This window comes from Hemiscyllium ocellatum, chromosome 18 (genome assembly GCF_020745735.1).
Source record: "Hemiscyllium ocellatum isolate sHemOce1 chromosome 18, sHemOce1.pat.X.cur, whole genome shotgun sequence".
Classification (NCBI taxonomy): domain Eukaryota; kingdom Metazoa; phylum Chordata; class Chondrichthyes; order Orectolobiformes; family Hemiscylliidae; genus Hemiscyllium; species Hemiscyllium ocellatum.
In genome coordinates, this window is record NC_083418.1 from 33,019,569 (window position 1) to 33,163,747 (window position 144,179).

The 144,179-nt window shown below is 40.0% G+C and overlaps 1 protein-coding gene across 3 annotated transcripts; it reads right to left on the reverse strand.

Moving 5' to 3' along the window:
* Positions 1 to 13,841: 13,841 nt before the first annotated feature.
* LOC132824409 (glycogen [starch] synthase, muscle-like) lies at positions 13,842 to 93,493 on the reverse strand. Of its 3 annotated transcripts, none has more exons than XM_060838844.1 (16): positions 93,270 to 93,493; positions 82,420 to 82,601; positions 69,393 to 69,584; positions 63,317 to 63,502; positions 55,973 to 56,117; positions 55,060 to 55,177; positions 53,019 to 53,139; positions 42,801 to 42,907; positions 33,333 to 33,392; positions 31,247 to 31,325; positions 29,090 to 29,203; positions 27,815 to 27,941; positions 26,488 to 26,583; positions 21,999 to 22,162; positions 18,251 to 18,328; positions 13,842 to 15,644 (listed from the first exon to the last, which is right to left on the reverse strand). In XM_060838844.1, the coding sequence occupies exons 1-16, from the start codon at positions 93,379 to 93,381 to the stop codon at positions 15,348 to 15,350; spliced, it is 2,178 nt and encodes a 725-aa protein (XP_060694827.1). In that variant the 5' UTR covers positions 93,382 to 93,493; the 3' UTR covers positions 13,842 to 15,347. The 3 variants fall into 3 exon arrangements, with proteins under 3 accessions (XP_060694827.1, XP_060694826.1, XP_060694828.1); XM_060838843.1 differs by having other exon boundaries at positions 18,248 to 18,328; XM_060838845.1 differs by lacking the exons at positions 13,842 to 15,644; positions 18,251 to 18,328 and having other exon boundaries at positions 22,007 to 22,134.
* Between the last annotated feature and the right edge of the window lie 50,686 nt (positions 93,494 to 144,179).

The following is a 144,179-nucleotide window of genomic DNA, read 5'->3' on the forward strand; positions in this document are numbered from 1 at the left end:
GAGAGAGCAACTGAGAACTTGTGAGGGCCGCTGCTCAGAAGAAGAAAACACATATTATGATGGTAAGGAAACGGGAGATTTATTTTGAATTAATTGTTTTGAGAAAGAAATGAACAGTAATACAGGAGGGCTGTGAACTTAGTGCAAAGTGACGCTGACAGTCGCACAATGCCTGTGAATGAGGAGGATGCTAAGTTGTAAAATTGGGGAGAAATGATATTTCTTAAATACTGAAGAGCCATTGTAGGGAATGGCAGGTTGATGGATTGTCAAAACTGGGCCTTCAGGAACAGAGATAGCTCTTGGCAAACATCTCTCTATTAAGATCAGAAAAAGCAAGTTATTCCTGCATTTATGGAAGAATAACCCAAAACCTTCAATATGTACAGCATTTCAGAAAAAGGTTGATGAATGATGTCAATATAAAGAAGTAAACGGCTTAAATAAACCAAATTCTGATAAATTAAATGTTCAGAATTCTAGGTACTTGATGTTACTCTGCACTCAAGCAGAACAAAATGCTGTATTTTGCTGCAGAATGTTCTGCTTTCTTCAGAGCAACACTTAACTGCATTTGGTATAACTTCCCTTGTGTGAAGACTTTTGAAATAACTGGTTACTTTATAAATGCAATTCTTACATTGAAACCTTGTTCCTATATGCCTGTCAGTTATCATTCCTTCTGCTGTGAAGGCTATAGAAAACATTCCACTTACAGCATCAATATAAAATTGACTTGGCGTTATGTTCTACAGTATTGTGCCAGATGTGAGCCACCGAGCATCAGGTGTATGTTGTACCTGTATATGTGCAGAAGCTGACACCAGATGTGCTGGAGCTCCACAGAGCAGGCTGCCTGTGTGGGAGCAAGGACATAATGAGCCCTGGTGAAATGTTAACAGTTAGTGGGTATTACAATGGATGAAAAGGTCATATCATAGCAGACTTTACATGTCAAAGTAATTCATATCACACTAGCATTTTAAACTGACATTGAGAGGCGTGATAAGGCGCTCGATTTGGTGTGTTTTTTATTTTCAAAAGCGCTTTCCTTTTTCTATTTACAAATGGATTGTGTGAAATAGCACCAACTTTGTATTTTCATGTAAGGTTGTGACCAACTCACATGCTGTCTTTTCTCTTCCCAAAACAGGAAGTTTGCAAACTCTTGCTAATGTTGCTGAAAGTAACAGTGAATGGGTTGGGTGTTTGGGGGGAGTGTTGCTTTGATTTCTTCAGTACGTCGCTGCTACATAATGTTTTTTTTATTTCAAAAATATACTTTATTCATAAAATATGCATAGAATAATTTGATACACTTTACATTAGGTAATGCCATACATATGTCCACATTTACATACACAGCTCAGAATTATTATTATTACATACAGGTCTGTGCATTTCTCACTCATATATTGAGCTGAGGCATCAGCAGAGCCCCAAATGACTGCATGGGCCCCCTGATCTTCTTTAGACAGGCAGATGTTAAACGGTGGTCTTTCCCCACCACGCCTTGGCAGCAGCTGCCCCAAGCTTCAGCGCGTCCCTCAACACGTAGTCCTGGACCTTGGAATGTGCCAGTCTGCAACACTCAGTCGGGGTCAACTCCTTCAGCTGGAAGATCAACAGGTTTCGGACCACCCAGAGAGCGTCCTTCACCAAGTTGATGACCCTCCAGGCGCAGTTGATATTCGTCTCGGTGTGCGTCCCGGGGAACAGGCCGTAGAGCATGGTTGCACGTACGCAAAGCAGTTTTCACCTTGCATTTAGGGGCAGGACAAGAATTGGAGCTTGCATTTTGTACTGCTTGAGTGCTGCGTAACGTCGAACTGCCTCGGACTCCGAAAATTTAATTTGTTCAAATTTAGTTTACCTAAGCTGTTTATTACTTTATACTGAAATCTTTCATTAGCCCTTTTCAGCAATGCTGTACATATTTAAGGTTTTTGGGGCATTCTTTAATCCAGATTTATCTTGAGTTGGTTAACCTGAGGTGGGACACCTATTGGATGACCTATTGTGTGTGTGTGTGTGTGTGTGTGTGTGCGCGCGCGCGCGTTGGGGAGGGGGAGGGGGGGTGCGAGGTAGTGGTGTTGGAGGAGGGGAAGGCATGAGCAAACTACCAAAGTTTTAATTCAAGATTTTGTACAATATGCATGTGCATGGATGTTGGGTAAGGACAGAGTCAAGTTCAGCAGGATAACCACCTCACTGTCAAACAACAAGCTGATAGCCACTGCCATGGCTGGCTTTGGAAAAGTGGTCACTTAAGGCAAATATCACTGGCCTGTTGCATTACTAGAAAGAAACAATAGTATCAATCAGAGGTATTGGGCTGGTGAAATAGAAGTGAGCAGTTTTGATCAGTAGTCCTACCCAAAGCACTAACCTAATTTTTTCTCTTTGAAGTTGTTTCACCCATTGTGTATTTTCAGCACTTGCTATTTTTGATGAGTACCATTTTCTACATAAGGTTAGCAATCTCTACAATGCAGAACAATGTATCTGACGATGTACACAGACTATCTTATCCTATTTCTTTTCAATTCTTTCTCTATAGAAAGTAAAGATGGCAGTAATCTGCACTTGTGCTTTTTTAATGATCTTTCTCGTCGTCGAATCCTGCTGCACACCAAAGGTAAAGTTCTCGAATAAATGCTTAATTCTTGGGAACTTAATTCTTGCCATATTCATTTATACTTGTTTACATCTCTCTCTTCTCTTCCCTAGAGCAAAGTTATTCCAAAAAACTGGGGTCCACAGTCCATGCTGTACCTTAAAGGAAGGTGTAAGTAAAACTTATTCATGTAATTGATTAGTTGTAAGTGGCATGGATAGAATGAGAAATCTGAGAGAAGGGCAAAACCCATTCTGCAGAGGTCAGACTATGATAGCAATAGATAAACAAAAAAGCATCAGTTAAATGCTGTACTGCAACCATTTTCTATAGTCATAGCTGCTTCTCCTAACAATCTTGTAATTCATCTAATCAAACCACTTTTATTGCAAGGCAAACTAAAGCTGATCACAGCCTTCTTCTGTATTAATAGTTTCAGTAATATTTATACAGTTAAATTACCGTTTGCCATTGAGTAATGACCCCAGTGGCACCAGTATTAAAGTCCCCAGCTTCAGGTATAAAAAATTAATTACCACTGTTAAAGCATCACCCCAATTATTGACCAAAGGAGGCAGTTCATGGTTGGCTGAGCAGAACGTAGAAAGGGAATGAGGTTGTAAGTGTCAGTGCAGTGTATTATTGTAATAGATCAGGATATTACAGCATCAATATCAATCCACTCCATACAAGTTTTGTATTAAGGTCCAGAGGGTACTTGCAAATTGTTTGTACGATCTTGGCTCTTTTGCGGACATTACACATATTCATTGATAAACACATTAGAAGCAAAGTGATGCTGTTTCTTCTCTTACTGAAGGTGAACCATTATTTTATTTGTTAATTTTTCTCTCCTAATGGCTTAGATTCTACTGAAGGAATTGACTCTGGAACAGTTGCACTAGCTGTCACAGTCTTTGATCAATGCCCATTCATTGCACTTTCTGTAGTGACCAAGTGGGTCACTGTGCAGTCAGTAAGAACGGAAATCACAACTGAATGGTTGGGGCACCTCACTTACTGGCAGAGATGAACTAATTTTATGATGCACAGGATCATTCTCATTTACAGCAAAACCTAAAATTCTGTAATGCTACGAAATTCCAATAGCAACTTATTTAAGTCACATAGTATCTAATTAAGCTTGGTTTGCTAAGGATAAGCAAGACTACAGTTAAATAGAAGAAAATGAATATTTCTTTAAGAAAAGAACGTGTCCTACAATTTTCTTTCCTCTACTATGGGAGGCAGCAACTTACACTGAAGAATAATTATGTGGGTGTCAGGGTTCTTTGTTATTCCTCAATTCTGAGGCACGAGGTGCTTTGTTCTGTTTCTACACCATGCTGATCTGACAATTGACTCAGTCATGGACAGGGTAATCTGGCCACACTATAACCAAGATTATTTGAGTAGACCAAGTATGGAGAGTTTTACACTACATCTAATCCATAACATACTTGAACTGTGATGGCCTAAGAGGATATTATGAAAGAAGCTTTAAAATACTTAAGTATATATTTTGTAACAAAATGGGAGAGTGTTTTGATCCTCCAAACTGACATTTACCTTAACCTGTCAACAATCTCATCATTATCTTACCTATGGTCTCACAGAAACTTGAAACATGAACCTAAGAAGTTCTCTACTGACTAACAATCCTATGAAGAGAATAATGCTTCAGTACTAAAATCCAGAATAACTGTGTTCTTCTTTCAGATGGAAGAAGATCTGCTGAAGGCAATGATTATTATCACTATGACATAAACACCTGGAATCTTCTCCTTGGAGGTAGTTGACCCATTTCAACTTATTATTGTCATAGAGTCATAGAGATGTACAGCACGGAAACAGACCCTTTAGTCCAACTCAGATTTGCTTGCTAAACTAGATGAATGATGGTGGTAAACAAAAACAAAAAAGGTTACTGGCATGGAATGGCTTATTAGACAATATATATTTCAGGTACCATTCTTTTAATAAAGAAATGTATTCCCACAATATTGTAGTCTTTGAATGGACCAGATTAGGATCCAAGACAATATTTTTTTTAAATGGTAAAGCACTGAATAGAATAACATTAAAACCTGAAATTATCAGAGCATTCCTGAAGAAGGGCTTATGCCCGAAACGTCGATTCTCCTGTTCCTTTGATGCTGCCTGACCTGCTGCGCTTTTCCAGCCACACCTTTTTAAGCCATTATCAGAGCATTGTACAGTGAATTGTATAGTCCTTACAGTCCTATTGTACACCCTGCATTTCTAATTCGTATAGTTTGCACCAAATTTACGTTATTTAGGGAAGTATTTATTTCAAAGTAAATGGTGGAGACTGAAAATGAGCAGCTAACAAATATATGAAGTATGTAAATCCAAGAAAAAGGGTTAATGACAATGAAACCGATCTATATAGTAGTATCACCCATGACCTAAGTTTCCTTCCTTCATCTCTTGAAAATTCTGCCATTAGGTTGATACCAAAAAACATGATGTTTGCTCATGGTCAACTAATAATCATTGATGTTGCTAAGGTTTGATTCTCAATTAATAGCCACTGATAATATTAAGTCCCAACCAATAATCAGTACAAATACTGACAGTACCTATACGAACAGCCATTGATGATGTCAGGCTGCAACAATTATAATTGATAATACAATATACCAACAATTTCTATAGATTCTGGCATAAGATATATTGTAATAGCCAGTGTGCCCAAAATATGTTAGATAAGAAATGGAGATTTTGTTTAAAAGCACTTTTATGGAATATGTATTACCATATGCTAAGCTAGGGAGTGAGTGTCATAAACTTATAGACTTTACAGAATAGAAGTAGACCATTCAGCCTATTAGACCCATACTGGTCAACAAATATTTGACTACATTAATCAGATTTTCCAGCTCCTGGCCCATAGCATTGAAAGTTTTGGAAATGCAAGTGAATATCTAAATCCTGCTTAATGATTCAAGAGTTTTTGACTCAACTATACTTCCAACCATGGAATTCCAGATTTCCACCACCCATTGGTGAAAAACAAATGTTCTGAACTCCTCTCTTGGACACTGATCTCTTTCTTTAAATTTATGTCATCTTGTTATTGACTCTTTGCTCAAAGAAAAAGTGCCTACCTATCCACCCTATCTCTGGCCTTCATAACTTCTACACATCCATCAGGTCCCTTCACTGTGCCAAGGAACACAACCCCAGTCGATTCAGCCTTTCCTAATAGCTCACACCATCCAGCCCAGGCAGCATTCTGGTAAATTTCCTGTGCATCATGTCTAGTTCAATATCCTCCAACCTATAATGTTGTGACTAGTACTGTGTACAGTATTCCAGTTGTGGCCTAACCACATTTTTTATGGTTTCAACATAACCACTGTGATCTTGTATTCCATGCTTTGACTAATAAAGACAAGTATCTTATATGCATGCTGAAGTACCTAATCTCCTTCCCTCCTTCAGGACTGTGTGGATACACACATTAAGGTCCCTCTGATCGTCAGTATTTTTCAGGGTTCTACTATTTATGGTGTTTACTCTTACCTTGCTGGCTTCTCCAAGTGCATACCCTTACAAATTCCATTTACCAGCTCTGCCTAACTGACCAGTCCATTGATATCCTCCTGCACTTTACAAATATCTTGCTCACTATTTATTATTTTACCAAAATTCATGTCATTTGCAATTTTTTTGATAATATCCTTTACATTTATGTTCAGACCACTAGTATTCAGCACAAACTGCAAGTGTCCAGCCCTGAGCTCTGCTGATTCCCACTGAAAACAGACTTCCAGTCACAAAAACATCCCTCCACCATCACCCTCACTTCCTGCGCCTCAGACAATTTTGGGTCTAATGTACCACTTTGCCTTGGAACCCCCATGGGTATCAATTTCTTGAACCATTTGCCACGAAGGACATTCACACCCTCCACCGCCAATGCACAGTAATATCGGCGTACACCATTTACAAGGTGCACAGTAGAAATTCACCAAGATTCCATAGAGAGCACTATCCATGCCCACAACAAAGAGCACCATTCATGCCCATAGCTACGAAGACAAGGGCAGTAGATATATGGGAACACCAACATATGAAAGTTCTGCTCCAAGCTTGCCATCCTGACTCAGAAATATATCGCCATTCATTCACTGTTGGTGGGTCAAAATTCTAGAACTTCATCTCTAACAGCATTATATGTATCTATTGCAAATGCACTGCAGTAGCTCAAGAACACAGTTCACCATAATCTTGCCAAGAGAAGTAAATAGGGATTAGCAATAAAGCAAAGCCCACATCCAATGAATGATTTTTAAGGAAGCCTGGCTAAAGTCCACATGTAAAAAATGAGGTCTGCAGATGCTGGAGATCACAGCTGCAAATGTGTTGCTGGTCAAAGCACAGCAGGCCAGGCAGCATCTCAGGAATAGAGAATTCGACGTTTCGAGCATAAGCCCTTCATCAGGAATAAGGTCGGTTCCGTAGACAGGTGCTGAGGAAGGAGATGTGGCTGTGGTAACGAGTCTGTTTGAGAACATGGCTGAAGAGCATCTGTGCAGAGGAGATGACCGGGGGGGTGCAGTGAGAGAGGGACTCACTGAAATCCTTGTAGAGGGAGGAAGAGAGCTTCTTCAAGGAAGGCATCCTTGTAAGAGGATTCGCAGTAGGTTAAAATCTTTGAGTAAAAAATGAGGTCTGCAGATGCTGGAGATCACAGCTGCAAATGTGTTGCTGGTCAAAGCACAGCAGGCCAGGCAGCATCTCAGGAATAGAGAATTCGACGTTTCGAGCATAAGCCCTTCATCAGGAATAAGCAGGAATTATTCCTGATGAAGGGCTTATGCTCGAAACGTCGAATTCTCTATTCCTGAGATGCTGCCTGGCCTGCTGTGCTTTGACCAGCAACACATTTGCAGCTAAAGTCCACATGAACCATATTGTATACATTACCCTCGTCAATACACATGGTTACTTCAAAACATTTGATAAAGTTTGTCAAACACGACTTTTGCTTAACAAATCCATGCTGACTAGCCATGATTAACTTATCCACTGTTACATTGACTTGCAATTTTCTGGTTTATACCTGCCTTACTTTTTAAATAATGGGGCAATGTTAGCAGTCCTCCAATCCCCTGACACTTACACATATCTAAAGAAATTGCTAGGCCGTCCAAGAAGACCTACTTCTTATTCTTGGAGTTCCTCAACAGAAATTATTGCAGCTCAGATGAATACCCCTCAAACCTTCTTAAAAATCTTCAAACTATTAAAAAGGTGATGGAATCCAGGTAAGATTGAATTGTTTACTCTAAGGGAATCCTGGCAGTTATTTAATGGGGTAATTTTTTATCTTCAGTTGTTTCTTTGACTCAGAAAAGGCTGAGGACAGATAAGGTTGAATGCCAACAAAGTGCATAAGTAGCTATTCACATCACCTTGATCCTGTAATTTGGAACAATGGTGACAACAAGGATTCTGCTTTATTCAAAACAATGGAGTAGAACCTCCAGAATCTGAGACCCTTAGAACCATCTTAAACATTAACAACAATTGTGGTTTAATTTAATGCTGTTATAACCTTGAAGTGCATTGTAGGTGAATCAGTATTGTCAGGACTGCTGAACCACATAACACATTTTCCACTTGGGTAGATTTGCCGTGAAAAACATTCTGATGCTCGTGTGAGTCACGCTTTGGCGAGGTGACTGTTCCATCATGGTTTTGCATGAGACCTAAGAACATTTCTATTAATGAATAAATAAAAAGTCTAATTAAAAAAAAATGTTATCTAAACCATGAAGGAACAAAACATGACAGCTTAACTGGGGCAGATACTGGACCCCACTGTGACATAAAGAAAGATCTACATTTATATAATGCCTTTCGTCACTTCCAGATGTTCCAACATACTTTACAGCTAATGAGGTACTTTCTTAAGATTAGTATCTCTTGCTGCACAGGGAACATGGACAGTGAACTTTTACACCATTTTTACACAAGAAATTCCACTGTTGGCAATGAGATCATAATCAGAAAGTAGGCCTCTAAATGTTGGATGAGGGTGTAAAACTGGCCATGACAGTGAAGATGTTCCTTGATCTGCTTTTAATTATAGATTGGGATTATTTACATCTGAGAGGTCAGATGTGGCCTCAGGTAAATCTCTTATCTGCACTTTCTCAGCACTTCACTGTAATGCCAGTCTAGAGTTTAAACTCAAGGTTCTGGATTGGGAACAAAAATGAAACTTGCTGGAAAAACTCAATCAGTCTGGTAGCATCTGTGGAGAGAAAGCAGAGTTAATTTTCAGGTCCAATGACCCATCTTCAGAGCTGATTGTGGCTAGGAAAATGTTGGTATATATACTGAAGATGGAGGAGGGAGTGAAGTCCACAATAGGTGGAGATGGAGCCCAGACAGAAAGGAACACAATTGTTTTTGTTCCTGATTTCCAGTATTTGCAGTACTTTTTTTTTGTTTCTGGAGTCGGGTTTGACAGAAAACTTTCTGATTCGGGGGGACTGAGTATATCAAAAGAGGGAAAGCGAAGGGGATCCTAAGGGAGACCTTAAAAAAACCTGTGCCGATGAAAGCATAAATACTGCAAATAGGCTACAAATTGAAGTTTAGTACAAGAAAAAATACCTAAGTGTGAAAGTCAATGAGCTGAGTAATATCCTTTAATCAGTAATATTTAAAAATAATAAATGTTGAAAATTGGAGTTGCAGGGTCCTCTGACCTTATGCCATTTCTATTACCCTACACCACTCCATGATGTGTTCTTCTCCCTAATGTAATCTTTTACAACAAAGATTTCTTGCCGTTCTGAAGTGCATGTTTTGGATTTTTGATACTGGTTTGAACTCTGTAGACAATTTATTTACATTCTTTTTAAAAGAAGTGCAGTGAATTTATTTAGGTTGGTTTTGATACTTCCCCTTTTCTTCCAGATTACAAACGGGTACGAGCACTTTTGGACCAGGATTACTGGAAGCAAGCAAGTTCGAAAAATATGAAGTTTGTGAATATGGAGTAGCACAGTCATCAACAAATTCAATATGTGGAAACCATTCATACTGTTATTTTATTTAAGCTCCATGAAATAGTCTTATAGTGACCTGTAAGAGGTGGGTAGGAGTAAAGTAGGGGCCCAAAGGCTTTATCTGTATCAGAATCCTCAATATTTAACCTTATATAGAACATAACTATGGAATTAAAATTCCAATTTCTAAGAAACAAAACTCTGACACTTCTTGGGCTCAATAATGCACTCTTCCTTGTTTTCCTTGCCTTTTTTCAGTAGTAAATTGTATTACAAATAGAATACATTTGCAGGTGTTTCATCTCGGAAGGCTACACTCAGTCTCCCTGTAGAACTTACAAGAGTGGTCAAGCTTATGTTCTTCAACCTTTAAGGCTACCTAAAAAGTTATATTTAGGAATAAAAGACACTTAACAGTGCAAAATACATACATCCAAAAACACTGTTTCAAAGTAAATTATAAGAGGGCAAGGTCCGCATAATAAAGTGAAGTTTGAGCTAATCTTGGGTGATTAACATGTTGAATAGATTTCAGATAGAGTCCAATCGGCAAGAAGTTCTCTGCATTAAGAATGAAATGGATGCAGGAATGTAGAATGAAAGCCTATTTCCCAATAGATGACCTATAATAAACTAATAACTTTGCTCATCTGTATTATTCTATGATTTCATTATGATGTTAGACCAAATCTGGCAATAGTGTATCTCCTCTATCTTACCACCAAAGCTCTGGCCGTTTTCATTTCAGAACTAGCAGACAACTGGAATATTTTAACAATTTCATTAAACTTTACCTCTTGAACACTACTTTCATAAAAATCATATATGTGACCACTGAATAACATTACTTGATATGTTCACAATGTTTATTATCATGCACTGAATCTGAAGATTTGCTCTTTTTTTGAGCAGTTGAAAACTTCAGCTCTCGGTGTGTATCACTGGGATATGATTGATTGCGGGTGTTGATTAACCCACTTAGTTCTTACATCATTGTGTTGTCCATTACTTATGGACCATTGCAAATTGTTTCTCAAAATGTATTTGCTGCTGTTTTTCCTTCCAAAAAAGATTCCAAGATTGTCAATGAATTTCCAACAGTTTTGAGGTTTCACCACACTTGCTGCTGCAGTCAATTTGACTGGTTCATTATAGGTTCAGAATATTACAAATTTACTCGTGGAAGTGGGGAATTTTAATGCCATTGTATTACATTTTAATAAATAATCTCATGAGTTGTGTGATAGTACAAATTTAATGATAATAAATTATCATATTTGCAGCACTTTATGACTTGAGTTTTAATAATCAGCACAATTAGATGTCCTAGTAACTCAGCAGGTTAAGATTATACTGTATCATTTTACCAAGACTCCCCAGGTTCAGGTTGACTTTTCAAGGTACCTCAGTAGAGAAATGTTAATGGTCCTGTGATATCTGATAACCTCTTGTATGTTGCAATTAAGGATTGCCATTGTGAGAGAATGGTTCTGACAGAGTTAATGTGACATTGTCTCCACTCATTCATCTGCTGTCATACATGGCCTGTGGGTGGAGACAAAAGAGTTCTACTTCAACTTTTGGAGGGAGCAAATGTCTCTCTATCAGCCCCCTGAGATCCAAGTAATTATCCCTGACCAAATATCGATGAATATTACAATCATGCAAAAAGCCTACTTTAATGCATCCTCTTTTGCTAACTAGATAGATCTAAGGCAAAGGAGGTTTGGTGACATGGAACTACCTCAAACAAGCTTTACCCACTACCACAGTACCTTAGCAGGAGTCTGTACCTTTGAAAGAGGAGCAGCTTAGGATTAAAAAAAGCTTGAAGAAATAAATACGATTGCTTGTGCAAGATTTACAGACTATTTTTAATGCTTGGGTTGAAGAGAGATGGCTGCATACATATATTTATTTCCAGCAATCTAGTATATAAATGATTTATTGCATAAGAGGCATATCACACATGACAATTTCATAGCCAGCATATTTGCCAAGATTCAGAAGTCAAAACTAAGGGAAGCAACTTTGTATTTCTCTGTATTATGAAGAGGAAAGGTATGGGTTCATAATAACTATATCAGCAAGCATGGTGAGTTAAGTCATGAGATCAATAGTGAGTGGTAACACATCAAAGTTGGGTAATTTCGAATCAAGCTGTTCAGAGATGGTATTATACAGCTCTGGAGCAGATGGGTTTTAAACCAAGGTCTCTTGGCTCAGAGGCAGGGACACTACCACTGTACCACATTGATCAGCTCAAGAAAAGCAACACACAGGCATTGATTAGAAACAAAAGCAGTAACACACTGTCCATGGACTGTATGTGCCATGAAGTATTGGAAAGGATGGTTGTGAAATAATTGAAATGTAGAGGAAAGCAAGATTCATGACTCAGCTATTAAGGCCCAGGCTTGAATCTGTTCAAGAGAAATAAAACTACATCTTGCAGAGTTTTAAAATTATATAAGTAGTTTGTTTTTTGATGGGCTCAATTGAATTCATTATTCCACTTCAAAGAAAGCAATGGAGGCCTAGTAATTGAATATATTCAAGGTGAGATTAGATTCTTTGACTGACAAATGGTCATGGGGTAGACATGAAAGGAACTTGAAGCCACACTCAGATCAGCCATAGTTTCATAAAATTTTGGATTAAGCTCGACAGCCTGAATGGTGTTCCTAATTCTTTATCTCTGCAAGCAGTAGGAGGTGAGATTCTTCGTTAGCCATGTGATCAAAAGAAAGCTGGAGCCTGTAATATTACCTTCAGTAGCTCTAGACTACATGTTGCATATAGCCCCAGAGTAAACTGTAACACACCATCAACCTGTCTGCCTTACTAACTTGGAAACTTTGATAATATCATCACTCAGGATATTGCAGTGTTCCTATCTAACCAGTACTTTGTATAATGAAACATGACTTCTATCCCCATGTATTTTAGTCCTTTGGCTATAAAGGCCAGCAATCCATTGGTCTTTTAATTAATTTTATGCTACGATTTTATGCTCCCATCAACAGTTACAATAGTGCCTCTCTTTGTATTATTGGTAAATTTGAAATGTGCTTTGCTACCTCATCATCCACGTTGGCAATAAGTACAGTAAACAGATGAGGCCTCAACACACGTCTTTGAAGGCCATCACTTGCCCTATCCTGCCAATTACAGTATGTGCCTCTTGTGCACTTAATATGTCCTGTCACTCAGGCTTTTTGAATATCTAACTAGTACTCTGCTTATAGAATCTGTATGTATGTCCCTTACTCTTCCTAGATTGAATGGGCTACCACCCCGAACAGAGCATGACACTTCCATTAATAATAAATTCTCTAATAAATCACCACCACTTGTCTCTGCCTATAGTGGTAACTGTGGCCTTTTAAACTCTATACCAACACCATACACTGTGACAACCAAATCCTTTTACCAATGGGCACCCCGAATATAAATCTCAAGGTTGCACATGCTTCACGCTGTCTTTACCCAAGTGCATATTACGGTATTAACCGTTTCAGATGATGTAGGCATTTTGCCTCTATTATACCAAATCTGCTCGTACACGGAGTTTCACAGCTAAAGACCTTATACTTGCACATATCACTAACGTAAAGAGATTCCTTGATGTATTTATTAAAATTTGATAAAGATGTTGAAAAACAGTTTTTCACTGTTGAACAGGATACAAGTTACTGTGTGAAGTGTGTTTTCTTTTATAACCTAAATTCCCAGTTGAAATTTCTCTCCTCACATAGAATGCACGTTCCTCCTTTCTTGGTTCAATTAAGCTACAAATATGTTGTCATATACAGTTTCCCTCCTCCACAAGCTTGCACTTACATGGAAACCAAGATTAATTTTACTGTTTACAATTTAAATAATTTTGTCAGAATATAAAACATGGAATTTCTTACCCCTCAATTTTACAATTATGGAATTTTAAAAGTCAGGTGGAGCTGATTTGATGGACCAAATGGTCTGCTGTGCCTACTTCTTGCATGCTTGTGCATTAGAAGTGAAAATTGCAATTGTACACATGAACAGATGATACCATGGCAAAAGTTTGCTCATACACAAAGCTGGACAAGTGGCATGATGCTTCCATGGCAATGTGCTTCAGCCCAGCCAGCGCTTTCAAATGAGGCAAGAAAAAAGATTCACCTCCAAACTAAAAAAGTACTTTGTTTTATTTGCATGCTTTTAAAATAACTATTTGCACACAGTTTTACTTTTCACTGTCACTTAGAATATGCTAATGCATTACAATTTTCCAAGTTTACTTTCACAGAGAAAATACACAAAAACTGAACATCAGGAGTTAGGAGAAACTGCAGATGCAGGGAGGTCTGAAAGCTGTCATCAAGGTGCTCACAATGGAAAAATATCACTGAAACAGTATATTTCATAACTCGCAAATTTTAGAATTCCGACATTTGGAGAACAACAATTCTTGCCTCTCTTTAGAGAGTAAAAGAAACTAAAGGTCCAAAATTTCTTGATTAAAGTGCTGTGTCCTATCCAAAAAGACTTTCCATCCTCCAATTCTCTGTATTGTCCTGCAAACCTTGGTACTTTCCTCAGATCATACCAAGGGAAAAATACACACATTTACATCCACATTTGTTGGTCGGTTGTTTTATGTTGTGGATGACAGGAAGAAGAAAATGTTTCAAGATTGGGCATCACCAGACAGACTCTCAGGACTGTCCAATGTTACAAGCCCCAAATAATTTTGGTGGTGTTGCTCCAGGTTGCTGATGTCTTAAGGGGAGTCTAACAGGGAAGCAAGGCCAAGCTCACTTGGCTCATTAAAAAAAAGCACAATTTCTTTGTGAATTAATTTTGTACCCGAATAAAATGGAACAAAGGAAGTACCTTGAGTATTTTTCACTTATTTCCAATATTAAAATATGAAAGGAGCTCCATTCCTTTAAAAACCTTAAAAGATACACATAGCAATCAAAGTCATTTGCAAAGTTTTCCATCTGATTGTGATAACATATAAATCACAGCCTTATAGTGAGGGTAGTGAGGAAAGAGAGCTAGTAACTGGGAGGCTTCTGAGTTGGCGTGTTTCAATTTAGAGTTCAGATGATGGTTGGTCATTCATGAGTAAAATTTGTTTTAAGTAACGTGCGATATTTTGAACTCCTTCAATACAACCGTGCAACAAAAACATCTATTAGTTTTCCAAGGATTCCGTTCTACTTGCTGAAATACCTATTTCAAAAATACCATCGACTGTGAACAGGTAATGACACGTTAATTTATACAGAAAAATGTGCAACAAAGGCATTCGTGCAGATTTTGTTCAGTGTAACTATGTCACTCTGGGTATACAATCTCTAAAGCAATCTGACTATTTTAGGTTGCCACCCATCCTGTTTTTGAACAGACAGTAAGAAATGTCTGGACAATCTATTCAAAACCTAAGGCCAGACTTCAGAAGTGCAGTTTGTCTGTCATTACTTCTATGTCTCATCATTTGGAAGCATTAAGCATTGAGGCTATCATTTTAGGTAATTCTTCCATACTAGTCAAACGTAAACATTAAAACTCAAGTCATGATCCCATCCTCTGTCTAAATTCTTAATCTTGCCAATCATCACAACCAGTTTTGGAGTTGGTAAAATATGGCAGCCCAGTGGTTATCATTAATAATTTCTCACATGGCTCTAGTTCCTTTCATCCATCCCCAGGTCACTATGGTTTTCAGGGTCACTAGAGCTGTGGTTAAGGCTTCCCGGTGATGTAGGCTCACTGGTCTGGCTCTTTTTCCTCACCCTTCTCTTCTCTAATTTTGAATTAATCATAGCAATTGGTTTTATGTTCATTCGGTCTTTTTCCGCTTCTTCCTCTTCATTATATCGTTCTTCATCTTCCTCGGTTTCACTGTGGTAGGGACTGGAATGAAGAGAGGTAGCAGGGGATGGTGGTTTGGAAGCAGGCCTTGGATAGCAGAAACCTTCACTCTACAATTTAAAACAAAGCTTAGTCATTCGCAACACAAAGGAAAATGAAACATGATATATTTACATGATAAGACCATAAGATATATCAGCCATTCAGCCTTTCAAGTCTGCTCCATAATTAGATCATGGTTGATATGTTTCTTAACCCCATTGTCCTACTTTCTCCCTATAACCCTTATTCCCTTTAATGAAGAACATATCTCTCTCTGTTTTAAAGACACTCAATGACTTGGCCTCTACAGCCTTCTGTGACAATGAGTTCCACACATTCACCACACTCAGTTGAGAAATTCCTCACCTCAGTTCGAAAGGGTTGCCCCCTTCACTCTGAGGATCTGCCCTCAGGTCCCAGTCTCTCCTAATTGTGGAAACATCTTCTCCATGTTCACTCTATCCAGGGCTCTCAGTGTTCTGTAAGTCTCAATTAGATTACGCCACATCCTACTAAACTCCATCGAATACAGACCCAGAGTCCTCAATTGCTCCTTGTATCACAAGCCCTTCTTCCCCAGGATCATTGTTGTAAACCTCCTCTGGACCCCCTCCAACGTCAGCACATCCTTCCTCAGATATGCTCACAATATTCTAAATGTGGTCTGACCAAAGCCGTATACAGCCTCAGCAGTCCATCGCCCTCCCTCACCCTTTGGAACAAATACTGGCATTATATTTGCCTCAATACTACTTTTTCCTGCACGTATCTTAGTGTTATCTTCCAACTGAGCAACAATAACCTCAGTTCCATTGTCCAGAGCATTAATATATAACATGAATAGTTGTGGTCCCAACACTGACACCTGCAAACTCCAGTAGCTATCAGCTGCCATCCTGAAAATGACCCCTTATTACTATTCTCTGCCTTCTGCCAGTCACCCAATTCTCTCCCCATGTCCATACCTTGCCCATAACACCATGGCCTCTTATCTCATTTAGCAGTCTCCAATGCGGCACTTTGTCAAAGGCCTTTTGGAAATCTGAATAGATCACATCCACTGGTTCTCCTCTGTTTAACTTGCTTGATACTGTCCCAAAGTCCCTTGATAATCCCTAAGCTAAACACTAGAAAATTTCCAAGTCCAAAAGTAAATACTCAGTATGAAATCTCTTGATATTATGACATTACAATAACTTTGTAACTTTTGTGGTTAACATCTAACATTTATGGTATGAATACCATGACAAGCCAAATTGTTTTTTGATACTCTGTCAAGTTGCAGTTCCCATGCTTAGATTAAATGCTTAGGGATTTTTCTACACTGTGGCTCTCCATACAACCATTCATACCACTTAATTAATGCACATCACACTTTTTCAGATATTTAGTAGTCCCTTTTTCCAAAAAGTAAACAGAAATATATCAATTCCACACAGGAAAACAGGTGTGCAATTGAGAAAAGGCAATAATCAAATACCAACTAAATGCAGAATGGACAGCCTTAGTAATCAAACCACGATATAGAGGATATAATGCTTAAGGGCAAGAATATTAATACAGTGGAAACTCGATGGTCCGAACATGATGGCCAGTTTTTAGTTCGGATAATCGATTATTCGGAAAATTCATTAAATGCCTTTCCTCCGGGGCTCGGAGTTTTTAAAGTCTGCTCCCCGTTCAGGAGACTGCAGCAGCACACAGTGCACGAGGCCCTGACGCCAAAATGGCCCCTGGCCAACCCCACCCCCAACCCAGTCCAAACCTGCCCCTTACCGGTCCAAACCTGCCCCCAACCCGGTCTAAACCCACCCCTCACCCGCAACCTGGTCCAAACCCACCCCCGCCCCCAACCTGGTCCAACCCCGCCCCCAAACCCCAGCACAAATCGTGAGATCCCCCATCCACCACCTCCAGCCCCTCTCTGGGGCATCCGGACTGTACACCAATAAGACTGCTGCTGGTGCAGCTGCCTCTCTGGCGTAAGTCTCCAAATAGCGTGCAGACACAACCACAGCCACACATATAACTTTTATACTGCAAGTTTTTGAGAGGTTCCACATTTGCCCTGCACAGGACAATGTTGGAGAGATTATTCCGTGTGTGTGTGTGTGTGTGTGTGTGTGTGTGTCACAACCCCTCTGTAGAACTCCAGGGAAAGTGTGGGGAGAGAGAGAGGGCAGGCAGTCAGGCATTTGGAGATGGTGCCTCTTTAATCACTGTAAACAAAAGATGCGATCACTGCTGGAAACACGTCTTTGATGTAATGTTTCTACCGGGCCATCGAGATTGCCTTCGGATAATCCGATTTTCAGATAATTGGTATTCAGATAATTGAGGTTCCCCTGTATAAGGACTCAATTCCCCAACATTACAGAGAGCTCCATTATGAATCGAGAGGGATGTAATGTAATATAGTCCAAAGGCTGGAGCAAAAAAGGGTCACATCGAAGCACAGGTGTGACACAATGTCACTGATGGAATTGTAAAGAAATTTTATCTTGAAATTCCAAGATATTACAATTTGATCTTATTTTGCTTGAAGTAATCATAGACAGATAGTAAGTAGTCTGAACAACAAGAATGAACATTTCCTTTTAGGCAGTTCCTAAAACAGTGCTAATAACTAGCATTATAAACTAACACCCACATTAACAAAAATTTCACTTACTACCTCAGGTTCCCAGAGTGAAGATGTAAAGGAATCCGGAAAAGCCTTTGCTAACGCCATCTGTCTTGCATGTATGTAATACTGAAAACATAATCAAGATTGCACTCTATTAACAAAGAAGCAATCTCTCCACATACTTTGCACAAATAAATAAGATTGCTCTCATTTAGAGAGTACTCATGTATAGTGAGAACATAAAACACAAACAATTCTGTACTGCTCTTCATGTGCAGAATGACCTCTGAAAATACTTTACATTTACAAACAAAGAGAACAAGCAGCGTGAGTAATGGGAAAAGCAAAGCTCATGATGCAATGGTCAACCTAAAGGTTTTGAAGGAAGAAGCAATTAAACATAGGAAGAAGGTGTCAATGTGGCAGGATCTCAACAGAGATTTGCAAAGAGCAAGATGTAGTGCTTGGACATCGGGATAAATAGGTCTTTTTCAGGTTGTGAACCTGGAACTACAGTTATATTATCACTAGTATTACATTGGTTGCTGCTAGGCGCTTAACCATATACAACCTATATTAATGACTTTGATGAAGACATCAACTGCATTATAGCCAACTTAGCAGATGATACAAAGATAGGTAGCAAAGCAAGTTGTGAAAAAGATAAATGACTTAGATGAGGAAATGGAAGGGTGGCTTAGTAAGTTTGCAGATGACATGAAGGTTGGTGGAGTTGTGGATAGTGTGGACAGTTGTTGTAGGTTGCAACGAGACATTGACAGGATGCAGAACTGGGCTGATAAGTGGCAGATGGAGTTCAACCTGGAAAAGTGTGAAGTCATTCACTTTGGAAGGTCGAACTTGAATGCAGAATACAGGTTTAAAGGCAGGATTCTTGGCAGTGTGGAGGAACAGAGGGATCTTGGGGTCCACACCCATAGATCCCTCAAAATTGCCACCCAGGTCGATAGGGTTGTTAAGAATGTGTATGGTGTGTTGTCTTTCATTAGCAGGGAGATTGAGTTTAAGAGCCACGAGGTTATGCTGTAGCTCTATAGGCATCTTGATTAGACCACACTTGGAATATTGTGTTCAATTCCGGTCGCCTCATTATAGGAAAGATGTGGAAGCTTTAGAGAGGGTGCAGAGGAGATTGATGAGGATGCTGCCTGGACTGGAGGGCAGGCCTTATGAATAATGGTTGAGGGAGCAAGGGCTTTTCTCATTGGAGAAAGAAGGATGAAAGATGACTTGGTAGAGGTGTACAAGATGTTGAGAGTTAAAAATCACACAACACCAGGTTATTGTCCAACAGGTTTAATTGGAAGCACTAGCTTTCGGAGCGCTGCTCCTTCAACCACCTGATGAAGGAGCAGCGCACCAAAAGCTAGTGATTCCAATTAAACCTGTTGGACTATAACCTGGTGTTGTGTGATTTTTAACTTTGTATACCCCAGCCAAACACTGGCATCTCCAAAAGATGTTGAGAGGCACAGAGTGGACAGCCAGAGACTTTTTCCCATGACAGAAATGTCTATCACCAGGGGCACAATTTTAAGGTAATTAGAAGAAGGTTTAGGGTAGATGTCAAAAGTAGGTTCTTTACACAGAGTGGCGGGTGTGTGGAATGGACTGCCAGCAGTGGTAGTAGTGTCGGATACATTAGGGACATCTAAGCGACCCTTGGATAGGCACATGGAAGTTAGTACAATGAAGGGTATGTGGGTGAGTGTGAACGTAGAGCAGGATAGAGGTCCGGCACAACATAGAGGGCCAAAGGGTCTGTACTGAGCAGTACTGTTCTATGAACAGTCTGCAAAGGGTACACAGATTTGGATGGTTTGTTGGCAGAGGTTAGAGAAGATAGCATCCATTTTACCAATGTGAAATGACAAGGCATTTTCAACTCATTCATATCTAAATTTCACGAATGTAAATTACAGTATAACTAGACTGAAGCATGGAGAAGCATACAGCTCAGCATTTGTGTACATATGAACTAGGAGCACAAATAGCACCTGTGATCCCTCAGGCCATTCAATAAATCATTGTTGATTTGATGACTCCACACTCTTGTTTAATCCTGATAATCTCTCACCCCCTTATTTTATGAAGGATCGATCTATCACGGGTGTAAAAATATTTAAAGACTTTCTTTTAGCCAGCTTTTGAGAAGAAATTCTCAAAGATTTACCACCTTGAGAGAGAAAAAAAATTCCTAATCTCGGCCTTAAGTGGGTGACCATTTATTTTTCAACATTGAGCTCTGGTTCGAGATTCTCCTAGACAATAAGGAACAGTCTTCCTACATCCACCTTGTGGAGATCTCTCAGGATCTTACATGCTTGAACCAAATCATTTGCAACCCTAATAAGCTCTGGTGTGCACATGTCTAGCTGTCTAACCATTCCTTACAAGGCAACATATCCATTCCAGGTATTAGGCTGGTAAATCTTCTCTGGCTTTCTTCTAATGTGATGACATCCTTCCTTAAATAAGGAGATGAATATTGTACACAGTATTCAAGATGTGGCCCTACCAATAACTGAAATATCACCTCCATTTCCTTTTTAATTCACTCACAGGACATGTGAGTCACTGGCTGGCTAGCATTTGTTGCCTGTCTCTAGCTGCCCTCGAGAAAGTGGTAAAGAGCTGCCTTCTTGAACATGTAGGTCTGCAGCAGTTCACTGTCCCTCCTTCATAGTAAACTAGAACATTCTATTGTTGTTGCACCTGCAGACTAACCTTTTGTCATTCATGCATGATGGCAGCCAGACCTCTGAATCTCAGCTCTAGAACATCTCTCACCATTTAGATAACATGCTTTTTTCTATTCTTGCTACCAAAATGGACAATTTCACATTTTCCCACATTATACTTCATTTGCCAAACTTCAACTCAATCATTTAACTTTATATCCTCTTCATGATTTACTTTCCTATCTATCTTTGTGTCATCAGCAAACTTTGCAACTTTATCTTCTGTCCCTATATCCAAGTCATTTATATATACTGGTAAATATTGAGGTTCTAGCACTGATTCCTCGTCATTTCACTCATTTCATCGTCAACTAGAAAATGACTCGTTTGGAAGCCAATCTCCTATTTACAACAAAGTGTTGCTTCCCACAATGTCAGCTTTTACTTTCCACAATGACCCTTGATGTGACCCCTTATCAAATGCCTTCTGGGAATCCAAATGCAGTACATCCATTGGTTCTCCTTTATCCTCAGCATGTAAGCCCACAAAGAACTCCAATAAATTTGTTAGACACAAGTTGGTTCAGAGATGGTAATATGGACAGAAAATAAATGATGGTTTTGAGACAGAAGAATTACAGAGGAACCTCGATTATCCGAAGGACACGCGTAGGGAGTATTTCGCACAGTTAAGTGAATTCTGGATAATTGAAAGCCGGATAACATAGTTTAGTCAAACATCGGGACCTTGGAATCTTGCCAGATAATCTGATATTCAGATAATTGAATGCCAGATAATTGAGGTTCCTCTGTAGATGTTTCTATAGATCTTCTGACACAGTCAGCATAGATAATCAAGAGAACTCCTGATGAAATAAATAGCAAGAGCCTACTTAGAGAAAATTAAGAAACTGGAAAACAAAGATAGGGAGTAGTGAATTCAGAATATAACAAAGAAAGCAAAGTGTGAAAGTGATGAAGCCATTCCAATTTTTAAAACCATGCAATAGGTAACTGCACAAAACTAATACTTAGTCAGAGTTGAATATCGATTAAATTCTTTTTTAAAACTGAGACGGTTTGTTGAGCATTACCCTTCCTAGATACTTCCAGTCCAGCAGATCAGAGAGGCGCTCTGTGCGATTCCTCTGAATGATGCGCTGTCGACGAGTCTGTTGACAGAAGCTGTAGATGAACGAGGTCAGTTGATTGCATGAGTCATCCAGAGATCTAAAACGACGATCAAGGATGTAAATCCCTGAAGGAAAAGCAAGCCTAAACTGAGTCATCTAATGCATAAGGCAATTACTGGCCAAAAAGACAGTTTTGGGCAGGTTCTCACTTAAAAAATTACAGTGGGACTGAAAATGTAAGCAGGTTTTAATTCCCATCAGCAACATAGTCAACGTTAGGGAGGTTGCCTGTACATTGGTCACTGAGTGATCATTATCACTTTTTATTACTTTAGCTTGATTAGTTTCTTTTCTTTGAATAAAAACAAAATATTACGGAAGTTGGATATCTGAAATAAACACACAAAAGGTTGGAGAAACTCAGTAAGTCTGGCATCATTCACTTAAAGCAAAGTAGAGTTAACATTGAGTCCAATATGACTCTTTCTCATTTTCTGTGTTCGCATCATTTTCACCGAAAACCAAGTTGTTTCCTGCCAGCAAGGACAAATCATACAGAAGATCTCTAAGACTGAACCCTATACAAAGCAGACCTCCCCTTCAGTTTGAAATCAAATCAGCTAATAGATTTCATTCTATATATTCTGCCACACATGCACAGTCTTCTCCAAAATATTCACATTCAAACCTTGTATTCCATTTAAAATCTGAAACTGGACTGACTAGTTCATTTCCAGATGTGCTCAACGGAAGTGAAGGGCTATAGTTGAATACATCACACTGCCTTTTTCTAAGACTAAATTGTCACCATACAAAGGCTGGAAGCAGAGCTTGTGGTGAATATTAGACATTTCGTGGTTCACTGAAACAAAGTGAGAAAACTTTGTTCTCACTATTGCACTGTGCCCATCTCACTCTTGACATTGCACAGTGCCCATGTTATTATTGTTGTCATACTGCAAATGTATCACCAATGTGCTCTGTTATTACATCAAACCCATATTATTCTGAATACATTCCTTCTATATTATTTTAACATACCATATTCAAACAATTTGAATTTATGTACTGCATGTTTATTATTGTATCTAATATATTGTCCTCATTCCATTCGTTTTAACTTCAAAATATATTTTTGTAAATGAACTGCACTCTCACAATTTTCACAAAAATGCAGTTGCATTATTCTCTAATCTACTGCACTTATAATGTTCTTGCTAATAATGCTGTGCCTGTATTATCTTTTCTGATGGACTGTAATCTGGTCATTCTCACTAACATATGGCACTCTGTTATTCTGACTGATTTACTGCTCCATATTTCTTATTAACATACTACGCTTGTACTACGCTGGCCAAAATACATACTACGCCTGTACTATGCTAGCCAAATACTGCAGCAATGTAATTCTCACCAATACACTCAGCCTGTATATTTGCAATAGTATAGTGTACTTGTATCGCTCTAATACACTTTAGGTGTATTACAATTATCCCTCAGTTAACATTTTTAATGTGCTCCTTACAGAGTGTTAACAAAAATCACTTTCCTGTAAGCAAACAAATAATAAAAAGAGATTATGTTTCTGACCTGTAATGTTTAAATTAAATACGCAACCTATTGGCTGTCATGAATTTAACTGGCCCAACTAATCTCCTACTAACTTTTAATAGCTTAAAATTTCTCAGTAACTGGCTAACTCTTCCAACTTACTTCCTGCTTGTTGCTTTCCAGTTCCAGCTTTCCCATTCCCTGACCCTCCCATACTCCCATTCTCCGTTCTCACTACCTCACCCTGACAGTCCCATTCTCCACTCTCACTACCTCACCCTGACAGTCCCATTCTCCACTCTCACTACCTCACCCTGACAGTCCCATTCTCCACACTCACTACCTGACCCTGACAGTCCCATTCTCCACTCTCATGACCTCACCCTGACAGTCCCATTCTCTACTCTCATGACCTTACCCTGACAGTCCCATTCTCCACTCTCACTACCTGACCCTGACAGTCCCATTCTCCACACTCACTACCTGACCCTGACAGTCCCATTCTCCACTTCATCCCTGACCCTAATGTTTATCACGTCTCCTGCTCACTAGCTCTTCTGTTCATTACTTCCTTCTAATTCTCCCTCTCACTAACACTTTGAGCAAGAGCATGAGACAGGGGCAGTGAGACTGACAGAGCAAGCAGTGAGAGGAGTTGGGAGATAGCGCTGGTGGGGGGAGGGGGGGGTGGAAAGGAACATGCAGAGTGGGAGGAAAGTTGGGTAGGGACTGCAAAGTCATAGTTTGTTTAGAAAAAGAGGTTGCGCTTGCTCAACTTATGACCTTAATTAAACATGACAGCAGTGCTAATTTATCAAACACGTTAAACCAAAAACATGCTGTTAGAAATCACGTGAAATGTAATGTGTTCTTTTATTGTCACTGATATACTATACCCATGTGACTTGCACAAATATGTTGTACCCATTTAATTCTCACTAATATACTTGTCCATGTTATTTTACAGTAAAAAGTGAGGTCTGCAGATGCTGGAGATCAGAGCTGAAAATGTGTTGCTGGTTAAAGCACAGCAGGTCAGGCAGCATCCAAGGAACAGGAAATTCGATGTTTCGGGCCACAGCCCTTCATCAGGAATCCTGATGAAGGGCTCTGGCCCGAAACGTTGAATTTCCTGTTCCTTGGATGCTGCCTGACCTGCTGTGCTTTAACCAGCAACACATTTTCAGCATGTTATTTTACTAACATATTTAATCTATATTATTCTTATGAATGTTACTGCACCTATATTGTTCTCACTAACATAAAGCTCTTTAAGTATTTTCTGTACACCACAATGTCTGTTTTATCAATAACACCAAAGATTCGGTACCTAATGCACGTGTCTGCATAAAGGACCAGATGTTCTTTGCCTGTCACATATCATTCTCCAAAGTGCCTGCAGTTCTTTATATAACCACGTCTGCTATTATGCCCATAAGGGTTTTAATGATACTATTTGTATCAGAGCTCCAACGCACCCTTCATTGCAACTAGATTTAGTTATTTCTGAATCCAATCAGTTTCCGTGAGGCTGAACAATTATTTACTTGGGAGGAAATGTAGGGTATTATCCAATTTGCTTGTGGCATTAGTACCATTGAGGGTAATTTTATTAACAAAGAACTGGGCTCTGACTGGTCCTTTCTCTAATGTCATTACACAAGGAACACATCCCTCACGGGCACAGCTCGCCTTTAAGCCAGGCCAATTTGAAGGCACACAGCAGGCAGTAGAGGAGAGAGCTGTTTCCAGCTACAATGATTATATTACTGAAAACTACGCAAGACTGTGGCCCCATGCAGTGATCAGTAATAATTACTGTATCAGATAAAAGCACCAGATAAAAGGTGAGATGGAGGCCACATTATCAGTAAAGGGCCGGTCCGAGCTCATTTCTATTATTGAATTAGTCAGGTGCGCTAAGGTAAAATATATGAATCTCATTGTACTAACTGCTCAATGTAATTAAATTTTAAATGTATCATACTTGTCAGATAACTCCTCTGTATTTACCTACAGCTAAAAGAATGCAAATTATGAAGAGAAAGTCCATTTCAATTAAGGCTTTTTAAGGCTGGTGTTGGGGAAAATAAATTGCTTTTCCACTTCCTCAAACTTCTCTAAGTTACTCTGCATTTTCAAACACTGAATTTTAAAACGAACCAAAATTAAAAATCACTCAAATTAGCTAATGGACAGTATGTAAATAAATATAGGTCAGCTGCCCAGCACTACAGTTTTACTGCCAGCATTCCAGGGCTGGTACCTGGAAGAATTGTGCTGTGGAACATGAGCCACTAACCATGTTAGATGTTGGAGGTTAGGATTGGACTTGGCTGTTGAAACTCAGGCTTGGAGATTTCAATCAACTTATGTTGATGAAGGTGCTAAGAGTTTGGGATGTGCAAAGAGAATCAGGGTGATGGTATATGGGATTTCTGTCACATCTCATTTACCTGATCTACCCTGCGAATAAGCCATGTGCTATATTGGATAACAATGCTTTTCAACAGGCCCAGGGCACTTAGCTTGTAAAAGGCATTAGTACATTTATATAAGGATCCAAATGTTGGTTGCAGGATGCAAACTCATGCACAAATGGGACCAGTCTGTCCCTGATATCAGTTGGCTGGTCAAGACCTGGTCCAATCTAGAGAGGGACTAGTGGAAACCCCTTAAGTTGTAGTCCCAAAACCTTTGAAACGTTACATTTCTATAATGCTTTCCCTGGCTCTGCACTAGATTTAGTAATAATATACCCTGATTTACTTTTCAATTTTCCTCACCAATTTTCTCCAGAACTGCCTTTTACCTGAGTAAAATTATTACTAATGAATATGGTTAAAAGGTAGCACGCCATCAATTCCTAGGGGGTATGCAAAGTAAACGCAATACCTACCGTATGCTGCTGGATCAGCAATGTGTTGCTGCATAAAGCACCCAAAGCCAGATAAATTGGTGGTGATGCTAGGGATTCCCATCACTGTGCACTCCGCTGGGGGAAGGGAATAAATGGTTAATCCCATTAGAAACCACTTAGTCCTGACAGCAAAGTGATTAACTATTAAATAATGTTATAAAGTTGACCTTTCAGTATAACACTGTGCATTGCTGGAGAACTAAATTATTTTGAACTCAAACTTAATGGTCAACAGTCATTCTATCGAAATAAGCAGGATTCGCAGTGCAGCTGCAATTCCATTGGCAATCTTTTAATATCTCCACCCAGGTGGCCAATGTTCCCATGCCAGCTTAGATAGCAAGTATTTTTAGCAAGTATTACCTACTGAAAGACTTGCAAGGTGTCAGGAGATAGTAAACAGGAGGCCGAATCCTGGTTGTTTTTCTCCTGTAGAGCTTAACAGCATGAAGACCATCTCCACTATCCCGCCTGAGACCAGTTAGCTCAGTAGAGATTGGAGATCAGTCAATGGTAGCATTTTCCTGCTCTTTCTGGCTTGGTGTCACACCAAACACAGAGGAAATGGCTGTTAGTCAAGTTTAAGATAAAACTAGATTTCAAATTGAAACTGAGGATTTTGTGGTCAGTATAAAAGCAAGGGCACATTGTGCCAACTTTGAAGTTAAATTGCTCACTAAAGCGTAGTGTCAAATCAAGGGGTTCTGCAGACACAAGTGGCATCAGCAAGCTTGTAAACAGCCAATCAAATTGAAGTATTCCCATACATCAAACCAGGAAGTCAATATTCTTTGCTTTTTATTTATTTCACTATGTGAATTGTTAATTAATAGAGATATTTGACCTTCCACAAACATACAATTAGATTAGATTACTTACAGTGTGGAAACAGGCCCTTCGGCCCAACAAGTCCACACCGACCCGCCGAAGCGCAACCCACCCATACCCCTACATTTACCCCTTACCTAACACTACGGGCAATTTAGCATGGCCAATTCACCTGACCCGCACATCTTTGGACTGTGGGAGGAAACCGGAGCACCCGGAGGAAACCCACGCAGACACGGGGAGAACGTGCAAACTCCACACAGTCAGTCGCCTGAGTCGGGAATTGAACCCGGGTCTCTGGTGCTGTGAGGCAGCAGTGCTAACCACTGTGCCACCGTGCCGCCCACCAATGTTCAGGGATTGTTTGAACTTCTTTCCAGGTGAATTTTAATATGAATGATGATTTATTGTCACTTGTACTCTACAATGAACAATTTGGTAAATATAGTGAAAAGCTTCAATATTGGTTGCAACTCACCAGGAGTATATCCCCATGGCTCATAATAAGAAGGAAACACACCCAAATGGCAGCCACGTACAAACTCCTCATAATCCAAAGGAAGCAATGGGCTGGTGGAAGACAGGAACTCAGGGTGAAAGATGATCTGGAGAATGAACATAAACTATTTAGAAGAAAGCAGAGATAAGGATGCCGTTATAAACCCCGCCTGAAGCTGCAAGTGGGGAAGCCATGTGGCACTGGCCAAATAGGTTCAAGGTATAACCATTGCTTTGTGTTACCCAGGACTGCAGTGGGAAAATACAACTAGCATAAAGGCATGGATAATTAATAAGATTTCCACTCTGGATTGCTAATCAGAAAATATAAAACTTACCCAATCCACTGGTTTTAAACTAATCTTTGCCATATTGTATGTTTTATCTTTCAATTTGATGCTATCCTGTTAACTACAATTGGCTCATCCCTTTCACAGAATTCTTCTTTCTTTCTGGATATGTCTTTGTTGTAAGTCATGGACTACTTTTTTAAGATCTGTTTTGTTCCATTGCTGCTAATTCTCTTGCCTAGTCCACTCCATCTAACTTTGCCATCATTGTTACTTAATTACCTTTATTTAAGTTTAGCACAATTGTTTCTGACCAAAATTTCTCACGCTCAAACGGAATACCAAATTACACTATTTACTGTCATTGTATCCTATGGGATCTTTGACTCTGAGATAACTTATTACACCTGCCTCATTACGCATTAATGTCTACTTTTTCCATGCAGAGGGTGGTGCTTGTGTGGAATGAGCTGCCAGAGGAAGTGGTGGCAGCTAGTACAATTGCAACATTTAAAAAGGTATCTGGATGGGTATTTGAATAGAAAGGGTTTGGAGGGATATGGGCCGGGTGCTGGAAGGTGGGACTAGATTGGGTTGGGATTTCAGGTTGGTATGGAGGAGTTGGACTGAAGGGTCTGTTTCCATGCTGTACATCTCGATGACTCTATAATTCTATCATCTTTGCTGTTATTTCTTTGTATGAATTTCTATAGAAAAGCACATATATACATGCTACAATTTATTCCTTTGTTCCTTTGTTGATGACAATCATACAAAAAAGTCAAAAACAATAAGTTGTTACAGAGTGTAATTTCTCCATTTACTAGAGATTCACGTATACAATAACCATTCTTAGACTATTAGCACAGCTTTATCTAATCGAAAATTGTCAGTCTGCTGCTCATATGACCCATTCAAATTCATTAAAAAATTTCCATAGCAGCTAATAAAAGTAGCTTGCTTACCTTAATTCTGTCACTCATGCTATTAAACAACCCAATCCTCCGGACTGCCTTGAGAATGAGATCATTGGCATCATCCAGCATGTTGTGTGTACAAATAGGAGGTAACGAACGCCGCTGTTTAACAACACGATACACATTTCAGAGAAGTGAAAAGGGTAAGAACTTGATCAAAGAATGGTCATTATTTTTAACACAATTTTCCCCTTCCAGAGTTAAAAATCACACAACACCAGGTTATAGTCCAACAGGTTTAATTGGAGGCACTAACTTTCAGAGTGCTGCTCCTTCATCACCTGGTTGTTGGACTATAACCTGGTGTGTGATGTTTAACTTGGTACACCCCAGTCCAATACTGGCATCTCCAAATCATGACTTCCCCTTCCAGAATTGACAGTCACCAGTTTTTTTTTCTTGTTTGTGCTGGTTATATATCTCTGGTCTGTTCTGAAATTAAACCCATTTTAATCAACAGGCTAGCAGTTTGCAGAGCAGCAGGGTAGGACATTTGTGATTCCCATCTGAGCTTGACAACGTTCTTACCTAACTTCCGCATACACACATACACACGCACGCACGCACAGAGTTTTCAGTGACCCTGTGAATGATTTTCAACATTTGCCTGAATAGGCAGATGCTAGGAATGATCACCCTGCTCTCCTGGTACTAGTTGTGAGAAGTCCCAACTATTTTCAAGTTAGGATCTATTTGTATTAGTCGCAGGTAGTACTTAATGAGAATGGCTTGTCACTCTGGGAAATCTCATGGCAGCAGTGGTGGCAAAGAACACTAAATAAGGCAAAAAAGTATTCCTGTTACTCTCAGACTCACAGGTGAACACAATATTTGTGATCAGCTTGTAAGCAGTCCAAGAACTGTCAGATAGGTAGCTTACCCTACTTCACATCCCAATCACTGCTGCTGCAAATTGTAAATGGACCCCACACCACCGCGAGGTTCCTGTTTGTATTCTTCCTTTTGCTTGATCATGGTGTGTGGGCATCATTGACTGGGCTAGTATTCATTTGCCATCCCTCAAGATGATGGTGGCTTTTTGAATTGCCACTGTCCTTAGGGTGGGGGTGCACCTGCAGTTCCAGAATTTTGATCCAGCAGTGAAGTAATGACAATATATAGTTCCAAATGAGGACAGTATGGCTTCGAGATGAACTTGCAAGTGGTATTCCCACGCCTGTCGGCTACCCTTGTCCTTCTAGATGATTATGGTTATGGTAATAATGAGTTGCAGCAGTTTATATTGCAGATGGTACACACTGTATTGGTGGTAAAGAGAGTGGTATATAAAGATGCTGGACAGGTGCCAGTTAAGTGATTTACTTTGTCTTGGACAGTGTCAAGCTTTTTGAGTGTTGTTAAAGTTGCAGTCATTCAGACAAATGCAGACTATCCCATCCCATTCCTAACTTTGCCTTGTAGATGATGGAGTCAGGAGGTGAGTTACTTACTTTAGAATTCCTAGGCTGTGACCTGCGTTTGTAGCCACAGTATTTGTTTACATGGCTGGTCCATTTCAGAGTTTTGGTGATTGGTAACAGCCAATACACTGATAGTTGAGGATTCAGCGATGGTAAAGTCATTGTTTGTGAAGTGGATGTAGGGAAGTAGACCTGTTCTGGGCAGCAAAACAGACCTCACAAATGTGGGCTTGTCGAAAATTATCACCTGGCTAAATTTTAAACTTGATTTTTTTTTAACCTCTGGTTTCAAGATAAACAAGGGGGAAGAGGCACAGAAACTTAAATAAAACCGAATGCTACAGAGGCTGGAAATCTGAAATGAAAACAGAAAATGTTTGAGAAACTCAGTCAGTGATGTCCGATTTGTGAAGAGAGAAAGAGGGTTAACATTTTGAGTCCGACATTATCTCTTCAGAACTTTGGAACCAGGAATATGGAGGCTAACTGTGACTGTTCTACTACTGACCAAGGTTTACAACTATATTTCACATTCCTTTCAATTTACTCATTACCTAATTATTTATTTCCAAACCTTAACAATGGTTAACAGTGTGTTTTAAGGTTATTTAATTTCTTTTGCATTTTTCTTTATTGTGATATCGTTTACATTGGGTAAAACCTGACAATGGGGACTCCAGAAAAGAAACCCGAGATTTCCAGAATTTCTCTGTTAAATACTTACCTGAGTAGCATATATGGCTCTCTTCATCATAGTGAAGTCCTCCTGATCCAGAATTGAGTTTATATTGGGCATCTCCCCTCTGAAACCAAATAAAGACTTTTTAAATACAGCATCAAAGCTACAGTTTTAACATTTCACCTTCCCACAATCATTTAACTTTTTTTCTTTAAGTGCGTATTTAGAATATTACTACATGGACAATGAATCAGAAAAAAAATCTCCTCTTGCTGAGTAAAGAGGCATGCTGTCAGAGTTTTTCATTGTGCATTCATGAGGCTATGCAAGCATGCTATTTAAAAAAAATATTCACAGGAATGTGGGCGCTTCTCACCATGCTAATATTTATTGCCCCTCCCTCATTGCCAGAGGGTAGTTAGAGCCATTTCTGTGGATCTGGAGTCAAATGTAGGGCAGGCAAGGATTTTTATAATATTTGACTATGGTTTTCATAGTCATCATTAGACCCTAAATTCCAGATACTTTAAACTGAATTTAATTTCCAGCTGCTATTGTGGGATTTGCACCCAAGTCCCCAGAACATTGTGGATCCCTGGATTAATAATTAAGTGTTAATACCATTAGGCCGTCACCTTCCCCTAAGCAAATAGAAAAATTTTAAAAATGAGTAATTTATGCTAAACAAGAGAAAGATGATAGTTTGTCAAGTTGACCAGTTGGTCGAGGTATTGCCATGGGGATTGGATGAGGGAATAGTTGTCCCTCAAGCTTTCATTTGATTAAGAAAGGCAAAACATACCACACACTCTGTTTCTTTATAGAGAACAGGACCCTGCATATGAATACACGCCACTTGCCAACATAAGCGAGCCACATTGTGAGCCTGAAGGTCTTAAATTGTTTGTTAATTTAATTCTTTGCACACCTGGATTTTTCAGGCAATATTGTCCAATCATGTTAGCCACTAAGTTCTAAGTTTGATAAGCATGGCTGATTGGCTGCAGTCAGTATTCTGCCTGTTACAAACAGCCAAAGGGGCGTGTTGTCTGTTATGATCCACCTGTCACTGGGATGTAAAGCCTACCAAACTAGGCATCACTCCGTACTAACATTAATGTTCCATGTTACTCATTTGTGTGGTAGATAGAACATTTTTAGTTGCTTTTTCTCCAGCAACATATTTTCTTCTATTTATCAGCACTTCAGGTCAAACATAGCATGGCATGGACACACAGTAAAGCTCCTAATTCTCCTCAAAACAGTATGATATAATTTAATTTACTGCAAAGCATTCCTTTTCCATCACTATTAAATTCATCATGTCCTACACTAATTAGTTTTATGACCCATTTGGGTAAATTTTGCTTGTTTCTTTGATTCTTTATTTTAATGCCATCATTCTGAGCTTGTTTCAATGCCAGGTTCCAGAATGGACAGCCTTGGTTCATCATATATTGCAAACAATGCTACACTCTGGTTTACACCCATGATACCTTTTTTTGTGATGGCTTTAAGCATTACTTGGGATACGACATTCCAGCACTAATCATTTTCAATGCAGCAAGTAAACTTATAATAATGCACACTTATATTTCACTTCATCAAATCTCAAAGAACCTCATACTATAAACAACCTTTTTCTCATGCTAAAATCCTGTAAGAAAATACAGGCAACATTCTGTGTTAGCAACATATGTAATCAGGAATAAAATCAATAATTTTCTCATTGCAATTGAGCTGGGGAGGAATATTGATCAGGACACTAGACTCACTGTTCTATTCTGAAAGTGTTTTGGAAATTTTAATATATGCCTGAAAAAGAAGAGATTTTCCCACCAACAGACAGCAACTTCAATAATATTGCACTTTTTTATTCCTTCATTGGAGTGTTCAGACTCATGTTGAGCTTGAAAGTTACCAACCCAGGAGTCAGAAAGTAACAGAACTGAGCTGATGCAGTTTTACAATTGTCAGAGTATCGTGAAGAAAGGCAGAACTCCAAAGAGACAAAAATATTTAACATCAAGAAAATAACAAACAAGTGTCTAAATTGTTCAAACAATGTCTTGCAATGCAGCATTTGTTATTAATAAATGACTGTGCTTGCATTGTCTGCAGAGGTACTTACTCCAAAAGAGACTCATAAAGCTTTTTGCCAAATTTTTCTTTGATCACATTGGCGGTGTCCCTGAGACAAAAACAAAATGAGAGTTCAGATAATAGGAATGTCTCTCACAATCTCACCTGAACCTGGAGACAGAATTTAATGATCTTCCTTTTTTCACGAGATAATGTTTGATCATCAATAAGAAAGTACAGAAGGCCTTAGTTAACTGAAATAAAATATTAACTTGCCGATAATATAACTCCTCTTGATTGACTCAAATTTGCAACACCCACATTGGCTATGAACATGATAAAGGCTATTCAAAGTTAGTAGTTACAAGTTTTGAAGCTTATGTCAATCAGGTCAAGTACCCTTTCAACTATATATCAAGTTTTGTACACGTCGCTCAGTGTTTACAATATCCATTATATCTGCGCAAGGAATTGTGATAACTATTTTAATTTTTAAAATGACAGATTCTATCATACACAACGTTTGCTATTTCATGGCATGAGCATATCGCCCTATGATTGTGTAACTGGACAATGGATTACCACAAATCACTCAAAACATACTCTAAATTTGTTTTTATTTAAAAAGGATTCTCCCAGCAATTGAAACTCGTAATATCCAAAATAATGGTTGGTTTACTTAAAAAAAAAGTCATGCAGTTTACAATTACTTGATTATATTTACTCTCCTGAATTGTCTTGTTTCTCCTAATAAAGCTTTCATTTGAAGAATTTAGCTCCTTTTAACTGGTCTTGGACTTCATATTTTAAGTTGAAACAATGACATAATGAGCTGAAGTTGCAAACTATAATTAGCGTGTGTCTAGAAAACTCTCTCCACTTTCTCAGAATGTATCAATACTCCTCGTGCAATTATTTTTCTAGATTCTATCCATTGAATTTAAGGAAAGGAGTAGTGGGCAATTGAAAAGGGCAAAGGGTAGCTTCTGAAATGACCAGAGTCAATAATACATATGCCATTAATATCTTCAAGCAGCTCCTCATATCAAAGGGCACACTGAAGTACAGTCTCCAGGATCTCTGAGATGATATCTGCTTGCTTCACGTTTAATGACTGAAAATAATAGGTCAAACCCTGATTGAGGCCGAAAACAAAAATCAGAAATCATGCTCGGCAAAAGGTAGATAGAGGCCATGCAGTGGCAGCTCTAGACACATCAGTGGAACTAGAAAGACTGATATATACTGGGGCTCTTACAAGAAATATTAAGAAAAGCTTTTGAAACTGGGTAAAAGATCCTCTTGTATTTTTGAGTCTGTATGAACAATGCCACCACAGACGACAAATACTGATACAGTCTTATGCTGTTTCCGTTGAGTTTCCAAGCACTCTATTGGAGACAGCAATGCAGACAGCTGTTCATTCATTGCTGTAAAAATTCAGTAGTTGCCTTCATCAGACCTTGACAAGTATTGTGTACAGCCTTAAGTGACTTTCACAAATAATCTTGTTTAAATAGCAATCCCATTTATAAGCAGACCCCAGTGAGGTCTAATGAAAGGGAATAACAGTGCTTGTACTCCAGTCAGTGTCTATACTCCATCTTAGTCCTCAGACTTGTGTCAATTAGCCAAGCTAGAAAAATGTATATTCAAGCCCTAAAACAGAACGCAATCCAGGCCAACACTGCAGCATAGTACTGGATGTAGGAAATGCCTTGTTTTGAATGTTATTAAATGAAAATTCCACCTGCCTTCATAACAAATCTTATATTACCATTTGAAGAATAGTCATCAAGTTCTTCTGGTGCCTTGACCAACATTTATTTCTTAATTTTAAAAATTAAGAACAGTTTAGTCATTCATTCATCACCTAACTGTTTATATGGCCTTTCATGAACAAGTGAGCTTTCATACTTTGCTTTCAAATCAGCATTTCAGAAGTACTTCATTAGCAGGATATCCTGAGGAAATAAGGGGTGTTACATTTATGCAAATACTTTCCCTCACTGCTTTTGCTGTTTGATTCACCCAGTAAAAGCTCAAATGCAATCACGCTAACCTATGTGCCAATGTGAAGAGGCGGCACCCTCATGATATTATCACTGGACTATTAACCCAAAGACCCAGCTAATGTTCAAATCCAACTACGGCAAATGGTGGAACTTGAATTCAATAAATACAATCTGGAATTAAGAGTCTAATGATGAACATAAATCCATTGTTGATTACCAGGTTCACTTATGTCCTTTAGGGAAGGAAATTGCCATCCTTACCTGATCTGGCCTACATGTAAATCCAGAGCCACAAAATGTGGTTGACTCTTAACTGCCCTCTGGATGATTAGGGATGGGCAATAAATGCTGGTCTAGCCAGTGACACCCTCATCCTGGGAATGAATTTTTTTAAAAACTTTTTAAAAGCTGGTGCTTAGATGTTAGGAACATTGCAAGTGGCATAAATTTTCTTTTTCAACCTCATGAAATGAGAAGAACATGTTAAAATGCATTCAAGAAGTAGTTTGAATCATTTGAGGTTCAACAATGCTATGTAGGAAGACATAGTAGTAGGTCTGACCTTAAAGGAAGTCCTTAATTATCAAACTCTGCATATTCACATATATGCAGAGTGAACCTAATTTGGATCTTATAACATTTCTTCTCACTCTATGACTTCACATAATCTCTGATTACTTCAAATTATATTTCTATGCCTCTGCCAATTCTTGGTTCATCTTGGCTATCCTCTTCACTGCTAGTTCCTGGTTCCCACATCTCTGCTAATTTGGTTCACATCCTCACAAACAGCACCAGCAAATCATCTGGCAAAGGCATTGCTCCCAGCTCTATGAAAGTGCAACCCAATCAGCCTGACCCCCAAGAATTGGTCCCAACATCCCAGCAATCAAAAGCTCTTTCTCCTGTACCACCTCCCTGGGCATGCATTCATCTGTTCCATCCTGGACTGGGATGTGCACTGTACTGGGAGTGGTCTGGAGATTACTGTCTTTAAGGTCTTTCTTGCTTGTTTCCCTCCTAGCTCTTTAACCTAGGAGTGGTCACATCCCTCAATTCACCAGGCCTCATTACCATCTGACCAATGGCTATTCATCCCCCCCTCCCCTGCAGCTGCACAGTGACATTGCTGACTCTGGTACCAGGCACGTAAGATACCAACCTGGGATTACATCTGCTATTGCAGAAATACCTTCTGATCCTCATTATTTCTTTTCCAAAATTCTCTCGACTTCCTCAATACAGTTGAGTCACCCATCTTGCTGTAACTTGTCTATGACTGTACTCCTCAGCTGAGCGCCATTAACCCCATTAATATACAGAATGGCATATAATTGGAGAATGAAATTCACTCAGGAGACTCCTTTGAATGACCAGATGACTCCTTGTTAACTGTCAGCCTCCCTTTCCCTTTGTGCTTGCATAGAATTAAAACTGTGGGTGACCGCATCTATAAATGTGTTATCTCATTCTCTCGGATGTGCCACCGTGACGCCAATGGCTGCTCAGGTTCTAAACCCCTGAGCACAAGCTACTGCTGCTATCATATGAACATATTGTGAAGTTGCAAATCTACACATTTGTTGAATGTGTCATGAAGGGGTAGAGCAGCCCACCTTCTATTGCATTCATGAACAGGTTATTTCACCCTCAGGGTGAGAGGAAAAGGACAAAGTGATTGTATCCTTATAATCAATTGTGCATTTTGTCTAAATGTTGTCAATTATACGTCACAAAAATACCAGCCAGATGTCACTAGTTACCTTCATAAATTTAGTAAACAAAATAAACCAGCATTACCTATCAATTCACACAACAAATCACTCTCAAAGTGTACTGACTACTATTAAGCAAACAAATGAGTCAGGCATTTCAACTAGGATCATTTAGCAAACAACGATAAGTTGATTGACCATTGAACCTTTTGGCTGTATTGGTTCAGGAAAGATTCCCTATTCTTCAAAAATTGTCAAACGATATTTAACAAGACAAACAGGTTCTTGGTTTAACATTCTGTTCAAAGGATACTCACTTCAGACTCAGGCTAGGTTATTCATTTACTTTGGGCACTCAAACATTTGTTTCCAAACTACACGCTACAAAGTCGAACTGAAACATATTTCATCAGATCAAAATACAGACATCACCTGGATCCTTTAACTGTTGCTTATGAAAAGGAGCTTGATGCTCTTAAGCAGATGAATTTTATAAGTATATAGTCAGAACAGAAACCTAAGCATGCATACCTATGAATCATAATTAAAAGACCACGGTAATCATCTCAGACATCCTTTATGTGGACAGAACCATAAACCTCTTGTATAATGGAATTCTTAATCTAATCCCGCCTCGGGCAACTGTCTGTGCGTGGAGTTTGCACATTCTTCCTGTGTCTGCGTGGGTTTCCTCCAGGTGCTCCAGTTTCCTCCCACTGTCTAAAGATGTGCAGGTTAGGTGAATTGACCATGCTAAATTGCCTGCAGTTTAGATTAGATTAGATTAGATTACTTCCAGTGTGGAAACAGGCCCTTTGGCCCAACAAGTCCACACTGACCCGCCGAAGCGAAACACACCCATATCCCTACATTTATCCCTTACCTAACACTACGGGCAATTTAGCATGGCCAATTCACCTAACCCGCACATCTTTGGACTATGGGAGTAAACCGGAGCACCCGGAGGAAACCCACGCAGACACGGGGAGAACGTGCAAACTCCACACAGTCAGTCGCCTGAGTCGGGAATTGAACCCGGGTCTCAGGTGCTGTGAGACAGCAGTGCTAACCACTGTGCCACCGTGCCGCCCACGGTGAAGGGGTAAATGTAGAGGAATGGGTCTGGGTGGGTTGCTCTTTGGAGGGTCGGTGTGGACTTGTTGGGCCAAAGGGCCTGTTTCCACACTAAGTAATCTAATCTATGTAGCAATGGCAGGAACCTGCCTTCTCAACTTTTTAACTGTGGTTATCTCTTATTGCCTCTTTTTTCCAAGTCCGAAACTAGATGTTTCAGGGTGAGGGGGTGCAGAAGACAGGTGAGGCAAGGTTAAATATATTTAAATCTAAATAACATCAATAAAAGTAGATGAAAACCAAAAGAAGTAATATCTAACCCCAATCGATCCTGAACTTCCATACTTCTGTCTCACCTAATTTAATAATAATAAATAATGTTGGAAGCACTTGAATCTTTTGTCAGCACTTTTTAAAAAAAAACAATTTGATTATTTTTTACAATTTATTTTCAGCCATTTAAGTTTTCCTTTTTGTCCTTCTGGTTTGACTTACCTTGAAATAATTAATTATTAGCCCACGTTTTATGAGGTTGGAGAGAAGTGGAACAAATGGGCTTCAATTTTTAACGAATTCTACTGGGGAAAAGTTTCATTCTCTTTGTCTCTAATTTGCAGTGAAACTGCGTCAAATGGAGATTGGGAAATTAGCTTTCTATTGGTCAGCACTTTGGGGGTCATCATTCAGATTATCTGAAGATGTGTTCTCAAAACCAGCTGTGCCAAAGTGAAGGTATTATATATTCCATTGTTTTGTCTTATTAACTCTGTCATAAGGTGACAGAAATACAAGCTAAATGGACAAAAGGCAAGATAGTGCAACATAAACATAAAGAAGGATGGAAATTGGACAAGCAAAGAAATAAAATCTGTGTCTTGAGAGGATGTGAATCTGAAGACTTTATCACTGTCAACAGCTGCTGTCCAAAAAACAAAGTTAAATGAGACAAAGTGAGGGGACAGGTCATAGTCTGAATAATGGAATTCATTGTTGAGTCCAGAAGGCTGTGAAGTGCTTAACTCAAAGGTGTTATGGACCAGACCAGACCCTCTCAGAACATTTCAGGAAGGTAACCCAGACTCTAACTTTTCTAGATGGTTTAGGCAGATAAAAGGTGGATATTTCAGGAGTGGTGCAGCTGGTTAAGCCACTTGGCTTCAATTAATACAAAATTTAATTACACACCATCGAATGAAACACAAGCAAATGAAAACAGAATTTAGATTAACACTTATTTGAAAACCCAACAAACATGATAACCCTGCAACTTAACAAAGAAGCTGTTCCAATTTCCTGCAACATCTCCATTCACCCTTTGTGAAAAGAAAGTAAATTCAAACACAGGTTCTTACAGGAGAGATGTCAGAGAGAAGGAGAGGAAGAGGATCAGCCTGGGATCATTCTCTGAAGCATGGAACCTCTCTCCATTGTAACTGCTTCTCTGTCCCCATCACTTTCTAAACCAAAAGCAAACCATAAAAATCCCTGACCTGGGAGAACTGGCCTCTCCCCTTTCTTTGTACAAGTGTTTAAAAAAAACCTAATGGCCTCCCCTGATTGTTGACTTAGGCAGAGCCTGGTGGTCATGTTGACACCTCTGCCTTTTACAACCCCTTTTGAAAAAAAGGACAACATAACCTTGATAAAGGAGCAGCATCATCACAAAGGTAAACTGCTGTTTGTCAAACCTACATTGAGCTTCACTAGAGTGACACAGGAGACCAAGAACAGAAAAGCCAGATTAAGAGAGCAGTGGAAATTAAATAAAAGTGACATGAAATCAACTGAATGCTGTTATTCTTCAAAGTGGTCATGCAATCTGTCCTTGGACTCCCCACAATAGAGATGGTCATATTGATGAGCAGCAAACACAATACACTTAAAAGAAGTGCACTTTTATCACAAGTAATTTCATATGGAAGGATGTTTGGACTTTAAATGGTCAGAAGAAAGGAGATAAAAGGAACATGCCATGTTTCAGGATTGCATAAAAAGGCAAAAAGATTCAAAAGTTTAATGAGTTCAGTGAATTCAGGCAAGTCACCGGGCTAAGACACAATATGCAAACTTGTAGCATTAAACAAATCTCCAACACACCTTTCTTGTCCAGAAATATCTCGCTATGCTTTGCTACTGAAAACAGTCCTAATATCCCTGTACCAGTCAACTCCCTCCCTCCTAACAAAACCAAAATTCTTTTTGATTCAACAAAAACAACAAAGTTACCTGAGTCAGCATTGAGTACCACAGGCAGCATAAAGCCCACCCCCACTATTGTTCAGAATCAACAACAAAACATAGGCTTTGATACTTCATGTAATTCAAATACCAGACTATCTGACTCAGAAACAAGAAATACACCCATAAATCATGAATACAAATGATGGATAACGTACATTGTGACAGAAAACTATGCTTCTTTGTTCCAATGCCCACAGGCAGGTGCTAAAACTCTCACTCATCTTAATGTAGTTACTCTGAATGAAGATGCTTATTAAATAATAACAATGAGGTCTTTCATACAAAAAAGCCTAAAACACATTTGTGTTGCATATGTAGTCAGAACTTGAAATACTTGAGCTTTTCAAGACCAACTGAAAGAGAAGAGCAAGAAATTTTAGGTACAGAAAGTAGAGGAGGGAAGTTATCTGCATGTTACTGGTGTATCGCAAACTGTGCATTTTTTTTTGTAAGGCCATGCATGAGGTGGTATTGTTCACCACCTTCATAAATACTCTAGTTGACATTGCAGCTGTTTGTATGAAAACTGCCATTCAAATTAGAGAAGAACAATCTAGAGCTGAAAAAGTGCAAAAGGTCATAGACTTCAATGCAGTTTCTTGTTTGAATGAATACAGATCTTTAAATTCAAGTCAAATCTGGCTTCTATAGCAAGTTGAGATAAATGGATCACTAGCTCTAGTAGAGTACGATAGCCAACAGGAAGAGAAACTATGTTACTTTTTTAAATCAAATCTTAGCAAAATTTCTTGTAAATTAAATACGTAACAATAAAGTTTTATAGCAATCCACACATATGAAAGCTATCTTAGTGATTTGCATTTTAGAAGAGAAATAAAAAAAAGGATGCAGAGTGGAGTGGAAATGGAGATGCTTTGGAAGGAATCAATGGCTCAATCTATGAGAAGAGTTTTAACAGGATTTGTTAAAGCCGTTTGAGATTTGACAAGGTAAAGGCGATAGTACTAACTGTAGGAGAACAGAGTTGTTGAACAACCAGTGATGGAGCAAAGAGTGTGTGGAGAAATATGGAGAACTGTGGTGTTAGAGGACTGGAGACATGGGGGAGATAAAGTGGTAGGTGATGATAAAGCTGGTTGGATTGAGGTCTTGAAGGTGTTTGAAACTGAAAATGCAATTTGAAATTAACTTCCTGAGGCAGAGAAACTGAGTAAAGCCATCAAAGTTCAGGAATATTGGGACTCAGGGACAAAATGTAGATTAGCATGTAAGTTGTAGCATTTTGTTTAATTAAGGTATATGATGTGCTGAAATAGGCAGCCACTTAAGAAAATGGGGAGGTAGAGTGCTGATAAGCTGAAAAAAGGTGTGGGACAACCGTTAGAATGTAATTGCAAAGGGAAGCACTGGCAGTTCTGACGATGCAATGATTCAGTGCCCCACGTCACATTTAGAAGGTAGAGTTACATTACGGAGAGAGTCAAGAAAGGACAAAGAGGAAATGCTAGCAAATCCAGGCGTGCCAAGTCCCCAGCCTTTCTATTTCAATGCTAGCCACTAATCATCTTCCTATGATTTCAGTGACACTTAATTTCTTAGGACACGGGGTTTAAAGTAGCAGAACCTTTCTAGGCTGATTTCCTGCATACAATTCTTCTGCAAGAGTGGAAGTGGGTAACAGTTTTGAATCCTTATCACATACAAGGATTAGCAGCTTACCACTGTGCACACAATGACAGAAAGCAGCATAATTAAGGCCAAGAGGCAGAAAGTAGGTGCAAGCAGTTTGCCTCACTTATTGAAAACTCGGGGCGACTCAGAAATTGTGTTGGGTTCTCTGTTGTTTCCTTTAAGTGTCCAGTTCCTGCCTGGAAAGTGAAACTGGCCCTGTTCCCTTCCTCTGTAATTGGACCGTAACCATGAGATCAGTGGCAAATTATCCCACCCATAGCAGGCACTGGAACACAACTTTCGGTTTTTATTAAGATGTTGGGGATAAATCTTGAGATTTCACAATAATGTTAATTTGGTGATGATAGCAAATAGGCAGCCCCTTTTTTTTTTATCTGGCAGGGTTTGTTTTTGCGGATGGTAATGAAACAGAAAATTGGGGGAAACCACAAGATAGGCTGCTGCCCTATCTTACACCATTACAAAATGAAGACCTCCCCTCAGTCTATTTTTGGAGTAAATCTGCTGTGAATCCAAATCAAAACATCCAAAGGTCCAAATGGTTCCATAGTCATCCAAGCAATTTAACTAACAGTGCTCTTCCTTCTCTTAAGATTATTAAAGATGAGCAGTTGGATTTCACGTTCTCATTCAGAGTTTGTTAGAATTTTCATCTTTCGATGACTAGGCTCCAATATCATTACAAATACAAGTTGTACTTCTATGTGTTACCCACAGGTTCTACTGTAATCTAGTATTCTTTTAAATCATCATTTCAGTGACTTTTACACATAACTGCTACCCTTCTTGGGGAGTATTTTCAGTGCGTGTTTTCCTTACCAAAGTTGTTTTCGTACTGCTTGCCCCTTAAGTGTTTCCACATTGAAGTTATTGGTCCTTGCAGGCATGATGAAAAATGCAACCACCGTTACTTCACTTCGGTTTGCCTGTTTCAGAGCAGAAACATTAAGTGAGGTCTTACTTTTCAGGCTGAATGAACTGTTCAAAAGTAATAGTACGTTAGTGAATGTTAACTTGCAGCTCTAACCTGCGCATATTATTTTTCTTATTTCATAACATCCCGTTGCCCTCAGTACACAGGGACAAATATAAAGTGCAAATAAATGGCATTAAGAATGCCCACAAGGGTATTATACTGGATTCTTCTTCGCATCTGTGGAGTTAAACTCCTGCAGCGGACAGTCTTCAGAAGAAAACTGAAGGTGCAGAAAAATGGAACTTCTGCCAATAAATAAATGAATTCTGCACTTGATGGATTTATTAATGACCTGGTTCATTTTTAAGTTGCAGGCTGCTTTAAGAATGTAATGCTAACCTTGGCTGGCAGTCCTGTTAAGTAATGAATAAAAAGATTTCTTCACATTTGTGAAACTGCTCTATTCTTTGCATTTTCAGCTATTACTGCAAACGATGAGAGGTTTGTTGGCCCATTAGAATATTACTCCTAAGAGACCTACAAGATGATTCCTATTGTAACGGTTTAATGGATATTCCCCAGTGAAATGTTAGGATTATGTAGATGCCTATACTCAGCCACAGAAGCCAAATGGCACATTTAATGAGAAAGCCAAAAGTGAGGACTACAGCTGCTGGAAATCATTTTAGATTAGAGTGGTGCTGGAAAAGCACAGCAGGTCAGGCAGCATCTGAGGAGCAGGAAAATTGACATTTTGGGCAAAAGCCCTTCATCAGGAGTGAGGCAGGGTACCTCTGGGTGGAGAGATAAATGGGTGGGTGTGGGGCTGGGGAAAAGGTAGCCAAGAGTACAACAGATGGATGGAGGTAGGGATGAAGGTGATAGGTCAGAGTGGAGGGTGGAGCGGATAGGTGGCACGTAGGAAAGGTCATGAGGACGGTGCTGAGCTGGAATGTTGGAACTGGGGTAAGGTGGGGAGGGGAAATGAGGAAACTGTGAAGTCCACATTGATGTCCTGGGGTTGAAGTGTTCCAAGGCGGAAAATGAGTGTTCTTCCTCCAGGTGTCAGGTGGTGAGGAAGTGGTGGTGGAGGCGGCCCAGGACCTGCATGTCCTCGGCAGAGTGGGAGGGAGAGTTGAAATGTTTGGCCAAGGGGCAGTGAGATTGATTGATGTGTGTGTCCCGGATATGTTCCCTAAAGCGCTCTGCTAGGAGGCATCCAGTCTCCCCAGTGTAAAGGAGACCACATCGGGACCAACGGATACAATAACTGATATTGGTGGATGTGCAGGTGAAACTTTGATGGATGTGGAAGGCTCCTTTGGGGCCTTGGATGGTGGTGAGGGGGAGGTGTGGGTGCAGGTTTTGCAATTCCTGCAGTGGCAGGGGAAGGTGCCAGGAGGGGGCGGTGGGTTGTTGGGGGGCATGGACCTGTCCTACCTGCCAATCTTCCTTCCTGCTCCACCTCCTCTCTGACCTATCACCTTCATCCCCACCTCCATCCACCTATTGTACTCTTGGCTATCTTCTCCCCAGCACCACCCTCTCCCATTTATCTCTCCACCCAAGAGGTCCACTGCCTCATTCCTGATGAAGGGTTTTTGCCGAAACATCGATCTTCCTGCTCCTCGGATGCTGCCTGACCTGTTGTGCACTTCCAGCGCCACTCTAATCTAGACCCATATTTAATGCGAATATCACATATGCCATTTTTACAAACTGAAGTCTGCATCTCAGGACAAGTGATTCTGTTTCATTTTGAAGTCAATTTATTTTAGTCAGAAAAATAGTTCTGAGCACCTCTATGCTTGAGACAACTAAACAGTGAAAACTTGGGACCACAGGAGGTCCAAGCCAAGTGAGGGATTCATATGCATGATCTGGTAAACTGTAGAAGACGTAGAAAAAAATTAAAACATCTACGATAATGATGGCCTTTATATTTACAAATCTTAATTAAATATAATGGGCTAAAAGTCACACTTTACTCATGGAAGTATCAATCTTTTATTCAGGACTATTAACAGCTCCAGGCACAATATCTTTGGAAGAATATATTCACCTTGCAGGGAGTGCAGTGTAAAGTTACCAGAATGATACCTAAACCCTTAACGTTAAATTTGGAATGAAGATGACATAATTTGGGGTCATATACGTGAAACTTCAGTTTACTGGAGATTTTCTCACATTTTTATTAATATCAAAAGATACTAAGAGGAACCTGACAGGGTAGTTAAAGAAACAGCTTTCACTGATTGACAAGTCTAGAGCAATTGGATATAGGTTAAAAATTAAAGCTAGGTTTTCATGGGTTGAAATTACTAAACACCTCTACAATTAAATAAATCCTACCTTTGGTGCAAAGAACTGATACTGGCAACAAAAGTTGGATGATAGAAGCAGTTGTTTATTATATCTTGATGCAATCTGGAAGGTATATGAGTGTGCATTCTGCTTGGTATTCTATTGTGCTAGAAGAGCATCAATGTATATAGCAAAATGTAGTGAAAGATACTCCAGGAATGGAAGCAATCGTTAAAAAATCTGCTTGTCCATAGCTGTGTAGTCACAATAAAAGAAACCAGAATATGAGATGTTGATGATGCCAGTGCAGTGTGTGAAAACGTTAGATACAAGGTAAAGCAACAGCATAACACCTTCTGGAGTTTATCAACTCTGCAGAAACATTGAAACTGACAGACAAGCGTTTTGCTAAGATAAAATAAAACTACAAAATGAGATGCAACATATCAAGTACTCCAGGAAGTTGAGATGGAAGGATGGCCTGAAACCAATAAGAACACATAGTTGCTGTAAGAGCATATTAGATATACAGAGATAAAGTGATCACCGAAGAGGATATCATGTACAAGGAACTAAAGTCACTACCTCTAAAGAGATGGGAAAAAGGCAGTTTTTACATGTGAGATGTTGTTAGCTGTTCATCTAGTGTTTCTAGTACCCCCACAGTACTATTTGGGAGGGAGATCCTGTACCTCTCTATCTCCAGCGACCGATTAACCACAGACATCCACGACAAGCCCACTGTCAGCCACAGCTACCTAGACAACTCTTCCTCCCACCCTACCTCCTGTAAAAACACCATTCCTTATTCGCAATTCCTCCACCTCCACCGCATCTATTCCCAGGATGACCAACTTCACTTTAGAAAATCCCAGATGGCTTCCTTCTCCAAAAATCACAATTTCCCCTCCCACATGGTTGACGATGCCCTTCAGTGCATCTCCTCCACTTCCCACACATTCAGTCTCGAACTCCACTCTTCCCCAACAATCCCTGATCCTCACCTATCCTAGTCCCAAGCCTCCAACTTGGCACCACCCTCCTGACCTGTCCATTACCTTTCCCATCTATCCGCACCACTCTCCTCTCCAACCTATCACCTTCCCCCCCACCTTCATCTACCTATCGCATTCCCAGCTAACTTCCCCCCAACCCCACCTCCCCCTCCCACTTATCTCTCAGCCCTGGCCCACAAGCCTCATTTCCGATGAAGGATTTGTGCTGATCTCAATAACCAGCCCACCTTCCATATTATGGGATAAGCTCGAGATGAGGGACTGGATAGGTGGTAGACCACTTACCTCTTGAACAATTTTCTGTCCACCAATGCTAAAATCACATGAAGAAGGCGCATAATATCTGGTCTGATATCTGATATCAATGCTATACTGCATGGTTAGCAGAAAGATAGAGTACAAAGCAGAAGCAGCTTCTGCTGCTTCAGGCACAGCTGACACTCAGTCAGGAATGCTGGACCAGTCACCAATCAATTGGAAGAATGCAACTAATATAGTATCAGTTCCTGGAGTTGAGGTTATGATCCAGCTGGGCTTGGGAGATTTACCCTGTTCTTCAAGGAGGTTCGCCTCCTCATCTTGTCCCACACTTTTAGAATGGTACACCTCTTATAATCTATAGTCAAAAGTGTGGTGCTGGAAGAGCACAGTCGGTCAGGCAGCATCAGAGGAGCAGGAGAGTCGACATTTCAAGCATAAGCTCTTCATCAGGAATGCGGGGTGGGGCAGTGATGGCAAGAGAAATGAGAGATAAATGGGAGGGAGGCAGGGCTGGAGGGAAGACAGCTGGGAGTGCAATAGGTAGATGAAGGTGGGGGTTGATCTCTCTAAGACATCTGTCTTTGGTCCTTTGTAAACAATGGCCAATAACCCAAAAGTTCCTTGCTTGAAAGGGAAAAGACTGAAGGCAACTTCCAAAATTTCCACAGGGAAATGATGGAGAAAAATAATCGCTGGTAATAAAATTCAAATGTTTCATAAGATTTGTTGGAAATTTCACAAGAGGTTTATGAAGCATATAGAATAAGATATCAAGGGTAGCAACTGATGGAGCAAATCTGAATTGACAGGATGATAGATCACAGGAGGAGAACAATTGGATCATTGTAGCTGCAGCAGCTCCTTGAAAGAGCTATCCAATTCGTCCCATTTCCTTTGCTCTATGCTGCCGACTCTTCAAGGTGGAGCTCATCATTTCAGGACCGAACTCAGCAAGTATCAATGGCTTCAAGTTAGGTCAAAAGAGAGAAATTAAATACGTAGTCAAACCAAATCTTGAAGGGACAGCACATTAGTAGTTATAATGCCAACTGAGTAAAAAGCTGTTGTTTCCTGCCATCTTGTGGGCAAACACTAACAGCAAGGTACTTGTCAAAACAGCAAAAATCAGCCAAACACTTTTTTATAAAATGCTCTTTTCTTATCTTGTTGTATCTTCCTCAGTCAGTTTTCTCCATATGTTTATTAAATCATCTGTAATCTGATGAGAAATTCAGTGGGCAGATATACATATGCCTATTCTTGCCAATAAGATCTACTTAGTTAAAATGAGGCAGAAATAGGAGGATAGAGCAGGTGAATGCATGGCTGAGGAGCTAGTGTATGGGAGAAGGATTCACATTTTTGGATCATTGGAAGCTCTTTTGGGATAGAAGTGACCTGTACTAAAAGGACAGATTGCACCTAAATTGGAAGGGGACTAATATATTGGCAGGGAGATTTGCTAGAGCTGCTTGGGAGGATTTAAGCTAGTAAGATGGGGGTGAAGGGGTGGGACCCAGGGAGATAGTGAGGAAAGAGATCAATCTGAGACTGGTACAGTTGAGAACAAAGGTGAGTCAAACAGTCAGGGCAGGCAGGATCAAAGCAGGGAACAAGGTAGGACTGATAAATTAAACTGTATTTATTTCAATACAAGTGTCTTAACAGGGAAGGCAGATGAACTCAGGGCATGGTTAGGAACATGGGACTGGGATATAATAGCAGTTATAGAAATATGGACAGGATATTTCTATGGACAGTACTGGCAGCTTAATGTTCCAGGATACAAGTGCTACAGGAAGGACAGAAAGGGAGGCAAGAGAGGAAGGGGAGTCGTGTTTTTGATAAGGGATAACATTACAGCTATACTGAGGGAGGATATTCCCAGAAGTACATCCAGGGAAGTTATTTGGGTGGAACTGAGAAATAAGAAAGGGATTATCACCTTATTGGGATTGTATTATAGACCCCCTAATAGTCAGAGGGAAATTGAGAAACAAATTTGTGAGGAGATCTCAATTATATGTTAGAATAATAGGGTAGTTATGGTAGAGGATTTTAACTTTCCAAACATAGACTGGGACTGCCATAGTGCTAAGCATTTAGGTGGAGAGGAATTTGTTAAGTGTGCACAAGAAAATGTTCTTATTCAGTATGTGGATGTACCTACTAGAGAAGGTGCAAAACTTGACCTACTCTTGGGAAATAAGGCAGGGCAGATGACTGAGGTGTTATTTGGGGAGCACTTTGGGGCCAGCAACCATAATTCTATTAGATTTACAATAGTGATGGAGAAGGATAGACCAGATCTAAAAGTTAAAGTTCTAAATTGGAGAAAGGCCAATTTTGACAGTATTAGGCAAGAATGTTCAAAAGCTGATTGGGGGCAGATGTTCACAGGTATAGGGACAACTGGAAAATGTGAAGCCTAGAAATGAGATGACGAGAATCCAGAGAAAGTATATTCCTGTCAGGGTGAATGAAAAGGCTGGTAGGTATAGGGAATGCTGGATGACTAAAGAAATTGAGGGTTTGGTTAAGAAAAAGAAGGAAGCATATTGTCAAGGTATAGACAGGGTAGATCGAGTGAATCCTTAGAAGAGTATAAAGGCAGTAGGAGTATACTTAAGAGAGAAATCAGGAGGGCTAAAAGGGGACATGAGGTAGCTTTGGCAAATAGAGTTAAGGAGAATCCACAGGGTTTTTACAAATACATTATGGCCCTCAAAGATCAGCAAGGCAGCCTTTGTGTGGAGCCGCAGATTGGGACGATATTAAACGAGTATTTTGCATCTGCTTGTACTGTGGAAAATGACATTGAAGATATACAATGTTGGGAAATAGATGGTGATATCTCAAAAAATGTTCATATTACAGAGGAGGAAGTGCTGAATGTCTTGAAACGCATAAAAATGGATAAATCCACAGGACCTGATCAGGTGTACCCTAGAACTCTGTGGGAAGCTAGGGAAGTGATTGCTGGGCCTCTTGTTGAGATATTTGCATCGATAGTCACAGGTGAGGTGCCGGAAGACTGGAGGTTGGCAAACGTGGTGCCACTGATTAAGGGCGGTAAAGACAAGCCAGGGAACTATAGACCAGTGACCCTGACGTTGGTGGTGGGCAAGTTGTTGGAGGGAATACTGAGGGACAGGATGTACATGTAGTTGGAAAGGCAAGGACTGATTAGGGATAGTCAACACGGCTTTGTGTGTGGGAAATTGTGTCTCACAATCTTGATTGAGTTTTTTGAAGAAGTAATGAACAGGATTGATGAAGGTGAGAGTGGTAGACGTGATCTATACGGACTTCAGTAAGGCGTTCAACAAGGTTCCCTGTGGGAGACTGGTTAGCAAGGTTAGGTCTCACAGGGAATACAGGGAGAACTAGCCATTTGGTGACAGAACTAGCTCAAAGGTAGAAGAGAGAGGGTGGTGGAAGATGGTTGTTTTTCAGACTGGAGACCTGTGACCAGTGGAGTGCCACAAGGATTGGTGCTGAGTCCACTACATTTCATCATTTATATAAATGATTTGGATGTGAGCATAAGAGGTATAGTTAGTAAGTTTGCGAATGGCACCAAAATTGGAGGTGTAGTGGACAGTGAAGAAGGTTACCTCAGATTACAAGGGGATTTTGATCAGATGGGCCATTGGGCTGAGAATTGGCAGATGGAGTTTAATTTAGATAAATGCAAGGAGCCACATTTTGGGAAAACAAATCTTAGCAGGACTTATACACGTAAGGTCCTAGGGATTGCTGCTGAACAAAGAGACCTTGGAATAAGGTTCATAGTTCCTTGAAGTGGAGTTGCAGTAGATAGGATAGTGGAGGAGGCATTTGGTATGCTTTCCTTTATTGGTCAGAGTATTGAGTACAGGAGTTGGGAAGTCATGTTGTGGCTGTACAGGACATTGATTAGGCCACTGTTGGAATATTGCATGCAATTCTGGTCTCCTTCCTATTGGAAAGATGTTGTGAAACTTGAAAGCATTGAGAAAAGATTTACAAGGATGTTGCCAAGGTCAGAGGGTTTGAGCTATAGGGAGAGGTTGAATAGGCTTGGGCTGTTTCCTCTGGAGTGCTGGAGGCTGAGGGGTGACCTTATAGAGGTCTATAAAATCATGAGGGGCATGTAAAGGACAAATAGACAAAGTCTTTTCCCTGGGGTGGGGGAGTCCAGAACTAGACAGCATAGGTTTAGAGTGAGAGGGGAAAGATATAAAAGAGACCTAAGGGGCAATGTTTTCACGCAGAGGATGTATTGAATCAGCTGCCAGAGGAAGTGGTGGAGGCTAGTACAATCGCAACATTTAAAAGGCATCTGGATAGGAAGATTTTGGAGGGATATGGGCCAGATGCTGGCAGGTGGGACAAGATTGGGTTGGAGTATTTGGTCGGCATGGACGAGTTGGACTGAAGGATCTGTTTCCATGTTGTACATCTCTATGGCACTAAAAATCAGACAAGACCATATAGGTTTATTTGGAAGTATAAACTTTCAGAGCACTGCTCCTTTGTCAGGCAGCTAGTTGGGCAGGTTCATAGGACACAGAGTTTATAGTAAATGATCAAAGTAAAATGCAACTGATGAAACATATTGAAAGGTGGCAGGGTGGCTCAGTGGTTAGCACTGCTGCTTCACAGCGCCAGCGACCCAGGTTCAATTCCAGCCTCGGGTGACTGTCCGCATTTGCACATTTTCACCGTGTCTGCGAGGGTTTCCTCCGGGTGCTCCAGTTTCCTTCAACAATCCAAAGATGTGCAGGCCAGGTGAATTGGCCATGCTAAATTGCTCATAGTGTTAGGTGCATTTGTCAGAAGGGAATGGGTCTGGGTGGGTTACTCTTCGGAGGATGGTTGTGGACTTGTTGGGCCAAAGGGCCTGTTTCCACACTGTAGGGAATCTAATCAAACCTAGATTGCTGTTAAGTCTTTAGTCACTTAGAATGGGTTGCAGGTTTTGATTATTAATATGTTAATCAAATATGAATTGAAACCTGCAACCACAGTCTAAGTGACTAAAGACTTAACAGCAACCTAGGTTTGTTCAATACATTGCATCAGTTGTATAATACTTTGATCTTTTTGACATAAATCCTGTGTCCTATGATTCTGCCTCAATAGCTACCTGATGAAGGAGCAGCACTCCAAAAGCTAGTGCTTCCAAATGAACCTGTTAGACCTGTGTTGTGTGATTTTTAACTTTGCAAAAGTGAGGAATGCAAACACTGGAAACCAGAGTTTATATCAGAGTAGTGCTGGAAAAGCACAGCAAGTCAGACAACATCTGAGGAGCAGGAAAATCGATGTTTCAGGCAAAAGCCCTTTATCAAGAATTCTAATGAAGAGCTTTTGCCTGAAATATCGATTTTCCTGCTCCTCGGATGCTGCCTGACCTGCTGTGCTTTTCCAGCACTACTCTGATTTTTAACTTTGTCTACCCCAATTCAACACCGGTTCCTCCACATCATGAATAAGATCTACTGTAATACTTAAAATTTGTAACAGCAGTGAAATTTAAGTTACCAGTTCAGACACCCATAGTTTGGCCCAGTATTCACCATCTTATTTCTGCAGCTACCAATTTGCTGAATTGCATGCTCTCCTTTTATATTTGATATTCTTGCTCCCATTAAAACCATTACTTCTCACCCCAGTCAGTCTTCCCTATTCCCCTCATCTTCTCACCATAGGGTCAGGCAATAGATTGAATGTCTATCGCAGACAATTCGGTTAATCACCACAGTGGAATGGGGTTGGGGTCAGCTCTCTTTCAAAACTGTTCATGACTCAAACATCATCCAGGACACTACTCCAACCCAACCTCAAATTGCTCTCCAAAACCTTTGAATGTGCTATCAACTGAAAAATCATGCTTGTTTTTTGTACAATTTGGTTTAATTTACTCCAATCAGGCTCATCCGCCACTTCCATTCTTGTTAGCAACCACTCACTTTGAGAATCCTTATTCTCGCTTTCAAAACCCTCCATCAGTTTGGTACTTTCCATATTTGTGCGATCCCCTTCAGCCCCAGAAGCCTGCAAGGTCTTTGGCCCTCTTCCAAGTCTGGCAACTTGTGCATCCCCTGTTTTTATTTGCGCCACCTTTGCCAGCTTATTTTGGAGTTACCTAGACTTTAAGCTCTGCAATAACCTCCCTAAACTACTTCTCCCACTCTACCTCACTTTCTTTCTTTAAACTGCTCCTTTTTGACCAAGATTTTCGTCCCCTGCTTTGGGTCCACGTCAAATCTTTACCGATTGTGCTCTTATTAGGTGCCTTGGGTCTTTCTGATAAAGACACAACAGCAGTGCAAGTTGGTTTTGTGTCGTTTTGTTCAACGTTGGATTATTTAGCACTGTATGACAATTGCTGGTCAAGGATCATCACAAAAAAGCTGATGGAAGAATGCAGCATATATTACGGGAACATGTTTCCTAAGACTTTGGAATTGGCTCGGTGGAATACATTTTCTGCTTCTAGGCTCATACTTGACAACAAACAAAGGATGATCCAATTTGGATTCTGCTTCTCACCTTGAGTAGATAATTTAGACGGGCCAAAGCTTCCAGAAACATGTCAGCACCTTTATTTGAGAACTCATATCTTCCTGCGATGAAAATAAACAAGGTCTTATCCAAGTCAAAGTTCAGGCATCTGGGAAAAAATAATTATGATTTTATAATTAAAAACCAAAAAGACTGTGGACGCTGGAAATCAGAAATAAATATTGAAATTGCTGGAAAATCTCAGCAGGTCTGGCACCATTTGTGGAGAGAAATCAGAGTTAACGTGCCAAGTACAGTGACCCTTCTTAAAAACTGGGTTTCCATATTTTCTAGCAATTGCTGGTTTTGTTGTTGTTGTTATTTATAATTTTATAATCTTGTGCTCACTGAGAAAAGATAATGAACTGATAAGGCAAAATCTGTGATCCCTTGTGTGTGTGCATTCAGGAAGAATCAACATCAAGGAGCTCTAAATTCAAAGTAAAAGAAACCAAATTAATGCTGTGCTTTGTACATGATGCAGAGAGAACTATCAATAGCACCCAATAGAGGAGGTGGCTAAATATCCTTTCAGCACTAGTGCACTGTGCAAAGAAGTATCAATATCAAAGGTATACATTCAAGTTAGCTCCAGTAATTTCCCATGCTGTAAGCTTTTGATTTTTGCCACCAGAATAAATTAAAGGTTTGCATTCATATAACATTTCTCATGACCACAGGATATCTCAAAATTCTTTACAGTCAATTAAGTATGTTTTGAAGCCTAGTCACTACAGAAATGTAAGAACTGCAGCAACCAATTTAAACACAGCCATCTCCCTCAAACATTAATTATTTAATGACCACTGATTCCGTTCTTTGCAATGTTGTTTCAGATAAATACTAGGTCAGCCACAAAACAGATCCAGTCCTGTTCTTCTTAGAATTAGTATCATGGGATATTCGTTATCTATCCTTGACATCTAGCAGATTGATAAGGTTTCAAGTTAAGGTCTCATCTAAAAGGGGAATGCCACCTCAAGGCCATCACTCCAGTGCATTACTGAAGTTTGTATTTAAGTCCTTGAATAAGATTTCAATCTCCAACCTCATTGCTCACAATGAGACTTGCTAAAAACTGGGCTACAATTGGAAATTCAACTATGCCTTCTTCAAAATGTGGAAAGGCAATAATTGCAACATTAGTCACTTTCGGGGTGGCACGATGGCTCAGGGGTTAGCACTTCTGCCTCACAGTGCCAGGAATCCAGGTTCAATTCCTGCCTCGGATGACCGCCTGTGTGGAGTTTGCACATTCTCCCTGTATCTGCGTGGGTTTTCTCTGGGTGCTTCGGTTTCCTCCCACAATCCAAAGAGATACAGGTCAGGTGAATTGGCCATGCTAAATTGCCCATCGTGTTCAGAGATGTGTAGGTTAGGTGCATTAGTCTGGGTAAATTTAGGGGACTGGGTGGGTAACTCTTCGGATGTCAGTGTGTACTTGATGGGCCAAAGGGCTCGTTTCCACACTGTAGAGATTCTACATCTTAGGGTGCCATTGCCATATTCAGATGATTTCACTTATCTATATGTTGTAACTGTTCTCAGTGTTCATTTTATTTTAAAAAGGAAAAGATATGTACTCCTTGCGAAATCATACACCTTTACAATATCTTGAGCTCAATACAAAATGAGCATAAAGCTTACTCGATTACATGAGGCCATTCCAAATGACAGCAAATGGAGGCAGTGAGGTAAATGTCTATTCATATAAAGGGGTGTCCCACTACCATACAACGTCATAAATAACTATGTCAAAACCACACTAATCAAGTCGATTCCACAAAGATATGCCAGTTTAGATCTTTGACACATCTGAAAGCTACTGCTTCATAGCTTTCAATGTTATTTTCCACTTCCTATTCAAGAAAGGGTTCTGAAGGAGACATTGTTCTATGGTAATGTGCTTAAAATAACATTTTCACCCAGGAACACCTTCCAGTACGGAGCATAATGTGAACTCGCTACATCAAAAAAAAGAGGCTAATTCCCTACTTTACACCATGTCCTTGCTTTGTTTTGAGCTTACCCATAGAAGTGGCCCCGGACAAACTCCTGGATGTGACTTTTACTGCGTGCATGTAGGTTCTGGAATTCATGCATAGCAGAGAACTTCTTTATGTTGAGTCCATTAGGAGTGACCACATCTAAGAGGAAGAAAAAAAATAATTCAAAACATGCAGATATAAAAAACACAGTAAAAATCTCCAGTTGAGTTAGAGCACATAGTTGTGCAAGAAACTGTGTATTTCCAGAATTTGATATATTTATGTTTTCTTGTGATTACTCCAATGCTACTATGCTGGTCTGGTAGGATCAAAATGCTGCAGATAGTGTAAAGCTAAAAGAAAAGCACAAAAGGTTGGAAATATTTAGCATGTCTGGAAGTAGGTGTGAGAGAAAGAGTCAATTTCTCAGGACGATGATCTTAATTAAGGTCATCAAACTGAATCATTAACCTGATTCACATTAACCTTATTTTAAGTAGACTCTTTTGAAGAAGAGTCATATTGAAGTCAAAATATTACCTCTGTTTCTCTCTCCACTGATGCTGAGTTTCTCCAGCAATTTTTGTTATTGTTTCAAATTTCCAGTATTTTGCTTTTACTTGACTCGTCTATCAAATGACATGTTTTTAACTATCGAGGAGGAAGTGGCCTTTGTTAAATAGGTTCAGGACAAGCCAGAGCCTGTGCACAGTATAGCTGCATCACTCAGTGCAAGAGCTATATGAACTTGAGCAGAGACACCAACAATGCTGCATATTATCTGTTTAGGGGATACTCTTTAGCAAAATGGCAGAATAAACCCCTTAAACATAACAAAAAACGAAGTGGTCATTTGGCTCCCCAGATCTGGAGTAAATAATTGGATAAATAAACAGAGCGAGAGAGTAATATTAGAAGCACTCCTAAACACAGGACTGATTCAGGTGAACTCACCTGGTTTGCGTTTCAGCAGATGCTCTGCCTCCATGGCAGTTATCTCCGACACTGTGGTGAAGACATGGGCACAGTGAATAGCAGCTCGCTCCATGCAGTATCGATGGTAAATCTGCCTTGAACCAGCCTCTTTATCAACATCAAACTGTTTCAAGAGAGGAAACAAGCTATGAGGAAAGTGCACAATTTTAGATAAAAAGAGGAATCATGAACTGAGCAAATCTCAAACACAAACAGGAAATAATGGGTAGGATACATGAAGCATACTACAAAGGAAAGGAAGTCACCAGCCAGTCCATCGATATGGAACATCTATCGCTCCCTTTCCTCCCTAGCCCAGGCTTCATGAAGCTGGCATTCCCAGAAAACAAAACCCTTCCCAATCTATTTGAACGTCTCATATATTCTCAAGCAAATAACGCATTAGAGGGACAAAGGCCAGCATGCACAGAGCCAAAGGGAAACTGGGAGTTGAAATATGTAAGCAGGTTAATAGTTTTACCAAAATATTATTGCAGATGATTGTGCTCCTTATGTAGTAAATCAGTTCCAGTCTGGATTACAAAAGCAAAATATTGCTGAAACTGGACACCTGAAACAAAACCAACCTGAAACAGTCAGCAGACCTGGCAGCATCTTGCCGCGCATGGGATAGAGTTAATGTTTCTGCTCAATGTCATCTCAACTCATTGCTTGATTTAAGACCTACTTGTAGTCCAGTGTTGTTAATACTCAGTTTGAGTTTGACCTCCGTTGGAAGACTAAGTGCAAACTTTGGATACATTAAGTGACAACACAACAGGTAGGAGGGGAAAACTGGCTAAGCCAGTTAAACTAACTAACTGTTTTATCCTCTTCAGTCATTCCATGTCTATGGTCATTGTGTTTCCTAAATTGACAACAGTTTTCAATTCAATTGACGGAAAGTTGCTATCTACAACCATTGCCAAGACTGATAGGACAGAAGATTGATAGATAGACCAGGTCAAAAGGGCTGACACAGAAATTACTAAAAATGGCAGGACATGTTGATAAATGAAACAGCTCTCCCTAAGAACCTGTCAAGAAACAAGAGGCCAAAGGTCCTCCATTCATCATATGATTCTATGCCAAGGACACGTGGATGCAAACCTGAATTTGCAGCCGATCATCTGATCTTCATTTGAATTCCTCGAATTCGAGGAGCAGCAATTACTGTTTTATATGCTGTTGCATTGTTTTGGAACTTTGGAGAAAAAAAGTCAAAACAACAGCAGTTTAAAAGGGAGAAGAGCAGACAAAGGAAGCACATGGTGAGAGAGAGAGAGAACCTGCGCAGTTACCACCTTTGCTGTTTGAATTCATGTATCGCTGGACATCGGAGTGCATCTAGGAAAATTGACAAAGAGTGAAATTCACAACTAATCTGGGAGGAACAGCACAGAATCAGATAAGTTCATTGTTATTTTAAGTCTGTCGAAGAGAAAGGTTGCAGTAGTGAGTATAGTGGATTCTTTCTTGATTATATGTTTTTGGAGATAAGTCTCTTCATTAAACTTAAAATATAAGCTATAGCGATTAATTTAACTTGGGGCAGTGTTTGTAGAGGAATAAGACAGTGTTATTTTCTGGGTCTGTAGATTGTGAAGGAGCAAAAATAGCCTTTGCAGTGATATGTTCTTCTTGTCAGATGTGGGAGTTTAAAGAGAGTTTAAGGGTTACTGCGGATTATATCTGCCACAAATGCTGTTGGATGCAAATCTTATCAGATCGAGTGAATCGGTTGGAGAGACAGAAGCGATGAGGATTTTGCAACAGCAACAGTATGTGATAGATGGCAGTTATAGGAAGGGGGAAAAGTCTCAGATACAGTCACATAGATGGGTTAACTCCAGGAAGGGTAAGAGAGGTAGGCAGCTAGTGCAGGAGTCTTTTGTGAATATACCCATTTCAAACAAAATGCTGTTTTGGAAAATGTAGGGGGTGATTGATTCTCAGGGGAACATAGCACGAACAGTCAAGTTTCTAGAATTGAGACTGGCTCTAATGTAATGAGGGATACGTCGGCTTCCAAGAGATCAATTGTGTTAGGGGATTCTGTAGTCAGAGGTACAGACAGATGTTTCTGTGGCCAGCAGAGAAAAAGCAGAATGGTGTGTTGTTTCCCTCGTGCCAGGATCAAGGATGTCTCAGAGAGGGTGCAGAATATTCTCATGGGGAGAGGGGCCAGCAAGAGGTCATTGTCCACATTGGAACCAAAGACATTGGAAGGAAAAAGGTTGAGATTCTGAAGGGAGATCACAGAAAGTTAGGCAGAAATTTAAAAAGGAGGTCCTCAAGGGTATCAATATCTGGATTACTCTCAGTGCTACGAGCTAGTGAGAGCAGGAGTAGGAGGATAGAGCAGATGAATGCATGGCTGAGGAGCTGGCGTATGGGAGAAGGATTTGCATTTTTGGATCATTGGAATCTCTTTTGGGGTAGAAGTGACTGTACAAGAAGGACAGATTGCACCTAAATTGGAAGGGGACTAATATACTGGCAGGGAAATTTGCTAGAAATGCTTGGGAAGATTTAAACTAGTAAGGTGGTGGGGTGGGACCCAGGGAGATAGTGAGGAAAGAGATCAATCGGAGACAGGTACAGCTGAGAACAGAAGTGAGTCAAACAGTCAGGGCAGGCAAGGACAAGGTAGAACTAATAAATTAAACTGCATTTATTTCAAAGCAAGGGGCCTAACAGGGAAGGCAGATGAACTCAGGGCATGGTTAGGAACATGGGACTGGGATATCATAGCAATTATGGAAACATGGCTCAGGGATAGGCAGGACTGGCAGCTTAATGTTCCAGGATACAAATGCTACAGGAAGGGTAGAATTGGAGGCAAGATAGGAGGGGGAGTGGCATTTTTGATAAGGGATAGCATTACAGCTGTGCTGAGGGAGGATATTCGTGGAAATACATCCAGGGAAGTTATTTGGGTGGAACTGAGAAATAAGAAAGGGATGATCACCTTATTGGGATTGTATTATAGACCCCCCAAATAGTCAGAGGGAAATTGAGAAACAAATTTGTAAGGAGATCTCATGTATCTGTAAGAATAATGGGATAGTTATGGTAGGGGATTTTAACTTTCCAAACACAGACTGGGGCTGCCATAGTGTTAAGGATTTAGTTGGAGAGGAATTTGTTAAATGTGTACAAGAAAATATTCTGATTCAGTATGTGGAAGTACCTACTAGAGAAGGTGCAAAACTTGACCTATTCTTGGGAAATAAGGGAGGGCAGGTGACTGAGGGGTCAGTGGGGGAGCACTTTGGGGCCAACAACCATAATTCTATCATATTTAAAATAGTGATGGAAATGGATGGACCAGATCTAAAAGTTGAAGTTCTAAATTGGAGAATGGCCAATTTTGACGGTATTAGGCAAGAACTTTCGAACGCTGATTGGGGGCAAATGTTCGCAGGTAAAGGGATGGCTGGAAAATGGGAAACTTTCAGAAATTAGATAATGAGAATCCAGAAAAAGTATATTCCTGTCAGGATGAAAGGAAAGACTGGTAGATATAGGGAATGCTGGATGACTAAAGAAATTGAGGGTTTGGTTAAGAAAAAGAAGGAAGCATATTGTCAAGGTATAGACAGGATAGATCGAGTGAATCCTTAGAAGAGTATAAAGGCAGGAGGAGTATACTTAAGAGAGAAATCAGGAGGGCAAAAAGGGAACATGAGGTAGCTTTGGCAAATAGAATTAAGGAGAATCCAAAGGACTTTTACAAATACATTAAGGACAAAAGGGTAACTAGGGAGAGACCCCTCAAAGAAAAGCAAGGCAATCTTTGTTTGGAGCCGCAGAAAATGGGGGAGATACTAAACATGTATTTTGCATCAGTATTTACTGTGGAAAAGGATATGGAAGATATAAACTGAAAGGAAATAGATGGTGATACCTTGAAAAATGTCCCTATTACAGAGGAGGAATTGCTGGATGTCTTGAAACGCATAAAGGTGGATAAATCCCCAGGACCAGATCAGGTGTACCCTAGAATTCTGTGGGAAGCTAGAGTGATTGCTGTGCCTCTTGCTGAGATATTTGTATCATCGATAGTCAAAGATGAGGTGCCGGAACTGGAAGTTGGCTAACGTGGTGCCACTGTTGAAGAAGGGCGGTAAAGGCAAGCCAGGGAACTATAGACCAGTGAGCCTGACCTTGGTGATGGGTAAGTTGTTGGAGGGAATCCTGAGGGACAGGATGCACATGTATTTGGAAAGGCAAGGATTGATTTGGGATAGTCAACATGGCTTTGTGTGGGAAATCATGTCTCATAAACTTGATTGAGTTTTTTGAAGAAGTAACAAAGAGGATTGATGAGGGCAGAGCAGTAGATGTGATCTATATGGACTTCAGTAAGGCGTTCGACAAGGTTCCCCATGGGAGACTGGTTAGCAAGGTTAGATCACATGGAATACAGGGAGAACTAGCCATTTGGATACAGAATTGGCTCAAAGGTAGAAGCCAGAGGGTGGTGGTGGAGTGTTGTTTTTCAGACTGGAGGCCTGTGACCAATGGAGTGCCACAAGGATCGGTGCTGGATCCTCTACTTTTTGTCATTTACATAAATGATTTGGATGCGAGCATAGGAGGTACAGTTAGTAAGTTAGCAGATGACACCAAAATTGGAGGGGTAGTGGACAGTGAAGGGGGTTACCTCAGATTGCAACAGGATCTTGACCAGATGGGCCAATGGGCTGAGAAGTGACAGATGGAGTTTAATTCAGAGAAATGCGAGGTGCTGCATTTTGGTAAAGCAAATCTTAGCAGGACTTATACACTCAATGGTAAGGTTCTAGGGAGTGTTGCTGAACAAAGAGACCTTGGAGTGCAGGTTCATAACTCCTTGAAAGTGGAGTTGCAAGTAGATAGGATAGTGAAGGCGACGTTTGGTAGGCTTTCTTTTTGGTCAGAGTATAGAGTGCAGGAGTTGGGAGGTCATGTTGTGGCTGTACAGGACATTGGTAAGGCCACTGTTGGAATATTGCATGCAATTCTGGTCTCCTTCCTATCAGAAAGATGTTGTGATACTTGAAAGGGTTCAGAAAGATTTACAAGGATGTTGCCTGGTTTGGAGGATCTGAGCTACAGGGAGAGGCTGAACAGGCTGGGTCTGTTTTGCCTGGAGCGTTGGAGGCTGAGGTGTGACCTTAGAGGTTTACAAAATTATGAGGGGCATGGATAGGGTAAATAGACAATGTCTTTTCCCTGGGGTCCGTGAGTCCAGAACTGGAGGGCAAAGGTTTAGGGTGAGAAGGGAAAGATATAAAAGAGACCTAAGGGGCAACTTTTCCACGCAGAGGGTGGTACGTGTATGGAATGAGCTGCCAGAGGATGTGGAGGAGGCTGGTACAATTGCAACATTTGAAAGGCATTTGGATGGGTATATGAATGGGAAGGGTTTGGAGGTATATGGGCCGGGTGCTGGCAGGTGGGACTAGATTGGGCTGGGATATTTGATCGGCATGGACGGGTTGGACCGAAGGGTCTGTTTCCATGCTGTACATCTTTATGACTCTGTGACTCTAGTACTGCCCAAACTGTTTGCACCACTCCAGAGAAGCATGCCAAAACTTAACACATATATGATCCATTGCACAAACATGTAATGAAGTTTCAGGCCATAGTGATTGCTACTGTTCTGAAAGTATGCAACCTCAAGGTCATATCACGTCATTGTTATCCTTGAAGCAGATAACACAGCTTAGCTATCTTGCATTCTGCTCTATCAACCCTGCAAAAACAGGTTATCATACTCATATTTGCCTACATTTGCAGAATTGGTTGATGACATCTGAGCATAAGATGCAACCTAACAGGCAATGCTAGGTCCTGTTCATGATGACATATCTTCCCGCATTTGCCATCATATCCAGGATGGTATATTGTGAGTGAAACATTTCTGTAGGACAGATTAACGTAAGGCTTAGACATACATTCATTCTCATTGCAGTGCAACTGGTGTCTGTTGGCACTGAAATCACTGAAAGACTAGTTTCCACTGTAATCTCTACCAATGCGAGGGTCTCCTACTTTGCAGGCGATGGGGTACGGGTAAGAGTGTTCATCTCAGGTATCCGAAACCTGACATAATTGCTTCCTCCACTCCCAACACCTCTGGAGATGTGACCTTGTGGGGCTCCTATTATCATTAGTTAATGTTTTGGGAAAAGCAAATAAACAGCAATTACTGGTAGCGTGCCACATAAAAGCCTAATTGATAGCTGGAGACAGTTTGGGAACTGGGTGGTGTTAAAAAGGCTCAACATCCTTGTCTTTAAATTGTCTAGGCTTTTTAATGAACACACATTGTCTGTGCTTGTAACATCCAGTGCTAAGCAGGGTTTATAAGCACCAACAGCATTACACCACTCATTTTGTGTGAGAGGCTCGACCAAATTCTAACCAAGCACATGGAAATTCATTACTTTGTCTAAGCACATCAAAATCATATGAAATACTAATGAAATAATTTGCAATTTTACTTCTAAAAATATACACTATTTCATAAAATGCCCAGCTGTAGGTGGAGCAGTGAGTTTGTGGTCTGTGATTCATCACCAAACTGGGGCTCGGTATCAGGATTGCAATCACACTGGCTAACCAGAAGGTGCCTTCGTGTTTGTTACACTGTGACAACTGGCACGTCCACATGTAGTAGGTGAAACAGCCTTTGTGAATTAGACACTGAAACAACCCGCAAAACAATTCTGCACATTACAATTACAGAAATTTTCTGATTTTCTGTTTTTCGAGTATCTTGTGCTTTTGTGCCAGGTTTCAATTCTTTATTCCTCTCTCTCTCTTTGTCTGGTCTCCATCTCTACCTCACTCCTTTTCTCCCCTCCTACCCCAACCCTTCTTCATCAAGATTAATAGTATTGTTTCCCCCGAGTTGCTATCATCTAGCTCTGAGGAAGAGTCACTGGACTCAGAATGTTGATTCTGCTTTCTCTGTACAGATGCTGCAGGCCCTGTTCAGTATTTTCAGTAATTTCTGTTTCAGTTTCAGATTCCCAGTATCTGCTTTTTATTCCATTCTTTTCTTTCTTGTTATTACACTGTCACAGTGGAGAAAATAGCTTTTCCTCATCCTATGATAATTTATAATGTGCTAAATTGTTCTTGGATGGGTTTATAGCCAAGTCCCAGAGGTCGTAAACATTGTTCTTCTTTGCAATATTCAGTTCTCAAAGTAAATCCACAAACTTTACTTTGTGTCATTCATAACCTGCACACCATGACATTCTTATCAAATTAAATAGCGTATAAACCATAGAAAGGACATAGATGCTACAAAGACACACTTACGTTTTTCAGACTATTGTAAAAATCAACATTGCCTGCACAGAGGTAGCGTCCCAACAATGTTGCATGAGTTGTAAAAATTGTTGCAACGGGTAGTTTTCGAATGCGAGCCATAACCAGGCCAATCCCTGACAGCCATTCATGGAAGTGAGCAAGGATGAAGTTCTCACCTTTCGACTGGGCTGCAAACTGGAAAATAAAGTTTGTTTTAACCAAAAAGGCCAACATTTATTCCAGTGAATACAGCATACTTTCAAAATTCAATCCTTCAGATTGATTATTCTAAAGAGCCAACTCCCTAACAAATAATAACAGTAGTAGGGGAATGAGAGAGGGACAATAAATATTCTTGATCAGAGCTAAAACAACAGAGTGCTCTTGGGCATAATTGCAGGCTAAAAAAAGGAAGAAAATTTTTCATCAGTTCCTCCTGTTAGTTTGTCTGTTTATAATGTGGCATTGACCAAACATCCTTACAATGTAGTTTTTTTTTCTAAAGAGGTGATCTAAACACAGTTTATATCATCTTCCCTCAACTTATTCTGAGCTTGCTGATTTTCAGAAAACATTTATCCTCGTGTCTGATTGGACAGTTTCCCATTGCCTTTTCTTTAGCTTGGCTTTGATGCTATGGTTAGCTCAAATACTGCCATGATTCAAGACTATACTAACATTCCTGAGCCAAGAATGTGAGACAAGATTAAAGTGAATGCATGGGGCAGATGAATGTTTCACACTGGGCTAGACAGATCCTTAGAATTCTTCCAAAGAAACGTATGGCCTCTCATTCCAAGTACTATGTTCTGTGTTACGAAGAAAGCAAGTCAACAGCAAAAAAAGATTTTCAAAGGATAACATGCGATCTCTATTATTTTTAAACAATTGTTTACAAAAGTTATGATGAGTAATTCATGAACTTCATGATAGGCACCTAAAAGTAAACATAATCCAGTCTAAAGCAATTTGTTCACGTAATGGTAATAAAAAGACAGCTGAAAGGAAAGTGGAGATTAAGCAACAATGTGCAGTCAAAGGCCAGTGGTAGTGGTGCAGAATTGTGCACAAGTAGCCTCAAGGTACAAGGCCCAGGCTAAATAAAGAGCTCAGACAATGCAACTAACAGTTAAAAATATGGACCAAGATGGGATTGACTTGGCGAAACACATTTTTAATTAAATTAAATCAAATCAATTACAATTCAAGTTAAATTGACTGCTCCAAATCTTAAGAAGGAAGCGGGCTATTGTTGGGCAAATGCTGCTTGACAATACTGATGGTGTCTTCCATCACTTTAGTGTAGGAAATCACCAGGGAAACCTGCAGGTTTTTATATCTTTTAAGTATTCACACTGATGTGTGATTCTATGACTGCTGGTAACAGATTATACTTGAAGCTAGATCTTCTGTCTACAAAGCAAATTATTTCCTTTGTTATTTTTGGAAGCATTCTATTTCATTAGCACTCTTTGGCGGACAGTGACCATATTAGTACATTGTCATTCTGGATTTTGTACCAAGAAAGGAAATGGTTAAACACCACAATCCAGCTGATGACACAAGTTCTTGTATTATGCATATCCAAGAGTTGTAGGTCAGCTAGATTGGGCAGATTAATTTGTTAAAGAATAAAACATATGTTTTCTAGTGGAGACAGACTCCAACACTCTGTGTAGCTGCACCGGAGCAGACTTTGATTTGCTTCTCATGATCTTTACCACTCAGAGTTGCTGGCCAAGAATATTACGTGTGTCAGAGTGGTGTTTAGAGCAGACTGTTACGTACTCAGTTCAAGTAACAAGGGTTGCACTATGTCAGAAGGCAGAATAAGGAGAAGTTTTTTGGTTCATCAGTGGTGTAATCGTTTGTACCACTTTCCCATGTTGCTTAATTTTGGGTGTAGGTGTGAACGTGCTTTATCAGTTAGTTGTTAATGAATTGAAGAACTGAATGGATAAAAACAAATTTGTGAAGGAGCAATTGGCAGATGTTTGGTAACAGGACAACTCTATTGGGGTGGCCAGAAGCTATCGCAGTTACTTTGATCAAGTATGAACTGAAGCTTCAATATTGGGGAATTCAAATAGTAATGTGAATAAAATGGTCTGATGCTGGGTGCCATATCTTTACCTTCAAATTCTTTCTTGTTTCATGAACTCATTAGATGATGAGAAACTAGTTTATCTTCCAGCTTAATTGTTACTGTTAGGCTATGTTCTGCAGAATGTAGCACACTACAATTATGCTAAAGACTCTCGCTGAAGAGTCCTGAAAGGGACGTCCAGACCTGAGGCATACAACCACAGTTTCAGCATCTTCCTTGCTCAATAGCACATCCAATAGTCATATACTGTCAGGGACAGCACTCACAGGGGCTGCTCAAAAGTTCACTAAACAGCTTTTGCCACCTAATTCTCAAAAGTATTTCCAGATATCAAGGATTGAGGATGTAGGTCGATTGCAGTGTGAAACCATCATGGAAACTCCCAGGGGATCCAATGCAGATCTACGTGGACCTTTTCTTATAGCTGGAATCTCATCTGCCTATGGTGTGAGGAACAACCAACTTGGGAACATTTTAACATGTTTTTGATAGTGCCTCAGAAGACTAGGGGCAAACAACTTGATGGCAGTGGCAACTCCCACAACCACGGGTGATAGGTAACAGAGGGCAGGTCTTCTTCGAGAATTAGGGAATGAAGGAAACGGCTCTGACCACTGAGCTACATTTCTACATCGATCTACAGACCCTTCCCCTTTAACTAACCCCTTTAACTAACTAACAGATATCTCCATTTTAGAGTTGCCTTCACAAACCATATGTTCATGCAGGAGGCATTAACTTCAAATTAGGGCAAACATCTCTTTAAAAGAAGCCAATCCAAATATTATAACTTTTAGCACACCACCTCAGCAGGAATTATGCAGACACCCAAAAAAATGTCTTAAATAAAAACAGATGTTTAAGTAGACTGATGCCAGATTTTATCCCTGGAACTTTAACCATCATCATCACCCCTCTCCCCCATCCCCTTTCCTTGTCCACCATCTATTTGTTCTGTAATTCTATGAGATGTTCTGTTTCCTTCATAGTCAGCACTGCCATCTATTTTTCGCCTTTGTACATTTCAGGGCACGACGAAAGACAAAGGTTTCCCAGTTAGTGAATCCCAAATGCACAAGGCTGTACTACTCAGAGTATTTTAATTATTTGATACATTGTTAACATGCTGCTATACTCTATTACCATAAAATGCTATTTCCAACACTGATCAAATGAGAAAAGAAACTTCCATTTTGCTGAACAAAATAAGACCCCATGTTGTTTGGAGGCAAGGTACTGGCATGGATAGAGGACTGGCTGTCAGGCAGAAGGCAGAGAGTCAGGATGAAGGGGTCTTTTTCCGGATGACAGCTGGTGACTACTGGAGTTCCGCAGGGGTCAGTGCGGGACCACAAGATATTCATGTTATAAATTAACAACTAAATGAAGAAACTGACAACATTTTTGCTAAGTTTGAAGATGACACAAAGGTAGATGGAGGAACAGATAGTGTTGAGGAAGCAGGGAGGCTCCAGTAGGACTTGGACAGGCTATGTGAGTGGGCAAACAAGTGGCAAATGGAATACAATGTGGGTAAAGTAGGAGGTTATGCACTTTGGAAGGAAGAATAAAGGCATTGACTATTTTATAAATCAGGAAAGGCTTTGGAAATCTGAAGCATAAAGGGACTTAGAAGTCCTAGCTCAGGATTTTCTTCGGGTAGCTTGCAGGTTCAGTTGGCAGCATTCATTTCAAGAGGGATGGAATACAGGAGCTCGAATGTACTTCTGAGGCTTTATAAGGCTCTGGATAGAACACATTATTACCAATATTCTGAACAGTTTTGGGCTCCATATCTGAGGAAGAATGTGCTGGCATTGGAGTGGGTCCAAAGGAGGTTTCTCAGGAGGAATCCAGGGGGTGAAGGACATTACATATAAAGAGTGATTGAGGACTCTGGGTGTGTACTTGATAGAGCTTAGAAGGATAAAGGGGAATCTCATTGAAACTTACAGGATACTGGGAGGCCTGGATACAGTGGACATGAAGAAGATGTTACCATTGGTAGGAGAGACTGGGACCTGAGAGCACAGCGTCAGTGTGAAAGGATGAGCCTTTAGAACTGAGGAGAAGGAGGAATTTCTTCAACCAGAACTTGATGAATCTGGGAACTCATTGTTTCAGATGTGGCAAAGTCATTCAATGTCATTGTGACAGAGATAGGTTTATGATTAGTAAGGAGATCAAGAGTTATAGAGGAAGGGCAGGCGAATGAGGTTGAGAAACATATCACCCAAGATCAAATGGTGGAGGTGTTTGATGGGCCAAATGGCTAACTCTGCTCCTTTATCTTACGGTCTTCTGGGCAGTTTAATCAGGTAGACAGGACATCAAATCTGGGACGTCATGGCTGTGTGGTGAATGATGGGTTCAAGTTTACCCAAGAGTTACAGCTATTGTTAAACATTTGAATTTTCCTGGGTAATTATTTAGCTTGTATGTTGAAACTCTCTAATTCTTTCAGTCTGCCAGATGACAGGTTATTGTTCCAAAGATGTGGACATTCTTGCAGAGTCAGCTGCATCTGCATCGAGATTTCAGCGCGGTCCCAATGCACAACTGTAATCTGCTCTGTTCCAAAGACTACCTAGTCATTGGAATTTCTATACCACTTCATGATTGTTCAAAAATTGACTTGCTGGTTGATGTTTGTGAGAAGCAACATACTGATTCTCTCAGTATCTTTGTTTTGCAATTCTGTTAGTAGTATCTTGGCTAATATTATTTGGTGCAGTTGACAGAAGGTGAGTACAGTAAGCCAAACCCAGCATCCAATGTTTTCAAAGAGGTGAATTGGGAAGTTTGCAGAGAATCTTGATGAGCAATGAAGAAGGTTTAAAAAAAATCTGATGCCCATTTGTGATTGCTCCTTACAAAGTTTATTGTCTTATGAGTTATAGCATTCGTACAGTAGAAATGAGACAAATGGACGTACTAGTATGATGAGGTGTGATGGGTCGTATGCCCGTTGAGTATGATCATTCTTTATCTTTGCACGTGGGGTGTATTGCAATAATTGCAAATGTGTCTGAATTTCAATGTTATTTAGCAGAAGTTCTGTGCAGGAAAAGGATACTGTTGTAAATAAAATGCAAGTACTTCATCCCAACTCTGTGACGGTATGGTTAATGTGTAAATAAATCTAGTCGTATTGTGCATTGCCAATCACATACTGCCAAGGGTTCTGTACAGCAGTCTGTTAAATGCATGTGGTATTCATGTGCACTGCTTGACACTCATCCTTTGAAGCTGTCCACGCTGAGCAGCTTCCCTTTCTGGTTGTTGCTTTCATCAGATGATGTGGCCAGGAATAACATATGAAGTAACGGAATTTACAAACTCTTGATTAAAGTTATCCGCTCCTCTGATATTTCAACTGTTCACTGATGCTCAAAGTGTAAAAGGAAGTTGCGTGAAGATGGATGAAATTGTAAAATAAATTACCATGAAACTACTACTTGAACAAACTGTATAAAAAACTTAAACAAAGTATTACAGAACCAGACAGCACAGAAGGAGACCACCCTTGGAAAGATCTATCCATTTGTTCCACGTTTCTGCCCTTTCCCCAGAATCCTGCATTCCATTCTCAAATATTCATTCAATTCTCTTTTGAAACGTATTATTAAATCTGTTTCCACCATCCATTAGGTAGTGCATTCCAGATCATTGTAAGTCAGTGCTTCAGAACTTTCTATCTCATTTCACCTCTTGTTCTTTTTGTTGATTACAATTTATGTCCCCTGGTTACTGGCTGTTCTGCAACTGGAAGCATTTTCTCCTTCTGTACCTATATGCTTGGAACACCTCTGATAAATGTCCCCTCAATAATCTCTGCTCGAAGAATCCCAGCTTCTACATATACCTGGAATCCCAACCCCTTGTAACATCCTGGGAAATTCCTTCTGCAGCAAGTTCCTAGGACATTTCAGGCCATTATGTTCTCAAATTGAACTGAAAAGATATATGAATACTTACTTCTCCCAAGAACCATGTGGTGAGAAACCCAAAAAGCACTGCATCATTAGCTTCCTTGTCAAACCAGGGAATTCCAATATTGCAAGAGTCCCACAACTCTGTCTTCCACTGGTCGAGACTCCAATTAGAAGCACCAATGTCTAACAGCACGACATAAGGACTTCCATCAATCAGCCATCTGCCAAAATAGACCTGTAAAACAGAACAGATTTTGTGTCAAAAACCTCTGGGTTGTATGGTCAATAATGGTCTACAAATTATGCATTGTCTCTAAAAGATATTGCAAGGAAGAAAGATGAAAACTCCTTTTAAACTGCATCAAGCTGTTAAATATAATGGCTATCACTAAAGGACTCTGATCACTGGTGTAATTATTAACATAGCAGTAAAGGAACACCTTCACCTATGTAACAGCATAACTATTGTGGATCAAGTTCATACAACTCAACAAGCACAGCAAGGAGTACGCTCAACTGATATTGAAAGGAGGTTCTTTCAACCATAATTGGAGAAGTTTTAAAGTACAGTAAACAGTGAAAAAGACAGTAGAAAGCTTCAAGAACACTCACAGCATATACAGACACATAACAGGTAAAATTCAATGCAGAAAAGTGTGACATGATAAAATCTGGCAGGAAGAAAGCTAAATAGTAAAGGGGGTGCAGGAAAACCTGGGGTGCCTCAAAAGCAGCAAGACAGACCAACAAATAATAAAGCATATAGGATCGAAGCTTAGAAGAGTAACAGGATTCAAAACTTCAGAAAACTATGCAACATTGTACAAAACACTCGTTCAGACCCTGCTGGTGGAGAGTCCAATTCTGGGCACTGCATTTTAGGATGTGAAAACTTGTGACAGGGTGCAGAGCAATTTACTGAAAGAGTAAAGAAGGTCAAGAAGAAATTTGATAAACGGTGCTTAAAAGCATAATGGTTGCAGATAGGACGAACAAAATATTTTCAATAGCTGAATAATCAGTAATCAAAGGCTGTAGGTTTAAAGTGAGAAGCAGATGTAACATGTGTAACTTGCTGTCATGTAACGGGTTGTTAGAATGTAGAATGCTACTCCTGGTGGTGGTTACAGAGCCAATAGAATTGATAAAACTATTTTTGGAAGTTCTTTTTTGAGCAGCGTACTGTGGTCCCTATGTGGCCATTGATTAGGTTACTGAACATCAAATACCAATAGCCTTATTGTTCACAGTATACAATCCACAAATTAGTACTTCAAATTGCTCTGGGCCTGCAGGAACCAGGATTTCCCATCTCAAAACTCCTTCCAGAGTAGCACAGACATAGATGGCCATATGCTATAAGCTATGCTATAATAAATGCTATAAGCACTGCCCTACTTTAAACACATGCCTACCTATTAATGCAAGACAGAGGGGATTCAATTCAGTGTCCTGGTCCTAAAATTAATAAAACAACAACTAAACGGAATAAGGGAATTAAAAGGTTAAATGAAAATGAAAAATGTTTGCTGCAGAATAAGAATCCTCAAATAGATTAAAAAAAGAGATACCAAGATTGCAGCAAGAAGTTAATGTGAACATTAAGCACAGTATTACAACACTCTGCCAGTGTCATGGTGCAAGGCTACATAGTGAGGAAGTCTAAAAGATAAAAGTGGAGTTGAGCCAAAAAAAAGTAAAATGTCAGATAGCTGTCGGAATTCAATTAGAGATAGTAGTATTGCTGAATTGACTTCACCTTTGTAAAACTCCTCTCTTAGTTCCCTCTGAACTGTGCAATTGTTCTTGCTGTATTTCAAGATACAATTCAGATTGAGGTCAGTGCCAACTGCAGATTACCCTCATTCTGAATCAGCTGCTCACACAAACCAAGCGTAGCAATAACATGAGCAAACAGGCTCAACTGGTGCAGATAACTGACCACAACTGAAGGATAATTAGCCCCAGCAAATCAGAAATGAAAAATGAGAAACATAACACTCTTTTTAAAGGGGGTATGGACTGGTAGTAGCAGATCAAGGCAGGTTGATATGAAGATCTTTGTTATTTTGGAAAGATCCATAAACCATCCCACAAAAAGAAGCAGACCAGCCCCAATGCAAGAACGACCCCACAGCCCGGCTCGAACCTTCAGTTCCAAGAAGATAAATAAATACTTAATACAACATAATGGGACCCTTCTTTGTGATTATTATCTGAGTTTGTGGACAGTACATGGCTTTAGTCACAGAACGTAACCTATCATTGCATGTAGAATATAGGAGAAAGCCAGGATTGCAGATGCTGGAGATCAGAGTCAAAAAGTGTGCTGCTGGAAAAGCACAGCTGGTCAAGCAGTATCCGAAGAGCAGGAGTGTTGCCGTTTTGAGCATAAGTCCTTCATCACGAATGTGGGAAAGGGCCAAGGGAGCTGAGAGATAAATAGAAGGGGGATGGGCTGGAGGGAAGGTATCTGGGAATGCTACATGTAGATGAAGGTGGGGGAGATGGTGATAGGGCAAGGTGGAGGGTGGAGTGGATAGGTGGAAAGGAAGATAGATGGGTGGGACAGTTCATGAGGGCGGTGCCAAGTTGAAGGGTTGGATCTGGGAAAAGGCAGGGGGAGGAAAAATGGGCAAACTGGTGAAGTCAACATTGATCCTGTGGGGTTGGAAAGTCCTAAGGCAGAAGATGAGGTGTTCTTCCTCCAGGAGTCGTGGCTAGGATTTGGTGGTGGAGGAGGCCCAGGACTTGCATGTCCTTGGCATAGTGGGATTGGAAGGTGAAGTGTTCAGCCACAGGGTAGTGGGGTTGATTGTGTGTGTGTCCTAGAGATGGTTTCTGAAACATTCTGCAAGTTGGCATCATGTATCCCCAATGTACAGGAAACTACATTGAGGGCAACAGACACAGTAGATGAGGTGTTTGAGGTGCAGGCAAATCTCTGACTGATGTGGGAAGATCCTTTGGGGCCTTGGATAGAGGTTGGTGGGGGGGAGTGGTAGACAGGTGTGGGCACAGAGTTTACACTTCTGCAGTGATAAGGGAAGGTGCCGGGAGTGGAGGGTGAGTTAGAGGATCTAATGATGTAATCACGGAGGGAATGGTCTCTGCAGAAAGCAGATAGGACTTGGGAGGGAAATATATCTCTGCTGGTGGGGTCTGATTGTAAGTGGTGGAAATGACGGAGAATGATGCATTGTATCTGGAGGTTGATGAGGTGGATGGTGAGGACCATGGGGGTTCTGTCTTTATTGCAATTGGAAGGGTGGAGTTCAAGAGTGGAGGTGCGGGAAGTGGAGGTGGTGTCCAGAATGTTAGTGGAATATTCCTATTTAGAATTAAATGCTCGAGTCTTCTGTTTTTACCTTCATCGTTATCAAGAGGGCTGCTGCAGTTGAAGTCAGTGGCAGGATGTGAATTATAAACCAATTGCATCAGAATGAAATGATTCCTGGCCCTATATGATATGAGTAATTCAATGTAACCTCTCCATTGAAAAGAAATACCTAATTGTGCTGTCCACAATACTTGCTCGCACCTGTTGAATTATTTCTCGTCATAGAGATGTACAGCACAGATACAGACCCTTTGGTCCAAGCGTCCATGCCAACCAGATATACCAACCCAATCTAGTTCCACCTGCCATCACCCGGCCCATATCCCTCCAAACCCTTCCTATTCACATACCCATCCAAATGCCTCTTAAATGTTGCAATTGTACCAGCCTCCACTACTTGCTCTGGCAGCTCATTCCATACATGTACCACTCTCTGCGTGAAAAAGTTGCCCCTCAGGTCTCTTTTATATCTTTCCCCTCTCACCCTAAACCTATGCCCTCTAGTTCTGGACTCCCTAACCCCAGGGAAAAGACTTTGCCTATTTACCCTATACATGCCCCTCATAATTTTATAAACCTCTATTAGGTCACCCCTCAGCCTCTGACGCTCCAGGGAAAACAGCTCCAGCCTATTCAGCCTCTCCCTATAGCTCAAATCCTCCAACCCCGGAAACATCCTTGTAAATCTTTTCTGAACCCTTTCAAGTTTCACAACATCTTTCTGATAGGAAGGAGACCAGAATTACACGCAATATTCCAACAGTGGCCTAAGCAATGTCCTGTACAGCTGCAACATGACCTCCCAACTCCTGTACTCAATACTCTGACCAATGAAGGAAAGCATACCAAACGCCTTCTTCACTATCCTATCTACCTGCGACTCCACTTTCAAGGAGCTATGAACCAGCACTCCAAGGTCTCTTTGTTCAGCAACACTCCCTAGGACCTTACCATTAAGTATATAAGTCCTGTTAAGATTTGCTTTCCCAAAATGCAGCACCTCGTATTTATCTGAATTAAACTCCATCTGCTACTTCTCAGCCCATTGGCCCATCTGGTCAAGATCCTGTTGTAATCCGAGGTAACCCTCTTCGCTGTCCACTACACCTCCAATTTTGGTGTCATCTGCTAACTTACTAACTGTACTTCTTATGCTCGCATCTAAATAATTTAATGTAAATGACAAAAAGTAGAGGACCCAGCACCGATCCTTGTGGCACTCCACTGATCACAGGCTTCCAGTCTGAAAAACAACCCTCCAGCACCACCCTCTGGCTTCTACCTTTGAGCCAGTTCTGTATCCAAATGGCTAGCTCTCCCTGTATTCCATGAGATCTAACCTTGCTAATCAGTCTCCCATGGGGAAACTTGTCGAATGCCTTACTGAAGTCTATATAGATCACATTTACTGTTCTGCCTCATCAATCCTCTTTGTTACTTCTTCAAAAAAACTCAATCAAGTTTGTGAGACATGATTTCCCATGCACAAAGCCATGTTGACTATCTGTAATCAGTCCTTGCCCTAAATACCGGAAGAAACATCAAAGCAGCGCTTCGCAGGAGGCTCCAGAGCACTGATGATGTCTCCTAGCCAGGGGACGAAACGTTTGCAACAAAAACTTCCAGCTCGGCGTACACAACCACAACAGTCCTTGCCTTTCCAAATACATGTACATCCTGTCCCTCAGGATTCCCTCCAACAAATTGCCCACCATCGATGTCAGGCTCACTGGTCTATAGTTCCCTGGCTTGTTCTTATCACCCTTCTTAGATAGTGGCACCGTGTGAGAAAATATACAACGGTAACATCCTCATCTTAGATCCCAGCTATTTTGAACCTTTTTTTAGGTCACAAATGACCAGTGAACACATCATGTACAAAAGTAGCAGATCTTCATTGTAGCTCCTTATACAAAGAGCACAGTAAAAGTAACAGAAAGTGAATCAATCATTTGAATACCAAAGTAAAACAAAGAACTAAGGATGCTGGAGACCTGAAACAAAAACAGAAAATGCTGGTGAAACTTGGGTCTGACAGCATCTGTGAGAAGAAAGCAGAGTTAAGATTTCAAGGCTGGTGACTTTTCATCTGTTCTGATGAAACTCAAACTGATCGTGGACTATAGTAACAAATACAAATGGATACTTATTTGACAAGACAGCCACATAACTACAAATGGGAAAATATTCTCAAGTAGAGAATAATTCATCGGGGTCAAGCAAATATTGTGGACGACACAATTAGGTATTTCTTTGCATTGCCAATTGGAGAAATTACATTGAATTATCCATATTATACAGGGGCAGGAGTCATTTCATTCTAATGCAATGGGTTTACAATTCACTTTCTGCCACTGACTCCAACTGCAGCAGCCCTCTTGATAATGACGAAGGTAAAAACAGAAGACTCAAGCATTTAATTCTAAAGAGGAATATTCCACTGACACTCGGGGCAAGGAAAAACCATTCAGCGAAATGCCAATGGCCATAGCCTAACCCAAACAACAAAGGGAGTGTGAAATACTTCATCAAAATATGGATTAGTACGATGAGTGTGAATGCATCAATGACAACACGAATGTGGAGAGGTATGACTAATATATTTTAGGAAGAAAAACAAGAAGTGGGAGGGTAGATTCAATGGAAGGGTGTGGGTGAAGACAGAGTTCCAAGAAGTTTAAAATGTATAATTCAGTAATTGGAAATGTGGGCTGCTTAACAAAACACCAACATTACAGCTTGTTTTAGCGAATTAAACCAAAGGAACAACAATGAATTTGTACAAAATATTGGTTAGGCCACAGTTAAATACTGTTTGCAGTTTTTGGTGCACCATTATAGAAAGGACATGAAAGCTGCGGAAAGCATATATCCAGAATATAAACTATAATTTTGAGAAGAGACACTGTGATGCTGGGACTACTTCCAAAGGAAGGATGAATGATTAAAATGTAATTGAGAGGTTTAATGTAATGAAGGGCTCTGATAGAGTGGTTAGGGTAAGTTGCTGAAAATAAATGGCTTAGGCTGTTCACTGATTTAAAACACATACAACTATATTATTCTGTGTTTTGCAAGTTTGTATTTTTCGAAACACTTAAGCAGATCAAAGCCATTCCAGCCAATATTGACACATTGACCTATATCAATAACCAACAAAGTTACAGATGGTACAATTAACCGTACAATCATGTGGCACTCATTCGCTAAATAAACTACTCAGAGGAGAAGTCTTCAGCATGACAATTTGGCTTCATCCAAGACCTCTTGCCTTTGAACCTTATCAGATCCATGATCCAAATATGGACAAATGAGCTGAATTCCAGAGGTAGATGAAAGTACTGCCCTGGAATCAAAGCATCATGGAGGCTGGCAAAATTGAAGTCAACCGAAACAGAGAGAAAACTGTCCCCTGTCTGGAATTATTCCCCCACAAAGTCAGATAACTATGGTTGGCACAAGGCAATCATCTCAGTCTCAGGACACAGTAGAAACCCGTCAGGGTAGTGTCAAAGGCTCAACAATCATTGGCTGCTTAATCATATCATTATATAACAGCTAATTTAAACACATACTCTGCACCAGTATTATAAAAGAGGGGTTCTTTACTTAACTGGCAACAATTTTTTATAAACTTAAATGGCAAACTGTGATGTAGAGGAAGAAACCATGAATATTCATTCAAAGTTGCTGACCATCAGAATATTGTCATAGAACGTAACTCCGGATCTGGGTTACGAGTCAAGTACAAGAAACTCCTACTGCTAACCTCCCTTGGCCACGTAACATCAATTACTTGCCTTCCAGACACAAAAGGGATCTTTTTCCTGTTTGTTGTTATTCGAATTCAGGGGCTTTGCTCAGGCAGTCCACGTAGGCATCCTGCAACTTTGTGTACACTTTATTGCCATTTCACAGATTCCTAGTCACTGTCATTGGCTACAGTCCTCAATATTCATGTCTATTGGTCTTCAGTACCTGTATTATTCTTCCTGGCTTTTTCGCCACCATGAGGCCACCTACTCAAGTTCAGGCTTTCTGCCTTTCCATTTTTTATCGTTTGCCCACGACTATGGTCTTCATCTCTCTCAGATTGCCAAAGTCATCTTTCCCCACCTATTTCTATCTGCTGTTGGATGCCTGCTAAAATTAGGCTGGAAGTGAGGATGATAATTGATTGACAGATTTTGATCTACAAAAGGTGTCAAAGGTTATGAAAGAGTCAGACAAGAAAATGGTGTGAACACCAAAATCAGATCAACCATGATCTTAGTGAATGGTGGAAAACTCAATGGATTGAAAAAAAAATTACCATTGATCTAACTTCTTCTCATCAGTGTGTTCAGTTCCATTCATAATTCCTCAGGGAATGAAGCAGCCCATTTCTGTCTGCAACAAGATCTGCATCATCTTTAGATCTGCGCTAGCAGGCAGCAAGTAAAATTTATCCACACAAGTGCCAGATAATTACCAATGCAAACAGAAGAGAATCTAACCATCTCCCTTGACACTTAATAGCAGATTTAATAGTGATTTGGAATGGAACATGCAGGGGGTAGTATTCCCATGTATCTGCTGCCTTGTCCTTCTAGATAGTATCTTCCAAATCCACAAAAACGTCTATCTAAGGATTTTTGCTGAATTCCTGCAGTTCATCTTACAGATAATGCTAATTAGCATCAGTGGTGGATGTTTGTGGATGAGGTGCCAATCAAGCAGGCTACTTTGTCCTTGATGGTGTCAACCTTCTTAAGGGCTGCTGGAGTTGTACCCATCAAGTCAAGTGGGGTGTATTTCATCTCACTCCTGATTTGTACTTTATATATTGTGGACAGTCTTTGATGTGTCAGGAAGTGAGTTACGTGCCACAATATTTCTAGCTTCCGACCTGTTCTTGTAACCACTGTGTTAATGTGGCAAGTCCATTTAAGTTTCTAGTCAGTGGTAACCCCCAGGATGTTGATTGTGGAAATTCAATAATGGTAACACCATTGAATGTCAAAGGACAGTGATTAGATTGTCTTTTATTGGAGATGGTCTATGCCTGGAATTTGTGTGTGGTGAATGTTATTTGCCACTTGTCAGCCCAGGCCTGGATAATGTCAAGATCTTGTTGCATTTGGACATGGACTGCTTCAGTATCTGAAAAGTCACAAATGGTGCTGAATATTGTGCAATCATCAGCAAACACCCCCACTTCTAACCATATGATTAGCGGGAGGGTAATAAGTGAAACAGCTGATGGTTGGGCCTAAGACACTACCCTGAGGAACCTCTGCAGACATGTCCTAGAGCTGAGATAACTGACCTCAAACAATCACAACCATCTTCCTCTGTGCCAGGTTTGACACCAACCAGCAGAGAGTTTTTCTCCAATACCCACTGATTCCTGTTTTGTTAGGGCTCCATGATACCACACTCAAAAGCGGCCTTAAGGTCAAGGACTGTCACTCTCATCCTACCTCTGCAATTCAGCGCTTTAGTCCATGTTTGGACCAAGGCTGTAATGAGGTCAGGAGCAGAGTGGTCCTGGCAAAACCCAAACTGGGCGTCACTGAGCAGGTGCTGCTTGATAGCACCTTCCATCACTTTACCGATGATCAAGAGTAGACTGATGGGGCTGTAATTGGCTGGGTTGAATTTGTCCTGCCTTGTCCTGTGAGAAGGACATATCTGGGCATTTCCTACATTGTAGATGCCAGTATTGTAACTGTACTGGGACTGCTTGGCTAGGGGATTGGCACATTCTGGAGTTCAAGTCTTTGGTGTCGGGGCCCATAATCTTTTTCAGTATCCAATACCTCCAAATATTTCTTGATCTCACATGGATTGTGTTGAATTGGCAGAAGACTGGTATCTGTATAATGGGGAGCACTGGAGGAGGCTGAGATAAATCATCCACTGGCACTTCTGATGACCCATTCTAGGAGATGGTGCTGTATCTGAACTTAGAGGCTACACCCATAGGGATCAACCCACTAATGACCTGATGCTATTTCTGATCTATTGTGGCTCACCAACGCTTTTCTTTCTTTTGGTCTCAATTTTCTGCTCACCTCCCTCTAGCAGGTTCTCTGATGGTGCTCAATAACATCAATACAAGGAAAGGTCTGTTCATTGAACACCTGTTGTATCTGACAATATTTTATACAAGGATCATTTAACATTATCCCTTTTACTGGCTGGAATATACAGGAAATTTTACATGAGATGTATCTCATAGTAACATAATAACAAGCGTGCATCAGAACTGATGTAAATAAAGAGGAACATTTACAAGTGACAAAGAAATGAGAATCTTTAGATGATGGTTAAGCATGTACTTGTTGATGACATATGTAAAATATAAAATGGTATAGTTAAGTCCAGAGTATTATGTAACTAGGGTGGCATGAAAAATGTATAAAGTTAAAAGGTAACTTTGAAATAGATTAAAATAATCTTCACTTAATATATGGTGAAATATTTAAAATAAGTGATAGAGGGCAAGATATTAGGGAATTTAGTTTGTTGCCTGGGTATATAATGGGAAAGTAAGGGGGTTACAGAGGTAAACGTCAATGGGCTGAATGGCCTCATCTTGTCCTTGACATTTCTGATGTCTATATATAAATATAGTTCTCTTCAGACTACACTTGCTAGAATAAGATTATTAATAGGCAAAGGGAAATGTCACAGCTGTGAACATGTTAGCAAAATAGAACACATTGATCACAGAGGAGAGATTTTCATGATAGAACACAACCTAAAGAAACATTATTTTAACAATTGCGCTGTTCTTTTGATAATTAGGTTTAAAACTTTTTAATGTTCAGGAATCTATTTGTTTTATACCTTATTAATGGTTAAAGGTTGTTAACAAAACCAAATAAATACAGGCTTCAAGCTTGGCTCTGTGTGTAGCATTCCCAATCCTATATCACAAGATTGTGGGCTCAAGTTCTGTTCTGAGCATAGAGCATAGACAGATACTCTGATGCAGTCCTGAAGGAATGATCCCTACTACTTTTTGGGTGAATTGAGTGGATCCTTAACATGATTTCAATGAAGGAAAGGGAGTTCTTTGGGTGTTCTGGTCAACGTTGTTGGCATCAAATGATAAAAAGTTTCATCAGGTTGTTTGATACAACTGGGCACCAAATGACTGCTGCATTTTCAAACCTCAAAACAATGAATTATACATAAAGTATTTTGGAAGGATTCTCTGTGATTTTGATGCACATCTCTTTGGTTGACATTTGTTGGGGAATAATGCATTTTCCATTTCAGGCATCCAGTGTCAAGATCAATATGGATTGACCTGAGAGTGCTTAATGCATCAGAACATTTACATGGTTCCTGATTTATGAATAATGATGCTCTTTGGGAGATTCTTTAAAGTCTTATGGCTGGCAGACTTGTGAATATTTTCATGCTATTACACATTGGTATGATGACACAAACAATGGAATAAAGTTCACATCATCACAATTTTCAATAACTAATGGCAATAAACAGGATTGTATTTTTGCCCAAACCCTATTTGTTATACAAATTACTGCATTATTCAAGAACGGAGTTAAGTGAAATGTATATTTTATACATTGGAGAGTTGCATATTATACAATGGCCTACTTGATTCAAAAATTAATACTTTAATGTTGAATGTTCTTTGTCAATAATTGCATGTTTAAATGCATGCAGATATAGATTGTCAAACAATAAGTTTTATTGTCAAACTCCTTTGAGACATAGTTGTACACTACTTCTCTTACTTCCACAAACAGATCATCCCAGTAATCCATTTTCTGTTCCCAAGGGGTTAAGTAACAACTCGTTTCCAGGGGATCCTTCTCTTAGCTTACTTGACCCCTCAACTCTGCTGTGGTCTCATGGGGACCCATCCTCACTCCCTCATCAAGCAAATGTGCTCCTCCATTGATGATCAGATCTTCAACCTCCTTTGGCATTCTCTCCCTCCTCCTCCCAGTCACCCCCAAACCTCACCCTCCTTCCCCAGCCTCCTTGAGTAAACATTTGGTCACTATTCCTAATAACTCCTTAGTTTTTGAACCCATTTGTTTTTAACAGCTTGGGACTCGGTTTTTTTTCCCTAAATTATAAGGTTTCCATAAATGGAAGTTTTTTTTATGCATCACCAGTGTTACTCCTGACTTCCTTTACACAGCTCCATGCCAAAACAATTACCTCAAACTAAGCATTTTCCCACATTAACCATCTTGTGGCTTCTGAGTGAAACTACTAATTTAGTATCAGACTTTGGTGGTAAGTACAAGCAGACAATATCACAAATTAATTTTACATTATAGCAAACAGTCAGAAGGGAATTTCCTTGTTTCAGTGCCAACTGGACCCCAGGGATATGTACATTCAACCACCCAGACTTTAAATCTTTAAATCCTTATAAGGACGCTGCATTCATCTCATTTAAGTATCTAGTCATCGTCAATGTTCCTTTGTGACAATAGTTTTGCATATATCTCAGAATATTTTCCATTTAAATTATTTTTCTAATTGCATTACTGAATGATCATTTGAGACAAAACTTTCTCCCTCAATTTCAATTTTGTCCCCAAATTACATTTCGGTTAAAAAGAAAATTCTGCATCAAATTGAACATACTCAGTGGAATTCAAAATGCTAGTTGTGGTAAAGGGGAGGATGGAATGTCTTAGCACCAATTTGTGAATATGTTGATAATAGTTCTACAGGATTCTGAAAATATAGACATTATGAACATTCCATTGTCACCCTGTAATTAGCTCCTAAAGACAAACTAAAAACCAAATTGCAATCATAATCGTAAACCGGCTTCGAAAACGTCCACCATCCATTTCCTTTTCCAACAAGGGACACAGCGAACAATACTGAGTCACTGAAGATCAGGGTGCACTTTTCTCTGAATAATGAGCCAGCCAACTATATTTTGTTTTTTTTTAAGCAATCTCACAGTTACAATAACAAGGTGCCACCCACAACCATTACTTCCCAAGTCAGAAATATCTGCTGCTTGTCTCCTGGTTGCTGCATGTCTCACCCTGATACCAAGCACTATAATTTCAAGAATATTTTCTAACAGCTTAACCCACTACCATTCACTGTCTTCACTTTCTTTCTGGAACGGTGGTTCTCGCATCCACAACCCTGTTCTAAGTCTTTCCTTCTGGCAAGGTCTCACATACAATAACAGAGATAATAATTAATCTATAGATCTAGCAGACTTACAAGCTTAAAAAAACAGCTTTCAACTCAATGGAAAATTCACCAGTATGTTCCAAAATATATTTAGCTATGGTACAAATAAAATGAAGAATTAAAAAATCTCAACATTCAAGAATACAGATAAGTCATGGACTGTCATAATTAGCTACTTCTAACTCTTTACATTATTGAAGTACAGTCAGATCATATGGTGTTTATAATATCCACATAAAGGAACGTCCAATGCTGTTTAAAACTCCACAAAGTAACCAGTCAAAGTTAAAAATCACACAACACCAGGTTATAGCCCAACAGGTTTAATTGGAAGCACTAGCTTTTGGAGTGCTGCTCCTTCATCAGGTAGCCCCAAAAGGTAGTGCTTCCAACAAAACCTGTTGGACTATAACCTGGTGTTGTGTGATTTTTAACTTTGTATGCCCCAGTCCAACACTGGCATCTCCAAATCATGTAACCAGTCAAACAGCCAAGTTATTCCCAACTCAACAGAATGTGAAAGAATTTACAATACCTTGCAGCCTCTGGAGTTCATGCAATCAATAGTTCGTTTAATGGCCAAGTTTGGTGGCTCAATCAGCTCCACTTGTGTTTTGACGCTGTTCTCAAAGTAGGGACCAATCAGAATATAATTCTCTCCAAGCTGATCTACTGTCAACTTGGTTTTGGTTTGGATGACAGTATAGATACCACCGACTAGAACAGAAAAAAAAGTCAGAATTGAACAAAGGGAAATTATACTTCAAGACCTATATATTCTCACAAACGAATGCAATAAAAATAAGTTCATTTGACTACATCTTCCAAAGGTCATGCATCAAGTACCATCTCATGGATTCTGGCCACACCCATTCAAATCACTACAGGGAAATCTCCAAATATATTTAACAGTGTAAATAATAGACAGCGGCACAAATGTCTCACAACTCAAAATTTAACTGATTCACAGTTAAATTGTATTTAGTTACTCTTTACAGGACTGATATTTATCTAATATCTACAAAAGATTAGCAAATCTCCACAGAGAATGGATCAGAATGTCATCACTAGCCTGCAACACTTCTTATGTAATGATACAACACTCAATTCCTCCCCTTGCCGTGGCAAAATATCACTTTAACAACAAATACATATTTAACTTACAACCTTCACTTCTATTTCTTGATGTTTTCCCATTTTTCCAACTGTGCAAATTGTGCTTTGATATTTTTCCAATTGATAAACAATTGAAATGATCCATATTTCATATAGTGGGCTACTTAGAGTAACTTTCAATGCTAGACCTAAGTCAGACGTAAAAAACGTTTGAATTTCATGATATTCCAACTCTATCACTGAAGAGATTATTTACTCCTCACTTTAATGCCATTCTGTAGGCCCCAAACTTTTCATTATTCTTTCACGGAATATGTTTGTCAATGGCAAGGCCAACTATTGTTGACCATCTCTAACTGTCCTGGAGAGGAAGGTGGTGAGCTATATTGGTGAACTGCTACAGTGTACTTGTGCAGGTATAACTCATGGTGCTTTTAAATTTTGACATAGCGACAGCGAGGGAACAGCAATATTGTTCCAAGTCAGGATGGACTGTGGCTTGAAGGAGATCTGGAAGATGGTGGTGTTCTGATCTGCTGCCACTGTCCTCAAGTTTGGCAACTATCAGCAGTGCCTCCATGAGTTGCTACAGTGCATCATGAACATGGTACACACATTGTGCATCCGTGGTGGAATGACTGAATGATTAAAGTGGCAAATCAGACGCCATTCAAGGAAGCTGCTTTGTCCTGGATGGTATCGACTTCTAGCTTTGTTTAGACCTGCAAGTCTAGAATATTCCATCATTCCTCACCTGTCTTATCGATGGTGCATTGGAGATAGCTGACAAAATTCTTACCACAAATTTCCCAGCCTTCTCTTGTAACCAAAAGTTTATATGCTGGTCCTACTCAGTTTCTCATTGGTGGTAATACCAGCATGTCAATAAAGGGGGAATTCAGAGACAGTCATGTTATTGTATGTTACAAGGATATTCTAAGTTCTCTCATATTAGAGATGGTCATTGCCTAGCTTTTGATTGGTGTGAATTCCATTTTTCCCATTAGCCTAAGCCTGAATGTTGTCCAAGCCTTGCTACATGTGGACATGGTCTGCCTCAGAACCTGAGGAGTCATGAATGGTGCTGGAAAAATTGTGCAATTATCAGTGACCATCAATAAACATCGCCACTTTCTGACTAAATAAGGGAGGGAAGGTCACTGATGAAACAGACGGTTGGTTGGCCTCACGAATGCACTGCTATGCCTTTGCAACAATGGCCTGGCACTGAGCTAATTGGCCCCCAATAACCATAACAAACTTCCTTCATGCTGGGCTGTGTCCACCACTGGAAATTTTTCCTTCTGATTCTTATCAGCTTTAATCCTTGATGTCACAGTCAGACAAACGTTGCCTTTTGTGTCAATGGCAGACACTTTCACCTCACGAATGCAGATCTTTTGTCCAAGCTTGGACCAAGGGGTTGTAATGACATCAGAGCTAAGTGACACTGGCAGAACTCAAACTGAGTATCAGTGAGCAGACAGTTGCTGAGCAAGCATTGCTAGTCAGCACTGTTTATTACCCCTTCCACAATCATTCAACTGATGATCGTGAGTAAGGTGATGGGACAGTAATTGGTAGATTGGGAGTGCCCGGTATTCTATTGTTCCTTCCATTATCTTCACTGTCTCTCATTTCTCTATGTCCTCCTTATTACCACTTTATTTCAGACCAAGCTTTTAACCATCCTCTCTGAGATCTTCAAGTCTTTGGAACCATGTCAAGCTTTGTTCAATTATCTTTCTGTGAAGTGCCTTGTAAATCTTCCTACATAAAGGCACTTCATTAATTCAACTTGTTGAAATTATTCATATTGTAAGGACCATACTGTAAGATTTCGGAAGCATTAAAACCAGATAATGTATCTTTTATAGATTTTTTAAAAATATAGCTCTCTCCTGGGTTTGAAAAAAGATCAGCAAGTTTTATTTCACATTAAGTGAATCATTTCAGTAAAACTAGCACTTAAAAAAAGCCAAATCAATCTTTATAGACCTGGTAGCCCTGACTCCTATCCCCAACCTATGCAAATCTCAGTCTGACGGATGCCAAAAATGGATTACAACATTGCTGGGATAGGAAGAGGCTAAATGAGTCAGGTTTCCCAATCTTGTTCAGTACCAAGTGACACTTCTTGGGGCATGGACAATCAATGAAATTGGATAGAAATGATCAGGTAAAGCTTTGATGTCCCCTTCTGTTGATATCTAACCAACTATCAATGCTTAACTTCATATATGAAGAATAATCAGCAAGGTGAGGCAACCATCAGCAATGGAAGTAATGACCTGAAGGAATTAGGCTTTTAAGAGAAAGAAAGGGAAAAAGCTCAATTGAAAAACAAAATGTTAAGATCTGAAGTGTCCTCATGAAAGCAAAATTCTTTGAACTAAAAATCCATCTCAATCCAAACACCACAAAAATATAAGTTACCATTTCAGGTATTTATCTTCAGGGCTAATTTTTTTTAACATTATTTACAACTTCCTCTGAAAACATTTTCAACTCTCCCGTTTTTTTTCAAAAGTTTCTTTCTCAAACCTAGCACAGCCCCTGTGGTGCTGCTCATTCGAGGTGGAGGGTATGTTGCTTTGTACTGAGAAGTATGCGACATCACAGAAAATACCCTAACTATTGAGTCAGTTGGACAAACAATAATTAACCACGCATGTATCAAAAACTAAAAATCACCTTAATCAACAGCAAGGAAGACATTGATTACAGTGTGTAGCCAGTAACATTTGACAGCAGCAGTCTCATATTTCAGTTTCAGTATGCAACTTTGCATACCTTGACACGGTCCTGTCCCCCTTAGTCCAAGAACTCCCCACCTACGTTCAGGACACCACCTATACCCTCCACCTCCTCCATGATTTTCACTTCCCCAGTCCCCAACGCCTTACCTTCACCATGGATATCCAGTCCCTGTACACCTCCATCCCTCATCACGAAGGGCTCAAAGCCCTCTGCTTCTTCCTTTCCCGCCGTATCAACCAGTACCCTTCCACTGACACCCTCCTTCGACTGACTGAATTGGTCCTCACTCTGAACAACTTCTCTTTCCAATCCTCCAAACCAAAGGAGTAGCCATAGGCACCCGCATGGGCCCCAGCTATGCCTGCCTCTTCGTAGAATATATGGAACAGTCCATCTTCTGCAGCTACAGTGGCACCACCCTCCTCCACTACACTCCTTTTCCTCCACTACATCGATGACTGTATCGGCGCTGCCTCGTGCTCCCATGAGGAGGTTGAACAGTTCATCCACTTTACTAACACCTTCCACCCCAATCTCAAATTTACCTGGACCGTCTCAAATTCCTCCCTTCCCTTCCTAGGCCTCTCCATTTCTATCTTGGGCGACCGAATCAACACGGACATTTACTATAAACCGACTGACTCCCATAGCTATCTAGACTACACCTCCTCCCACCCTGCCCCTTGTAAAAACGCCATCCCATATTTCCAATTCCTTCGTCTCTGCCGCATCTGCTCCCATGAGGACCAGTTTCAATACCAAACAACCTAGATGGCCTCCTTCTTCAAAGACCACAATTTCCCCCCAGATGTGGTCGACGACGCTCTTCACCGCATCTCCTCCACTTCCCGCTTATCCGCCCTTAAGCCTCGCCTCTCCAATCACCACCAGGACAGAACCCCACTGGTCCTCACCTACCACCCCACCAACCTCCATATACATCGTATCATCCATTGTCATTTCCGCAACCTCCAAACAGACCCCACCACCAGGGATATATTTCCCTCCCCTCCCCTATCAGCGTTCCGAAAAGACCACTCCCTCCGTGACTCCCTGGTTAGGTCCACACCCCCCATCAACCCAACCTCCACTCCCGGCACCTTCCCCTGCAACCGCAAGAAATGCAAAACTTGCGCCACATCTCCCCCCTTACTTCCCTCCAAGACCCCAAAGGGTCCTTCCATATCCACCTGCACCTCCACACACATCATTTACTGCATCCACTGCACCCGATGTGGCCTCCTCTATATTGGGGAGACAGGCCACCTACTTGCGGAACGTTTCAGAGAACACCTCTGGGACACCCGGACCAACCAACCCAACCACCCCGTGGCTCAATACTTCAACTCCCCCTCCCACTCCACCAAGGTCATGCAGATCCTTGGACTCCTCCATCGTCAGACCATAGCAACACGACGGCTGGAGGAAGAGCACCTCATCTTCCACCTAGGAACCCTCCAACCACAAGGGATGAATGCAGATTTCTCCAGTTTCCTCAGTTCCCCTCCCCCCACCTTGTCTCAGTCCCAACCCTCGAACTCAGCACCACCTTCCTAACCTACAATCTTCTTCCTGACCTCTCCGCCCCCACCCCCACTTCGGCCTATCACCCTCATCTTAACCTCCTTCCACCTATCGCATTTCCAATGCCCCTCCCCCAAGTCCCTCCTCCCTACCTTTTATCTTAGCCTGCTTGGCACACTTTCCTCATTGCTGAAGAAGGGCTCATGCCCGAAACGTCGATTCTCCTGCTCCTTGGATGCTGTCTGACCTGCTGCGCTTTTCCAGCAACACATTTGCAGCTCATGTTTCAGTTGCCAGGGTTACATAGGACAGTCATTTAGGAGGATTTTATAGCAGGATAATAAAACTGCAAGAATATACGTGATTACACTCATTCAGCCCAAAGTCTGTTTATAGTCCATGCAGGATTAGAGATGGTGCAAATTCATGAATTGTTGGAGACAGTAAAGATAGGACGAGTAAACTTTGTTGTGAATTAATTTTACATCCACCTACTTACGAATATTACATTTATATTCTAGACCCAGCAGTGCCAAGTAACATGTGGCTCTTCTGTTGATCTGATATGGTACTGACATTTCAAAAATGATTTGATGGCATTTGGCTCGGTGTCAAGATGAGTACAGCAGTTGTGTGTTCAACTCCAAGTGCGAAGTGCCATTTTATTTGTATGTAGAGTTTTGGACAGTGAAGTTTACAAGTAAGACAGGAAGTTGACTGGACTTAAATAGAGGGAACAGCAACAAGCAGAGAGTCTAACAGTAAGCATGCTGGTGACAGAAACCTTTACTACTGCCACGATCAGGGAATTTTAACTTTCAAAGTAACACTCATAACAACAATGACTACTCTCCAAAAAACAAATCGCATTGACTCTAAGGCACTTTGGATTGCCCTGAGGTAGTGAGTGGTGCTATGTATCTATACATTTGTCTATTCTCTGATGGACTGTGGGGCTTCAAAATAAATTATATGAGATTTTGCGAACTCAGGTTCAATATTGTTATTTCCTCAAAGTTAGGACAAAACACAAAATCTACTGTAAAATAACACTTTTAAATTATATATTTAAAAACCTTCACTGAACAATCTGCTGTATGATTTTGCAATATGATTATTTCAAAACAAAACTCTCCCTGAAACAGAGGTGAGTCAAAATGGGGTGAAATCATAGGTATACAGAACAACCTCGATTATCTGAACGCAACGGGCAGGGAGTCTTTTATTTGGATAACGTTTTTACATGACCATGAAATCTTGTTCGGATAATCCGAAATTCGGATAATTGATGTTCAGATAACTGGGGTCGTTCTGTACTTTAAGCATGTTTTAATTCTTGGCACTTAATGGAATCCGGGGTTGAGGACATTCACAAAAGATTTTAAAATGTTGATGTTGAGCTACATTTTGGAATGATATTCTTCAAATAATTTCTAAACGAAAGTAGAATAACACAAATAATTATGATACTGGAAATCTGAAACAAAAACAGAATTTGCTGAAGGAATTCAACAGGTCTGGCAGCATCTGTGGAGAGCAAATAAAGTTAATGTGTGGAGTCCAGCGACCCTTCTTCGAAACATTAACTCTGCTTTTTCTCCACAGATGCTGCTAGATCAACTGAGTTCCCCAGCAATTTCTTCAAACAATTGTGTTGTTGTGCCTTTAAAAAGATACAAACTTTAGATCTGCTCTAATATTCATGTTACACCCCTACACAGCTGGGAGCAGCAAAACAATCTCCATGAAACAATTAACATTGAATTTTATACTTGAACGCAGGTTACACAATACAAGAGTATATCTTCGAAATGTGAAACATTGTTGAAAATAGTAGCATAGCTGCTATAATTATTAACAGAAGACAACCAATTTATTTTTATTGTTCCAATTTGTTGCTGAAAATACTGCAATTTGTAGAAACGGTTAACCACTTTCAACTTGAGTCCATCATGTCCGGGCAACTCTATTCTGAAATGTACCAATAGTGACACTGCCATGTTCTCAGTAATACTGTCAGAGAAAAGAGAGGGGAAAACAACTTTGGTGGGGGCATTTATGCATCAGCTGCTGATCCACTGCAGTCTTTGCACTGATTTCGGTTTGGTTCTTGCTAAAATCTTTTTAACCTCCTGCATTTATTTAAAAAATACAAAACATCAAAACATGTATTTTGCAACATTTTGAAAATCAAAATGCAAAATGAAAATTAGGTTTTATCAATCTGATCAATCTTTATGGGGTATAAAGGAGTTTTAGAATTATCACTGCAGCTTCGTGGCTGATCTGTACCCATAAACTGATGCTTGGAGCAAAACACTCCTCCTATTTCAAGTTAGTATTCGGTCTGCAATATCATCTGTTGCTAAATTAGATGTATGTGTCTTATGACTAATCAGAAATGCTGATCAGGATGAAGTCTGACACTCTCCCCACTGCTAACCATTCAGAATTAGTGAATTGCAATGAAATTGATCTAAATTACATGTTCAACATTATCGCTCTCAATCATGCAATCACATTTAATTGAATCATCGTTTTCCCAAATTCCAGGAATTGAAAACTTTAAAACTTATTACATTCCTTTCCCACCTCAATCTACAGATGTTCAAAATTATTACTTGCTGTCACCCATTCACTATTCATAATTTATCTTAGTTTCTATTTTACTGCATGTAACATCTACATAGATTTTTAAGGGGAGTCGATGACTTAATGGTATTATTGCTGGACTGTTAATCCAGAGACACAGATAACATTCTGGGAACCTGGGTTCAAATCTCAACATAGCAGATGGTGAAATCTAATTTCAACAAAAGTATCTGGAATTAAGTGATGACCATGAACCAATTGTCAGGAACAACCTACTTGGTTCACCAATGTCCTTTAGGGAATGGGATTGACCTATACATGACTCCAGGCCCACAACAGTGTGATTGACTCAACAATTACAGATGGGCAATAAATGCTGTTTTAGCCAGCAATACCCTCATCTTATGAGTGTATTTTTAAAACGTACAAGATAGTCCTATGGAATGGAGAGGGTGGAAAGGAAAATGGAAGGCTCTCCTTCAGAAAGGAGAGTTCATTTATAGTCAATATTGCTAGAATCCTCATCCCAAATGCACCTGACATTCATTGGTGGTTCCTTTCATAATGAGGTCTGTTCTATAGGCCTTGTTCTTTTTTGAATTTGTTCATGGGATGTGGGCATCTCTTGCTAGACCAGCATTTATTGTCCATCCCTAATTGCCCAGAGGGCAGTTAAGAGTCAACCACATTGCTGTTGGTCTGGAGTCACATGTTGGCCAGACCAGGTAAGAATAACAGATTTCCTTCCCTAAAGGATATTAGTGAACGAGGTGGGGTTTTTTCCAAATAACAATGGTTTCATGGTCATTATTAGACTCAATTCCAGATTCAAATTCCACCATCTGCCATGGCAGATGGGTCCCCAGAACATGAGCTGAGTTTCTGGATTAACAGTCTAAAGATAACACCACTAGGCTATCACTTCCCCAAACTGAAAGAAATGCCCAAGTGATCTATTGTCCAAGACACTGAACCCTAGATCAGATACGGACAATAGTACAAACAAGACATACATGTCCGAATGCTCACTAATTTTGCTGGTTACATTTCTTCTTTATTTCTTTGATCTATTCTCCTGAAGGCACTAACTTTATTCTTGTAAAACTAGTGATCGTGTAAACATCATTTGCCTTATAAATTGGGTGAGTAACTCATCAATGGACTGACCAGAGATCCAGACCCACAATTCCCTCATCTTCCCAACCCAAAAACACACAAACCTCAGACACCAGCACAAGTTTAATATGCAACAGTACACCCAACTAAGTCACAGTCATTGTTCTGGCCATTCATATTTAAATGTTCTGGCTTTACATAAAGAGTTATTATGTAGTGAAATAACTTTATTACAAATTTAGTTGGTGAACATATTGCTCAATGGGGAATGACTCCACAAACCAAAGAAGCCTCAGAATGAATTCTGAGTTTGTGCACAGCTTGTTTAATTAACCAATCTGCCAACAGTCACTGTTTCAAGTCACACATCAAGAACAGCCATTGGGATAAGAGGTTAGGAGATAGTTAGAATTAATGGAGCTAAATTCCAGTGTGGCTAACAATCCCTGGTGGGCAGAAGAAAAAGGAAGATCTCCTTACAAGATAAAATAAAGTTCATTAGCACCCACTATCTGCTTAAGTCTTAAATGTGTTGTCACCTACCTTCATTTTGACAATTAAGCCAAAATCATATATACAAGCAGCCTGTACAGTGGCACTCAGAGTTCTCTCTTGTTTCATTGTGTCAAAATGGGAAAATGCCAAGTTGAAACTGGACACGTTCCAGCAGGGAAGAGATCTAGCAATATGAACAGTGGCTGGGAGCTGGCTATTCACATGATCTTGCAGAAACAGGCCCAAGCCTCAGATTGAAAGTAGGGGTATTCTACATATTTTTCTTTGTTAAAAAGAAACTACCTAATACAATCTTTCACAGTAATAGATTATACTTGATATTACACTTGAAAATGTGTTGCTGGTTAAAGCACAGCAGGTAAGGCAGCATCCAAGGAACAGGAAATTCGACGTTTCGGGCCAGAGCCCTTCATCAGGAATGAGGAGAGTGTGCCAGGCAGGCTAAGATAAAAGGTAGGGAGGAGGGACTTGGGGGAGGGGCGATGGGGATGTGATAGGTGGAAGGAGGTCAAGGTGAGGGTGATAGGCCGGAGTGGGGTGGGGGCGGAGAGGTCAGGAAGAAGATTGCAGGTTAGGAGGGCGGCGCTGAGTTGAGGGAACCGACTGAGACAAGGTGGGGGGAGGGGAAATGAGGAAACTGGAGAAATCTGAGTTCATCCCTTGTGGTTGGAGGGTTCCCAGGCGGAAGATGAGGCGCTCCTCCTCCAGCCGTCGTGTTGTTATGTTCTGCCGATGGAGGAGTCCAAGGACCTGCATGTCCTCGGTGGAGTGGGAGAGAGTTAAAGTGTTGAGCCACGGGGTGGTTGGGTTGAAGAGAATCAAGGAGAACATTGATCAAGGTTACAACATCACAAATGGTCCATATATGGGCAACCCAGATCATTACTTCAAAATATGCCAGTAAAAACGACAAGGACACATAAAATGAGTTAAAAAAAAACATATACACGTTCTAAACTCAGAAGAATAACACATTTAGAATAATGATCTGGTTTGAATAGTGGCTAAAACAAAAGATATTCAAGATGTAACGATGGGAAAGCTAGATACATGGTTGCAGTAGTTTTGAAACTTTGTTGTGTGGGGTAATTCCATATTGAAGTACACATTTTAAGCAGAACGTCTGCTACTTGTAGATGATCAGTGCTACAGCTTCAGAGAACAATTGTATTCAGGCAAAACATCAGAAACGTCCTGTTAGTGAGTCAGCAAAACAGGTAAAATAAATGTTACTATACATAATATTACGAGAGACTGCTCACAGCTGGTCTGACGCCAAGACCCAAGCAAGCAGGAAACCTGAGCATTGCCTGGGATTCCTTCAACATTATGTGCAGGATGAGTTTAGATGTGGCGAGGGTGACCTTTTTCTTGTCCTTGACCTTTACATTCTTATCTTGGGAAATATGCAGAATTGAAAAGGGTTTGTTTTTTTTCCTTAAAACTATAATACGCCTGTACCGAAACTCAACAATATTGAAATGTGGTGCTATGGTAATATGACATTTGAAATGTCAGATCAGCAAAGCTCACTTAACAAATAGATCAACGCGTTATTTTTTTTAAAAAAAAATTAAAAACCATACGCAGCGTACGTGTTGCTGCATTGCACGAAGACAGAATGAGGAGCTGCTCCGACAGAGGCACAGCTAGTGGCAGAGTCACCCAGTGAGTGGGGCTTGCTGTTAGTCAGCCTGTCCCGGCCGAGTGTGTTGAGCCGGCCGCCCCGGAGCTTCCTGCAGCCCGAACTGCAGCCCTTACCTTTATTCGCCACCTCCCAGGCCACCTCGAACAGGACAAGGTTGTCGGCTGGGAGTTCTTCCTCGAAGCCGGTGAGCGAACTGTAGGAGGGCGAGCTACTCAGGAAGGACATGGTGCTGAGATCTCAGCGGAATCCGGCTGCATCGGAACTGAAAAGGGAACAACTTGGGAACGAGTGCGAGCGCGGCTGAGCCACGGCACCGAGCCAGCTGCCAGCAGCACCTCGAGCCCCCACCAGGGGGAGCGTCACGGTAAACAAACCGGGAAGCGCAGTGACCACCAGAAACCAGCAGGCGGAGCTGATTTACAGGACCCTCTGGGTCTGCGTTCGGAGCTGAGGAATGAATGTTCTGGGCAAGGGTAATTGGATCCGAAGAGTTAACTCTGATTTCTCTCCATTCATGCTGTCAGACCTGCTGAGATTTTCCCCCCAGCAATTTCTATTTATGTTTCTGATTTTTTAGCATCTGTCGTTCTCTTGGCTTTTTTAAAAAAAATAAATGAATGAATATACTGTACTGTTTGGAGGAAGTGCTGATCTGGTTTGTCACCATTTACAGAAAATTGAACTACCATGTGAGGCTATTTCAGACAAAGTTCTAAGATTCGTAATAACTTGCAATTATATAGCGTATTAAAGTAAAATAATAAGAATAATGTTAAAATGAGTCAACATTGGAGTTGGGAAAGGTCAGAGGCTCAGTTGGAAAAGTGAATTTTATAGAAGAGTTTAAAAACTAGAAATGGAAACTCAGTATAAGGGGCTAGGATTCGTGGTCATAAAAAATGACTTCTAAATTAAAAGAAAACATTCAGTACCAGATTAATTTACAATATTGTGTACATTTAGGTTTGGCATGTGTTGAAATAGATTACAGTTTAAACCACATTTAACATTAAATGACTGATACATGAAACAAAGTAGGAGAACTTTTGGATATGGTCATTTAGGTTGGTAAATGTCATCATTCTAGAGACTTAAGGAAATAAAATCATAAAACATAAGAGCAGAAGTAGTGCTTCTGAAAACAAAAATGCTGAGAACACATCAGTTAGAGACAAAGAAAAACTGCATGTGCTGGAATCCAAAATAGACAGCAGGAGGCTGGAAGAACACATCAAGCCAGGCAGCTTCAGGAGGTGGAGAAGTCAACATTCCGGGTGTAAACCTTCTTCACTTTCTGATGCTGCCTGGCTTGTGGCGATCACGGCTGGTCAGGCAACATTTAGGGAGAGGGAGAGAAAGCTAACATTTGGAGTCTAAATTAATATTCATCAGAGCTGAGGTGGAGTGTGGAGGGAGCAGCATTCATGCAACAGTAGGAGGAGGGGGGTGGGGAGAGCAGAGTGCTGAGGGGGAAAGCATAAGTAGACCATTCAGTTTATCGAAGCTGCTCTGGCATTCAGTGAAATTATGGCTGTTCTAAAAAGAGCTTATGTTGAAGGTAGTATAATAGCCTGGGTAAAGAATTTGTTAACTAATAGACAAAAAATTGGGATAAGCGAGGTAGGGGGAGTGTATTTTCAAATTGACAATCTGTAGAATGCCACAGGATGGGTACTGGGGTTACCATTATTTACAATATATATGCGTGATTTGGATGAGGAAAATGAATGTACCATTATCAAGTTTGTAGATGGCACAAAAATAGGTGAAGACAAGTACTGAGGATGACACAGAGATTTTGCAGAGGGATATAGACAGGTGACGTGAGTGGACAAAATCTTAGCATATGATATATGAGGCAGGAAAATGTGAGGTTATGCACTTGGCATCCAGGGAGAATAGAGGAATTGAAAATGATTTAAATTGAGAAAGAGTGCTGGAAGCTACAGCACAGAGGAATTTGGGAATCCTTGTGCATAAATCACAAAAAGCTACATTCAAGAAGTATTAAGAAAGTTTTGTAGGATGTTGGCTTTATTTCAAAGGGAATGGAATTTTAAAGTAGGGACGTCTTGCTAAAGCTATACAAGGTAGTAGTTAGACCACACCTAGGACATTTGTGAACAGTTGTGGTCCACCTATCACACTAAACTGCCCATAGTGTTAGGTGCATTAGTCAAAGGGAAATGGTTCTGGGTGGGTTACTGTTCGGAAGGTCAGTGTGGACTTGTTGGGCTGAAGAGCCTGTTTCCACACTGTAGGCAATCTAATCTTAAAAAACCTTCACTCTACCAGTGACTTCAAGTTCATACGATACTCTGCTGCCTGTATTGGAATACATATCAAACTTGGTTCACTAATGCACATTGACTCCTAGTATCCTGCTACCATCTACATAAAATTTTCACTCTCATGCAAAAATTCTTCATGGTTTCATTCCAGATATCTCTGTAACCACCTCCAAATCTCCAACCGGCCAATCTACCTCCGGCATCTTAACCATCCTTTATTCTCTTTACCCATGTAGGACATCAAAAGGCCTTAATTTCTCATGTTCCTTGCCTTTTCTACTTATCTTTGCCTTTTTACTCATCCTTTAAGATTTTTCTTTAAAGCCTATACTTTTGGTCAAGCTTTGAATCACATCTTCTTTGGCTCTAGGTCAATCCCTGTTTGATTATGTTTCTGTGAAATGCCTTGGGATGCTTTCCTTCTTAAGTAAGTAAATGTAAATGCCAACTGCTGTTGACTTGTGAAATTGGAGTGGGATGGAGCCAGGTGAAGTTGTTTGAGAAGGAATTCCAGAGACCATGGCTATCACTCCTAAATTATTAGACGCTAATGATGGAGTGGAGGAAAATGGAAAATGTGATTTGGGAGAACTTGGGCAGTGAAATAAAAACAGAAACCTTTGGAGAAACTCAGCAAGTCTGGCAGCAGATGTGATGAGGAGAACAAAGTTAATGTTTTACATCCAAAATTATTCTTCTTTAAAACTAATGGGAGGTGGAAAAGTCTAGCTGAAATTATACAGTACCTTGGTGAGATCACACCTAGATCATCGTGTCGAGATTGTGTTGCCGGAAAAGCACGGCAGGTCAGGCAGCATCCGAGGAGCAGGAAAATCGACATTTCGGGGATAAGCCCTTCACCAGGATGAAGGGCGCCTGCCCGAAACATCAATTCTCCTGCTCCTCAGATGCTGTCTGACCTGCTGTGCTTTTCCAGCACCACATTCTCGAGTCTTATCTCCAGCATCTGCAGTCCTCACTTTCTCCTAGATCATTGTGTCCAGGTTTGGTCTCCTTACCTGTGGAAGCATGTTGTGACTATGGAAAGAGTACAACAAAGGTATACCAGGCTGATTCCTGGGTGGCAGGATTGATATATGAAGAGAGACTGGATCAATTAGAATTACAGAGGAACCTCGATTATCTGAACAAGATGGGCGGGCACTATTTTGTTTGGATAATTGATTGTTTGGTTAATTAATTTCCTCTGGGGTTCAGACATTTCTGTGGAGTCTGCTCCCTGTGCAAAAGACTGGGCAGCAGCACACTGTGCGCCAGCCCCCTGCCCACCCCAAACCCCGTCCACCCCCACCCCGACCCCAATCCTGCCCGCTTTCACCCTGCCCCTCCAAACCCCATCCAGTCCCACCCCTTCCCACAATCCTGTCCACCTCTGCCCCGCCCACCTCACGCCCTCCCGCACCCCCGGCTGACCCCCCCTCCCCCGGGGCAGCTGGACTATACACCAACAGTCAGACTGTTGCTGCCTTTGAGGGGTAAATGTCCAAATAGCACACATGCACCCGTACACATACAACTTTTTACTGCAACAATTTGACAGGTTCCACCTTTGTACAGGACAATGTTGGAGAGATTGTCTGGGGAAAGGGGGGTTTAGGGTTCACTCTTCTGTAGAATTCCAGGGAAAGTGTGGGGAGAGAGAGAGGGGGCGAGAGGTCAGTCATTTAGAAATGGTGCCTGGACTTTCCAGGACTGTTCTCAACAGCATTTCAGTGAGCTGAGTTCGTTTTTAATCATTGTACCTGTAAACAAAAGACACGATCAGGGTTAAAACACCTCTTAGACGTAATGTTTTTATTGGGACCTCGGGATCTCCTTCAGATAATCTGATATTCAGATAATTGATATTTGGATAATCGAGGTTCCTCTGTATATTGACTGGAGTTTAGAAAAATGAGAGAGGGAATCTCCTAGAAACCTATAAAATTTTAACAAGACTACACAAAGTAAACATAAGAAGGCTGTTCCCGATGACCAGTGAGTTCAGAACTAAGGGTCACAGTCTAGGGGTGCCATTAGGACTAAGATGAGAGAAAAAAAAACTTCACCTGAAGAACGGCGAGCCTGTGGAATTCTGTACAGTTGAGGCCAAAATTAACTGTTTCAAGAAGAAGTTACAAGTTCTTGGGACTAAAGGAATCATAGGGTATGTGGAGTAAGCAGGCATAGGGACTGAATTAGTTGAGCAGCCATGATCATACTGAATAGTGAAGGAAGCCCGAATGGCTGGATGACCTACTCATACTCCTACTTTCTCTGTTTCTATGTTGTACCATAGAGGTGTGCACAGAGAAACAAGTGGAATGGAAGGGAAAGATCAGGAAAAGACTGTGGCAGAGAATAGGGATGAAAAGACTCCTGGAACAAAAGGCACAGTTATACTTAAGAGACAAAGGCAGTGACAAAAGACAGACAGAAGACTCAGGCAATGATTTTGATGAACTATTTGACGGGAGAGATTTGAGGACTACAGAGTTTGGAGATCAGAGCCAAAAAGTGTGGTGCTGGAAAAGCACAGCCAGTCAGGCAGCATCCAAGGAGCAGGAGAGTTGATGTTTTGAGCATAATCCTTCCTGATGAAGAGCTTATGCTCGAAACGTCGACTCTCGTGCTCCTCGGATGTTGCCTGACCGACTGTGCTTTTCCAGCATCATACTTTTTGACTCTGGTGGGATTTACAGATGATTATGTCCTTTTGGAGTATTTGTGTACAGGATTTATGACCATGACTGATGCATAGAAATCAGGCAGAAGAATATTGATTATTTTCCCTTCTAGATTAGGAGATGATGGAAAGATGGTAATATCACTGATACTGGTAACCCAGGCTCTAATGTTGTAGGTACCAATGTTCATATCCCACAATGGAAGCTCATGGAATTCATATTAAATTTAATAAACTTGGAATTGAAAGCTGATATCAATAATAATGATCAAGAAGCTGTTATCAATTGTTGCATAAATTCATCTGGTTCCCTCATGTCCTTTTGGAAAGAAAATCTGCTCTCTTCGCCTGGTCTTATGACTTCAGATCCACAGCAGTGTGGATGACTCTTAATTGCCCTCTGAATGACGAGGCATATCTCTTAGTTCAAGGGCAATTAGGGGATGGCCAACAAATGCTTTGCTTGCCAGCAATGCCCACATCCCATGAAAGAAGAAGAAAGGATTAACTCAAAGAAACAATGTGATCACTATGGGCAATGATTTCCTTTTAATTGGGATGCTTATTAGTCACATTATAATTAAAGTGACACAACTTTGTTGTTCTAAATATTTTATTTGAGAAGATAAATACAAGTGGTATGGAATCACAATATCTATTTGTATAAGTTAAAATTAATCATGGAATTTATATTGATTAAGATGAATTAAAGATCATTTAAGTAATCCTTTAACGATATCAATTTTTAAAAATAAATGTACTGTAAAATTTCCATGAAGTATTAAAAAGACTTCCCTCAATTCATTTATCTACAATCTGTTCCAATAAATTCATTTAAAACATTTGTCAATAAATTAATGTAAAATACTTTTTAATAAATAATTTAAAAGCTGTTTCATTAAAGAATTTAAAATTCACAAGCCACAAATTGTTACTTGTCAATAACTGTTCTGATTTTAGTTCCTAATTTATACCCCATTCTTCAGAAATCTCACAGGATGCCTGTTAACAGGAAATGATGCATTGGGCATAGCACTAAGATAAAGTTAATTTCCCACAAATAATGAGAGCTTCTTGTTATTGTCAGCACTGCACATATTTGTGGGGTGTACAGAATAAAATGCATGACTGAAGATGTGGTACAATTATGTTGTTGATTTTATGTGTTCTTTTTTTCTATGGATAAGAGTGTTTCAAAAAAGATTATCATTGCAAGTTTTTATTACTATGAGTGTAAAGCTGACCTGAGCAGAAATGTTTCATAGGTGTCATCCGTGTCTCAGCCAAATACTCATTCTTCGTGACAATGAGGGTCAACATGATATTTACCATGGATTGTACTGCAGAGGATCTTTATCCTACTCTCCATACAATATATTTGATTGCAAGAGTCATAGCAATAAATCTGTGTATTTTTCTCTCTTCCCTAGCTTGCTGGACTTCTGGCAATGTCTCCTGAGAAAGCTGAATTCAACATCCTGAATGAATTGAATCAGGGACCGTTTGATTCCCTGCTTGGACCCACACTGAGCACTGGATTAATCAATTGAGTTACCTGCTCAGCTTATTTGCAGTCGTCACTTTTGCTGTAATTTCTAAATGGTATAACTGTGTTAAAATATGTCCCTGGTAATACTGCAAGCAGATTTGAACCAATGGGTTTTATTGTAATATTCTTGTTTCAGTCTAAAACTTCTAAAATGTTGTGAGCAGTTGATGAGCTACTGGGAAAGCTGAATATTGTAACCAGCTTACTATCTCAACTTTTAATTTCAAACTAAAGGTAGTGCTGCTGGCAACTATAATTTTAACTGGTTGTCCCAAATTTTCAAAAACAATTACACTAATTTTGTGTTCATGTTTTCTTCACCTGCTGTTCAGAAGATACAGACTCTTGTCAGGTCTGCATTTCCACAGTCACCCTCACACATTATTGATGTGTCAGTTTGGATAACAAGAGAGTATTGTTGGTGAGGCATTGTTGCTCAGCTTTATACTATCCTCAGCTGACAATAACATACACTTGCATTTGCTATCAAAGGAATAACAATCAGAACTAAGAATCTTAGCTGATGTTCCCCTCCCTAACCAAGGAATAAAGTTCATTATAGTTCTATTGCTACGGTGACTTTTTTTTCTAAAGTCTGTCTTGCTCAAATGCTATTTAAGCAAATTTGTTGCAATATTTTAGTGCATGTGCACTGACATGACTCTGTGGCTATTCTCTTCATGTTTCTATCAGTAAGTTGGTTATGGAGGTTGTCATAAATGTTGGTGTCTCTCAGGGACATGTCAGTGTTGCACGCTGAGCGGGAAAGTTGAAGGGGATTTGAGGGATCAATACTACTTACTCAGCTTGAATTATATTTTAAAACTTAACAAGGTTACCAGCAACATTATAGTCAGAGCAATACTAACTATTTTCATTGATTTTTCTGTTTCTTTTCTGTAGAGACATTATAACTACATCTTTGCCAAATTCCCATTTGTGTATGTGCAGTCAAATGCTAAAACAATTCATTCAGCAGATATCTGATAGCAACAGTAACATTATAGAATCTTGATAAATACACTTTATAAGGCCTCTACAAATAGCATAGTAACCAGAGGAATACAGCCCTAATATAAGCTCCCAACATCACATCTTTTCATAAAATGTTTGAGGTTAAAACTGAGATTATGTGAAGAAACATCTTTTAGCAGTAAATTTGAGTACTGACTATCCCCAATAAAAAAGGAATACTTATCCCAATGTCAAAACCACAATTCACAAATTGAGGACTGAAAGGCTGAGATGGAACCAAGTATCTGCACATAAATGTTACAAAGTGCTATCTATTACAGAGAGAATTTAAAGTTCACAAACACTGCAGTTCTTTTGATTTCCATGCTGAGTGGAGGATTTGTGCCAAGCAACGGCCAAATTCTTCGAGGATCATATGTTCTGCAATGGAGAGAGAGTGATAGGCTTTCTCTGCCTCTTCTGCCTGGGCCAAGAGACAGCCACAAGTAGCATCTATGACGTCCCAAGTAACAAAAGTAAAAGGATGTCTGTCAATAATACAAAAAAGTTAACAAAATAATCAGAAACATGAACATGTCAGTTTAAAAAGTCTCTCCTTTGAATGAAAAGTTACAGCATTCAAACAAATGCAATCTTATTAAGTATTAGATCTGTAATTGCGAAGCTTCTAAGTTGTGAAACCACTTCCAGGACTATTTACATTAGAGAAACGCCCTGGATATAAGGGTTAGCAACACTAAAAGTACATAATTGTAATGTTCAGTCAAATTAAGCTTGATATGCCAATGACCACTTGTTCCAGGTTTTGCCTTCATAGCACTATGAAACTACTCGCCATGGAATATTTGTTGCCTCCAACTACAGGGCTATGTCCAATAATAACTACCTTTTATGGTAAAGTCAGCACATGGCTCTGTCCAGATTCCTATTGTCTAATTTTCAGAGGTTCAAAGGGCATCTTTTTTAAAATAAAAATTAAGTTATTAAATTTAGAAATGAATTGACCAGGTATTCTAAATATCATTAGTTCTGCTTCACTGCATCATCAATTATAGATAGATGCCCAATCAGCCATGTGCTATAGCAATGTTAATTGTCCATTGTGGATGGTGTCAGATTACCCTAGTGTGCACAGCCACAGAATAACATGATGCTTTCACAATTTTAAGACCAAATTTTGATATCAATACTTTCGGAAAAACCTATGACATCCCAGACTTTATGGCAGATATAATTCTTTTCCTTTCCAAAATTTTCTGCCAATAGAGCATGCTTCTATGGATGCCAGTTAATGTCTAAGTCACCACTCATCCTGTCAGTGTTTAGAGTGGATGTTAGCAGATTACTGTACCGTGTTTCAGAACCAAACCCAACATTCTCCTCATAAATAATCAAAGAAATGCACTTTCTCGTCAAGATCTCTGGATTGTGCCCATATACTTGAATATAGATGGTTGAGGTTTCTTTTTGTCCTTAAATTCATTGGCATTTGTATCATCTTTACTGAAAATCCGTGATATTAGACAACTCGCAGGAGGTATACTGAGTAGGTTTGTAGATGACACCAAAATTGGAGGTGTAGAGGACAGTGAAGAAGGTTACCTCCGAGTACAACGGGATTTTGATCAGATGGACAAATAAGGTGAGGAGTGGCAAGTGGAGTTTAATTTAGATAAATGTGAGGGGCTGTATTTTGGAAAAGCAAATCAGAGCAGGACTTATACACTTAATGGTAAGGTCCTGGGGAGTGTTACTGAACAAAGAGACCTTAAGTGGAGTTGCAGGTAGATAGAACAGTAAAGGCAGCGTTTGGTATGCTTTCCTTTGTTGGTCAGAGTATTGAGTAGAGGAGTTGGGAGGTCATGGTGCAGCTGTACAGGACATTGGTTAAGGCACCTTTGGAATACTGCATACAATTCTGGTCCCCTTCCGATCGAAAGGATGTTGTGAAACTTGAAAGGGTTCAGAAAAGATTTACAAGGCTGTGGCCAGGTTTGGAGGATTTGAGCTATGAGGAGAGGCTGAATAGGGTGGGAATGTTTTCCTTGGAGCTTTGAAGGCTGAAGGGTGACGTTATAGAGGTTTATAAAATCATGAGGGGCATGGATAGAATAAATAGACAAGGTCTTTTCCCTCGGGTGGGGGAGTTCAGAACTAGAGGGCATAGGTTTAGAATGAAGGGGAAAGATATAAAAGGGACCTTAGGGGCAACTTATTCACGCAGAGGGTGGTGCTTGTGTGGAATAAGCTGCCAGATGAAGTGGTGGAGACTGGTGTAATTACGGCATTTAAAAGGCAATTCGATGGGTATATGAATAGAAAGGGTTTAGAGAAATATGGGCCAAATGCTGGCAAATGGGACTAAATTAGATTAGGATATCTGGTAGATATGGATGTGTTGGACCGAAGGGTCTGTTTCAGTGCTGTACATCTCTATGACTCTGACTCATCCGAGATTGAGAACAAGCTTAACATTTTTAGCACTATGTTGCTCAATAATCTACAGGGTAATCGGGGAGATTCTGAAATAAATTTCTAAATAGTAGATCAGTGAAATGAATACAAAGATTTTATATTAGCACCTTACACTTGACATGTAAATGAAAAACATTGAACTAGAATGATGTTTGCTTATGGAAAATTATTAATGGAGACTTTATAGGGAATATTTGTCAGGCACCAATCCATTCCTATTAAACAAATCAAAATATTGACTTTTTATTCAGAATGGTACCATTTGATAACATTCAAAACTTCATCTTTTATTTTTCTGCTAGCTCAATTTTAATTCTAAACTATACAGACCAAGTTGGCTTCTCTGCCCCATGATAGGGAAAGGAAAATCAGCCATAATGAATATCTGGAGAGACTTGCTGGAAAATGTCCTTGGCCTGAATCTTCAACAGTTTCTCCTTATTTCTCAGCTGTCAAAGGCCTGTTGATGTTTCCAACCAGAGTTAGGCATGAAGAGTAGGGTGAGACTAGGGTTTCGGAGGGCTGCTATGATTTGTAGTACTGTACCCTAAGAGTCTGAATATAATAAAGAAGAATAGAATATTGACATGGGAAAAGAAGGTTTATTTTTAAAATTACCTTTCCCTATTCACTTTCATTTGCTTTCTGTAGTTGAATATTTCTGGAAAAAGTTTAGTCCTAGGCTGATAAATGCTCATATCACTGTGGTCAGGGATACTCATCAATGTCCTCCTCTCAGGACTCTCCTCATAGTTTCTGCATCCAATACACTTGCAAATAGAGGAGCACATTATTTTTGCCTGACCAAAAATAAAAGCAAAACAATAAATAAGATCAATTATGTCCCACTTAATGACTACTCATGAAAGTACAACACAGAAAATTCCATTTGCATTTAATAAATGAAATGCAGAAAATTAAACCATTTGTATTTCTGAGCATTACATAATCTTGGATGTTTAAACAACATAGCTGAAAATGTGTTGCTGGTTAAAGCACAGCAGGTCAGGCAGCATCCAAGGATGAGGAAATTCGACGTTTCGGGCCAGAGCCCTTCATCAGCCTTTTCCTGATGAAGGGCTCTGGCCCGAAACGTCGAATTTCCTGTTCCTTGGATGCTGCCTGACCTGCTGTGCTTTAACCAGCAACACATTTTCAGCTCTGATCTCCAGCATCTGCAGACCTCACTTTTTACTGTTTAAACAACATAGTCAACAAATTGTTGACTCCATCTTGGCCTAGTATTTTCACACAAACTATCGATTAAAAGGGAACTAATTTAAGAAAAGGCAGTTGACAGGATGGTACTTGTTCAAATTGGAAAGCGAGCCACACATTTCCTTCATTAAAAGTGTCTTAGACATGATGTAATGTCCATTTCAATATAATTTAAATATTTAAATAACAAGAAAATAAAAATGGAAACATTTTCAGTAGCACAAGAATAAAGAATTGCAGTTGCTGAAGATTAAATAAACATTAAACATATAAACATTAAATGCTGGAAACACTTAGCAAGTTTAGCAATCCCTGTGGAGGGAGCAAATGGAATGAATTGGGACTGGAGTTTATAACTGGACACCCTCCATGTACTTAAAGGTTGGGGAGTGGGGGATGGCTGGTAAATTAAAATTGACAGCCTTTCTGGCCTTTCCATATCACCCTTATTACTGTGGGTGGAAAGGCATCAGACAGAGCACTCACCTATGATTTATCGAGACCCTTCTATGATTGTTTAATGGGTCAATTCAGGGCCTCATTTCCATTCTTACTATTTAACATGTGACAGGAAAGGCAAAGCTAGCCCCCAACCGGTCAACTGTCACTACACAGACTACTGCTTGGTAAGAAAGGGGCTATCTCCTGGTGGGGGTGTTGGAGAAGGATGCACTCCACCCCGACAAGTGTGTAACCCACCTCCCCTAGACATTGTCGAAGATACTAAAACCATACCTCCCAAGACACTAAGCCCAAATGCCATGCCCACTCTGTTTCTTATCACTTTCACCCACCCATGCCACTGACACATTGTAGTCTTGCAAACGACCTATTACACTTCCATCCATTAGTTCCAATCACTTCATGTCTTCCCATTTATCATTTAGGAAGTGAAAAGACAAATTGTCACCAATACTTTCTGTACTTGTGTATGCAGGCTGCTCACAAGATCCTTCTATAAAGAGAACCACTTGAATGCAATAGAGAAGAGGAGACTGATGAGCATCAAAGGACATGTGTTGACCCAATAGAGTGAATTTGATAAGAATAAGTTTGGGGAGAGGTATCAATTTTGATTAGGATGAGGGCCAATGACAGTGCTAGATGGATAGACAGGGATGCACTGATATGAACAGATTGTACACAGCCTTAGAGGAGACATTGTTGCCATGGAAGGTAGAACATAGAATGTGTGAATTTTATGTGATCCTACAAAGAATGGTAATGTAACAACGTTACATTTTCTCATGTGCCTATTTACATATTGCTAGTGAGCTACAAAGGTTTATAGCTATTTTTCCCCATTGCTCCTATCTAATACAACTCTGTGCCTTGAGCAGAGGTAGAGGAAGATTACTCACACCCCTGCTGTGACAGTTTAGAAGCTCTTCACTCCTCGCCCCTGAGTTTTGGAGCATATGAGAACCCTTCCAAAGATTGCTCCACCAGCAATGAGTAGGATCAGGCTCTGTCTTCAGGACAGTAGGCAGCCTGTGGGACTTTCATTCTTGGGTTGAGGGAATAGGTCAGTGCTGAGGAGATAAATGGTTGAAGTGGAGTTCCCACTTCCATGTCCACTCTAAGCATTTTGTGAACTAGTGCAGTTTAATCTACATTAAGAATGTCTATAAACAGTAATACATATCCAGCAGCTTAGATATCATTATATCTATGATGCTGGATATATATTACTGTTATCAATGTGTGCATGAACATAATTGTTAGCAGCAACTGATGCCCCATGGAGTTGGTCACTCTATCCATGCAGGAAGACATCATTGCAAACTTGGTCCTCATGCTTTAAAAATTACTACATTCTTTCTATAATTGTAGGTGCATGAAAGACCTTTCAGTACTTCACACAATTACTGATGTTCATCAAAGACAGTCCTTCCCGTTGACAGCTCCCAAGGTACAGCATTGTGTTGAGCTTAGCAAAACTTGGAAAGGACTGTGCTATTCAATGTAAACTCTCCCTCAAGCCAATTTCTGCTCTTGTTCACCTGTGAAGTGTGAGTTACTAAATGAAAATCTAATTCTCTCTAACTGCTCATAAAGTGCAAGTATCTGAATAAAAGTATCTAAAAAAAAGTAATCAGCTCCTCTGAGGATTTGTCGATTCACATTTGCATATTCTTCTTGTTGAATGTGGGGAAGGTTTATCATAGAATTGAATTAGTACTGGCATGATCAGAATGGTGCAATGCAACTTTCTGAAGTTGATCACGTTTTAGTCAAGCTGCAATCAAGTTGACATGTTTATTGCTGTATGATGTCTGGGCATTGTATTTTATTCAGTCACGGTAGAGCTGGCATTATCCCTTTAGTAATGGGAAGGGTTTCCATCATGCCAACTGATCCACAGCACTTTTGTTTGGGTGAGGATGGGGAGGAGGTATTGGTGCATCTTGCACTCTTTCCTTATCCTTGAGCGAGAATGGCTAAACTGCCTCTGATGAGGCAGCAAAACTACAAATTAATGATTAAATTATAAAAGGACATTGGAAACTTATTAAATCAAAATATCACTGATCTCTAAAGGCTTCTATCATGTTAGTAAACACCACATGCTCCATCTCCATGGACACGGAATGTGGATAAAACCGCAAACAAGGGACTAGACAGTTGGATACAGCTTCCTTTCTGTTCTAAACTCTCCTTGATAATAGAGAAGAGGAGACCAATGAGTGTCAAAGGATATGTGTTAACCCAATAGAGTGAATTTGATAAGGGTAACTTTAAGGGAAAGGTATCAATTGTAATTAAAATGAGGGCCAATGACAGTGCTAGATGGATAGGTAGGGATATGAGCAAGTGCAAAGACAGAAAAAGATGCATCTGCTTGCAATGAATGTGGATGGGAGGAGTAAAGGAGTAGGCTTGGAAGACGCAGTGTGATTGAAGAGGAATGGATGGGAAGGTGATACATACAGTAACATGTAGGTGCATGAGCAATAACAAATATCCTGATCTTTACTGAGCAGCAAAGGGTGGACACTAGGAAATTGTTTCCGTTAGGCGAGGAGACTAGGACCCGTGGACACATCCTTAGAATTAAAGGGGGTAAATTCAGAACAGAAATGCAGAGACATTTCTTCAGCCAGAGAGTGGTGGGCCTGTGGAATTCATTGCCGTGGAGTGCAATGGAGGCCGGGACTAAATGTCTTCAAGGCAGAGACTGATAAATTCTTGATGTCACAAGGAATTAAGGGCTATGGGGAGAATGCGGGTAAGTGGAGTTGCAATGCCCATCAGCCATGATTGAATGGCGGAGTGGACTTGATGGGCTGAATGGCCTTACTTCCACTCCTATGTCTTATGGTCTTATGGTCTTATGGAGCCCAGGGGCAATGCTGCCTTCCTGGACTATCTCCAGCCATATCTTTTTGGAGCAGCAGAAACTTCCTTGCAGTTATTGTTGAGGAAGAGCATCTCTGTAGCTTCTCGCTGCCCCTAACAGTACGTCAAGGAAGGCATCATTAAAGTGGGTCATAGCCTTAGTTGGGTCTGAATCTATTCTTAAATTTCTCCTTTCATTCTTCCAGATCCCTACTCCAGCAAATTCCACCTTTGGGTCAACCCTTTAAATACTGTGGTTGAGAATGCATCACACTGTTGCTCATGGCAGCTGCCACACAATCCACATCAAACCCAGCAGCAAAATAATTCAGGGATATCTACTTGCCACAGATAGATGTGCTGAGAATAATTCCTGGTTTTCAGACAGTAAAACCTCACCTCACCACTGCAATTCGAACAACAGAGAGCAGAGTATCCCTTCACCTCATGCCCAAACCCACCAAACTCTGTATTCACTAGATCTTTTTACTTCCATATGCATAAAATTAAATTATCAAGCACACATTCCTTTTCTAAACCCATCTTTGTTCCTGGAAGAATCATTCTTTCTGGGAAACCACTCTGACACCATTTTAATTTTTCTCTATAACTATAGAAATACAACACACATCTGTTTATTTTCTTCAATATCACTGTCACAGCCTTAGGAACCGCTTTCATTTAAAACAGCAGTTTACATGAATTGTCTTAAGTTTCCAATGTACAATATGTTAATCACGATCCAGTCTCGTTTACTGAGAAGATTTCAAGCACGAATTAGGGAGTTCTTTGTTAAACACCTTCAATCTCCTCAGTGTGACCCAGAATCTCTGTGACGTGTCTTTCCATTACTGCTTTGTCTCAACATCTTTGGTCTCATCCGCCATATAAACCAGGCTTACCATTTTCTCATCTTTCTCTTTGAAATTCTAAGCCTCTGTTCTGAATACCATTACTCGGATTTTAGATATGTTATCTATTTTAGTTAAAGAAGCTGATACTTGTGATGGGGGTTAAATCTGGAAGCAGATTTTCAGAAGCTCTATAATGGCACTGTGTGGCTGACTATTTTCTGACTCTGTGTATTTTGCTGACAGGTTCTGGATTAATTTCAAACTTACTACTTCTGTACAAACTTATTACCATGTTTATCCTTATTTTTCTTTTTCTCAATTGTCCCAACTTTGTTGCTTTTTTATTTGGATGAATTTCTCCCTTTTGGTTTTTCACCATCATGCTAATCTTTACATTATTTACGAGTCTTCCGTTAAGGAAATTAAAACATCAACACCCTCACTGTGTTTCACATTAACTAAATGTTATCCTATTAATACACCTCAGCCATACTTCTTTTTTCAAACTTGTGCTTATTTATCCTTTATGCTGCAGTTCTAAGGGGTACATATGCCAGATATTAAAATGTTCTCTTCGCTTTATACATACATTTTCTATTTTCATTACAGCCCTTAGTTTCTGGGGACTACAGGAAGGTGAACATTCAGAGAAAAGGCAAATTCCACTCAATTTCATCTTACCTCATAACATTCACAATAATTTTTCAGACATCCTGAACGTTTGCAGTTGCAACCTTTGTTATGCCGCAGTTTGATTTCTCCAAGCATTCCTTTTCCTATTTTTGGTCTGAAGGCTTCTGGGTTCCGATCTAAACACGCCTGAAGCAGTAGAAAGGTATAATTTATTAGAAACAGTAAAAATATCTCCTCTGATAACCAAATAAATGATAAATGACATTAGATACAAGACAGAAATATCCACTGCTCCTCGGATGCTGCCTAAACTGCTGTGCTCTTCCAAAAGATCTGTATTCATTAATCCAAAATCTGGTTTCCAGCATCTGCAGTCATTGTTTTTACTTAGAAATATCCACACACCAATTGTCTGCATTTCAGTTCCAGTATCCCTTAGTGCTGTGTTCCTGGACAAAAAGGTTAGCATCATTCTGCACTCCTACAGTCTATTGCTTCCTACACAAATGAATGTCATTGCACTCTGTGCCTATGAATTCTCTGAGATTAGAAATTCTCACCCATCACATGAAATGATCTGCAATTCCCAAGAGCTGCGATAAATAAAAGTAGGAGTGAAATTATCACAGGGTGACAGCCAAGAGCATTGTAATTACTCTTTGGAAACCAGGCATACCTTGAAATATTTAAAGCTGATGATCACAGAGGCTGCGCATTGATGTAAGGCAGTCTTTGTAGTTGCTGAATACACTCTGATCTAGCTAAAACCTATGCAGTCTAATAGATGCTCACAGTTGTTCCCTGTGTCTTGAAAATCCAAAGATTAAACTGATATCAATTCTTTCTTTAATGTTGTTAATGGGTTATGTCAAATTAGTTTGTACTTGGATACAACACTGTGTTTTATCTGTTTTTTATTTCTGTGCACTGCTGACCAGCAGAGAATGCAGCTGTACGAGGGGAGGAGATTTGGGTGAGTTCAATAGTGTGAGTAAGTTTTACTATTTGGAATAGAGGAGGCTAATACAGAATAGGACTGGCCCTTTATTTACCCTCCTTTATCACTGAAGATAAAGTCACTAAAATCTGCCCCCTATGCACTAATCTCATGAAGTCCCACTCACCTATTGCCTCAATGCTTACCTCAGTGAACCTATTCTTGGTTAAGCAACAACTCAGTTGTAAACTTTGCATACTTGTTTTCAAATCCTTCTCTGGCCTTTCCTTCCCCATTGCTATAAGTTCCTCAAACCAATAACCTTCTGGGAGTCCTGCGAATACAATGTTGCAGAAGAGGAAGATGCCATAGAGATATTGGATAAGATAAAAATAGATAGAAGGGAGGTGTTAAATAAGTTGATATCACTGAAAGTTAACATATTATCCAGTCTAGATGTGTCCTTGATTATAGAGTTTCAGGTACTAATAAGGTGTCCCACAGAAGGTGAAGGTATAGTTTGATCTCTGATGCCATCAAGTGCTGACCTCAGCATCTTCCTCTGTTGCAAGATCTAGGATCAAGAATAATTGGTATAGTCACACGCTCTGCAAACTAGAATTATTATTGAGACTAGCAAAGGAGAAACCTTGAATATGAAGAGTGAGCCTTATAGAGTTTAAATGGATAATAAAACTTCTGAGTACCCTCTAATTGACAAAGTATAGATGAGAAATTATTTTTTACCAATATCAATACGTTTCCATTACATAATCTTGAATAAAAATGCATGTGAAAATGAGTTACATTTCCTTATTACTCTTCAACTGAACAAGTCGTTAAAGTAGCAAAGATTGAAGAGGAAGTAAAATCTAAGGAACTGCCCCTCTATTCAAGATGTTCTAGAGCGGTCCTTTGTTGCCTTATTCTATTCTCAGGTCAAAGAGTCATAGAGTCATAGAGATGTACAGCATGGAAACGGAACCTTCGGTCCAACCCATCCATACCTGCCAGATATACCAACCTGATCTCGTCTCACCTGCCAACACCCGGCCCATATCCCTCCAAATCCTTCTTGTAAAGCCATCCAAATGCCTCTTAAATGTTACAATTCTACCAGCCTCTACCATTTCCCCTGGCAGCTCATTCCATACACGTAACACCCTCTGTGTGAAAAAGTTGCCCCTTAGCTGTCTTTCATATCTTTCCCCTCTCACCCTAAACTTAGGCCTCTAGCTTTGGACTCTCCAACCCCAGGGAAAATACTTTGTCTATTTACCCTATACATGCTCCTCATAATTTTGTAAACCTCTATAAGGTCACCCCTCAGCCTCCGATGCTCCAGGGAAAACAGCCCCAGCCTGTTCAACCTCTCCCTATAGCTCAAATCCTCCAACCCTGGCAACATCCTCGTAAATCTTTTCTGAACCCTTTCAAGTTTCACAACATCTTTCCGATAGTAAGGAGACTAGAATTGCATGCAATATTCCAACAGAGGCCTAACCAATGTCCTATACAGCTGCAACATGACCTCCCAACTCCTGTACTCAATACTCTAAAAGCATACCAAACGCCTTCTTCACTATCCTATCTATCTGTGACTCCACTTTCAAGGAGCTATGAACCTGCACTCCAAGGTCTCTTTGTTCAGCAAACTCCCTAGGACCTTACCATTAAGCGTATAAGTCCTGCTAAGATTTGCTTTCCCAAAATGCAGCACCTTGCATTTATCTGAATTAAAGTCCATCTGCCACTTCTCAGGCCATTGGCCCATCTGATCAAGATCCTGTTGTAATCAGAGGTAACCCTCTTCGCTGTCCACTACACCTCCGATTTTGGTGTCATCTGCAAACTTACTAACTGTAACTCTTATGCTCGCATCCAAATCATTTATGTAAATGACAAAAAGTAGAGGACCCAGCACCGATCCTTGTGGCACTCCACTGGTCACAGGTCTCCAGTCTGAAAAACAACCCTCCACCACCACCTTTGAGCCAGTTCTGAATCCAAATGGCTAGCTCTCCCTGCATTCCGTGAGACCTAATCTTGCTAATCAGTCTCCCATGTGGAACCTTGTCGAACACCTTACTGAAGTCCATATAGATCACATCTACTGCTCTGCCCTCATCAATCCTCTTTATTATTTCTTCAAAACACTCAATCAAGTTTGTGAGAGATGATTTCCCACACACAAAGCCATGCTGACTATCTCTAATCAGTCCTTGCCTTTCCAAATACATGTACATCCTGTCCCTCAGTATTCCCTCCAACAACTTGCCCACCACCGACATCAGGCTCACTGTGTCTATAGTTCCTTGGCTTGTCCTTACCACCCTTCTTAAACAGTGGTACCACATTAGCCAACCTCCAGTCTTCCGGCATCTCATCTTTGACTATCGATGATACAAATATCCCAGCAATCGCTTCTCTAGCTTCCCACAGAGTTCTTGCGTACACCTTATCAGGTCCTGTGGATTTACCCACCTTTATGCGTTTCAAGACATCCAGCACTTCCTCCTCTGTAATATGGACATTTTGCAAGGTGTCACCATCTATTTCCCTTCAGTTTGTATCTTCCATATCCTTTTCCACAGTAAATACTGATGCAAAATACAGGTTTAGTATCTCCCCCATTTTCTGCGGTTCCACACAAAGGTTGCCTTGCTGATCTTTGAGGGGTCCTATTCTCTCCCTAGTTACCCTTTTGTCCTTAATGTATTTGTAAAAACTCTTTGGAATCTTCTCAATTCTATTTGCCAAAGCAACCTCATGTCCCCATTTTGCACTCCTGATTTCTCTCTTAAGTGTACTCCTCCTGCCTTTATACTATTCTAAGGATTCGATCTGTCCTGTCTATACCTTACATATACTTCCTTCTTTTTCTTAACTAAACTCTCAATTTCTTTTGTCATTCAGCATTCCCTATACCTACCAGCCTTTCCTTTCATCCTGACAGGAATATACTTTTTCTGAATTCTCATTATCCCATTTCTGAAAGCTTCCCATTTTGTAGCTGTCCCTTTATCTGCAAACATTTGCCCCCAATCAGCTTTCGAAACTCCTTGCCTAATACTGTCAAAATTGGCCATTTTCCAATTTAGAACTTCAACTTTTAGATCTGGTCTATCCATTTCCATCACTACTTCAAATATGATAGAATTATGGTTGCTGGTCCCAAAGTGTTCCCTCACTGACACCTCAGTCACCTGCCCTGCCTTATTTCCCAAGAGTAGGTCAAGTTTTGCACCTTCTCTAGTACGTACATCCACATACTGAATCGGAAAATTTTCTTGTGCACACTTAACAAATTCCTCTCCATCTAAACCCTTAACACTATGGCAGCCCCAGTCTATGTTTGGAAAATTAAAATCCCCTACCATAACCACCCTATTATTCTTACAGATAGCTGAGATCTTCTTCCAAGTTTGTTTCTCAATTTCCTTCTGAGTATTAGGAGATCTATAATACAATCCCAATAAGGTGGTCATCCCTTTCTTATTTCTCTGTTCCACCCAAATAACTTCCCTGGATGTATTTCCAGGAATATCCTCCCTCAGCACAGCTGTAATGTTATCCCTCATCAAAAACACCACTCCCCATCCTCTCTTGCCTCCCTTTCTATCCTTCCTGTGGCATTTGTATCCTGGAATATTAAGATGCCAGTCCTGCCCATCCCTGAGCCATGTTTCTGTAATTGCTATGATATCCCAGTCCCATGTTCCTAACCATGCCCTGAGTTCATTTGCATTCCCTGCTAGGCCCCTTGCATTGAAATAAATGCAGTTTAATTTATTAGTCCTACCTTGTCCCTGCCTGCCCTGACTGTTTGACTCACTTCTGTTCTCAACTGTACCAATCTCAGATTGACCTCTTTCCTCACTATTTTCCTGGGTCCCAACCCCGCCCCCCTCCCCCCCCCCCCCCACCTTACTAGTTTAAATCCTCCCGAGCAGCTCTAGCAAATTTCCTTGCCAAAGGAGCAGTGGTCCAAAAGCTAGTGCTTCCAACTAAACCTGTTGAACTATAACCTGGTGTTGTGTGATTTTTAACTTTGTCTGCCCTAGTCCAACACCAGCCCCTCCACATCATTGATAGACACATGAACAGGAGGCAAACAAAGGGATAGAAACCATACACAAGTAACTAGTCTAAAAAAGGATTATGAATCAGCGCATGCTTTGTGGGCCGAAGGGCCAGTTTCTGTGCTGTATTGCATTGTATGTATAATTATTGCAAAACTTGCATTTACATACCCCTTTAACAGAATAAAGCCTTTCAAGGTACTTCCCAGGATCAGTATAAAACAACATATAACACAAAGGATCATAGAGCATGACAAACATTGATGACTAAAAGCTTGATCAAAGGGCTACATTTTAAAGGTTGCTTTAAAGAATGAAAGATAAGGTGTTTTATTGAAGGAATTCCAGAGTTTAGGATCCAGATAGCAGTAGGCATAACTGCCAATGGTGGAATGATAAAACTGGGAAAGTCAGAGGCCAGAGTTGGAAGATTGCAGGTATCTTGGATGTTTGTGGGGCCAGAGGAGGTAACAGAGATGGGATGTGTACCTTGATCCTGGTAGATACCCAGTACTAGTCTCTTAAAGGCCTCACTGAACCTTGCCCAAAAGATGTGTCGCTGTATTCTCATTGACTTACTAGCCAGCAGGTGAGAACTGCATCACTTGTTTTAAATTCTATCCAAGGAGTTTCACCCACTATATACAGTAGAGGGGTCAAGCAGGGAGTTGGTGGGGACAAAGTGAGGGGAAGCAGATAAGCTGAGTATAGTTGGGGATCATCAAAGTGTATTTGATAATTTGATACATTTTAAGTTGATTTCATCAAATGGTAATATGGAAATCAGAAATAGGACGAGGCCAAGAATAGATCCTTGGGGCACACCAAAGCTGATGGGATGGGGGTAAAAAGAGAAAATCTTGACTTATGATTTGCTGGCTATGATTCACTGGATAAAAATGGACCTCAGAGAATGCAGTCCCACTGAGCTGGCCCATGGAGGATGCTGGGGTAAACTTTGTCAAAGGCTGTAGACAGATTGAGAAGGACAAGGATAAAGATCAAAATAATTTCTGTCTGAACACTGAATTGGTGCTTTAAAAGTTACATGGACTGGCATAGTCTTACCTTGATAGCTTTGAATCTTTCTGCTTCATGCTCAAAGTTATTAAAACAGTTTGTGCAGTTGCAGTTGCTACAAAATTCTCCATTGGCAAAACAATCACAGTATCTGCAGCACAAGGAGAAAAAACAAACAGTAACAAATATACCCAAATATATATGGGTCAGAGATTTATGGGGAGTAATAGTGGAATATCGAACAAATCCTAAAATTTATTTTCATAATAATGAGGCATTTTGGACATATTTTTAAATATGTTTGTTTTATCTCATGATAATTTATTGGACAATTTTTTTTCCTTTCCTTGTGCACAAACTGTTTTTGACTTCAAGGAACAGGCAAACAATTTTCCTTCGTGATCCTGCCAATTGCCCTCTTCAATTATAAAAGCCATCACCATTGTTTATTGGACAACTGAAATAAATAGAGATGAAAATGGCATCCAAACCTGTGAGATCTTTGTTATGCCAATTGTTTTCATTAAAGAAAGATTACAGAAGAACATCTCGTCAATATGATATTCAAAATTACTCTAAATTAAGCAATCTCAATGTGCAATTATAAACGGCAGGACACTATCCTCAATTACTTCATTTCTTTATCTTCCCGATTCTATCCTGTCCTTCTTATGTTCAAAGAAACCTCCCTCACTTCTGCTTTGTAACAATCCACATTTAAAATAATTTTATCAATTCGACCAGCATACTTTGTAAGGCCGAAAGACTTTTCACAGTAAACTTGAAAACTGCTGAAAGCTGCAAGCCATATGCTTGCTGGGTTGCCAAGTTAATTAGCATATAACATTTTATGTTTCAATAATCAGGAATAATGGAACTTTGCAAAAATGAATTTTGAGCTTTGAGGGATTTGTGGAAGTTGTTCTGGAAAACAACGAGGCAAGGAAAATAGTTCTGAGCATGCTTTATAATAATGCAAAAGTGAGGACTGCAGATGCTGGAAACCAGATCAAACTGGTGCTGGAAAAGCACAGCAGGTCAGGCAGCATCTGAGGAGCAGGAAAATCAACGTTTTGAAACATCGATTTTCCTGCTCCTCACATACTTTATAATAAGCCATTCGGGGGGATGGTAAAGTAAGGGTAGGCTTCTACCCCATGGTTCAGACAAAGAGCTTGACATTTTATTGGACACAAAGGCTCTGTCAATATAACAACCAGGTCCACACATGAATAATGGTATAAACAGTGACTATAAGATGCCAGAACTGCAACCCAAATAGAATGACTTAGTCAATTACCTGGCATTGAAAGCTCAATTACCAATTAATTAGGCTTAGAACAGCCATCTGTTTACTCTTTGAAGAACTATTAGCAATACTCCAATCTGCTTTGGTAACTTACTACTTTTAACCGCATTTGTGTCCAAGTAATTTATCGATATCTCATAATTTTTATGTCTGAACTTAACTAATCAAGTGAGATCTCAGAGGTAAGGCCCGACAGAGTCCAGAACAGGACAGCTCAGTTGAGCATTCCACTAGGTTTCCCTGTTTGTTCCTGAGTCTTCAAGTTTAATTTTTAATGGAGATGGATCAAGATACTTTGCAAACATGATCAATATCCTGGACAATTAATCTTGGATATGCAGTACTGATAATCATCAGAAGTTCATGTGTCTATGACTAGCTTTACTAAAATTTGCAGATGACACTAAGCTGGGTGACAGTATGTGCTGTGAGGATGATGCTAAGATGCTGCAGGGTGACATGGACAGACTGGCCGAGTGGGCAAATGTTTGGCAGATGCAATATAATGTGGATAAATGTGGGGTTATCCACTTTGGTAGCAAAAACAGGAAGGCAGATTATTATTTGAATGGTGGCTGTTTTTAGGAAAAGGTGAAGTGCAACAAGACCTGAGTGATATAGTGGAACAGTCACTGAATGTTGGCAGGCAGATACAGCAGGCAGTGAGGAAATCTAATGGCATGCTGGCCTTTATAGCAAGATGCTTTGAGTATTGGAGTAAGGATGTCTTGCTGCAGTAATATAGGGCCTTGGTGAGGCCACACCTTGTGTGCAGTTTTCGTCTCCTAGTCTAAGGAAGTACAGAACAAGGGGACACGGTCTAAGAATAAGAGGTAAGCCATTCAGGACTGAGATGAGGCAGAATTGCTTCACTCAGAGAAATTGTGAAACGTGGAATTCTCTCCCATAGGAAGCTGTTGAGGCCACTTCATTAGATCTATCCAAGAGGGAACTAGATTTGGACCTTGCACCAAAGAGTTAAAGGGGCATGGGGAGGGGGCGGGAATGGGATACTGAGATTGTATGATCAACCATGATTGTATTGAAAGGCGGTGCAGGCTCGAAGGGCTGAATGGCCTACTCCTGCAACTGTTTTCTATGTTTCAATGTTTTTATTCCTACACCAATATTAATATTATATTTGAGATTAAAATGTAACAACCTTGCACCCTAGGGTTAACAACATACTTTCATATTCATTTTTCCTCAATTATGAGTATGAGAAACAACAAGACCAATGGAGGTTAAGGCTATCCTGCTGATGAAGGGTTAACTTTGTATATTACAATATAATCTTCCTGTGTAAAATAGAAAGAGTAGTTCCTTCTGTATGCACTTACAGTTTGAGGCACTGGGACTTGGTGCAGTTACAGGGTTTCTTAGACCTTGAGTCTGTTGTCATGATTGGCAATCTAAAAGAAACAAAGTGAATCTCATAATGAATTTGCTAATTATTCCTATAAACTGAGTTGCTGACATATTCAACTGATGTAGTCTAATAAGTGGGTCTGATTATTAAAAATGAGCAGATGAGAAGTTTTCTGAATAAGTCAGGACAATGGCAATGATTATGACATTACATTTGTAATGTACTAATTAAATTAATTTTTCCAAAAGAAAGATTTTTCTTAACCAAAATTCCAAGTGATGCAGTGTTTAAGGTAAGCCGGGGTAGGTGGGAAAAATTGGGTTTGGTTGGAGGCTGGGGATGGTGGGTATTGGGGATTGGGGTTCAGGATGTTTGGGTCAGGTCTGGCACTGTAGCGAGGGGTGTTCAGTCAGGTTAGGTGGCAGGGGATTGGGTCAGGTAAGATGGGTGGAGTTAGGCTAGGGGTTGGGTTGGGTTGGTTTGGGTCGGGTCAGCCATTATGGGAGGTAGGACTGTTGTCTGGTCAGACCCGGTGGCAGCAGAGTTGTGTTGGGAGGGAGAAACAGGTTTAGTTTAGGTTCGGTAGGTTCCAGGGAATTCAGGTCAGGTCCGAGAGCAGGGGAAGAGGGATCGAGACAGCATGGGGGAAGGATCTCAGCAGGCTGTTGGGTCTGGGCCTGGGGAAATATAAGGGGTCTGGGGGAGCTGTTATTGGTGGGGTGTGTGAGGTGACAATCAGGTTAGTTTAATAGTTATTCAGGAGGTACATTCTACATTTAATAGAGTAACTTTTCTTGGGTATTTATTTTACTTAATATCATTGGAACACTCCAGATGCTCCAATTTAAATGGAGACTTTCAGAGGGTTCCAGCTCTGGAGGAATTGCCCAATGGAATCTTCAGTTTCTTTCACACAAAATTAAAATGTCGACATCCCTTCCAGATTTTTCTTCCTTCCTGCGTGATTCTGACGCCATCACTACATCAGTCATCATCACCATTAACATTTCTGATGTTAACCCCATTATTCTACACTTTTGACTAATGTCAAGCTACCTGACCTAAAATTCAGGGATTTTTCTCTCTCCATCCTTTCCTGATTGGTGATGTTACATTTCAGAAATCTTTGAAATATCTTGACTAATGGATTTACTATTTCTGCTAGTGCCTCTTCTAGAACTTAGCATTGGGTTCTGCAGATTATTCAAACTTTTAATCATTGAGGTGTCTTCATTATTTTTCCTCTGCTGATCTTAATCAACATAAGTTCATAACTCATTCAAGCACCTTGGTGGCTCTCTTTCTGATATATGTTTTCTGCTGTGAAGATAAACATATTATTTGTTTAACGTCATTGCTTTTTTCTCATTTCCCTTTATAATTCCTCTGATCTATGCTTCTAATGTACTAACATTTACTTTACTTCTTGTCCTTTTTATATACTTACTAAATTTCTTAATCTGCTCATGTATTTCATGCCTTTATCAGTAAAGCCTAATATACAGTATGCTTTATCCGTCCTACCACATATGGTGCACATATACACCCAGGTCTCTGTCTCTGCACATACTATAGGGTAACACTCTTTACTGTAAGTACAGTACCTCGATATTCTTTTGACCCAAATGTATAATGTGATACTTCGCAGCACTAAACTCCAAATGCCACCCAGCTGTCCACTCCACCAACTTGTCAATGTGTTTTTGTAGTTTACACTTTCCATCTCACAGTTTACATGCTTTGCTATTTATCCGGATATCAGGAAAGGCAGTGGTTTCAAACCCGACCCTTAGGAAACTCCACTACAAACCTTTCTCCACCTCAAAAAATTAACAGTTGCTCACTACTTTCTATCCCTAATGCATTTCGTATCCATGTTGCAACTGCGCTGTTTGTTGAAAAGGGGGATCTGTTATATCTGTTGGCTGGATAGCTCTTTTGTGATGTAGTGTGACACCAACAGTGTGGGTTCAATTCCTGTGCAAGCTGAGGCTACCATGAAGGACCCTTCTTCTCAATTTTTCCCCTCACCTGAGGTGTGGTGGTCCTCAGGTTAAACCACCAGCACCACCAGTTATCTCTCTCTCTCATTAGAGAGTAGCCTATGGTCTGGCAAGACTACAGTGATTTTACCTTGCCCTGCTTGTTCATTGAACTATAAATTTTCTCACAAGTCTGTCATGCAGCAATGTATTGAATACCTTTTGGAAATTCATGCAGGATATATCAATACCATTACCCTCATCAAATGTCTCTGTTAACTGTAAACACGTTTCCCTTTAAGAAATCCACACTGGCATTTTGATTTGTATTTTTAAAGGAAGTAGCTGTATCTGATGCAGTTGGTAAATAAAAGTTTACTTGTTTGTACGACGGTAAGACCACTTGATTGTATATAAATATTCTAAGTGGGGTTTCATGAATGAAACAATTGTAGAGAGAGTTTTCTTGAATTGTTAAAAGTTTAATTTTTTACATCTACATACAGCCACTGAGTTCTGTCAATACTAAATGAGAAGCTATGGAGTGAATATGGGCCTATGACAGACATGGGGGATGAGGGCTAAATTGAGGTGACATTGGGTAATATGTGGGCATTAGGAGAGAATGTGCATTGGTGGCTACTGGGTCTAACAGACTCCACCTAACAAATAGGTGGAAGTATCAGAGAACGTCCCACCAGTCCACAATCTCCCACCTTCATGGCCATCTACAAACTCAGGCTCAATTCCATTTGTCACCTGCCTCCCAGAAAAATATATGGCAATGGGGAATCCTTTTAAAGGAGACAGCTCTGCTAAGTTGGAAAATAGCCTGGCTAGACAGTGAAAATCCAGCACTTAGTTCTACCAGTGACATTGGTTCCCATGTGGGTCATAACAACTTGATCAGTCCATCTCACAGTCACCCACCAAGGAAGCAGGCTAAACTTTCCAGTACATTGATGACTTTTGCTATCAAGGTTAACAGCAACAGCATTGTTTTCTGAAATGTACATTACTATTATAATTACTGTGTATACAGTTAGCAAAAATTTAGACTACATGACTTGAACAAAGATGGATACATTTAATGCCTTTTAATACAGAATTTTGATTTCAAAACATTTTCCCTTAACATCAGCTAAACTAGCCTAGTTAAATAAGGTCAGACATTGTGTGCACTTACCTTGTTAGAGATATGGTCGAAGGGATATGGGCACTAGTCTCGGAGGCAAGACTGCCATTTTCAGAGATTGGACCACCAGATGCTTGCTGCAGCTGTTCAAAACAAGATTGAAAAATTTAAATATAGTACTCAGCATATTTTTATTCTGTTATAATATGTACTTTAAACATATCTTTTATGCTTTGTTGATGTGTGGAGTTTAGTTCAATCCGATACTAAAGTTGAGGAGTTAAGAGTAGACTCAGAGAGAGAAATTGTAACAAAACAATTGAAAAGGAATACCCCTGTACTTTGTACAGATGCATGTAACTGGAAAATCTATGAATTCAAGAGCAATACAGTGTAACAAAACATGTCCTACTCCAGTGAGACTTCTTATCTCCAGTTCCTGAAATGGGAGGTGCCATGTATAAATCAACAGAAAATCAGACAAAGCAAGAAGCAGAATCACAGCATTGAGTAATATAGTAACATTGAGTATTATTGAAAAGATCAAATTTGTGGAAATTCTTTTTCTTACACTCATCAGGACAATTGATGAAAACTACCAAGAAAAGGGAAAACAGCATTTGTACTATCTGGAAATAGAGTGCTAATTGGTTGGCAAGTGGATGCTGAATGTTAGGCATATGGATTCTGATTGATAAAGACATTGCCACAGAGAATGCAACTGTTAATGATGACTGACAGTTAACTGAAAAGCTGTGTTTAAATTTTTAACAAGGTGATTTGACTCTGATTAGTCAAAGTATTGCCCTGAGAAGTGAACCAGAATTGGCTGTTACCTATTTTGTTGTTTTGAACAGGCAGAGTGTGTGTCCATTTTCTTTCTGTCAGCAAAAAACAGGGCCTTATTTGTTAATAGATGTATCTTCCAATACATATAAGTGTACCACACAGCGAGTCTGCCTGACAATTGCTAATTGCTTGACAATCCAATTCCTTGCACACTCGGGATTATCCATTCAGGATTCTGCAATACTGTTGAATTGCAGAGTCATGTCTAATGTTGGCTATGTGTTGTGACTTTTACAACATGGACTGGTTAGGTGTGGTCAGGATCATGCTTTTTGAGAACATCTGTTTGATATGATCCATCATTTTATTTCAATGCTACAAAACATTGAACACCTATTCTCTGGTTCATTTTTCAAAGTAATGTTTTAATAAATCAGAGTCAACTTGCCTTGTTTAAAAAAAACATAGATAAAAATACAATCAAATCTTGACAGTTAACCATCAGTCATTATTAACTGCTGCATTTTCCATTATCAATCATGTCCACTTGTCAGTACTCTCCTCTCATACAGTAGAAGTGTTGTTTTCCCTATCCTTCAGTATTTCCTGTGAAATGTCCACACAAGTATAGGATGAAATGTTTTGGCAAAATGTGTAATTTCTTTCAGCAAATGGTGACATTGTCAGAATCCAGCTGGCAGTGCAATTGCCATCCTTGCCATCTCAGAAGATGCCCTTTGGTGTTCTCAGTCTGGAACTGTGAGTTACAGAAAGCTGTGTACTACCATCATAAACTCACAATGGTTCTGTTGGGACATGTATGGTAAGGACACTGAACAACATATAATAACACGCATAATCCCTGATTTTGGACTGAGTTATCTGATTTCAGTCAAGGTGGAAGTAGGTTTTATTATTATGCAAAACCTAATTTGTGCAAAAGATATTTCTCTAATATTATTTCAGCACTGACATGGCAGTCACTTGTTGCAGGATTTTAGTGAATGTTGCTTCTTGTTCCATAACCCAATATCACTGCATATGTTTGGCCATGAGGTGGCATAAGTCCGACACTCCAATGAGAAATATACAGCAGGAATTTTGCCAAATAGTCAATGGATACAAAAATCATTACACTTTTACATCTATTCATTGCTGCTACAGCTCTCATCTTTGGGTTATTGGGCAAAGATCTTTTGATATAGTTACATGGTGTATGTACTTTTCCCAGGGCATTACTCATTGTAAATTCTTTCTTATTAAGTTTAATTTTCACCTGGAAAGCTCTGTCTAACAGACAGAATCAATTTTGATTGTGGACATCAATGGCTTTTTCCATTGAGAAGTTGCGTCGATTAATGTGTAGCTCATCTACTTCCACTCCCAGAAGATCACTGACTCTCTCATGTTGTATGCACTGATATTCCTCTGGAACCATGGAAATGTCAAAAGAACATCTGCATTTCCAGAAGGTCATCCAGAATGTAGTTAGAAAGTTGCTGATTTTTAGCCAGCTTACTTGCCAATAACTGCACTATCTTTTGCATCTTAATGAAGTCTTATACTGATCAATGCTACTATCAAACACAGCCACAGAGAGAGAGAGAGAGAGAGAGAGAGAGAGAGCGAGATAGAGAGAGAGAGAGAGAGAGAGAGAGAAAGAGAGAGAGATCATTGAGAGGTCCATTGTTCTGAGATTATGTCCTCTGGTCTTAGACTTTTCACACAGGGAGAAATAACCTCTGCATCTACCCTGTCAAATCCTCAAAGAATCTTGTACGTTTCAACAACAGGTTGTTGAAAAGGGGAATCAGCTCCACTGGCTGCGCTTCACCTATACTTCACTGAATCTAATCTGCACTCGCCGCTCATAATCTGGTCCCCTCTACATTGATGATACTGGGTGACCACGTCACAGGACACCTATGCTCTATTTGTGAAAAGGAATTAATAAGTTACATTCACTTGCTCTTCAAAATGTGCCTTCAAGGCTTTTGAAATATTTGTAGTTTGTCTTTCCGTTCTTCAGAGAATTTAGTTCCCAATACACTTTAAAATAACCTTTTCCCAACAATAATAAGAGCACAGCTATGTAGAGCTGCCCTACCTTGTAAAGCAGCTGTAGCACTTTTTCATAATTTTGTCATTGCACACACAGAGACTGTCAGTTCTACTTCATATCACCTTTCATCTCAACCAGGCATGATAGCAGAATGGTTGCACCCATAATACATTACCAAATGTTTCAGCTGCTGCTTGCTTATTTGTTTTTACTTCAGTTTAGTTTACTGTTGCAGTTTCCACAGAACTTAGCATTCCTATACCTATCTGTCAGTAGTTTTTTTTTACAGCTTTTCAAGACTTAATCTCAGCTCCAGCTCTCACACATCTTCCAAGACAATAGTCTGGTCTGTACTCCAACTTTATTGAAGCTGCTCAAGAGTTCATAAGCAGAAAATGAGGTGCTGTTCTTCCAGATTGCGTTCAGCTTCACTAGAACACTGCAACAAGCCTGAGACAGAGATGTTAGCCAGGGAACAAAGTGATGGGTTGAAGTGGCAGGCAACTGGAGGCTCATGGTCCTTTTCATGAACAGAGCATAGATGTTCTCTGAAGCTGTCACGCAGTCTATGCTTCGTATCCCCAGTGTAGAGAAGACCACATTGTGAGCAGCAAAGACAGTAAACGAGATTGGATGAAGTGTAAGTGAAGTGCAGCCAATGGAGCTGATTCCTCTTTTCAACACTTATCACTGTATTTCAGGACAAATGGTAACAATAAATCAAATCAAATCAAACTTATGGCAATGAGCAGGATTTTTTCTCCGAGGGTGAATCTGAGGTATTTATTTACCATGGAAGGCTGTTGAGGCTGGGTCATTATTTATATTCAAGACTGAGATACACCAATTTTTAGTCAGTGAGGGAATAAAGGGTTATGGGAAAAGGCATAAAGTGGAGTTGAGTATTATCAGATCAGCCATGATCTCATTGAATGGCAGAGCAAACTCAATGCACCAAATGTCCTACTTCTGCTGCAGCTACTTAGGGACTTCTAGCAGATATTTTTATGTTATGACTATTATTTTAAAAACTAGCCTTTTAAAAAAAAAGCAGTATTATAATTACACAATCATGATATTGCAAATTCCAATCTTTCACTATTTGAACATATTTCATGTTTACTGACAGCTTGAAGAAATGCTGTGACGAAATATCTGGGAAAAACTCTGTAGAATGTCATATTTGGAGCTTAGAAAGAAGAAGAAGCATTGAATTTGTAGTAGCTGTATGACGTGCACTAAAATTTATTGTTTTATTGCTACAGACTTTGCAATCAATGATAAAACTTTGGAACTTGCTACTGATCTCTAAGAAAACTGTTCACAAAGATCTTGAGATCTCTATGTGTAGTTATCCTGAGGCTATTTCAGAACTGTTAAGGGTATCATAGCACTCAGCAACAGTAAATGGGCAAGTAAGGTAAACATCTAATCACATTGAAGTGTTCTTACATGCAAACCAGGAAGTAAAGTGCACAATGATTTTCTGTTAATTAATATTTTGCAGATAGCAAAATAAATGTTGTAAGCAGACACATATAATTAAAGGAGAATCTGAAATGTTATAAACTCTTTGTTTTAACAAGTGTTTTATTGTAAGAAATATTTTATCATGACGAAAACAAGTAGCATTCCTCCAATATAAAATTATGTGCCATGAAACTGTATTGTTCACCAATAGATAACTTAGCATCTCACTAACAATCTGGTAGCATCTCACAGAATCATAGAGATTTACAACACGGAAACAGACCCTTCGGTCCAACTCATCCATGCCGACCAGATATCCCAACCCAACTAGTCCCACCTGCCAGAACCCAGCCCATATCCCTCCAAACCCTTCCTATTCATATACCCATCCAAATGCCTTTTAAATGCTGCTATTTTACTAACCTCCACCTCTTCATCTGGCAGCTCATTCCATACACATACCACACTCTGCATGAAAAAGGTGCCTCTTAGGTCTCTTTTATATCTTTTCCCATCTTGCCCTAAACCTATGCCCTCTAATTCTGGACTCCTCCACCTCAGGGAAAAGACTTTGCCCATTTATCCTAACCATGCTCCTCATAATTTTGTAAACCTCTATAAGGTCACTCCTCAGCTTCTGATGCTCCAGGGAAAACAGCCCAGCCTGTTCACCCTCTCCCTATCCTCCAAATCCTCCATCTCTGGCAACATCCTTGTAAATCTTTTCTGAACCCTTTCAAGTATCGCAACATCTTTCTGTTAGGAAGGAGACCAGAATTGCATATACTATTCCAACAGTGGCCTAACCAATGTCCTGTACAGCTGCAACATGACCTCCCAACTCAATACTCTGACCAATAAAGGAAAGCATACCGAACGCCTTCTTCACTATCCTAACTACTTTCAAGGAGCTATGAACCTGCACTCCAAGGTCTCCTTGTTCAGCAACACACCCCAGGAACTTACCATTAAGTGTATCAGTCCTGCTAAGTTTTGCTTTCCCAAAAAGCAGCACTTTGCATTTATCTGAATTAAACTCCATCTGCCACTTCTCAGTCCATTGACCCATCTGATCAAAATCCCATTGTAAGCTGAGGTAACCTTCTTCGCTGTCCACTATACCTCCAATTTTGGTGTCATCTGCAAACTTACTAACTATACGTCTTATGCCCACTTCCAAATCATAAATATAATGGTGAAAAGTAGAGGACCCAGCACCGATCCTTGTGGCACTCCACTGGTCACAGGCCTCCTGTCTGAAAAACAACCCGCCATCACCACCCTCTGTCTTCTACCTTTGAGCCAGTTCTGTATCCAAATGGCTAGTTCTTCCTGTATTCCATGAGATCTAACCTTGCTAACCAGTCTCCCATGGGGAACCTTGTCGAATTCCTTACTGAAGTCCATATAGATCATATCCACCACTCTGCTCTCTTTGTTACTTCTTCAAAAAACTCAATCAAGTTTGTGTGACATGATTTCCCACGCACAAAGCCATGCTGACGATCCCTAATCAGTCGTTGTCTTTCCAAATACATGTACATCCTGTTCCTTATTATTCCATCAACTTGCCCACCACTGATTTAAAGTTCACCAGTCCATAGTTCCCTGGCTTATCCTCACCACCTGTCCTAAACAGTGGCATCACGTTAGCCAACCTCCAGTCTTCCGGCACCTCACTTGTGACTATTGATGATTCAAATATCTCAGTATCTCAGATCATCAATATGTAATCTTCTGTAAACATAACTAATGGTATAAAAGGAAGCATTTTTGTCAGCTCAGTGATTTCTATTTGCTTACAGTCTGGGGAGCATTACTGACAGCCACATCTAGATTTTCATACCTGCTAAGAACATGCGTGCTGCAGAAGTTTATGTCAGTTTCAAAAGACTAATGCTGCCAAATTTCCACAGGTTAGCCATGATTTCTACAGTAGAGTTTGGTTAAAATTATTAGCAGTTGAAAACTTATCACAGTTTATATCCACTACTTTAATGTTTCACACCTGGGTTCTGAAACCCATCCTGCTTACCTGTGTTAGATATTCTGCAGGTACCACAGTGTATCCTAAATTGCTGTTGTTTGTTGCTGGATCCTTTGCACACCCAGTAGTTAGATTCAGGAGGCCAGGCCTGATTGGTGGAAAGGAAATTGGAGACATACACTGCTGAGATAAAGGCTGGGCCACTTTCAGTCCTGAATTCTGTCCCTGCACAATTTATTTCCAGAAAAGATCAGTCGAGCAAATTAAGAATGAGAACCCATTTCATCTTTAGTATGTACATTGACATATTTTGCATGACAATATTTGAGTGTCTGAAAAACAAACAAAGGCTACCAAACAATAAAGTTAAAAACATTGTGCACCTTTAATTCAAAAACTAACTAATTCACAAATGTAACGCATATTAATTAGCTTCTGTTGGTGTTAAATTGCCATATAGAACTGATTATTTATTTTTATCACTTATAACTTAAAAAGAAACAAGGAGATTGAATGAATCCATTGATGGGTTTTGTTTATGCCACTGAATAGAACAAAATGCTAATTAACATCAGGGAGCAGGAAAATACCATATCAATGATGGCAGAACACAGCGCTGCCAATATTGGGTCACTGATCCAGACTAGACAGAGAGAATGTGAATTGGCTTTAAGAAAATCAACTGTGTAATAAATAACATTTCATTCTATTATTTTTTATTCCATTGGACATGGGTAAATTTCATACATATGTTTTCTTTTACCTTTTGTCATTGCCCTGTCAGCAGAAATTAAAAGGTTATTATTCGACTCAGGGGTTGGTTGGTTCAGTTGTCTGGATGATAGGTTTGCAATGGAGAGTGACGTTACCAGCATGAATTCAATTCCCATACCACAGGTCACCATAAAGGCCCCACCTCTTGCCTGAGATGTGGTGACCCTTAAGTTAAACCACAACCACTTGTTTCTCTCTCATGAGAATGTAGGACTATGATAACTTTATTATGAAATTCCACTATCTGAGGACAGTAACTGGTTAGCACAAATTGCCACCAGCTAAGCCCAAGTTACATTATAAGCTGTGTCCAGCTGATGACTGCATTGTTTATTAATACAGAGTTGTCCAAGTGAATATTCATACGCATTTGCATGGTTCATTACACTGATTATTTTTTACATGTATGTTAAATGAATGTTAAAATGCTGCAGAAAAATTATAAATTGCCCAGTAATCTAATGGATGGTTGAAGTTTTCTTTACTTTAGGATTTGTTAAACTGAACTTTTGCTCCACTTAAAATCAAACCCAAACAATGTGAGATGAAACCTTGGAAAGATTCTTACTTTCATGTGCCCCAATACAAGAGCACCTGTGTAACTTCAACCATAGATATATAAATCCACTATCACATAGCGGTAGATTGCAACTTGCTGCCTGGTGACAAAACTTGCATTGTGGATTGGCCACCCATTATTGAAGCTGCCTAATATTTGGGTCATCTCTATGACCAGTTCATACTCCATTTGTTTGCAGTGCCTTCTTATGCTAATTCTCATAAATTGGTATTAAACAGACTGTGGTACCTAAATATCTTTCATTTGCTACTGTAGAACTTGAATATATTCATATTTAAAAATATCTAGTTAAGAATTTAAGCAATAGATATGACATAGGAACAGAAGTAGACCATTCAGAGCATCGAGTCAGCTCTGGCATTCAATGCGATCGTGGTTGATCTGATAGATTGGTCACCTTACTGTAAAACATTTGTGTAAGCTACATTTCACATTGAGAGCCCAGAGATTAATCACATTTGTCCCCCATTTGATAATGTATATAAAGACATCACTGAGTGGTGCTTCAAATGAGCTGCATGCTACTATTGTATTATCTGGTAACTCAATGAACCAATTATCATTTGCAAAAAAGAGCAGATTAAACTGCTCATTGCACAGCTAAAATAACAAAAGCAAACATAATCAGCAAGATGGTCTGGTGTTTGATCAGTTACTTTTCTGAATGTTGGCTAGCACAGTTATACAGAAGTGTCAAAGTGCAACCTCCAAACCTCACCTGAAAATAAAAACTTCAGGACTTGTAGATTTGAAAAAATATAGCAAAATCATTTTTTAACACAGTACATAATTTGCTTTATAACATTCTGTGTAATCAATAATGTTTGAAGTAAGATATAAAAATATATGCAAATGCACACACCTACAGATATTTGAAGTATGAGTTTCATGCTCAGTTTATATCCATAAAATTAGTACAAAGCGATGACAGAGAGCAACTGACCTCAGCCTGTTTTAGTTGCACAATTCTGCTCATTTCTACCTTTGAAAGAGGCTTTCACAATGTGGTGTTAATTCCAGCTAGAGCAGACACAACACCCAAAAATCTTTTTTTTCATGTTCCCCTGGCAACTATCTAGTTAGTGGCACAGGCACAATCCCATTTGCTAGTACATCAGATAACAAATCTAACATGAATCTGCCGATATAATAAAAGAAAGGGATGATTTATTACAAATCTGCTTATGTTGTTTGGTTCTCATACCCTAGATGCTTAAGACTCCTTAAAGCATAAAGCAGTACTGCACAAATGCAAACACCTACGCATGATGCAGTGCACATATTTACATAGACACAGAGCATTTCAGTGAAAAATAAGGCTACCATGCAAAAATAGTGACTAGTGTGAAAGATGATGTTACTAATGTACCTCACAAAATCAAAATGAAAATAATGAGGGCTTATATCAAATAATTATTTTTATAATCTGCCATCTTATAGCTTTCTGAGACTTTACATTGTTGAAAACAGAATACATCTCTAGGTGTTTCCAAATGATTGGATCATTGCAAAAGAAAGAAATGAATCAATGGAGACAATTTGCACTTACAACCATTCGCAACTTTCTATTTCAAATTCCATCCTCAATCCCACTTCAGACTGAGCCATAACCAATTGCAATGGATTCAATCATCAATTTAATCGACAGAATACCATCATCCAATTCTAATTGTTCATTGCATGGTAAGTAAAACTCAGAATTTCTTTAAAACTGCTGCTGCTTCACTTTTATAACTTTGGAGAAAGTGTGTCAGAAATTCAATTTACACCTTTAACAAAAACCAGGTAGATAGAAGCCTCGTCATCTTTGAAAGTTGTTTCTCCAATTCTCTCACCAGCCACAGAGTGGCACCCTTGTGCTACCCTAGTGTTACTCCCTGCCACTGGTGTCATAACAAACACTGTGAAGAGATAGCAAATTACCAGCATTTTTTTAAGCAACTGAAAAATTTACATTATATTACAGTTTGGTAAGTGAAAGGGCTGGGAGATTTTACAACACATGCATGATACCTGGAATATGATAAGTCATATATTATCACTTTTACATATTTTGAGCAATATTATTCTATTTCTGTACAGTCTAAGATTAGATTACTTACAGTGTGGAAACAGGCCCTTCGGCCCAACAAGTCCACACCGACCCACCGAAGCACAACCCACCCATACCCCTACATATACCCCTTACCTAACACTATGGGCAATTTAGCATGGCCAATTCACCTGACCCGCACATCTTTGGACTGTGGGAGGAAACCGGAGCACCCGGAGGAAACCCACGCAGACACAGGGAGAACGTGCAAACTCCACACAGTCAGTCGTCTGAGGCAGGAATTGAACCCAGGTCCCTGGCGCTGTGAGGAAGCAGTGCTAACCACTGTGCCACCGTGCGTCTGTAAGTGAAGACTTGATTTACAGTATAAGGAAATATTCAGGACATTAATTTTCTTCTCTTTGGGTGCACTTGTCTTCTTCAAGGAAAGGTATTTTAGTGCTGGTGTAAACAACACTTTTTTTTAATCCAGCCCAAGCCCTGACTACAGTTTCATGTCTAATGTTGCACAATTATCTCATGCCAGCCAATTTTCCTCAGTAAACTAATCTCCTACACAATGGCAAATGGTGCTTCAAGGTTCCCTCAGTGTGTTTGTGTTATAGTAAGGTATGGCCAATTAATAAATGTTAGGATGTGCTGGCGATGATCGCATCTCCATAACACAGCTAACTTGTTTCCCTCATCCATAGACAGAAATTCAGGCCAGCTTTGTTATGAACTTTTGATTCTGTGCACTTATTTTCCACTCTGCACCCCAAGATCATTTTCCCCCAGGAGCAAAAGTGAAAATCTGCTGAATAGCATTTCATGTGTGAGCTTCCTTCTTCTCCGGGTTCCTTATTTCCCTATTTGTCTCCTCTGGTTTTCTGCACATAATACACAAAACTCAGGTGAGCATTTTGATTCAAGTCCTCATCTAGCGCTTCACTCTAACCTAGTTTCTCCCTCCCCCATTGTCACATTGATACGGTTTGGAAATTGAAAATTAGGTTGTGAGAGGAACAGGAAATGAAAAAGAAGAATGACAAGTTGGCTCTGTTGCCAGCCTAATTGCCTGTCTATCTTTGCTCCACCTGCTTGGTTCAATTGGTTATGGCAGTCGCCTGCCTTTAAAACAAAGATTTTGAAGCAGTAGGGAACATAATAAGAAACTAACGACTGCACTAGTTTTCTTATTAAAAACCTGACAACAACATCCTGATGGGGCACTGAAGCATTCAAGCTGCTTGATAAAATATCATCAAACCATGTGTAACATGTTTTTTTTAATGAATATATTACCTTTTGTGACTTGTCCTTTTCTCCACTATTTCCCCTGCCATTTTTGAGGATATGAGCTCTGAGGAGTGATTTTCTGGGGCTTTCTGATCAGCAGGGACTCATGCCCATCTGAATGCACATTGAAAACACTTGTGAATGTGTTTGCTCCTGTATTATAAGCGTTTCAGGTGCGTTATGACCCACCCCAGCAATGTACTCAGCAAGTGACAGCAGCCCTTCCAATACTTTACCCAAAGGGATGTCCTGCAAGTTCATGCTAAGACAATGCGACAGTCTTGTACACTGTATATTCTGTAATGGAAAGTATCATAGTCAAATTGAATATTCTCCCAATCTATGCGTATGTGCACATTACAGCAGGGAATCAACATATCGTAATTAAGAGTGGAAATGTTAATTTCATACTGCCTCCTCATTTAAATAATTTCTACATGCAACCCAGTGACCAAAGCTACTAACTGACAACCAAGGGACATGTGAAGCAGTGTTCCAACTAGTCTCCAGCTCTTAAAAATAGTCTGTTCCCTCTTTAATGAGAACATTTAGCAGCAGAACAATTGCACCAGGACTATCAGAAAATATAAAATGAGAACTAACCAGTAAACAGAAGGTGAAAACAATTGGGGCAGCAGCCCAGCAAATGAGCTTTATGATCTAGTGAGGTCACACTAGAAGGATTTGACATGGAGATGGACTTCAAATTAGAGGCCGTGCACCCCCTATGAAGGAGAAACAGACTTGCACTCCAAGGAGGAATGAAGCAAGTGGGTACAGGTGGTGAGCAGAGATCAATGGCTGGCTTCTAATTCTCAGAACCCAACAACAGTGTCGATAAACTACGACTAAAGTCAGGGGATGTAGAGTTAGTGTGGATAGAGCTGCAAAATACTCAGGGTAAAAAGACTCTCTTGGGAGTCATCTACAGGCCCCCAAACAGTAGTCTGGATGTCAGATGTACGATGAAGCAAGAGCTGAAATTGGCCTGTCGCAAAGATGTTACTACAGTTGTTATGGGGGATTTTAACATGCAGGTAGGCTGGGAGAATCAGGATGGTACTGGACCTCAAGAAAGAGACTTTGTGGAGTGCCTCAGAGATGGATTCTTAGAACAGCTGGTGCTGGAGCCGACCAGTGAGAAGGCAATTCTGGATCTGGTATTGTGTAACGAACCAGAATTGGTCAGAGACCTCGAAGTGAAGGAGCCATTGGGAATAGTGACCATAATACATTAAGCTTCAATCTGCAATTTGAGAGAGAGTTGGAAGTGACAGTACTTCTGTTGAATAAAGGGAACTATGGAGCTATGAGGGAGGAGCTGGCCAAAGTTCAATGGTGCAATACCTTAGCAGGGATGACCGTGGAGGAACAATGGCGGATATTTCTGTGTATAATGCAGAAGTTGTAGGATCAGTTCATTCCTAAAAGGAAGAAAGATCCCAGGAGGAGGCATGGGCAGCCTTGGCTGACGAGGGAAGTTAAGAATCGTATAAAGTTAAAAGAGAAAAAGTATAACATAGCAAAGATAAGTGGGAAAACTGAGGACTGGGAAGCTTTTAAAGAGCAACAGAAGATTACTAAGAAGGAAATACGCAGTGGAAAAATGAGATACGAAGGTAAACTGGCCAATAATATAAAGGAGGATAGTTAAAGCTTTTTCAAGTATGTGCAAGGCAAAAAAATGGTTAGGACTAAAATTGGGCCCTTGAAGACAGAAACAGGGGAATATATTACGGGGAACAAAGAAATAGCAGAAGGACCTGAACTTAAGGGAATCTATATTTGCCAGGATTTGGTGTTGGTGAGACTGTTAGGTCTGAAGGTTGATAAGTCTCCAGGGCCTGATGGTCTACATCCCAGGGTACTGAAGGAGGTGGCTCGGGAAATCATGGATGCGTTGGTGATTATTTTCCAGAGTTCGATAGATTCGGGGTCGGTTCCTGAGGATTGGAGGGTGGCTAATGTTATATCACTTTTTAAGAAAGGTGGGAGAGAGAAAGCAGGAAATTATAGACCAGTTAGTCTGACCTCAGTGGTGGGAAAGATGCTGGAGTCTATTATAAAGGATGAAATTACGGCACATCTGGATAGTAGTAACAGGATAGGACAGAGCCAGCATGGATTTATGAAGGGGAAATCATGCTTGACTAATCTTCTTGAATTTTTTGAGGATGTAACTCTGAAGATGGACGAGGGAGATCCAGTTGATGTAGTGTACCTGGACTTTCAGAAAGCTTTTGATAAAGTCCCACATGGGAGGTTAGTGAGTAAAATTAGGGTGCATGGTATTGGGGGCAAATTACTAGATTGGATTGAAAAGTGGTTGGCTGATAGGAAACAAAGGGTAGTGATAAACGGCTCCATTTCGGAATGGCAGGCAGTGACCACTGGGGTACCGCAGGGATCCGTGCTGGGACCGCAGCTTTTTACAATATATGTTGATGATATAGAAGATGGTATCAGCAATAACATTAGCAAATTTACTGATGATACAAAGCTGGGTGGCAGGGTGAAATGTGATGAGGATGTTAGGAGATTACAGGGTGACCTGGACAAGTTAGGCGAGTGGGCAGATGCATGGCAGATGCAGTTTAATGTGGATAAATGTATGGTTATCCACTTTGGTGACAAGAACAGGAAGGCAGATTATTACTTCAATGGAATCAATTTAGGTAAAGGGGCAGTACAGAGAGATCTGGGTGTTCTTGTACACCAGTCAATGAAGGCAAGTATGCAGATACAGCAGGTAGTGAAGAAGGCTAATAACATGCTGGCTTTCTTAACAATAGGAATTGAATATAGTATCAAAGAGGTGCTTCTGCAGCTGTACAGGGCCCCGGTGAGACAACACCTGGAGTACTGTGTGCAGTTCTGGTCTCCAAATTTGAGGAAAGACATTCTAGCTATTGAGGGAGTGCAGCGTAGGTTCACGAGGTCAATTCCTGGAATGGCAGGATTACCTTACACTGAAAGACTGAAGCGACTGGGCTTGTATACCCTTGAGTTTAGAAGACTGAGAGGGGATCTGATTGAGACATATAAAATTATGAAAGGATTGGACACTCTGGCAGCAGGAAACATGTTTCTGCTGATGGCTGAGTGCCGAACCAGAGGACACAGCTTAAAAATATGGGGTAGACCATTTAGGACAGAGATGAGGAGAAACCTCTTCACCCAGAGAGTGTGGCTGTGTGGAATGCTCTGCCCCAGAGGGCAGTGGAGGCCCAGTCTCTGGATTCATTTAAGAAAGAGTTGGATAGAGCTCTCAAAGATAGTGGAATCAAGGGTTATGGAGATAAGGCAGGAAGAGGATACTAATTAGGAATGATCAGCCATGATCATATTGAATGGTGGTGCAGGCTCGAAGGGTTGAATGGCCTACTCCTGCACCTATTGTCTATTGTCTATTTTCTATTAACTCTTTACATGGTTAGGATCTGTGATTGCATTTTCACATTATCTCTTCTAGCCAACCTTTCATTCACCGGTCTCCCATTGCATTCAGTGCACCAGATTCCTGACTTCTCAGTCAGCAACACTTGCTGGCACGCAGTCCAAAGTTAAGTCTGAAGTCTCAGAGCTGCTTGATGGTATCCAGCCAGGTTAATTGCAGGCTCCCCCAGTGAAAATCAGCCGACTTGCAGAAATGCTGCAGCCATTCAGAGAGTATTGTTTAGGAGCACAATTACATTGTTATGAAGTTGAAGCCATCTACTATATCTTTAAGAGAGAGACAATGCTATTCTGAACCGAGAGATAACAAGCACCTGTGTATATGACTAGATGGCAATCCCAGAGTGTACTGGAAAATTGAAAAAAATGTAACATTTGGCTATGAAATGGATACCTGAGTTTTGGTTGCTGTTTTGAAAACAGTTCGAATTTCAGTTTAAATTATGCCCCTGGACACTAAAACCCAATCAAGTTTGAATTTATTGTTTTGCCAACTTTGAACCAATGAGACGATCTAATGTTGGGAGTATAATAATGCGGATATTTTGAAAACTGGTCAGAGAACAACTGCAGTAGAGAGAGGGCTAATTGCCTATCTAACATTTTGCTCTCCAAAAAATTAGGAAATACTCTCTACATTTTCATGTGAACATACTAGCAGTAAAAAAAAGATGATGACCCAGGGAGATCCTCAGCTGGAAGAGTGAAGACACAGAAGACAGAGACTGTGTGGTTTTAAAATTAATTTGATGTAATTTTAATAAATGTCTTATTGGAACATCCTACTGTAAATGAGTTGAAGGCAGATACTAAGCAGTTAAGAGAAAGAGGGGCCTAGATTTGTGAATAGTTTTTGTTTAATATTCACTTTTAGAGTTAGAAAATAAATTGATGTTATTTTCTTTAAAAAGTGGAATTTGGGAGTTCTCTGTCACTCATGTTTTTAACAGATTATGAGGCGAGGTGAGCTTTTTTTGTTTAATTAACAGAAAAGGTTTGCCTCCGTGTCATAACAATGTGCAAAGGCACCAAGAAGACAGGCACATGGGAACACAAGGGTGAATATTTCATTGCTGTTGTATCATTAGATGTGTTGAATGAAGATAATATAAAAAGTTTTTTTTGGTAGCTTGATTTGCATTGATGGATAAATGTAGCTGATTGCAGAAATTCTACATATCACAGCCTTACATTGGTGACCATTATTCTGAACTGTGTGCCCTAGATTTTGAAAATTCATTCATGGGATGTGGATTCCTCTGCCTGTGCCAACATTTATTGCCCGTCCCTAGTTGTCCATGAGAAGGTAGTGGTAAGGTGCCTTTTTGCATCACTGTAGTCTATTTCCTATAGGTAGACTCAATGCCATTATGGAGGGGGTTTCAGGATGATGACTCAGCAACACTGAAGGAACAATGATAGATTGGATAGTGAGTGGCTTAAAAGGGAACTTGCAAGGGAAATGCTCTTGTCCTTTGGATTCAACCTACTTTCCTCATACCAACCATTCAGTCCTGGAATCAACATAAGGAAACCTCCCTAAACAGCCTTCATAACCTAACTTAGACAAGGAGAACAAAATTATTTGTGATACTGTTGGTGTGTCTAACGAGCACACTGGATAATTGTAGCAAGACTTCCCTCCTGCTCTTTTCCAACCCTTTTGTAATAAAGTCAATATTCCATTATCCTTCCTAATTATGTGAGTACCTGCGTGCTGAAGGGTAATTTTTCTCTAATGATAATTCTTCAACCCTTCTTCTGTTGCTGCCTGATTTTCTACAACTACTGATATGTTTTTAATGCTTCCTATTATGAAAACAGGTATAAAATATTTGTTCAAAGTATCTGGTGTGTCCTTGTTTCTCTTTATTAATTCCAAAATCAACATTTAAGGAATCAATATGTAGTTTAGCTCTTCCTTTTCATGTATAAAGTTCATACTGTCTGATTTATATTTCTTGCTTGATTGCTCTCATAATTGGTTTTGCCCTTCTACTCTTATTAATCATCCTTTGTTGGGTTTCTAGATTTTTTTTCTAATCTTCTGGCCTACCACAAATCATTGCAACTTTGCTGCCTTTTTGTTTCGATATGATACAAAAGACTCTCCTAGTTAGCTCCAGATAATTTATCCTTTTTGTTGAATCTTGCTATTCTGAATAGATTAAATCTTTGTTGAGATTTATGTGAAATATTTATTTAAATGTTCTCCTTTGCCTATCTACTGTTTTACCCATTAATCAATATCCCAGACTACTTTAGGCAACACTTCTTCACAATGTTGTTGTTAGATTTATTTATTTTAGGACATTAGTTTCAGAGCCAAGTTTCTCAACCTCAAATTAAATGCAAAATTCAGGCATGTTATAATCACCTGCCCTAGAAAATACTTCAGAATATTATTATGAATGAATTAATTAATCTTTCATTACACATTGCTAAATCTACCTTGTTAGTTCCACAGCTCATTCTCAAGGGTACCTTTTCAAATTTGATTGGTAAAAATGTTAGCAGCCAGCTCTGATTCTCTCTGAGGGATCAAGGGTTAATTGCTGAAAGATTAATCCATCCTGGTTGCTGCAAGAATTTACCAACATGACTTTTGATGAATCCATACCAATTGCTGATCTATGGAATGGAAGCCCTTGCAATCACTACATGTCTTCACTTAGACATGATTCCCCATAGATCCACTTGCATGCCATCAATAGCATTATGTTATCCTGGCAAAAGCATATCTTATATTACCTGTCTTCTTGTACAAAAAGTCAATAATTACCTTCATCTTATGTGGACAGACTCTGTGACTTTATAGGTCCTGTGATGGGTGATGTACTGAACTGTGACTGTCATTTCTGCCTCAAATAACCTGAAGGTGTACAATGAGAGTGAGGTTGACCTTGTTCATCATTGGCTAGACTGCCAGTGGTGACCCATACTTGTTTGAAGGAAGTGGCATGACTCAGTGGCCGCCTCCTTGTTGCATCTGAGTCTGTTTGGATATTGATTCTGGGTGAAGCAGAAATACAATAACCACTTTCTAAAATCCTCTCGAGACTCAGGGCGGTCTGTGTAGAGACCTTCTAGTAGAGCTTCTCCCACCACCAGCTCTATTACCTGGTCATATCACAGATCAAAAGCCACCACAGGCCCCTGCCTGGGGCAGGTATTCTTCTGTCTTCATAGATTGTAAGGAGCAGTTCACAAAACATTACGTACAAACTAGACAACCACAAACACAAAGCACAGTACTTTTCTAAGCTCATCTATGGTAGAATTAAGTCAAAATTACCTCAACAGAAACTTGTTGTTTTCTAACTTTTTAAGATGCTCTACTGCTGGAACCATATTGCAGATAAATGTTGATCTTTGTTGGGTGATGGATAAAATTATTAAATAGATCTGTGTGGTCTAAATTTAGAAAATATGCACCACATCTGCCAGTATGGCTGTGTAATGTAACTGTCTCATTCATTCATTGCTCTATATACTCACAGGATCCTCATGGATCCACCCTGCTCAAACTGCTTTGCCATCTGGAAGTAGATGGCAGTCTGGGGCAGACCCCGAGGTAGTGAACAGTTTTCAACTTTCAATTTTGCAGCTATGTTTCTCCAGTGTTTCTTAATAACTGAATTTTCTGATACGAGTAATCTGCCTCCTGCATGTTATCTCTGAAATGTTTCCAAAGCTTGACTACCTCTCTCATTTTTTGGTGTCCAAAACTGCATTCAGCTCAATAAGACCACAATATATTTTTATTAGTGCTTCCTCTGAATTATATTGAAGCACTTCAGTGATGTAATTCAGTATCTTAATAGCTTTGTTATTGGCAGCTGTAACAAGTCCATCATCCACTGCATATAACACTCCTAACTTAGACCACAAAGAAGGTTGGAAAAGAAATATATATGTCACAGCAATAGAGCGAACTCTTCTGTAATTAGAGATAACAATGTTATGGACAGAGTTTATAGTGGTTATCATGGTAGTATTATCTGCTGTCTAAACATGTATGTTTAAACACAGAAAATCCACAGTCTACCACATGGTTGAAATGCCTTCAGATTGAAATCAATTAGGAATCACTGAACCGTGAGAATTTTCCCTTTTATGCTGTTAAAACCTTTCCCCCGAAAATTGTTACACTCCTTTGATTAGGTATGACTTTTTGTTTAGATCAGGGTACTCAACCATGACTACTGTTATATTGTTGAACACCTTATTGCTTCCTGGAAAACGAATTTCATTTTTGTATAATATGAAATGTTTTCATTATGATAACTGCATTTTTTAAATCTATGATGTTTGAGCTACTAATAAACCAATCTCTATCCAGTTCTCTGTAGATTTGCATGAAGAAATGAAGAGTAACCCATCTATTTTACTACCTGATTGGTAGATTTGGAGAACTCTTCAATCTGGTTGGCTATTTACCCTGCTTGACAATATTACTGAAGATGGATGCCTGGAGGTTCCAGTGAATTTGTATCAAAATTAATTTAATGTCTGCAAAGTGGAAATACACGGTGCATAGATTGTTGAAGGTTTGAGGTTGGCAGCTTTGTTTAAGGTCAACAGGGAATGCTGTTACTTTACCATTGACTGTAACATCGAACTTTTATAAAGACAATGGAAAGGGAGCCTGAAAAAGCTTAGGACTTGTGCTACATTTTATAAAGTTATGTTGTTTGAGATAGATCATATGTCTCAAAGTAACACTTTGCCATTTTAAAATGAAGTAACTTAACGTCGTAATAAGAGCTTTTCTGACCTTACCTGTTGTATGTTCAAGCTTGAGGCTTGTGGTGTTGACATAGGTAACACTTTTCCGAGGAAACCAGCCACTTGATTAAAAAACAAAATCCCATTTAACAATAAAACTCTACAACGTGATACAGCTTTGCTACATAGATATAAACTGATACTTAACCCACACAACTTCAATGCAATCTATGGATATCTCAGTTGATCTCAGAGATGTTTTGTACAAGTAAGTCAGTATTTTTGCAGTACCTCTGTACATTGAAATAGTACAACCAAACTACATTTTCCCCTTTTCTCCCTCTTATCCTGTAGTTGCTTGGAAGAATGCCAGCAGGTTCCAGTACCATATAAATTCAGTTAAATTTCATTTGTGAGCCTAAAACATGATTGTTGGTAAGCCTTTGGATTGACGGGAATATTACAGCCAACCTTGATACACGTCCCAACCTGTGAATCTTGGCTGTCGTCTTATGGACATCCAAGGTAGGTTTCAAGTCACACGTAATTACTATGGACACAAGTGAGTAAGGCCTCTGAATTAGTCATATTTGCTTCGGGGAGGCCTTCAATCTTTCAGACATTCACTGGCACAATGAGAGGCCATTTGGTGTGGCAGTGCAGCTGAAAGATTTGCAAATGTTATCTTCTTAATTGAACAATGTAATGAGAACTCAGCTTTGTAATATCTAGCAGTGTATAGGGACAAGATCAATATGCATTTAGAAGCAAATGGACTTCTTAATAGTAGACAGCAGGGTTTTGTGCGGGGGAGGTTGTGCTCACTAACCCGGTCAAGTTTTTTGAGGACATGATGAAGACGATTGATGAGGGAAAAACAGTTGATGTTGTCTACATGAACTTTTGTAAAGCCTTTTACAAGGTCTCTTGGCAGACTGTACAAAAGATAATATCATACGGTATCGGGGTAAGCTGACAAGATGGATATGCAATTGACTTAGTCATAGAAGACAGAGGGTAGTGATGAAGGATTCTTCTCGGAATGGAGATTTGAGACTAGTGGTATTCTGTGGGGGTCAGTGCTGGGACCTCTCCTCTTCACGATCTACATAAATGATTTGGAGGAAAATATAGCTGATCTAATTAATAAGTTTACAGGCAATACAAAGATTGGTGGAGTTAGGGATAGTGAGGAGGATTGTCAGACGATACAGCAGGGTATAGATCAGTTGGAGGCATGGACAGAAAAATGGCATATGGAGTTTAATCCAGACAAATGTGACGTGATGCATTTTGGAATATCAAGTCCAGGTGGAAGTTAGATGGTGAATGGCAGAACCCTTAGGAGTATTGATATGCAGAGGGATCTGGGTGTGCAGATCCACAGATCACTGAAGGTGGCAGCGCAGGTAGATAAGATAATAATAAAGGCCTATGGTATGCTTGCCATCATTGGAAGGGGCACTAAGTATAAAGATGGACAAGTTATGCTGCAACTTTCATTACACCACACTTGGAATATTGAGTACAATGCTGGTCACCACACTTCCAAAAGGATGTGGCTGCTTTGGAGAGGGTACAGAAAAGGTTTACCAGGATGTTGCCAGGTATGGGGGATTTTAACTATGAAGAAAGTTTGGGATAGACCGGGTTTGTTTTCACTGGAACACAGGAGGTAGAGGGGCAACCTGATAGAAGTTTATAAGATTGTGAATGGCATGGATAGAGTGGAAAGTATATGGCTTTTTCTCTCGGTGGAACGGTCAATTACTAGGTGACATAGGTTCAAGGTGCTGGGGTGGGGGTTGGGGGGAAATTTAAAAGAGATGTGTGAGGCACGTTTTTCACACAAAGGGTGGTGAGTGCCTGGAACTTGTTGTCAGAAGAGATTCTGGAAGCAGATACAATAGCAGTATTCAAGAAGCACCTGGACAAATACATGAATGGGAAGAGAATGGAGGGATATGGATTTTGCTAGTGAAGAGAGTTTGAGCCTGCAAGGGCAAAATGTGTCAGCACATGCTTTGAGAACCAAAGGGCCTGTTCCTGTGCTGTATTGTTCTTTGGTCTTTGTTCTTGTTTTAAACCTGTCTCACACCTCCAAGCCAAGGAGAGTGTGCCAAACAGTGACCGATGTTATTAAATTTCAGTTGGCTAATAGAACCAAAGTGGTGAGAATTAACTCAATTTTAAATTTTAAAATATCTAACTTTACTAAAATGGTTTGAAATTTGAAACAATCAGCCAACCCTATTCAGTGGTGATTCTAGTGATTGTGAAGATAAATGGCATATCTTTAAGAATCTTTAAACGTGGTGCCACTGTTTCAGAAGGGTGGTAAAGACAAACCAGGGAACTATAGACCGGTAAGTCTGACCTTAGTGGTGGGCAAATCCTAAGGGACAGGGTGTACATATATTTGGAAAGGCAAAGACTGATTAGGGATAGTCAACATGGCTTTGTGCATGGGAAATCATTTCTCACAAACTTGATTGAGTTTTTTGAAGAAGTAACAAAGAGGATTGATGAGGGCAGAGCAGTAGATGTGATCTACATGGACTTCAGTAAGGTGTTCGACAAGGTTCCCCATGGGAGACTGATTAGAAGATTAGATATCACGGAATACAGGGAGAGCTAGCCATTTGAATACAGAACTGGCTCAAAGGTAGAAGCCAGAGGGTGGTGGTGGAGGATTGTTTTTCAGATTGGAGGCCTGTGACCAGTAGTGCTACAAGTATCGGTGCTGGGTCCTCTACTTTTTATCATTTACATAAATGATTTGAATGCAAGCATAAGAGGTACAGTTAGTAAGTTTGCAGATGACACCAAAATTGGAGTTATAGTGGACAGCGAAGAGGGTTATCTCGGATTACAACAGGATCCAGACCAGATGGGCCAATGGTTTGAGAGGTGACAGATGGAGTTAAATTCAGATAAATGCATTTTGGGAAAGCAAATCTTAGCAGGACTTACACACTTAATGATAAGGTACTAGGGAGTGTTGCTGAACTAAGAGACCTTGGAGTGCAGGTTAATAGCTTCTTGAAAGTGGAGTCGCAGGTAGATAGAATAGTGGAGAAGGCATTTGGTATGCTTTCCTTTATTGGTCAGAGTTTTGAGTACAGGAGTTGGGAGGTCATGTTGTGGTTGTACAGGACATTGGTTAGGCCACTGTTGGAATATTGCATGCAATTCTGGTCTCCTTCCTATCGGAAAGATGTTGTGAAACTTGAAAGGGTTCAGAAAAGATTTACAAGGGTGTTGCCAGGATTGGAAGATTTGAGCTATAGGGAGAGGCTGAACAGGCTGGGGCTGTTTTCCCTGGAGCATCAGAGGCTGAGGGGTGACCTTATAGAGGTTTACAAAATTATGAGGGGCATGGATAGGGTAAATAGGCAAAGTCTTTTCCTTGGGGTCGTTGAGTCCAGAACTAGAGGGCAAGGTTTAGGGAGAGAGCTGAAAGATATAAAAGAGACCTAAGGGGCAATTTTTTCACACAGAGGGTGGTACATGTATGGAATGAGCTGCCAGAGGAAGTGGTGGAGGCTAGTCCAATTGAAACATTTAAGAGGCATTTGGATGGGTATATGAATAGGAAGGGTTTGGAGGGATATGGGCCGGGTGCTGGCAGGTGGGACTAGATTGGGTTGGGATATCTGGTCAGCATGGATGGGTTGGACCGAAGGGTATGTTTCCATGCTGTACATCTCAATGACTCAATGAAGCTAATATATTTCCACATACTGAGCCCTAAAACTAATACATCAAGGTTATAACAAGGTGGCAGCCTGGTCATGTGCAAAGGCAACTAAAGTATAAACAAAAGTATTTTCACAGATTTAAAAGAATATAATTCAAATGAAAAGAGACAAGCAGTATGCACAATTAAGGGAGACAAAAGATACTCAAGAATAACTGAAGGATTATTGGAGAAGAGGGTAGAAAAGGGAATAAATACAGTAGAAATGGTAAATGCTACGTTCTGGATTTGT

Excerpts from the sequence above, each read along its gene's own strand:
- LOC132824409 (XM_060838843.1), bottom strand. The coding sequence starts at position 93,381 with ATGTCCTTCCTGAGTAGCTCGCCCTCCTACAGTTCGCTCACCGGCTTC. Across the intron at positions 53,140-55,059 it reads GTCCGGGGCCACTTCTATGG|ATGCCTGAACTTTGACTTGG; the intron begins GTAAGCTCAAAA and ends ATTTTTTCCCAG. Across the intron at positions 27,942-29,089 it reads GCATGAGTGACAGAATTAAG|ATCATCTTTCACCCTGAGTT; the intron begins GTAAGCAAGCTA and ends TTCATTCTCCAG.